Genomic DNA, 121896 nt, shown 5'->3' on the forward strand with positions numbered 1-121896 from the left:
GGCGCTAGAGGCTGTTAGCATCATACTAGCGCCTGGATTTGCTTCCGCCCCATGATCAGAGCCCCCAAGCGTGTGAAACAACGCGCTTGCGGACTCTGACCACAACTAGCATGCAAATGCATGCAAAACAGGGTTCTTAGTGCAAGTAGCATGCAAATGCATGCTAAACCTATTCATCCCCAATGATCAGCAACCAGCGCACTAAAGATTGGTATGTTGGCCAGGGCAAACCCTATGCCAGCTCGCTAGCATGCTAGCAAGCCCCCATTCCCCCCAATGCAGCACCCCTCCTGCAGGAACCCCAACTTGACCCCCCCCAGCGGCAGGGGGCAGGAGGTCCAGCGGACCTCCATTCCCCCTAACCCCCCCCCCCCGACAGGTTTGGGGGGTTGGAGATCCCGTGGTTCTTCAGGCACCCTAACCCCCCTCCCAGCATCCCCTCAGATGTCCCTAGTGGCCCAGAGGGCCGTGGGTTAATCCCCCCCCCCCACCTGATGGTCTAGCAGCCCTTCCCCACCCCCTACCTTCAGTTGGAGGAGGGAGGTGGCCTCCTTCCATCGGCACCGCCTCGAAAATGGCAGTGCCCAGCCCTGCCCAGTGCATCCTGCGATGTGCTGAGTGGCTTCACACCATATAAGGGAGTTTCTAGGCTTATAGCATTTGTATACAGGCACTTCAAATTGTGTTTTTTCCTTTGATCTACAATCTGCTTAGAAGTTGAAGGGGATAATGTGCATCCTTTATTCTGCTCTCATTAAGCACACCTGGCTTACTTTCAGCATTATTGAAACCTCTCTACTGGGAAAATTAGCGCCAGCAGCCTGGTTGCATCCCAGTTAAGGTGGAGCCCATCCTTTTGGAACAGTCTCCCCCTTTTCCTAGACTGTCGCCCAGTTCCTAGCAAATCTAAATCCCTCATCCCTGCACCATCATCTCAACAACGCATTGAGACTTTGGAGCTCTGCCTGCCTTTTAGGTCCTGCACTAGATACACTACATCAACCAGTTCACATTTATCCACATGTTATATAAGAATAGCAATACTTGGTCAGACCAAAGGTTCAGGTAGCCCAGTATCCTGATTCCAACAGTGGCCATTCCAGGTCACATGTACCTGGCAGAAATCCATGTTTATTCACGCCTTCAAAAAAATGAAGCAAATTGGTGAGGCAAAACTTCCTTTGGCTGACTCCAAGTTGACATTGTTTCAGATTTAGTGGAACAGTAATACAGATGGTTAATCAGAGCATAGTTAACTCCGGTATCATTAAAAACAAAGAGTAGAGTATAGTGCTCATTTTCGAAGCAGATTGACATCTCAAAATGGACGACAAACCGTGATTTTTGAAAGGCAGAATCTGGACATTTTTCACTGCAATTTGTCCAAATAGCAAGGAGACATGTTGGAGGCATGATTGGGACGGGACCAAAATTGGGATGTCTTTTCAATGATAAAGGAATGGGAAAAAATGTTCAAGCCAAAAAAGGCCGTTTTTATCTAGACCTGTTTCAGTCACATCCAGGGTACAAAAATGTGCCCTGATTGTGCAGCTGACCACTAGACGGATGAAGATATGACCCATCCTTCATCTTCCAATGGTTGCTGACCCCCTCCTACCCCAGTGGATACCAGGCTCTATGACAGCTTCAGGCATTATGGCCATTCCTAAAAGAGCAGCAAGGAGTAGCCTAGTGGTTAATGCAGTGGACTTTGAAACCCAGGTGTAGTTCCCACATACAAATATGTGAGCCCTCCTCAAACATAGTAATACCTGAATTTATAAGACACTTGCAAGTGTTATGTCTATTCAACCTTCAGGGCTCACAATAAACATATAACAGAATTAAGGTGGGGTTTGTACCTGGGTCTCATTGTTTAGTCCACTGCACTGACCACTAGGCTGCCCCTTTTCTTTGCAGGGATGTCCGTGTGGCCACTTGGGTACAAATGATGGCATATTTTGGACAAATGCACTCGATCGGCAGCCCCTCATTACCTCTCTACCCTCATCTCCCCGTACGTTCCTACCCGTAACCTCCGCTCACAGGACAAATCCCTCCTATCAGTACCCTTGTCCACCACCGCCAACTCCAGGCTCCGCCCTTTCTGCCTCGCCTCACCTTATGCTTGGAATAAACTTCCCGAGCCCATACGCCAAGCCCCCTCCCTCCCCATCTTCAAATCTCTACTCAAAGCCCACCTCTTCGCTGTAGCTTTCGGCACATAACCATTTACCTCTACTCAGGAAACCTAGACTGCCCCATTTGATTGATTGATTGACTGTATACATGTCCATTAGATTGTAAGCTCCTTTGAGCAGGGACTGTCCTTCTTTGTTAAAATTGTACAGCGCTGCGTGACCCTAGTAGCGCTTTAGCAATGTTAAGTAGTAGTAGTAGTTTTGTTTGGGAAAATGGCTGTTCATTTTGTATATTTTCAGCATAAGAACATCCTTCTCACTTTTTAAAAAACTTTGTCAGTGGATTGCGCTTCACAGCGATCCACTGAGATCCGTTTTTGGACGAAATTATTGTGTGATATAAATACCTTATAGGAGTTTGACTACAATCCAACCGCTCTAGGAAAGTATACTGCTTTACAACATTCCTAGACCCCTGATGCAGGCTGTCAGGATTGCTGGCAATCCTGACACAGGCCTGTAGGACCGAAACACGACTCGTGTTGGGTCGCTTTTTCGCTTACTGTTTTTGAATAAAGAGCTTGTTGAGGATACCATCTGAGAAAGGTTGTTTTTCTCCACTTATTTGATTGTCTATAGGAGGACCCAAGAGTGTTTGTTTCCTGTTTGTTTTTTTTTTAATTATTATTATTTTTTATTTATAGAAATACTTTCAAATGCTTACAAAAAACATAGTAACATAGTAGATGACGGCAGAAAAAGACCTGCACGGTCCATCTAGTCTGCCCAACAAGATAAACTCATATGTGCTACTTCTTGTGTATACCTTACCTTGATTTGTATCTGCCATTTTCAGGACACAGACTGTAGAAGTCTTGCCCAGAACTAGCCCCATTTTCAGGACACAGACCGTAGAAGTCTTGCCCAGAACTAGCCCCACCACCCAAACACCAGCCCCGCCTCCCAATCTCGGCTAAGCTTCTGAGGATCCATTCCTTCTGCACAGGATTCCTTTATGTTTATCCCACGCATGCTTGAATTCCGCTACTGTTTTCATCTCCACCACCTCCCGTGGGAGGGCAATCCAAGCATCCACCACTCTCTCCGTGAAAAAATACTTCCTGACATTTTTCTTGAGTCTGCCCCCCCTTCACTCTCATATCATGTCCTCTCGTTCTACCGCCCTCCCATCTCCGGAAAAGGTTCGTTTGTGGATTAATACGTTTCAAATATTTGAACGTCTGTATCATATCACCCCCGTTTCTCCTTTCCTCCAGAGTATACATGTTTAGTTCAGCAAGTCTCTCCTCATACGTCTTGTAACGCAAATCCCATACCATTCCCGTAGCTTTTCTTTGCACCGCTTCAATTCTTTTTACATCCTTAGCAAGATACGGCCTCCAAAACTGAACACAGTACTCCAGGTGGGGCCTCACCAACGACTTATACAGGGGCATCAACACCTCTTTTCTTCTGCTGATCACACCTCTCTCTATACAGCCTAGCAACCTTCTGGTACGGCCACCGCCTTGTCACACTGTTTCGTCGCCTTCAGATCCTCAGATACAAATGAACAAAGCAATCCTAAAAGAAAAGTCCATAAGCCATTATTAAGATTTGGGAAAATCCACTGCATATTTCTAGGATAAGCAGCATAAAATCTGTTTTACAGTTCTTGCCAGGTACTTGTGACCTGGATTGGGCCACTGTTGAAAACAGGACACTGGACGTGATCGACCTTCGATCCATCCCACTATGACAACACTTATGTTCCTATGTTCTAAATATCCAAAGCAATATCAATAATCAAAAGCAAATACATACATTTTTAGCTCACCACAACGATTTAAAGGCAGAGATAATCCAAATAAAATGAAAGGAAATGTGTTTGCTGTTTTCTGCCTCAAGGTGCTGATGATAAGCTGCAAGGAACTTTAATTTTAAAAAATTGTTATTGGTGATGAAAAAGGTTTGCCTGTGGAGTAGGAAACCTGATGGAGGGGATTTGTTTGGTGGAGCCCAGTGTAAGGTGCAGTAGGTGGGTTTGGGTGCTGTCACCTTACTGATTACTGTTATCTTGGGGTGGGGGCGGGGAGAGCAAGAAAGGAGGAGGGGAGGAGTTCACTGTTGTTATTTTGCAAATATAATCTGTCACCTTTCGTTTAGACTACTGCAATCTGCTTCTTGCTGGCCTCCCACTTAGTCACCTCTCCCCTCTCCAGTCGGTTCAAAACTCTGCTGCCCGTCTCGTCTTCCGCCAGGGTCGCCTTAGTCATACTACTACTACTTAACATTTCTAAAGCACTACTAGGGTTACGCAGCGCTGTACAATTTAACATAGAGGGACAGTCCCTGCTCAAAGAGCTTACAATCTAAAAGACAAGTGAACAGTCAGTCCGATAGGGGCAGTCAAATTGGGGTAAGAGTTAGGTGCCGAATGCAGCATTGAAGAGGTGGGCTTTAAGCAAAGACTTGAAGATGGGCAGGGAGGGGGCTTGGCATAAGGGCTCAGGAAGGTTGTTCCAAGCATAGGGTGAGGCGAGGCAGAATGAGCGGAGCCTGGAGTTGGCGGTGGTGGAGAAGGGTACTGAGAGGCTCCCTATCCATTTTCGCATCCTGTTCAAACTTCTTCTACTAACCTATAAATGTACTCACTCTGCTGCTCCCCAGTATCTCTCCACACGCGTCCTTCCCTACACCCCTTCCCATGCACTCTGCTCCATGGATAAATCCTTCTTATCTGTTCCCTTCTCCACTACTGCCAACTCCAGACTTCGTGCCTTCTGTCTCGCTGCACCCTACGCCTGGAATAAACTTCCTGAGCCCCTACGTCTTGCCCCATCCTTGGCCACCTTTAAATCTAGACTGAAAGCCCACCTCTTTAACATTGCTTTTGACTCGTAACCACTTGTAACCACTCGCCTCCATCTACCCTCCTCTCCTCCTTCCTGTACACATTAATTGATTTGATTTGCTTACTTTATTTATTTTTTGTCTATTAGATTGTAAGCTCTTTGAGCAGGGACTGTCTTTCTTCTATGTTTGTGCAGCGCTGCGTACGCCTTGTAGCGCTATAGAAATGCTAAATAGTAGTAGTAGTAGATTTGAAACAGATGAGGTTAAAACAAAAGAACAGTTGTTATCATGTTACAAAGTATTGGAATTTCCAAATGAAACATAAATGTAAAAAACAGAGAAAACGTTATTGTGATGGTGTATTCTCTAACACTCCTTTAATGTCAACAACATAGTGAAAGACTGGCATAAATCTCATGAGATACCTACTTCGAAGAAAAGTTCTACAACAGAACTGGGCAGCCACAAACCAGTAAGATGACGTCTATTCCAGGAAAGATACTGGAGGCAATTATTCGTGGAGTATCTTGAAGGTCAGAGGAAACACAGCCAACGTCAACATGAGCTCAGGGAAAACAGGTCCACTCCAAGCAACCTTATCAGATTCTTGAAAGAAGCATTTCATGTAACAGAAGATTTTATTTCTATCTCTCCTTAATCATAAGCGTAATGCTGCTTTGGCTTCAGTCTTGCTTGCTTGATCGAGTGCCCAGAATGTGAACATTTTAAACTGAAAACCAAATTCATAGTCTTTGAAGTCCTATCATTAGTTCAGACTCTTTATTTTTTCCTCTCTAACCTGTTCATTTGTTTATCTTTTATAATAGCTGTTGCCCTATTCTGTTTCCTTTCTTTTCTTTTTCTACCATTCTCCTGACTTACAAGTCCCAGCATGTCGGAGAATAACGTTTCTAAATATCATTGTGTGACTTGGAGCTATAACTCTTTCAAAAGCTGTCAGTATGAGGTGACTAGGTAATCTTCTCTTTAACCTCACAGCAGGCCAGGGCTGTCTGAGGAGATGACAGCAAACTGCTGTGCATTTCTGTAGGGAGAGAACAAAATGTCTTTTACCAGTTCTCGCTGCGTACCTTCACAGGGTGACCTCCTGGTATAACATCTGTACCAGATCTCAGCAAGGAGACTTCAGCTATTGAAGTATATGACAGAAGGGAACAAAAGAACACGTCATAGTGGCTGCAGGTCACCCCAGGTAAAAAGGCGCCTACTCTGGTAATGCAGAGCCCTCAGGTGAAGATAACACTCCTGGAGCAGTTCTAGGCCGTAGCAAACCTGGTCATGGTTTATGGTATATTGTACTTGCTATACCACCATACCTAATTGGTAGATCACAGCCATCTTAAAAATAAAACACAAAATAGGATGAATGGAACTACAATATCATTGGACAGAAAAGATACACAATCAGGAGAGGGAGAACAAGGATAGGACAACCAACATGGCATCAACAGGAGAGACAGGAACAATCCACAGGGAAAGCTGAAACAGTCCGACTGGTCAAATCTAAAGAGAAGGCCTTTTTGAAAAGCCATGTTTTCACTAAAAGCTTAAAAGTTCATGGACCTACTGCAGCAAGAGACAGACATCAGAAGATAATGACAAAAAATACAGGGCCTAATTATATTTATTTTTTTTTTATATTATAGTTATTTACATTTTAAACCACAGATCTGATTCACCCCCTGCAGTCCACAATATAAATAAAAACAATTTACAAAACATAGTTAACATCACAGATTAGCCTAATATACCCGTCCCACCTACATTTAACTATAAGCACGTTTGAACAAAACTAATTTCAATCTCTTCTAAAACCTAGCCAAATCAGTTTCACTAGAAGGTCCTTGGGTAGGGCCTTTCACAATTGAGCATCCTTTCTGAGAAAGCTCTCTCCTGGTATCTCACCAACCATATTTCTGAATCTACAAAATGTGCACGTTATGGCCTGGAACATAATCTTGGACTTCACCCTGCAAATAGGCTGGGACCTCCCTGTGAAGGAGTCTAAAGGACACTGCCCATCTTCCTTGATAGCACTCAGTGTCAGAGCCACCTTAAAATGTATAGTTCAGCCCAGGGTGGAAGTGAACTGGAGGGGTGGAGCAAGGTGGGCATGGTCCAGAAGCCAAGGCCATAGGTAGGTTAAGGAGACTCCAAGGGAAGCGGTGACACCACATGGCATGTTCCTCCACCACTTATATGTGAACTGTAACTACTACAGTCAGGTAGGCGAAGCTCTACTTGGAACCTTGCAGATTTTGTACTTTGACCTGAGTAATTGCTAGAGACATCCCTGGTAACTGAGGAACCAGGCCAGGGACAAGTAAAGTGTGCTGCTGTGGCAATAAGGTGCACAGTGGCCCTGCAAGGGAGGCCACATGAGAACATTGTTACATTCATGGACTAGTTTTATGTTGCCTTTTTCCTCCTACCTGTGAAGTTCCAAGACCCCTGACCTAACAGCTTTGATAAATGGGTTTTTTTTCCCCTTTAGTTGCAACTGCTGTGTGACTGTGTCTTACCTGGGCTCCGGGCCCACCCTCGTTCATGTTACCACACTCCCAAAACATAGTAACATAGTAGATGACGGCAGAAAAAGACCTGCACGGTCCATCCAGTCTGCCCAACAAGATAAACTCATATGTGCTACTTTTTGTGTATACCTTACCTTAGACCGTGTAAGTCTGCCCAGCACTGGCTCCCACCTAGCCTTAAATGTCAACATTAATACAGTACTTTAAATTAAATATGGAGGGCCAGCTCAGCTTATGGACCAGATGAGGCTCTGGTCCAGAGCACCAGTGCTAAAGGGTGCCAAATGCCCGATTTCATGATGTCACCCGTCCCACAGAAAGTAAGACAGCAAGCAGCTCCGCCTCTGACTCAGCTCTTTTTGCCTACTACCTTCTCCCACCATGGCGGTTCAGCTCTCACTGTCTTCCCCAGCGGTTCACTTCCTCCTCCTGTGGAAGGAGGAAGTGACCCGCTGTGCCGCGGTTTACTTTCTCCTTGGCAGGGGAGCTCAGCGGGAAAGGGAAGAGAGAGTAAGAGCTGAGCTGCCACTGTGGCTGAAAATGAAAAGGGGCCAGTGAAAAGGTGAGTGAGCAGTAGGGGATTGGGGTTGGAGGTAAGGGGTGAATCATGTGCCATGGGGGGGATTGGGGGCAGACTAAAGAAGGTAAATAATGTGCCATGGGGGGTTTGGGGGCAGACTAAAGGGGGTGAGTCATGCCATGGGGGGATTGGGGGCAGACTAAAGGGGTGAATAATGTGCCATGTAGGGATTGGTTGCAGAGTAAAGGAGTGAATGTGCCATGGGGAGGAGAGCAGCAAGCTGAAGGCTGGCCATGGGGAATAGGGTAGGGAGGAAAGATACAGTGATAGCTGGGGGTGGGGGGGGAGGTAAGGAGAAAGAGAGAGAGAGAGACAGACACACACACACACCATTCACCTTTCTTCAGCCCCCTGCCCCCAAAGACACACACACACATATACATACCATCCGCCTTTTACTCTCTTCAGTCTTCCATATCGTTTGATGCCCTCTGCCAGAGATGATTCAACTGAATGAAATGTTCCAATTTTTTTTCTGATTTTATTTATGTGTAGTTTATGCAGCTCGTATCCCCAAATTGGCACCAATGTAAGGGGTAGGGCAGGTGGGAGGTGGGGCAGGAGCGGGAGAGGGGGTGGGACAGGTGAGAGGTGGGGCGAGGGCACGCAGCACACATCTCTTCTGCTGAGCTGCGGTCGGCCTTCTTCTTCTCTGCCTGTGTCCCGCCCTCGATGACATTATGTCACACGAGGGCGGGACACAGGCAGAGAAGAAGGAAGGCCACGGCAGCTCAGCAGTAGAGCTGTGTGCTGCGTGCCCTCGCTGTTTCAATAGCGGAGCGAGGGCCCGACCGGGTGGAAGGTGGGTGGCGATGGCTCTGGGGGGGGGGGACGAACTCGGAGGGGGAGCGGCAGCGGCAAACTCGGTGGCAGGGTGGGGGGCCTTTCAATCCCCCCCCCCCTCTCCTATACTAGCCCGTTTTTACGGGCTGAACGGCTAGTTTCAATTATAATTAAAAAAAAAAAACAATTAACACAGCTCCCTTGCTGATTTTGTTCTTCAAGAACACTTATTAAATTGGAGTCTCTGGCCTGTTTGACAGGTGTCCCGCAGGGCTTGTGTCTTTCAGCCGTGTTATTTAATCTCTTTCTTTTACCTTTATGCACATTGTTGAGAGGTTTGGTGGTGCAATACAAGTTGTATGCTCATGACGTACAGTTTGTATTGCCTGTCGAGAACTCTTTTGAAGATAGTTTTGTTAAATTGAGATTTTACCTTTCAGAAATATTGCAAAGGATGGAGGGAAATCATTTGAAATTGAACAATTTGAAAACTCAAAATCTTTTCCTCTCTGGTACAAAAGGGGTAAATTGTCCTAAGATTTTTAACATTGATTCTGTTAATGTCCCCATTGTCCATCAGATTAGAAATTTGGGGGTGCTACTTGACACTACATTATCTATGAAAAACCAGGTTGGAAATATAACATCAAAGGTAACATAGAGGGGCATAATCGAACGGCGCTGGCGAAATAGATCGCCGGTGATCTATTGTGGTGGCGGCGCAACAGCTGGCCAGAACCGTATTATTGAAAAAGATGGCTGGCCATCTTTTGTTTCAATAATACGGTTGGAACCGGCCAAATGCCTTGGATTTAGCTGGGTTTGAGATGGCCACTTTTGTTTTTCAGTGATAATGGAAGCTAAAAGCGGCCATCTCAATCCCGGCTACATCCAAGGCATTTGGTCGTGGGAGGAGCCAGCATTTGTAGTGCACTGGTCCCCCTCACATGCCAGGACACCAACCGGGCACCCTAGGGGACACTTCTAAAAATTAAAAAAAAAAAATACACAAGTAGCTCCCAGGTGCATAGCTCCCTTACCCTCCAAATCCTCCCCAAACCCCACTCCCCACAACTCTACACCATTACCATAGCCCTTATGGGTGAAGGGGGGCACCTACATGTGGATACAGTGGGTTTTGGGGGGGGGGGTTTGGAGGGCTCAACACTTACCACCAGAAGTGTAACAGGTAGGGGGGGCATGGGCCTGGGTCCGCCTGCCTGAAGTCCACTGCAACCAACAAAAACTGTTCCAGGGACCTGCATACTGCTGTCAGGGAGCTGGGTATGACATTTGAGGCTGGCATACAGGCTGGCAAAAAAGGTTTTTATTTTTATTTTTTTAGTGTGGGAGGAGGTTGGTGACCACTGGGGGAGTATGGGGAGGTCATCCTCCATTCCCTCCAGTGGTCATCTGGTCAGTTGGGGCACCTTTTTGAGGCTTGGTCGTGAAAATAAAAGGACCAAGTAAACCCGGCGAAATACTGATTAATGCCGCTTTTTTTCCCATTATCCGCGAAAGCCAGCCATCTGGTAGCCATGCCCATGCCCACCCATGTCCCACCTTCACTACGCCGCTGACACGCCCCCTTGAACTTTCGCCGGCTCGGTGACGGGAAAGCGGCGATGGTGTAAAAAAAGGGGGTTTCAATTATACCGATTTCACCACTTTTGAGAGATCGCCGGCCATCTCCCGATTTATGTCGGAAGATGGCCGGCGATCACTTTCAAAAATAAGCCTGATAGTAACATAGTAAATGACGGCAGATAAAGACCTGTACGGTCCATTCAGTCTGCCCAACAATATAAATTTATTTTACATGGTATGTGATACTTTATATGTATACCCGCGTTTGATTTGTCCTTGCTTTTCTCAGGGCACAGACCGTAGAAGTCTGCCCAGTACTGTTCTTGTACTAAGTTCTGAAGCTAACATCGAAGCCCCTTAAAATTTACACTCCAGCCCATCCCTATCCAGTCACGATCAGGGCGTAGACCGTAGAAGTCTGCCCAGCTCCTGTTTTGTTTCCATCCAATCGCTGCTAAAATTCCACAGAACCATTCCTTCTAAATAGGATTCCTTTGTGTTTATCCCACGCATTTGAATTCCATTACCGTTTTCATCTCCACCCCCCTCTCTATGAAAAAATACTTCCTGATATTAGTCCTGAGTCTGCCCCCCTTCAACCTCAATTCATGTCCTCTAGTTCTACCGCCTTCCCATATCCGGAAAAAGTTCATTTGTGGATTAATACCTTTCAAATATTTGAACGCCTGTATCATATCACCCCTGTTTCTCCTTTCCTCCAAGGTATACATGTTCAAGTCAGCAAGTCTCTCCTCGTACGGTTTGCAACGCAAATCCCATACCATTTTCGTAGCTTTTCTTTGCACCACTTCCAGTCATTTTACATCTTTAGCAAGATATGGCCTCCAAAACTGAACACAATACTCCAAGTGGGGCCTCACCAACGACTTGTAGAGGGGCATCAACACCTCCTTTCTTCTGCTGGCTATGCCCCTCTCTATGCAGCCTAGCATCCTTCTGGCCACGGCCGTCGTCTTGTCACATTGTTTCTTCACCTTCAGATCCTCCGACACCAACACCCCAAGGTCTCGCTCCTGAGTCGAGCTTACTAATCTCTCCCCTCCTATCCGGTATCTCTCTTTTGGGTTTCCGCACCCCAAGTGCATCACTCTACACTTCTTGGCATTAAATTTTAACTGTCAGTGTCGCCACCCAGCCAGCCCGACATAGTCGGCTATAAGGCGTAGGCTCGGCGTGCCATCATGTAGCTTTAAAAAACTCCATTAATTATCTTATGTTTTAAACTAATCCCCATACAGCGGTCTACTTTCGTTGTACTTATCAGCTGTCCAATCTGTGTGTCTCCACTATTTCTAAATTATTCAGACAATCTTGATACAAAATTCAGTTCTGTTAAAAGAGATCAATCAGGGGACACCATTTAGAAATCACTTAGCTTATCCAAACGCTGTAGTGTTCTACTCATTCCGGTGTTCTCCACTCCTCAACCCGACAGTGAGCCCCCGGTTTCGTGATTGCTGCGTCAGGGGGTTAAATTGTATCTCTTGTTGTAGCAACGACTCTACTCCAATGATATATCAACAGTTCTCATCCAATCTGCTGTATCCAAGAATCGCTGCTGGCAGATAACCAACACATAGGAACTGACGCTATCTTTAAAGGGGGATCAACTCCTCCCTTTCCTTCATCTGTCATCAATTACGTCACTTCCTTCAGCTGGAACCACTCACTCTCTTTTCTTAGTTATTTTATGTTTTATTTATTATGTTGTGAAGGCGGTAGAACAAGAGGGCATGAAATGAGATTGAAGGGGGGCAGACTTAAGAAAAAATGTCAGGAAGTATTTTTTCCCGGAGAGGGTGGTGGATGCTTGGAATGCCCTCCCGCGGGAGGTGGTGGAGAGGAAAACGGTAACAGAATTCAAACATGCGTGGGATAAACATAAAGGAATCCTGTTCAGAAGGAAGGGATCCTCAGGAGCTTAGCCTTGAATGGGTGGCAGAGACGGTTGGGAGGCGGGGCTAGTGCTGGGCAGACTTATACGGTCTGTGCCAGGGCTGGTGGTGGGAGGCGGGGCTGGTGGTTGGGAGGCGGGGATAGTACTGGGTGGACTTATACGGTCTGTGCCCTGAAAAAGACAGGTACAAATCAAGGTAAGGTATACACAAAAACTAGCACATATGAGTTTATCTTGTTGGGCAGACTGGTTGGACCGTGCAGGTCTTTTTCTGCCGTCATCTACTATATTAACACCATCAGATTTTAATGTGCATCCGTCCAGAACTTAAATGCAATTAGAAGAACGCTGACCATTCAACTCGCACATTCAATCCTTCAGGCTCAACTGAATTAAAAAAGAAGATCCATTTTTGCTCTTTTTGACGTAATATTCTACTTAAATCACCTCTTCTTTGCTATGGAAATATTTTTTTTTACTCAACGAATAGTTAAGCTCTGAAATCTGTTACCAGAGGATGTGGTAACAGTGGTTAGTGTATCTGGTTTTAAAAAGGTTTGGAGAAGTTCCTGGAGGAAAAGTCCATAGTCTGCTATTGAGACAGACATGGGGAAGCCACTGTTTGCCCTGGGATTGGTAGCATGAAATACTGCCATTATTTGGGTTTCTGTCAGGTACTGGTGACTTGGACTGGCCACTGTTGGAAGCAGGATACTAGGCTAGATGGACCACTGGTCTCACCCATAAGTACATAAGTATTGCCATACTGGGACAGACCAAAGGTCCATCAAGCCCAGCATCCTGTTTCTAAGAGTGGCCTATCCAGGTCACAAGTACCTGGGAAGATCCCAAAACAGTACAATCCATTTTATGCTGCTTATCCTAGAAATAAGCAGTGGATTTTCTCCAAGTCATTTTAATAATGGCTTATGGGCTTTTCTTTTAGGAAGCTATCCAAACCTTTTATAAACCCCGCTAAGCTAACTGCTTTTACTACATTCTGTGGCAACGAATTCCAGAGTTTAATTACACATTGAGTGAAGAAATATTTTCTCCAATTAGTTTTAAATTTACTACTTTGTAGCTTCATAGTATTTTTGGAAAGATTAAACAAGCGATTCATGTCTACCAATTCCATTCCTCTCATGATTTTATAGACCTCTATCATATACTACTACTACTACTATTTAACATTTCTAAAGTGCTACCAGGGTTGCGCAGCACTGTACAATTAACAAAGAAGGACAGTCGCTGCTCAAAGGAGCTTACAATCTAAAGGACAAAAGGTGCAGTCAATCAAGATTGAGGTAGTCTAGATTTCCTGGATAGAGGTACAATGGTTAGGTGCCGAAAGCGACAATGAAGAGGTGGGCTTTGAGCAAGGATTTGAAGATGGGTAGGGAGGGGGCTTGGCGTATGGGCTCAGGGAGTTTATTCCAAGCATAGGGTGAGGTGAGGCAGAAAGGGCGGAGTCTGGAGTTTGCGGTGGTGGAGAAGGGTACTGAGAGGAGGGATTTGTCCTGTGAGCGGAGGTTACGGGTAGGAGCGTAAGGGGAGATGAGGGTAGAGAGGTAGTGAGGGGCTGCAGATTGAGTGCATTTGTAGGTTAGTAGTAGAAGCTTTAACTGTATGCGGTACCTGATTGGAAGCCAGTGAAGTGACTTGAGGAGAGGGGTGATATGAGCATATCGGTTTAGGCGGAAGATAAGACGCACAGCAGAGTTCTGAATGGATTGAAGGGGGGATAGATGGTTAAGTGGGAGGCCAGTGAGGAGTAGGTTGCAGTAGTCAAGGCGAGAGGTAATGAGAGAGTGGATGAGAGTTCGGGTGGTGTGCTCAGAGAGGAAAGGGCGAATTTTGCTGATGTTAAAGAGGAAGAAGCGACAAGTCTTGGCTGTCTGCTGGATATGGGCAGAGAAGGAGAGGGAGGAGTCGAAGATGACTCCGAGGTTGCGGGCAGATGAGACGGGGAGGATGAGGGTGTTATCGACTGAAATAGAGAGTGGAGGCCTTCCCTACGAAGAAAGCCTTTCCTCATAGGGAAGGCGTCCCATCCACTTTATCATTTTTGTCGCCCTTCTCTGTAGCTTTTCTAATTCCACTATATCTTTTCTGAGATGGCTATTCTTATATTCACTTGTCCTCTAGATTGTACACTTGTCTTTAGATTGTTCTCTTGTCTTTTAGATTGTAAGCTCTTTGAGCATGGACTGTCCTTCTATGTTTAAATTGTACAGCGCTGCGTAACCCTAGTAGCGCTTTAGAAATGTTAGTAGTAGTAGTACTATATTCTTATGGTAATAAGATGGGTACATGTTTAGCTAGTTTGTTAAGAATATGCATGGCTCATGCTTCATATTGCAGATAGCTGATGGATCTCTTGAAACAATCACTACTAACACAGATATAAATAAAACATTTTATAACCACTTTAAACAGTTTTATGAATGTTGCCCAGGAAGAAGTGGGGAAATTTCTTCAGGACCTGCCTCTACCATCTCTAAGGGAGGCAGATCTTCAAAAGTTGAATAGACCCTTGAGAGGGGAAGAAGTTAGTATAGCTATAGGACAGACCACCCCCCCCCCCCATAGGACTCCAGGAGTAGGTCTTCCCATTGAATACTATAAAATATTGGGGGCATCAGGCAACCCCCTACATTACATTACCCCAATTGCAAAGGAATCAAGTACAAAACCTACTATGGATCCAACTTCTCCTTCTTAGGCAGTCAACTCTGGAATGCCCTCCCCAGACCCATCTGATCTATCAGCGACTATATACCCTTCTGAAAATCGCTAAAAACCCATCTGTTCAAGCAGACCTACCTAATGACCTAAACTAATCCTATTAACCCATCTACCCAACGCATATCCAGGAGAAAACGACAATGACCCAGACTACATCTCCCACCTGCTTTGAGTGGGAAAGCGCGGGGTACAAATGTAATAATAATAATAATAATGTTTAGGTTACAAAGGGACAAAGATCATGTAACGTGGAGGGGCATAATCGAAGATGGGGTGCCATCTCTAAGGCCGGCCATCTCTAATGGCGGCCCCTTGAAGCGGCGTACACGACCGTATTATCGAAACAAGATGGCCAGCCATCTTTCGTTTCAATAATACGGTCGGGGCTGGCCAAATCTCAACATTTGGCCCGCCCTTACAGATGGCTGGCCTCGGTTTTCACCCATTATGGAAACCGACGCCGGCCATCTCAAATCGGCCAAATCCAAGGCATTTGGTCGTGGGAGGAGCCAGCATTTGTACTGCATTGGTCCCCCTCATATGCCTGGACACCAACCGGGCACCCTAGGAGGCACTGCAGTGGACTTCATTAATTGCTCCCAGGTACATAGCTCCCTTACCTTGTGTGCTGCACCCCCCAAATCCCCCCCAAAACCCACTCCCCACAACTGTACACCACCATAGCCCTTATGGGTGAAGGGGGGCACCTACATGTGGGTACAGTGGGTTTCGGGTGGGTTTTGGAGGGCTCCCATTTACCACCACAAGTGTAACAGGTAGTGGGGGGGGGGGATGGGCCGGGGTCTGCCTGTGTGAAGTGCACTGCACCCACTAAAACTGCTCCAGGGACCTGCATACTGCTGTCATGGAGCTGGGTATGACATTTCAGGCTGGAAAAGAGGCTGGCAAAAAAATGTTTTTAATTTTTTTTTTTAGGGTGGGAGGGGGTTAGTGACCACTGGGGGAGTATGGGGAGGTCATCCCCGATTCCCTCCGGTGGTCATCTGGTCATTTGGGGCGCCTTTTTGAGGCTTGGTCCTGAAATGGACCAAGTCAAGCTGGCTAAATGCTGGTCAGAGCCGGCCTTCTTTTTTCCATTATCGGCCGAGGCCAGCCATCTCTTAACCACACCCCGTCCCGCCTTCTGTACACTGCCAAAACGCCCCCTTGAACTTTCGTCGGCCCCGCAACAGAATGCAGTTGAAGCCAGCCAAAATCGGCTTTCGATTTTACCAATTTGGCTGGCCTTAGGAGAAAGCCAGCCATCTCCCGATTTGTGTCGGAAGATGGCCGCCCTTCTCCTTCGAAAATAAGCAGGATAGTAACATAGTAGATGACGGCAGAGAAAGACCTGCACGGTCCATCCAGTCTGCCCAACAAGATAACTCATATGTGCTACTTTTTGTGTATACCTGACCTTGATTAGTATCTGCCGTTTTCACGGCACAGACCGTAGAAGTCTGCCCAGCACTATAGAAAAGGTGATTACGACAAAATGAGAAAAATGGTAAAAAAAAGACTGAAAGGAGCAGCTCGCAGAGTAAAAAACTTGCATCAGGCGTGGATGCTGTTTAAAAACACCATCCTGGAGGTTCAGGACAAATATATTCCACGTATTAGAAAAAAGGGAAAAAAGACTAAACGTCAGCCGGCGTGGCTAAACAGTAAGATAAAGGAAATCATTAGAGCCAAAAAACAATCCTTCAGAAAGTGGAGAAGAGAACCAACTGAAAGTAACAGGATAGATCATAAGGAATGCCAAGCCAAATGCAAAGCGGAGATAAGGAGGGCAAAAAAGGACTTTGAGAAGAAATTAGCGTTGGAAGCAAAAATACATAGTAAAAATTTTTTTAGATACATTAAAAGCAGGAAACCGGCCAAAGAGTCGGTTGGGCCGCTGGACGAAAATGGTGTTAAAGGGGCGATCAAGGAGGACAAAGCCGTAGCGGAGAAATTAAATGAATTCTTTGCTTCGGTCTTCACCGAGGAGGATTTGGGGGGGACACCGGTGCCGGAAAGAATATTTGAAGCGGGGGAGTCGGAGAAACTAAACAAATTCTCTGTAACCTTGGAGGATGTAATGGGTCAGTTCAGCAAGCTGAAGAGTAGTAAATCACCGGGACCTGATGGTATTCATCCCAGAGTATTAATAGAACTAAAAAATGAACTTGCGGAGCTACTGTTAGAAATATGCAATCTGTCCCTAAAATCGAGTGTAGTACCGGAAGACTGGAGGGTAGCCAATGTTACTCCGATTTTTAAGAAGGGTTCCAGAGGAGATCCGGGAAATTATAGACCGGTGAGTCTGACGTCGGTGCCGGGCAAGATGGTGGAGGCTATTATTAAGAATAAAATTGCAGAGCATATACAAAAACATGGACTGATGAGACAAAGTCAGCACGGATTTAGTGAAGGGAAGTCTTGCCTCACCAATCTAATGCATTTTTTTGAGGGGGTAAGCAAACATGTGGACAATGGGGAGCCGGTTGATATTGTATATCTGGATTTTCAGAAGGCGTTTGACAAAGTGCCGCACGAAAGACTCCTGAAGAAATTGCTGAGTCATGGAATCGGAGGTAGGGTATTATTATGGATTAAGAACTGGTTGAAAGATAGGAAGCAGAGAGTAGGATTGCGTGGCCAGTATTCTCAGTGGAGGAGGGTAGTTAGTGGGGTCCCGCAGGGGTCTGTGCTGGGTCCGTTGCTTTTTAATGTATTTATAAATGACCTAGAGATGGGAATAACTAGTGAGGTAATTAAATTCGCCGATGACACAAAATTATTCAGGGTCGTCAAGTCGCAGGAGGAATGTGAACGATTACAGGAGGACCTTGCGAGACTGGGAGAATGGGCGTGCAAGTGGCAGATGAAGTTCAATGTTGACAAGTGCAAAGTGATGCATGTGGGTAAGAGGAACCCGAATTATAGCTACGTCTTGCAAGGTTCCGCGTTAGGAGTTACGGATCAAGAAAGGGATCTGGGTGTCGTCGTCGATGATACGCTGAAACCTTCTGCTCAGTGTGCTGCTGCGGCTAGGAAAGCGAATAGAATGTTGGGTGTTATTAGGAAGGGTATGGAGTCCAGGTGTGCGGATGTTATAATGCCGTTGTATCGCTCCATGGTGCGACCGCACCTGGAGTATTGTGTTCAGTACTGGTCTCCGTATCTCAAAAAAGATATAGTAGAATTGGAAAAGGTACAGCGAAGGGCGACGAAAATGATAGTGGGGATGGGACGACTTTCCTATGAAGAGAGGCTGAGAAGGCTAGGGCTTTTCAGCTTGGAGAAGAGACGGCTGAGGGGAGATATGATAGAAGTGTATAAATAATGAGTGGAATGGATCGGGTGGATGTGAAGCGACTGTTCACGCTATCCAAAAATACTAGGACTAGAGGGCATGAGTTGAAGCTACAGTGTGGTAAATTTAAAACGAATCGGAGAAAATTTTTCTTCACCCAACGTGTAATTAGACTCTGGAATTCGTTGCCGGAGAACGTGGTACGGGCGGTTAGCTTGACGGAGTTTAAAAAGGGGTTAGATAGATTCCTAAAGGACAAGTCCATAGACCGCTATTAAATGGACTTGGAAAAATTCCGCATTTTTAGGTATAACTTGTCTGGAATGTTTTTACGTTTGGGGAGCGTGCCAGGTGCCCTTGACCTGGATTGGCCACTGTTGGTGACAGGATGCTGGGCTAGATGGACCTTTGGTCTTTCCCAGTATGGCACTACTTATGTACTTATGTACTTATGTACTTATGTACTAGCCCCGCCTCCTAACCACCAGCCCCACCCCCACCACTGGCTCTGCCACCCAATCTCCTCTAAGCTTCTGAGGATCCATTCCTAATGTGTATTGGAAGATATTCACCTCCAATGGGCTACTGGATGGATATATAAAATATTTGGGGCTAATTTTTGAAACAGAAAAAGTCCAAAAAATGGAATAATGGGAAGATATACACATTTCTCACAGAAAAATGTCTAAAACATATAATCAAACAAGTCCAAGTCTACTTGCCACTGAAAAGAAGAGATTCCCAGAGAGGGTGTTTCATGGACATGACATGGGCAGTGTTACATGATGAACCTTTATTGCCAATAGTGGATAGCAAAGTCTCTAAGGTCCCCGTGCACAGTCTCAATTTTCTCCAAAATCTTATCCTGCATGCTTTTCAACTCTTGGCACATTTCCATGAAATAGCACTTAAAACCTTGAGACACACTGCGAGAGGAGGCGGCCTTCTGATGTTCAGCCACCAACTGCAAGAACTCCAACTCAGGGAATCAGGGCATGGCATGAGGAAGATTTGGGTCCCAGCATATGGGGAAGCTTTCTGCCCTCCTTTGTAGCAGATTTAGTTCAGGAGGCCATAATATCATCTCTCCAACACTTCAGAAGCACAGAAAAGGCTAATGCAAAAGCAGATGGCAAGGGATTAAACAAGTTAAGTTAATGGGGAAGCAGGAGCTCAGGGATCAAGCTGCCATCCAGAGCTGTGATCTAGTCCCCTTATTTTCTAACTCCTCTTACTCTATCTTATCTGTGTATGAGGGGCATTTTCGATATAACATCTAAATCTGACTTGGGATGTTTGGCAGAAAACATCCAAAACCCCACTGAAGTGAAAAACACAAAACAATCAAGCCAGTGGGATGTAGGATGGCAAGCATTCTTGGTAGACTGGCCACACAGACATCCCAGCAGAAGAGTGGGACACTGCGGTGGACTTCACTTAAACGGTCCCAGGTACATATCTAATAGGACTGGCCATAACATCTCAACCTGTCATAGAGGCTGGTATTTATTTATTTATTTATTTTATTTATACCCCACATTTTCCCACCTATTTGCAGGCTCAATGTGGCTTACATAGTACTGTAAGGCGTTTGTCAAGACCGGTAGACAAAAGTACAAGAGGATATTGTGGTCGACTAAAAGTACATTTGATTCAATCACAAAGGGGGTCGAAGAGAGGGAAGGTTATATAATGTCCAGTACAATTGTTGGGTTTGCTGTGTTGCAGAGTGTAAACATCTATGTAGGGTCAGTAACATAGTAGATGATGGCAGAAAAAGACCTGCACGGTCCATCTAGTCTGCCCAACAATTTAAACTCATATGTGCTACTTTATGTGTATACCTGACCTTGATTTGTTTCTGCCATTTTCAGGGCACAGACCGTAGAAGTCTGCCCAGAACAGGGCCCACCTCCCACCTCCCAACCACCAGCCCCGCCCCCCCCCCCCCCCCCCGGCTCTGCCACCCAATCTCGGCTAAGCTTCTGAGGATCCATTCCTTCCAAAAAGGATTCCTTTATGTTTATCCCACGTATTTTTGAATTCTGTTACTGTTTTCATCTCCACCACCTCCCACGGGAGGGCATTCCAAGTATCTACCACTCTCTCCGTGAAAAAATACTTCCTGACATTTTTCTTGAGTCTGCCCCCCTTCAATCTCATTTCATGTCCTCTCGTTTTACCGCCTTCCCATCTCCGGAAAAGATTTGTTTGCGGATTTATACCTTTCAAATATTTGAACGTCTGTATCATATCACCCGTTTCTCCTCTCTTCCATGGTATACATGTTCAGGTGCGCAAGTCTCTCCTCATACATCTTGTAACGCAAGTCCCAGACCATTTTCATAGCTTTTCTTTGCACCGCTTCAATTCTTTTTACATAGTTAGCAAGATACGGCCTCCAAAACTGAACACAATACTCCAGGTGTGGCCTCACCAACGACTTGTACAGGGGCATCAAAACCTCTTTTCTTCTGTTGGTCACACCTCTCTCTATACATTCTAGCAACTTTCTAGCTACGGCCACCGCCTTGTCACACTGTTTCGTCGCCTTCAGATCCTCAGATACTATCACCCCAAGATCCCTCTCCCTGTCCGTACATATCAGACTCTCCCCGCTTAACACATATGTCTTCCGTGGATTTCTACACCCTAAGTGCATCACTTTGCATTTCTTCCCATTGAATTTTAATTTGCAAACCTTAGACCATTCTTCTAGCTTCCGTAGGTCCTTTTCCATGTTTTCCACTCCCTCCTGGGTGTCCACTCTGTTACAAATTTTAGTATCATCCGCAAAAAGGCAAACTTTACCTTCTAACCCTTCGGCAATGTCTCTCACAAATATATTGAACAGGTAAGTTTTTAATGATTTCCTGAAGTCTCGGTGGTATGTATTGTTTCTTTCATATCTTTGGGGTTGGGTGGGAGGGGGTGAGTGATCGGTAGGGGAGTAAGGGGGGGTCATGCTTTAATCCCTCCAGTGGTCATCTGGTCATTTAGAGCACCTTTTTCTTAGTCATCATAAAAATAGGTCTAGACCAAAATGTCTAAATTGTAGCCCTGAATGTTTCCATTATGGCAAAAAATGTCCAAGTTTTGGGAACGCTCAAATCCCGCCCCAACACACCCTCTTGTGATTTGGATGCACTGCAGGTGAACTGCATAGAAAAACATCTTAAAGATGTGTTCAGAAAATAGCGATTTTGGATGTTTTGGCAACCCCCCCCCCCCCCCAAAAAAAAACTTCCATTTGCTGATTTGTGCTGCTTTTTGGATGTTTTTCCGTTTCGAAAACGAGTCTCAATATGTTCCACCTTTGCTTACACTCTATGCTCTCAATTAATATATTGCATATTGTGTTGATATTGTATGTAGCATAATATGCCATACCTTGTAGCGTTATTTGAATATTTTTACTGCTGTAATTATTACCTATGTTTGACTTATTCTTGTACACTGCCTTGGGTGAGTTTCTTCAAAAAGGTGGTAAATAAATCTTAAATAATAATAAACATTCACTTATTTCTGGTCCAACATTCTAACCCCCCCTGTTTACTAAGCCGCGCAGCAATGCCGACACAGCCCACTCAAAGTGAAAGGGCTGTGTTGGCATTTGCGCACGGCAGCCGCTAGCATGGCTTCGTAAACAGGGGGGTAAGATAAGTACTGTGGTTATAAGGACCATAAGACTACAAGGAGGAAGCACTATGGAACTTGAATGTTCATTGAAACACTTGGAGCTGTCTGTTATTTTTGACCACGTAGTAGCAGAATATTAATTATTTAAAAACAAACAAATGATTTAAACAACATGATGCCGGATGGGAGTGAATCACTCTTGCTACACTAGGTTAACTCTAGGGTGTGTCCCCTGACATTTGTCACTGAATGCTTAATACCTCTTTTGTTTCATCCCTGTTAAATGAAATGAATGATTAAGTTTGGTTGAACAGTGATGTGTTGGGTATTGTTCCATTTTTGACACAGTCTTCTGTGATTAAACGTAGCTATCAAAACCATCAGCGTTGTTTCCAGTTAAGTAATTTCCTGGGTAGGGATTATGCAACTAGTGTGGGTTTTAGCATGAATCTGCGCTAACATATACTGGCGTGATATAAAATCTAAGCTAGCTGCCTAATACAGGAGTCAGAGGGAACTGAGCGTGACATCGGCAGTCAGAGGAGTGGTCAGCTGTGACAGCCAGCATGCAGATCGGCACCATCTGCTAGCTATCACTACTACCGATGGCACCTCAAGTGTACAGCGCTGTGTATGTCTAGTAGCGCTATAGAAATGATTAGTAGTAGTGCCGATGCAGCTGTGAAACTAGCAGTCCAGTAATGGAGCCACGGCGCTTACACTGATGTGATCTCTCATGCTCCAATCCTTCCCTCACCCCACTATCTTATCCCTTCCCCAAGACAGTCAGACACTCTTCTGATCCCCCCAATCAATGACCTCTTCCAATCCTGCCAACCCCCTTGCACATAGTAAAGCCACTCCCACCTGTCCCAAACCAAACCCTCCCTCTATCCCTCCCCACCTCTGGGAATTACCCAGAGGGAAGGCTGGTGGCCCAGTGGCAAGGATCGGGAGCAGTACATCTCCACTCCTGCTCCATCAAGCACTGGGTTCACTTCAAAATGGTATCACTATCAGCAAGACAAGCGATCCACAAGATCCAAAACAGCAGTATGAAAGGAGCAGATCACACAGAAAAAGGTCCTTTGAGAAACAGTTTATTCATGTGAGGTCTATGAAAAAGCCCGACACTGGTCATGTTTCGCCCACGCAAGGGATCCATCAGGGGCTAAAATAAACAGTGTTTACAACAGGGGCGTAGCCAGACACCCAATTTTGGGTGGGCCTGGGCCCAAGATGGGTGGGCAGAAGAACTCCGCCTTGTCCCACAAGTGATTTGGTCTCTCCCTCTCTCGCCTGCATACCATATGGTCTCTCAAACATCCCCCCCCCCCCCCCCCCCCCGCATACCTGTTAAATAGATATACACACTGCTCATGTTGGCCCTACAGTATGTATCAGTTGCTTCTTGCTGCAGGTGAAGATCTATTTACAAGGTATGCAGGAGGGACAGTTGTTGGAAGTTTTCGGCTGGTGGGGCTTGGGAAGAATGCCTGCCAGCCACATCATAGGTGTACTGCTACTGGATGGGCCTGAGCTCAAAGTAGGTGGGCCTGGGCCCACCCTTGGCTACGCCACTGGTTTACAAGCCACTTCATCCACCTCCTTGGTAAAAAGCAGTCTGTGCCAAATGAAGTCAGCCTCACACAGCATTTCAGTAACGATTATGCTGCTTGTTGCTTTGTAGCGCTCTAGAAATGTTAAATAGTAGTAGTAGTAGTAGTTGTTGCATTACTTCAACACTGTGTGAGGCTGCCATCTTTTGGCACAGACTGCTTTTTACCAAAAAGGTGGGTGAAGTGGCTTGTAAACACCGCTTGGTTATTTTAGCCTCTGACAAAGCCCTTGTGTGGGTGAAACACGGCCAGTGTCAGCCTTTTGTAGACCTCACATGAATAAAGTATTTCTCAAAGGACCTTGATCTGCTCCATTCATACCACTATCATCAGTTCTGACAGCTAGCACACAGTACTAACCCACATGCTTGCAGTCACAGCCAGCCACTCCTCCGATCAGCCCAACGGCTGCCCACTCCTGCGTTAGGCAATTTGCCCTTATTTGGAAAGCTGATACTGCGACACTACCACTAGGGGTCAGTGACATCACTTTGAACCTGGAACATGATGGAGTGGGAGAGGAAGGGGACCACTCCTGCTTCGTGCCACTAGACCATCAGTCCTGTATCAATGTAAATCCTGTTGGTGGGGATGGGGGGCTGGGTGGAGGTTGAGTTTTGGACAGGTAGAAGTAGCATGTACTATATGGGAGAGGCTTGGTGGGGGATTGTAAGGGGTTGGAGCAATTGGAGAGGCATCGATCAGAGGGGTTTCTGATTGAGGGATGGAGGAGTAGATGGGGGGGGGGGGGGGGGATAAGAGTGTGTAATCATTACATAGGGGTGGATTATAGGATTAGATGGTAATGCCCCAGGGTTGTGTCAGTTACATAGTTAGTGCCTAGGCTGCATTATTTGCATTTGCTGATTGGACAGAGGACCTGTGCTACTGGCTCATGCGCTGTGTTGCCCTGTGCGGTAGATGCAGGGTAAATACAGGACATGGTGGATGCTTGGAATGCCCTCCTGCGGGAGGTGGTGGAGATGAAAACAGTAACGGAATTCAAACATGCGTGGGATATACATAAAGGAATCCTGTGCAGAAGGAATGGATCCTCAGGAGCTTAGCCGAAATTGTGTGGTGGAGCCGGTGGGGGGGAAGAGGGGTTGGTGGTTGGGAGGCGAGGATAGTGGAGGGCAGACTTATACGGTCTGTGCCAGAGCCGGTGATGGGAGGCGGGACTGGTGGTTGGGAGGCGGGGAATCCTGCTGGGCAGACTTATACGGTCTGTGCCCTGAAAAAGACAGGTACAAATCAAGGTAAGGTATACACATATGATGAGTTTATCTTGTTGGGCAGACCGGATGGACCGTGCAGGTCTTTTTCTGCCATCATCTACTATGTTACTATGTATGTACTGCACAAGCTTTGCACTTACTGCATATTAAATTTTGCTGTTAACATGCAATAATTACAAAACCCTATCGCACTTTAGTAAAAGGGCCCTTAATGTCTTTTTTGTTTTTAAACATGTTTATTATCAAGAGAAATAACAAATACAAACCAGCAAATAATCGAGAACATCTGGGCCTCCCTCGCAGGATTCATGGCATAAAAATGTTTTATAATACTGAAAAAATATATTAGCAATGGTTGAGGAGTCATGATGTAAAACACCATTGTCAACTAGAAACATACCTGGAGCCCATTTAACACTTAGTAAGATGTGCCAGCAGCTTCCCTGATCTATTACTATATCTGTAATATTTAAATTTCCAATTACCAGGTTGAGCGAAACCTGCACATTGTCCTCCAGGTCTGAAATACATGCTTCCAGTTCTGCAGTGCGCTTATTCATCTCAGTAAGTAAGGTTTCCAAGTGCTTCATTTGACCAGAAAGCCCCTCCGTGGAGCTAATGCTTGCTCAACCACACATTGTAGATCCACGAGCTGCTGCACTAAACTGGGTAACGGCCCCTGGGACAGGCGCCGCCATGTTGCCACTCCACTCTTGCTGATGTGCTGGACATCGCTCCTGCCAATCGGTCAACGAATTTGACCATGCAATCCCACAATTGCTGAGTGCTCCAAGAATTAACTAGGGGCCCGATATCTGCAAAATTCACTCAAATATAATGCATGGACCTCAGAGCAGGTCAGAGTCGTCACACTTCCCTCACAGCATCATGTGACTCCAATGTTTTTTTGTTTGGTTTATTGACAGAATTTGAATAGCACCTTTCAAGGTGTTTGTGCTTTTCGTGCCGCCTCCAGAGTCTCTAATCACGGCTGGGCACTACTCACACAAATGCAATCCCCTCGACCGATACCTTAAAAGAACCAGACAACTGGTAGCACTATTTAGACTGCAACAAAGACAAAAAAGAGACCAAGGAAGCGCTTCCTGGGGTTAACACAGGTTTATTTAATTATCCAGAGATTAGGATAAAAAAATAAGAAAATATTCAAGTATAGTCTAGTATAGAGAAGAGGAGAAAAAACATGAAAGGACAATGGAAATGGTCAGGTCAGGCTCTCCATCCTCTGGCATGGGGCAGAGTGCACTAGACACTGACCAACTTCTTATCTGGCAAAGACATAATATATAGAACTTTCTTTCCCTTACAGTACAAAAGAGCAAGAGAGAGGGGAGGGCTTCCCTCACCTCCTCAATTAGTATCCCACAGTCAGTCAGGATCTCCCGTCAATAAAGAAATACATAGCATATGTTTTGAGGAAAACATTTGGTCTGTTTGTCCATCTTTACAGCTTTTCTCACACAAGGATATATTTCTCAGAACCTATGATCTTTTATCTTAGTATTTCCCCTTATTCTAAAAGAGGAGACAAAAGTTGACTATTGCTTCCTTATAGAGGTAGGTTAGATTTCTTTCTTGCCAGTTTATGTCACGTTGCTGCCTGTCATAAAACCACTACCACTTGGTTCCACAGTGTTTGTTTCTCAGAGAGAGACACAGTGTTTGATCTCTTCTGCAAGGTGTTTACCTGCTATGTCTCCACATAGTTGAAAAGAAGGTAATTCTCTCCTGGATTGAAGAAGCCTTACTTCCAAGGGGCATGGGAAAAGAATTCTGTCACCTGAATTTCCCTGAGACCGGTCACACTTAATGGGTGAGATTGGGGGCAATTCAGATTTACAATTCACCTGGCTTGGCAAGAGGGGGGAGGTAAAGTGTAATTGCCATTCCAGCAAGCTCTGTTTCTCATGATTTGGAAGGAGAGAAGCCTTCATTCCTCTCTGTCCAATATGAGAAAATTAATTCTGTATATTAAATATTTGGAGGCCTTCCACCTCCTACAACAAAGGACATAGCAAAAATGGAACAAATTAAAGCAAATAATAGAGATCATAGGGGAATAAGATGGTGGGAGTAACAAAAAGAACAGACAACAATAAGAAGAAACAAGTGAGGAAAGCACGCATTGCATGGCTCATGGAAGTCTTTCCAATGTATTATATGTAACTAGCCATTGAGCCCGTTAAAACGGGCTAGTATGGGGTTTTTCCAAGGCCCCCTCCCCTCGCTGCTGCAGGCCCCCCCCCCCCCCGAGGTCGTCGCTACCCGGGCCCTCTCTTCGCTATCGAACTTACGTCCCCTAAATGCAGCACACAGATCAGCAGAGCTCCCGTCGGCCTTCCTTCTCTGCCTGTGTCCCACCCTCGTGTGACATAACGTCGGTGAGGGCGGGACACAGGCAGGGAAGGAAGGCCGAGGGGAGCTCAGCTGATCTGCCTGCTGCGTGTTGGCGATGTAAGTTCAATACCGAAGAGAGTGCTCGGGCCGGGTGGAGGGGGGCGGCAGCAGCGACCTCGGGGGGGGGGGGGGGGAAGTGGTAGCGACGTCAGCGGTTCCCTCCCTCCCCTTCGCGCAGTTTCCCTCTCTGTCCCGCCCCCGCCATCACGTATTGACGCGGGGGCGGGACAGAGAGGGAAGTCTCTACTGCGCATTTGTGGATGAGTATGGTCACTCGCCATTTATATGTTTGATTGTGTGTATATAGCTGTGTTCTCACTGTGTATGTCTTAGATTTGGAGAAAAGAGGGAAGCGGGGGAGTCGGAGAAACTAAACAAATTCTCTGTAACCTTGGAGGATGTAATGGGTCAGTTCAGCAAGCTGAAGAGTAGTAAATCACCGGGACCTGATGGTATTCATCCCAGAGTATTAATAGAACTAAAAAATGAACTTGCGGAGCTACTGTTAGAAATATGCAATCTGTCCCTAAAATCGAGTGTAGTACCGGAAGACTGGAGGGTAGCCAATGTTACTCCGATTTTTAAGAAGGGTTCCAGAGGAGATCCGGGAAATTATAGACCGGTGAGTCTGACGTCGGTGCCGGGCAAGATGGTGGAGGCTATTATTAAGAATAAAATTGCAGAGCATATACAAAAACATGGACTGATGAGACAAAGTCAGCACGGATTTAGTGAAGGGAAGTCTTGCCTCACCAATCTAATGCATTTTTTTGAGGGGGTAAGCAAACATGTGGACAATGGGGAGCCGGTTGATATTGTATATCTGGATTTTCAGAAGGCGTTTGACAAAGTGCCGCACGAAAGACTCCTGAAGAAATTGCTGAGTCATGGAATCGGAGGTAGGGTATTATTATGGATTAAGAACTGGTTGAAAGATAGGAAGCAGAGAGTAGGATTGCGTGGCCAGTATTCTCAGTGGAGGAGGGTAGTTAGTGGGGTCCCGCAGGGGTCTGTGCTGGGTCCGTTGCTTTTTAATGTATTCATAAATGACCTAGAGATGGGAATACTAGTGAGGTAATTAAATTCGCCGATGACACAAAATTATTCAGGGTCGTCAAGTCGCAGGAGGAATGTGAACGATTACAGGAGGACCTTGCGAGACTGGGAGAATGGGCGTGCAAGTGGCAGATGAAGTTCAATGTTGACAAGTGCAAAGTGATGCATGTGGGTAAGAGGAACCCGAATTATAGCTACGTCTTGCAAGGTTCTGCGTTAGGAGTTACGGATCAAGAAAGGGATCTGGGTGTCGTCATCGATGATACGCTGAAACCTTCTGCTCAGTGTGCTGCTGCGGCTAGGAAAGCGAATAGAATGTTGGGTGTTATTAGGAAGGGTATGGAGTCCAGGTGTGCGGATGTTATAATGCCGTTGTATCGCTCCATGGTGCGACCGCACCTGGAGTATTGTGTTCAGTACTGGTCTCCGTATCTCAAAAAAGATATAGTAGAATTGGAAAAGGTACAGCGAAGGGCGACGAAAATGATAGTGGGGATGGGACGACTTTCCTATGAAGAGAGGCTGAGAAGGCTAGGGCTTTTCAGCTTGGAGAAGAGACGGCTGAGGGGAGATATGATAGAAGTGTATAAAATAATGAGTGGAATGGATCGGGTGGATGTGAAGCGACTGTTCACGCTATCCAAAAATACTAGGACTAGAGGGCATGAGTTGAAGCTACAGTGTGGTAAATTTAAAACGAATCGGAGAAAATTTTTCTTCACCCAACGTGTAATTAGACTCTGGAATTCGTTGCCGGAGAACGTGGTACGGGCGGTTAGCTTGACGGAGTTTAAAAACGGGTTAGATAGATTCCTAAAGGACAAGTCCATAGACCGCTATTAAATGGACTTGGAAAAATTCCGCATTTTTAGGTATAACTTGTCTGGAATGTTTTTACGTTTGGGGAGCGTGCCAGGTGCCCTTGACCTGGATTGGCCACTGTCGGTGACAGGATGCTGGGCTAGATGGACCTTTGGTCTTTCCCAGTATGGCACTACTTATGTACTTATGTACTTATGGCATGGCTTGAATGGTGCAGTAAATAATCATTCAGTTGGCTTGGGAAAAACTAGACAATTAAACCAAATATGATAATATATGACAGCATTAGATGCCATTGACAACACGTTTCAAAGGAGAGATTTTTACAATTTAACCCCAGGATGCAACATCCCCACAGCCAGGTCCATATTAAAACTATATAGGCCCCTAAGCAAACATATATTTGTGAACTACTCCCACTGGCGCTTATTTATTTCTCAACCCCCCCTCCCCCCCCCCCCCCACCAATACACACACAATTGAGTCTCATTTACACTTTAACCTGCCCTTCCTCCCCTATACCTTCCCCAGAATCTTTGTTCATGGTTTTCCTCTCACACTGCACCTCTTCAGAACTGGCATAGAGAAAACTGTAGAGCCTGGTTCTGGGTGCAGGGGCAGCAGCAGATTAGAAGCAAGTGGTAGGTTTTTTGAACTGAGTGGCCTAGTGATTAAAGCAGTGGACTGAGACTATCTGAAAGAGTAAGGTTTATAGGCTGTAATATAAATATCAAAAATGCTTCATCCATGGAAGTCCAACATCATTGCTAGGCAATTTGATGAAAGCTATTCCAAAAAACAAAATGTGCATTTGCCATCCACCTTGAGCCCTTCTGGATTGCGGTGGAGGTACGAATCAAATAAAGTATTGGTGTAGTTTGCCTGGGAGGAGGGGGGACAAAGGGTAAGGAGTCATATTGCCAGTGGTAGGAGGGGGATCAATTCAAACATTAGCACCAGTGATGTTTGGGGGGAACTGCCCCCCATCCCCGCCCCAAACTACACCCATGCCATATGGATAAATATGCCTTAATAGAAAGAACAGGTCTTGATTTAGCAATCTACTAAGAAAGAAAGAAAGACAGACATACATGTCATACTGGGTCAGACCAAAGGTCCATTATGCCCAGTATCCTGTGGCCAATCTAGGTTACAAGTTCCTGGCAAGACCCTAAGGACTTCATGTTGATCATTCTCAGAGAAGCAGTGGTTTTCCCATATATACGTGGAGGGGCATTTTTGATATGATGTCCAAGTCCGACTTTGGATGTTTTGCAAAAAATGTTCAAAATCTAAATAGGAAAGAAGGCCATTTTCAAAAAAGAAAAATGTCCATCTTTTTTTTTTTTTTCAAACATACTGTTTTGAACAAGGTTTTGTGATTTGGATATTTTGTTTTTTTGGTCCATTTTTGGAAAAAAAAAATGAATCAGAGGAAATATTTCTTCACTCAACGTGTAATTAAACTCTGGAATTCGCTGCCGGAAAAGATAGTTAAGGCGGTTAACTTAGCGGACTTCAAAAAAGGGTTGGACGGCTTCCTGGAGGAAAAAAGCCATAGAATGTTATTGAATGGACGAGGGAATAATACAGTATTTCTAGAATGGGTGGGACAAATTGCTTGTTCTTTTGGCTGCTGTTGGTGACAGGGTGCTGGGCTTGATGGACCCTTGGTCTTTTCCCAGTGTGGCATTACTTATGTACATTTAGGTACACTGGATATTTCTCTGTCCTAGGAGGGCTCACAATCTAAGTATGTACCTGAGGCAATGGAGGGATAAGTGACTTGCCCAAGATCACAAGAAGCAGCAGTGGGATTTGAAGCAGCCACCTCTGGATTACAAGACTGGTGCTCTAACCACTAGGCCACTCCTCCACTCCGTGTGTATTTAAAAGGTAAACTTCTACAAAACAGATGAAGAGGCTGTGAGGGTGTCCATGTGCCCCAATGAAAGGCGAATTTAATTCTACTTCCATTTAATTTCAATATATTCCATCATCTTTATTAACACCAGGCTTCCCAAGGCAGATTAGAACCAGGGGCGTATCTGAACTGCGGCGGTAGGGGGGGCCAGGGCCAGAGTGAGGGGGCACATTATAGCCCCCCCCCCCCGCCATTGCCGATCCCCCTCCCCCCAGCCGCTGCTTTGCCAATCTCCCCCCGCCGTTGCTGTCGCCTACCTTCGCTGGCGGGGGACCCCAACCCCCGCCAGCCGAGGTCCGCGTCCTCCTGCCACTGCCGGCTGCCTGTAAAAGAATTCCTTCAGCTGGCGGGGGACCCCCAACCCCCGCCAGCCAAGCCGAGGTCCTTTCATTTCTTCCACTAAAGCTGGCGCCGAAAGTTTCTTCTGAGTCTGACGTCGCTGCACGTTGTATGTGCAGGACGTCAGACTCAGAAGAAACTTTCGGCGCCAGCTTTAGTGGAAGAAATGAAAGGACCTCGGCTTGGCTGGTGGGGGTTCCCCGCCAGCTGACGAAATTCTTTTAAAGGCAGCGGCAGGAGGACGCGGACCTCGGCTGGCGGGGGTTGGGGTTCCCCGCCAGCGAAGGTAGGCGACAGCAACGGAGGGGGAGGGTTGGCAGCGGTAGGGGGGTCCAGGGCGAAATCTGCGGGAGCCCAGGCCCCACGCAGATACGCCCCTGATTAGAACAACAGTTAAGATGAACCCATCAGGAAACAGGATATCTTCACTGAAATTTGGCCATCTGTATTGCATACAGTGTATTTATTTATTTAGTTTTTAGTGTAGAAAAATGAGCACAAAATACAGTTTAAAATTGCTGTTTCTACCAGCTATAATAATTGTTTAAGTTGTTTTAGTGATATTCAATTGTTATTTCATGATACTTATATCTACATATGGCAAGCTTTCAAAAAAATTAAAAAGATGTCCAATAAGTAAAAAATAAAATATTTTGTCCTCCACCTTTTAAAGGCACTGCCTATCCAAAGGAAACAGCTTTAGACTTGTTACAGATGGTCCAACAATAAAGAACGACAACGTGGATGCAGCAGCTCATAGATTTGCTTGCTTTGTTTTGAGTGTACTACAGATGACTCTCTTTGTTAAATTGTACAGCGCTGCGTAACCCTAGTAGCGCTCTAGAAATGTGTAGTAGTAGTATGACGGCTGCGCGGGGGAGTGGAAACAGAGATTAACCAAATTGGCTTCCTTGCTTACAGTGGACTACATCGCCTCACTTCCACTTCTGTCTATTAAACCTCCTTGATTGATAATATGCACAAAGCCGTGTCACGTGCCAGGAGAGAGCGCGGTCACGTGGTGAGCGCACGGTTAGCCTGTGGCAGAAGTTCTGTCTGGTGGGGGATGTATCAGCTCTGTGCCCGGCTTTGGAGGCAGATTGGAAGCGGCAGCTGGGCACGTTCACACCGTTACAGCCCGGCATATTTATCCAATCCTTTGAGACGGAAGTGCAGCGGGGACCGGTGAGTCTGGGAACCCGGCCCGTGGCTATGACGCATGAGACTGGCGCGCGATCTCTGACGTCTGAGCGGTTAGTTTCGTCCAGTGGCGCGGGGGTGTGGATGCAGTTGCCGAAGGGGCGCTTAGTGGGTCGAACGTGTAGTGGCTGTCTTTCGTGGGCAACGCTCATAGAAAAATACCTCCATATTTCGCCTGGATGGAATATTTGACCGTTTTTCCACCAGTCCTGATTTGGAAATATGAGGCGCGGCGCTTCCCTCCGACACTGTCCGTGGACTCGTCCAATAGACATCTGGGTTAGGGAATGTGGGAGCGGTTGGTGATGGCGTAGTCGTGCGTCAATGTTTCCGCACGCGCAGTCGCGCACACGGCTCTCTGTGTTCAGGGAAGGAGTGCGCATGTGCGTGTGTAAGGCGCAGTCATTTTGTCTGCTATGCTGTAAAACGTCCCTGCACTGATTGTTCCTGCCTGTGCTTAAAGCTTGTCTGCATTGCAGTCTGGATGTCTCAAGGCCACCTGAAATTAAACATGACCAAAACCGAGCTTCTCATTCCCCCCCCCCCCCCAAACCCACCTCCCCCCCTTTTCTATTTCTCCCTGTCTCCTCTGCTGGAAACCTTGTGGTCATCTTTGACTCTTCTCTCTCTCCTTGGCTCCCTATCCGCTTCCGCATACAGTTCAGACTTCTCCTTTTGACCTACAAATGCATCCACTCCGCAGCTCCTCAGTACCTTTCCGCTCTCATCTTTCCCTACACTCCTCCCCGTGAACTCCATTCGCTGGTTAAATGTCTCCTGTTGTCCCCCTTCTCCCCCACTGCTAACTCCAGGCTCCGTTCCTTCTATCTTGCTGCTCCCTATGCCTGGAATAGACTCCCTGAGCCGGTACATCAGGTTCAGTCTCTGGCTGTCTTCAAGTCTAGGCTTAAAGCACACCTCTTTGCTACTGCTTTCAACTCCTAACCATGACTCTCTTACTCATCACCCTCACTTATCACCCCTAACAGTGCAATTTCCCCACCCCTAGCTGTCTGTTCGTCTGTCCAGTTTAGATTGTAAGCTCTGTTTAGCAGGGACTGTCTTTTCATGTTTATTTGTACAGCGCTGCGTAAGTCTAGAAATGTTTAATAGTAGTAGTACTTCTCTGCTCATATCCAGCAGATCGCCAAGACCTGTTGTTTCTTTCATTACAACATCCGTAAAATCCGCCCCTTTCTTTCAGAGCACTCTACCAAAACCCTCATCCACACCCTTGTCACCTCTCGTTTAGACTACTGCAATCTACTTCTTGCTGGCCTCCTACTTAGTCACCTGTCCCTCCAATCGGTTCAAAACTCTGCTGCCCGTCTCGTCTTCCGCCAGGGTTGCTTTACTCATACTACCCCTCTCCTCAAGTCGCTTCACTGGCTCCCTATCCGTTTTCGTATCCTGTTCAAACTTCTTTTACTAACCTATAAATGTACTCACTCTGCTGCTCCCCAGTATCTCGCCACACTCGTCGTTCCCTACACCCCTTCCCGTGCACTCCATTCCCTGGATAAATCCTTCTTATCTGTTCCCTTCTCCGCTACTGCCAACTCCAGACTTCCCGCCTTCTGTCTCGCTGCACCCTACGCCTGGAATAAACTTCCTGAGCCCCTACGTCTTGCCCCATCCTTGACCACCTTTAAATCTAGATTGAAAGCCCACCTCTTTGACATTGCTTTTGACTCATAACCATTTGTAACCTCTCGCTTCCACCTACTCTCCTCTCCTCTATCCTCTACACATAGTAACATAGTAGATGACGGCAGAAAAAGACTTGCATGGTCCATCTAGTCTGCCCAAGATAAACTCATATCTTGAATTTGTACCTGTCTTTTTCAGGGCACAGACCGTATAAGTCTGCCCAGCAGTATTTCCCGCCTCCCAACCACCAGTCCCGTCTCCCATCACCGGCTCTGGTACAGACCGTATAAGTCTGCCCTCCCCTATCCTAGCCTCCTAACCACCAACCCCTCTTCCCCCCACCTGCTCCGCCACCCAATTTCAGCTAAGCTTCTGAGGATCCATTCCTGCTGCACAGGATTCCTTTATGCATATCCCACGCATGTTTGAATTCCGTTACCATTTTCATCTCCACCACCTCCCGCGGGAGGGCATTCCAAGCATCCACCACCCTCTCTGTGAAAAAATACTTCCTGACATCTTTTTTGAGTCTGCCCCCCTTCAATCTCATTTCATGTCCTCTCGTTCTACCGCCTTCCCATCTCCGGAAAAGATTTTTTTGCGGATTAATACCTTTCAAGTATTGGAACGTCTGTATCATATCACCCCTGTTCCTCCTTTCCTCCAGGGTATACATGTTCAGGTCAGCAAGTCTTTGGTCATACGTCTTGGAACGCAAATCCCATACCATTCTCGTAGCTTTTCTTTGCACCGCTTCCATTTTTTTAACATCCTTCGCAAGGTACGGCCTCCAAAACTGAACACAATACTCCAGGTGGGGCCTCACCAACGACTTGTACAGGGGCATCAACACTTCCTTTCTTCTGCTGATCACACCTCTCTCTATACAGCCTAGCAACCTTCTTGCTACGGCCACCGCCTTGTCACACTGTTTCGTCGCCTTCAGATCCTCGGATACTATCACTCCAAGATCCCTCTCCCCCTCAGTACCTATCAGACTCTCCCCGCCTAACACATACGTCTCTCGTGGGTTTCTACTCCCTAAATGCATCACTTTGCATTTCTTCGCATTGAATTTTAATTGCCAAACCTCAGACCATTCTTCTAGCTTCCTCAGATCCCTTTTCATGCTTTCCACTCCCTCCCGGGCGTCCACTCTGTTGCAACTCTTAGTATCATCCGCAAATAGGCAAACTTTACCTTCTAACCCTTCGGCAATGTCACTCACAAATATATTGAACAGAATCGGCCCCAGCACCGATCCCTGAGGCACTCCGCTACTCACCTTTCCCTCCTCCGAGCGAACTCCATTTACCACCACCCTCTGTCTTCTGTCCGTCAACCAGTTCCTAATCCAGTTCACCACTTCGGGACCTATCTTCAGCCCATCTAGTTTATTTAAGAGCCTCCTGTGAGCAAAGTTAGAAATGGTTTGATCCCTATTCAGAGCTCAACCCTTACCTCCTGCTGTGTAATGATTAAGTCCCAAGTGCCAGCTAACTACTGTTAAGGCAATTCTCTGGGTGGGACCAGAATTTTCAAATGATTTAACTTCCAAAATTGCCCTAGAATATAAAAAATACACTTTCCTTGTTGTAATATAAATCCAGATATTCCCAATAATTATATCAGTTTCAACAATGTAAAATGCACTTTAGAGCCCCAATACAATACAGCCTCCCTCTCAGAGCTTGGTAGGAAGAGAAAAAGAAAGAAAATAAGAGGTTTCACAGGGCAAAATTAATTAAGCACTAAGCATTAAATTAAAGAGAATATCAGGAATCTCACCTATAGACAGAAAGTTGAGAAGTTTGGAATTTAAAAGGTCCAAATTTGTTATACTTTGGAGGAGTTTGCTTCAGGTACAGACAGAGAGGTCAGACATTCATTGATTTGCTTGCTTTATTTTTTGTCTATTAGATTGTAAGCTCTTTGAGCAGGGACTGTCTTTCTTCTATGTTTGTTCAGCGCTGTGTATGCTTTATAGCGCTATATAAATGCTAAATAGTAGTAGTAGTTAAATTAGGAGTTCTCTCGACCTAGCCCTGGAGACACACTAGCCAGTCAAGTTTTTTTTTCAGCATATAAAGAATATGCCCGAGACGTTTGCCTACGTTGGAAGTACTGCATGCGGTTTTCTATCTCATTCGTATTCATTGTGGTTATCCTGAAAACCTGACTGGCTGGGTGATTCTTGAGGACTGGGTCGAGTACTCTTAATTTAAAAGCTTTAAGCACGAGCAGGAAGAAATAATTAGTGTTAAAAAGTGTGGAGAGGTTTTTCTAGCAGCATAGCTCTTTAGCACACATATGTACCCCATCCCTGGACAGACATATATAGATATAGCTTTGTGACCTGCTGTTTTAAAACAGTTCCAAATGAGGGGTTGGGACCAGAGGTGAGCACAGTGAAGGAAACAACAGGAAATCCACAGGAGGGTGAGGGGTTGATAGTAATGTGATGGGGATAGGGACCAGATTACGACGCAGCTGCCTCTTGAATTTCAGTCTTTATCGTGCCTGCTGCTCGACCAACATGTCTCCTTGCTGAATCAACAACTGTCCTCCTTTCTTGACCAACATGCCCCCCTCCTTTCTTCCAAACCACCTCGTCCCCATGCAGCCCCCTGGTTTTCCTTGTCCCTTCGCCTCCTTCGTTCCTACCTCTGCTCTGTTGAGCGTAGATGGCACAAATCATGCTTACCTGAACATACTACTACCACTACTACTACTATTTAGCATTTTTATAGCACTACAGAGCGTACGCAGTGCTGCACAAACATAGAGGAAAGACAGTCCCTTCACTCCCTCTTCCTATCCTGTTACTACTACAAAGAGTACAGTCAAGCGCTCTGCCTTACCAAATGTGACTTCTATAGCAGACAGATTTTCCATTCCCTCAAGTCATAAGTACATAAGTAATGCCACACTGAGAAAAGACCAAGTATCCATCGACCCCAGCATCCTGTCCACGACAGCGGCCAATCCAGGCCAAGGGCACCTGGTGAGCTTCCCAAACGTACAAACATTCTATACATGTTATTCCTGGAATTGTGGATTTTTCCCAAGTCCATTTAGTAGTGGTTTATGGACTTGTCCTTTAGGAAACCGTCTAACCCCATTTTAAACTCTGCTAAGCTAATCGCCTTGACCATGCTCTCTGGCAACGAATTCCAGAGTTTAATTATGCATTGGGTGAAGAACAATTTTCTCCGATTTGTTTTAAATTTACTACACTGTAGTTTCATCGCATGCTCCCTAGTCCTAGTATTTTTGGAAAGCGTGAACAGACGCTTCACATCCACCTGTTCCACTCCACTCATTATTTTATAAACCTCTATCATGTCTCCCCACAGCCATCTCTTCTCCAAGCTGAAAAGCCCTAGCCTCCTTAGTCTTTCTTCATAGGGAAGTTGTCCCATCCCCGCTATCATTTTAGTCGCCCTTTGCTGCACCTTTTCCAATTCTACTATATCTTTCTTGAGATGCGGCGACCAGAATTGAACACAATACTCAAGGTGCGGTTGCACCATGGAGCGATACAACGGCATTATAACATCTTCACACCTGTTTTCCATACTTTTCCTAATAATACCCAACATTCTATTCGCTTTCCTAGCCGCAGCAGCACACTGAGCAGAAGGTTTCAGTGCATTATCGACGACGACACCCAGATCCCTTTCTTGGTCCCTAACTCCTAATGTGGAACCTTGCATGATGTAGCTATAATTCGGATTCTTTTTTCCCACATGCATCACCTTGCATTTGCTCACATTAAATGTCATCTGCCATTTAGCCGGCCAGTCTCCCAGTCTCGTAAGGTCCTCTTGTAATTTTTCACAATCCTGTCGCGAGTTAACGACTTTGAATAACTTTGTGTCATCAGCAAATTTAATTACCACGCTAGTTACTCCCACCTCTAAATCATTTATAAATATATTAAAAAGCAGCGGTCCTAGCACAGACCCCTGAGGAATCCCACTAACTACCCTTCTCCATTGTGAATACTGCCCATTTATCCCCACTCTCTGTTTCCTATCCTTCAACCAGTTTTTAATCCACAATAGGACATTTCCTCCTATCCCATGACTCTCCAATTTCCTCATGTACCTTGTCAAACGCCTTTTGAAAGTCCAGATACACAATATCAACCGGCTCCCCTTTGTCCACATGTTTGTTTACTCCTTCAAAGAATTGAAGTAAATTGGTCAGGCAAGATTTCCTCACACACAAGCCGTACTGACTTGGTCTCAGTAATCCATGTCCTTGGATGTGCTCTGTAATTTTGTTTTTGATAATAGCTTCTACCATTTTCCCCGGCACCGACGTCAGACTCACCGATCTATAATTTCCCAGATCTCCCCTGGAACCTTTTTAAAAAATGGGCGTTACATTGGCCACCCTCCAATCTTCCGGTACCACGCTCGATTTTAAGGATAAATTGCATATCACTAACAGTAGCTCCGCAAGCTCATTTTTCAGTTCTATCAGTACTCTAGGATGAATACCATCCGGTCCAGGAGATTTGCTACTCTTCAGTTTACTGAACTGCCCCGTTACGTCCTCCAGGTTTACCGTGAAGTCAGTAAGTTTCTCCGACTCGTCCGCTTGAAATACCAAGTCGGAGCCAAGCCTTCTTCCATGTCCTTAACAATATTGCCCCTTCCTCTACCATTTCCCTTGATTATGACCATTCTATCCTCCCTCTTGACACCCTCACAGGCTCTTGGCAGTCCAGAACACTTCCCTTCATTCAGCGCTTCAATCTGCACCTGGTTCCCATTTTCTCCACCTTCCACCCTTCTCATCAGTTCCCCTCTCCCAGTTTTCCTCCCTCACCCTCCTCTTGTGGCCCTTTGCTCTCCCCATTCCCTCTGTCCCTCTTCATCTTGGTCCTTCTTTAACTTTCCTACTTTGTTATCCCTATCGAAAACCTTGGCCTCCCTTAATCCCTCCTCTTCTTCTGCTGATCCATGGTCTGCATCTTTGATTAAACGCCTCTCCCACCACCTCCTTCCCCATCTGCTCCCACTGCTGTCAGTGTCACTTTCCAATGGCATTCTGCCAACCGCCTGGAAACATGCACTTGTTTGGCCTTTTCTTAAAGAAACCACACCTTTGTCCTCCAGTTTCTGACCTTCACTTTTTCTCCAGCTCAGCATATTTTATTTATATTTTATAATGACATTTGTATCTCAAACAGAGTTTGATCCCAGGATGCTGGGTGCTGCACTAACCATTAGGCCACTCCATTCTTATCAATCATGCTTTCGGACTAATCACAGCACCGAAACACTGTTGTTATTGGCTCTATACGACGTCTGTGCCTCTTGATCAGCAGTGTTCTGTGATTTTGGTTTCTCTTGACCTGTCTTCTGCTTTGGATTTGGTAGATCACACGCTTCTCTGCCATCTTTACTGTATCGATATCACTATTAAGCAAAATTCACTCTTACTGTAACCAACATGGATCATTCTAGGAATTTCCCTCGACCTTTCAGCAGCCTTTGATCTCGTAAATCACCCTACTAATTTGTTATCTAACTGCAATAGGGCTCTCTGGTGTAGTTCTCTCTTAGTTTACTTCTTTACTTTCACATCGTTCTTTTCAGGTTGTTACTCCCACTTCTACTTCATAGATTAGGGAGCTTCATTATGGTGTTCCTCAGGGATCTGTTCTGTCCCCTCTCCTATTCAACCTGTTCTTAAGTCCTCTTGCAGCGCTTATCAGATCTTTGGGGATCTCAGCCTATTTCTATGCAGTTGATATCCTTCTTATTTATCCTACTGATTCATCTTCTTTCCTGATTGCCCCACTCTATGCCTGTCTAGAGACTGTTGCAACTGGTTATCCAAACACCAACTTGAGCTTAACCCCAACAAAAGAGTTGCCTGTTGGTTCTCTGGTTATATATTTCCGCCCTCCACCCCTGTTATTTTCGTTGGCAAGCAACGACGCAAACAAATTTTTCTGGAGACGGGAAGGCGGTAGAACTAGAGGACATGAATTGAGGTTGAAGGTGGGGGGGGGGCAGACTCAGGAAAAATGTCAGGAAGTATTTTTTTCACAGAGAGGGTGGTGAATACTTGGAATGGCCTTCCGCGGGAGGTGCTGGAGATGAAAACGGTAACGGAATTTTAAAATGCGTGGGATAAACACAAAAGAATCCTGTTCAGACGGAATGGATGCACAGAAGCTTAGCAGAGATTGGGTGGCAACACTGGTAATTGAGAAGCAAAGCTAGTGTTGGGCAGACTTCTACAGTCTGTGCCCTGAAAATGGCAAGGACAAATCAAGGTCAGGTATTCATATAAGGAGCACATACAATGAGTTTATCTTGTTGGGCAGAGTGGATGGACCGTACTACGTAAAGCAAAGATAGTCCAGAGTGTGAGCAGACTCAGGGTATTCCACAAAACAGGTTTATTAGCCATTGACACAACTTGGCCAAGTTTCGGCACTTATGCCTTTGTCAGGGGTCAAATGCTTCTCCTTCATATAAAAGTAAGTAGCTAAGTTAAAATGCATTGTGCGCTAGATGCTAGTTACCGTTATGCAAATTTGTATAACTTACTTTCATACGGATGAGAAGCATTTGACCCCTGATGAAGTCGGGTCAATGGCAAATAAAACAGTTTTGTGGAATACTGAGTATACTCACTCTGGACTACCTCTGCTTTGTGTCGTTGCTTGTGTTGAGTTTGCAGGGTTTTTACTCTCTTGGGAAAGCCAATCCAGTGTCACAATTTTGTTATCTGGGGTAATCCTTGACTCTTTGTCATTTTTGCTGCATGTCGCCTAGTTATCAAAACTTTGTTTCATCACCTTCATCCATCACTTTTTCAATTGCATTGGCCTTCCTATTAAGGCCAGGGTTGTTTTTAAGCTCTGAGCTCTCAGATTTCAGACTTTATATGGCACTGCTCCTGATTATATGTTGCCCCTTGTTACTTTGCCTTCTCGCAATGCCACTTGTGGTGCGAGAGACTGTCTGCGTCTTCATTTTCCTGCATGTAAGAAAATAGTTTATAAGGCAATTTATTCTACTTTTTCTTACTAAGCATGATTACTTAGTTTTTTGCAAGTTTTTGACATCTTTATTTAAAAAAAAAAGTTACTGTTCATTGATGCTGATGCCTAGTTTTTTCTCCCCCCCCCCCCCCCCCCACTGTTTCCTTTTTTATATATGTGGAAGTATGATTTTTATTTCATATTTTGTACTGTCCTTTTATTTATTTATGGTTCATTTGTATCCCACATTTTCCCACTCATGCAGGCACAATGTGGCTTACAGAAAGTTAAGTAAATTTACAATGTAAGAAAATATTGAAAAGTATACAAGAATAGACAGGGGGAACAGTAGCTAACAAGGGGAAACTAAGCAGGGTGAGGGTCAGGAAGGGTGCATCAATCAGCAGAGTAAATAGGGTAGTAAGTTTTGGCAAAGAAGTAGGTCTTCAGCCACATTGAACTTGAATTTGTGTGGGAAAATGTAATAAATAACACTTTCCATTCACTGATTCTGTCCTTTTTCACTTCCCATCTGGATTATTGTAATGTTATTGAGTTCCACCACTTGGAGCCCAGGTAACTAAATCCTGCAATGTAGACGGTTTTGTAAGTTATGTTTCTGGAGTTGGGTAGGTGAAGGTGTTGCAGGAATTACCACTAGTGTTAGCAGAATCTGTGGTACTTCAGGAATCAAACAGCACACACCAGAATGAGGGAGAAATCTTCTTTATTTGCCAGCAAACAAAGTAGGACATCAGCACTAAGTCTCTTCTTCAGCTCTCTCTGGATCCTGCATCTCTTGTCTGTCCTCTCTCTCCTTCTTCTGTCTGTTCCCACGTAAGCTGCCTCTGCTCCCAGTTATATACAGTTCTAACCCCCTCCTAGCCCCCCTTACTTTCCAGATGGTAAAGAATAGATTAATTACCCTGTCTCAACCAATCATCTCTATACATTTATTCCAAAATATCAGTTACATAGGTTTGATATTTCCTAACTGACCTATGACCTGGGGCCTCTCACGCTAGACAATATGGCACCAGAACTCTTGCATTTTATTATTATTCACATAATCCCAGTCATAGCTTAAACTGGGTTCATTTAGGGGCTAAGAGGCCAGTCTTGCTTAATGGCATACAGATATAGTTTGTTATTACTTTCAGGACCATTCCTACATTTACCTATAATTAATCAAGACTTTTCTTGACCTCTTTCACCTATTAGCTTCATACATTGAACTAGCTAGGACTGTGGATAATTCAAACCAGATGATGACCTTTTCAACTGCAGTCTTACTTGTAAAGTAACACTGAGTTGAACAGACATTCCACACAGAATTATTAATTACACAGAATAAAACATATTCTAAAATAAGCAGAAATCAAAATTCCTTATAAGGCACAATCTAAATATTTATAATGGTATCTAACCTGTTTCCTTCTAACTAGCATTTTAAACTAATCCTGTAAACTACAATATGCCTGGCTTTGCTGATCCCCTCAAGATTTAATGGCCTCCAGCTGTGGTAAAATAATATCTATGAACTAGCCTTAACCATCCATCACTCACAAGGGTCAAAGAAAGTTTCTCTCTCTGACCTTTCTAACCTTTAGCCCGGCAAACGTTAAACTTCTAAATAATCTAAACCATATGACATTCCTCCATCACTTTACTTTACAGAACTGAAGAGTTAAAACAGAATTAACAATTTCTTTGCCCATGGCTGTCTCAAAGGAGTAGGTATTCCTTGGGTTTCTGGGCATGAATTTCTTGGGGATAGCTCAATCATATCTAGCATATATCCAGGAGACATACCAAATAGTATCTTGTAGATGAGGGTGCTGGCTTTGAAGATTAGTCTTGCCTTGATTAGCAGCCAGTGTAGTATTTCGAGCAGTGGAGTAGCGCTTTCATATTTTGACTTCTTGAATATTAGTCTTGTTGCCGTGTTTTGGATGGTTTTTCTGCAATTTTAATGTGTTTCCTTGCACCCTATGTATACTGTATTACAGTGGTCTAGTTGTGATAGTATCGTCGATTGTACTGTTATCCTGAAAGGTCGTCTCGGAAAATAGTCTCTGAATCTTCTCAGTTTCCATATTGTTCTAAAGCATTTTGATGTTACTGCTTGAGTAGAGAGGTGTGGTAGCCGTGTTAGTCCACTTTTGTACGTCTAGTAGCGCTATAGAAATGATAAGTAGTAGTAGTAATCAATAGAAATAAAACAATAGAAATAAAATGTTACTGCTGATATTTGTCCAGTGATAGATGTGTAGATAGAATAATTCCCAATATTTTTAGTTGTGTTTCAATTTGGTATGTTTGATGGTTGATTGTGAAATTTTGGTGAGATATGGGGTTATGCGGGCTGGAGGATGTTATAATGCCGTTATATCACTCCATGGTGTGACCGCACCTGGAGTATTGTGTTCAGTTCTGGTCGCCTCATCTCAAAAAAGATATAAAGGAATTGGAGAAGGTGCAGAGAAGGGCAACAAAAATGATAAAAGGGATGGGACGACTACCCTATGAAGAGAGGTTAAGACGGCTAGGATTCTTTAGCCTGGAAAGAAGGCGGCTGAGAGGTGATTTGATAGAGGTTTACAAAATAATGAGCGGGATAGAGCGGACAGATGTGAAGTGTTTGTTCACGCTTTCTAACAATAATAGAACCAAGGGACACAAGATGAAATTAGAATGTGGTAGGTTTAATACAAATCGGAGAAAGTTTTTCTTTACTCAGCGCGTAGTTAGACTCTGGAACTCATTGCCGGAGAAGGTAGTGACGGCAGCTGGCCTTGCTGAGTTTAAAGGGGGTCTGGACAGATTTCTGAAGGAAAAGTCCATTGATCGTTATTAAATTTTGGTTTTTTTGCCAGGTTCTTGGGGCCTGGATTGGTCGCTGTCGGAGACAGAGTGCTGGGCTTGATGGACCTTTGGTCTTTTCCCAGTGTGGCAGTGCTTCTGTGCTTATGAGAGAACCAGAAATTTGTTTTTCTCTCAATTTGGTTTGAGTTTGAATATTTATGCCCAGTTTTCCATAAGGTCCAGGATCTGTTTTAACTTTGTCTATTATCTCTTTGATACTGGTATGTAGATGGTGACTTCATCTGCATATATGAATGAGTTGAAGTCCATTAGTTCCATTTCTCTGCCTAGTGGAACCATCAATACATACATTGTTGGTGATATTGTAGAACCCTGTGGTACCCTACACTCAGATATCCAGGAGGCTGATATCTGGTTGGACATCTTTATTACATAGGATCTGGTTTTTGGGAAACCATTGAACCATACAGCCACTGCACCGCGGATTCCCATGGCCATTTGTGTTGTGTGGTCTACTAGGTCGAACACACTTGATATATCGAATTGTGATAATAGTATATTCTGACCTTGGCTTATTAAGCTTCTGAACTTCGTTATCAGAGAAGTTGTGACCATCTCAGTGCTGTGTTGTGGTCTGAACCCTGATTGGCATTTATGGAGGATTGAGAATTTGTCAATTATTCTATTAGTTTTTGTGCTACCAAACCCTCCATCATTTTGGTCAATAGTGGTATTGAGGCCACTGGTCTGTAGTTTGTGAGATTGCTGATCTTACTTGTTGTAATAAAAGTGAATTTTAAAGATTGTTTTTCAACTCTGCCTTGACCGACCAGTGCACTCGGGGTCTGTATCTTTAATTAGAAGTAATTCTGTTTAACTTTCATTGGGTGAAAATAAGTTGGAATGTAGAAGATAAGACACAGCTCTAATTAATTTGGTATGTGAAGAGGGGGATGGTGCTTGTTTTCGAGTTCAGACTGGCTACCTGGACTTGGAAACATGTGACCACATTCCCACAGTATGGCTTGTTTACCTATTCTCAAGCATTCTGTAATTTTCCTTAGCTCTGAACATGAGTTCTAAGCCTTACAAAAAGGGGAGTTTCAGTGAAATTGGGAGTAACGTACGAACTGCACAGAGAACCTTGTTTCCTGGTCAAAGAAGCTCCTGGCTTTCGCTGTGAACAGGGCCCCCCCCCCCCCCAGCTGATGATGAGCCTGGATGATGTAAGGACCAGTGATGATTGTATATAGTGTACTGTTGCTTCTTTTCCTGGTCTAGGAACTCTTAGCATTGCTTAGATGTAGAGACCTGATGTAATGATTGTTTATAGATAGGTATTGTTTCTTTTTAGTTATATAGCTAATCATTGTGTGTGTGTATATATATATATATATATATATATATATAGTTTAATCATTGTATATATCTTAATCATTGTAGATTTTAGCACCTCTAATAAAAGTCTCATTTACCTAATATGAATCCAAAAGAATTCACAGTAATTACTTCGTTTATTAATGTGGATATATAGTATTGTTATAAAATTTGACTAGTGCCAGTACTTCAGACAAGCGAGGAATCTGGACTTTTTCCTCTGGCTACTGTTGGAAACAGGATACTAGATGGACCATTGGTTCTCATTCTGCTCTGTCACATTGTCCACTGCTCACACATTTCCCTCATCCCTTCAGAACTGCATTTCCTTGTCTGTTAAGTAATTTTTTTGCTCCCTTTGTTTTTTCTCAGTTCATTGATCTTGTCGTATGACCTGTTTGATGGGACTGTGCCCGATACGCCACTGGTTTTCCTTCATGGACTTTTTGGTAGCAAGTCTAACTTCCAGTCTATAGCCAAGGTCTTGGTTCAGAAGACAGGCAGGAAGGTAAGAACTGACTGCATGTAGAGTAATGGCCAAGCAATGAAGTTTGGAAGGGGATAAAGAGATACAATAGGGCTTGCCCTATCACTAGGTGAGCTAGGCAGTTGTCTAGGGTATCAGTGTGTGCAGTGGCTCAGTCTCCATTGCTGCCTTCATTTGTCTCCTCAGTTTCCTGCCATCTCATTCTAAAAACAGTTGAAGTCTGTTCTCTGTTCCTTCATCTGTCGAACATGCAGCCTGCTACGCAGCAAACGCCTTCATCTTCATGGGGGAAGGGGGTGACTGCTTCTTGCTGATCTTCAATTTAGTTTCTTGCGACTTCAGCAACAAATGTTTCCTTGTCATCAAGCAGATGAAGCCATTGCGTATGGGTTGTGTCCATCAACCAGCAGGGGGAGATAGAGAGCACTCAACTTTTCACAGTGCCTCATGGCCAGCTAGCTCCACTACCTCTTCAGTATTTTCTATCTCCCCAAGCAGGGTGGTTGCAGCTTCTTTGAGCTCCATCAAAAATCTGCCTGGGGGTGGCTCCTGGCTTGCCAGTTGTTAGCCGGGGTGTTAGAGGCTATAGCAGCTTCACTTTGAAGGCACATAGGTCAGCCCTTTCCCTGCCTTACCCATGCCCCCGTGGACATATTAGCTTGCTTTTCCCTGTCCTTTCCCACTCAGTGGATGCAGGCACATTGGTTCGCCTTTCTCTGTCTTTTCCACTTATCTGAGCCTCCGGAGTGTTTTTATTTACCTCTTTTGCCACTGCTTTCCTCACAGCGTTAAAAAAAAAATATATATATATATATATATATATATATATATATATATAATTAAAGTCGCGTTGCGCTTTAGCGCAGTGATCTTGGAAAAGAGTTTTTTTTTTTCTTGAGATTCTTCTGCAGGACCGGAGCTGTGATACTCTGTCTAGTGAGGTAAGAGTGTTTTCTGACTCCTCTGGGGTGGGCCCGCGATCGGGACGTTTTTGGCGCGAACCGCCATTTTTGAATTTTACCGCCGTTTTCGGCGATGGCTGCGGAGACTGTAAAGCGCTGTTCTAAATGTGGCAAGCGCAAATCAGCAGCGGGGCTCTGTAATTCGTGCTGTAGAGCCGGCCAGAGCATGGCGAGCGGCGATCTTTTGCGCTCTGAGCTGGCAGCGGATGCCATTTTGGATTTTCCACATGGCGCTGCCTCCGTTGCGACGGAGAGCCCTGAATCCGGGGGGAGGGGGGGGTCCTCTGAGTGAGGCTAATAATAGAACTGATAGCCCTGGGCAGGATCCTGGTGGTCAGGGAGCGGTTTTTTCCCCCTGATTTTGTTTTAATGCTGCATAGGACGTACATGCTTAAAAGAGCTCTTCCACAGGGATCTTCGGACCCTCTGCCTGCCCCCCCTTTGGATCCTGGCCTTTTGGCGTTGGCTTTGCCTGTTTCTTATCCTCCTGATAAACGCAGAAGGGCTAATTCCCCTTCTGAGTGTGGCGCACCCCCCCTTTTCCCCCCCCCCGTGGTCGGGCTATGAGGATTCTGAGAGGTCTGGCAGAACTTCTTGGGCTGAGGAGCCAGAGTCGGATGCAGAATTGCCACAGGAGCTTGATGATCCGTCTGTGGTGAGGATTTTCCACCGCGAGGAGCTGCCAGCGCTTATTTCGGATGCCTTACAAGCCCTCTCGATTGAAGATCCTGGGAGTGGCACAGCCTCCTCTGTTAATCCAAGGATGGCTAGTACCAGAAAGCCTGCTCGAGCCTTTCCTTTGCATGACTCCATCCAAGAGCTTATTTCGGCTCAATGTGCTGACCCCAAGGGACCTTTGGAGGTTGCCAGGGCTATGGAGCAATTACTACTACTACTACTACTACTTAACATTTCTAGAGCGCTACTAGGGTTACGCAGCGCTGTACAATTTAACAAAGAAGGACGGTCCCTGCTAAGGTGAGCTTACAATCTAAAGGACAAAATGTCAAGTTGGTGTAGTCTAGATTTCTAAGTATAGGTGTGGTGGTTAGGTGCCAAAGGCGACATTGAAGAGGTGGGCTTTGAGCAGTGATTTGAAGATGGGCAGGGAGGGGGCTTGGCGTATGTGCTCAGGGAGTTTGTTCCACGCTTGAGGTGAGGCGAGGCAGAAAGGGCGGAGCCTGGAGTTGGCGGTGGTGGAGAAGGGTACTGAAAGGAGGGATTTGTCTAGAGAACGGAGGTTACGGGTAGGAACGTAAGGGGAGATGAGGGTAGAGAGGTAAGGAGGGGCTGCGGATCGAGTGCATTTGTAGGTTAGTAGGAGACGCTTGAACTGTATGCGGTACCTGATCGGAAGCCAGTGAAGTGACGAGGAGAGGGGTGATATGAGTATATCGGTCCAGGCGGAAGATAAGACGTGCAGCCGAGTTCTGAATGGACTGAAGGGGGGATAGATGGCTAAGTGGGAGGCCAGTGAGGAGTAGGTTGCAGTAGTCAAGGCGAGAGGTAATGAGAGAGTGGATGAGAGGAAAGGGCGAATTTTGCTAATGTTATAGAGGAAGAAGCGACAGGTCTTGGCTATCTGCTGGATATGTGCAGAGAGGGAGGAGTCGAAGATGACACCGAGGTTGCGGGCAGATGAGACGGGGACGATGAGGGTGTTATCAACTGAAATAGAGAGTGGAGGGAGAGGAGAGGTGGGTTTGGGTGGGAAGACAAGAAGTTCGATCTTGGCCATGTTCAGTTTCAGGTGGCGATTGGACATCCATGCAGCAATGTCGGATAAGCAGGCCGATACTTTGGCCTGGGTTTCTGCAGTGATGTCTGGTGTGGAGAGATAAAGCTGGGTGTCGTCAGCATAGAGATGGTAGTGGAAGCTATGAGATGAAATCAGGGAGCCCAGGGAAGAGGTGTAGATTGAGAAAAGGAGGGGTCCAAGGACAGATCCCTGGGGGACTCCGACAGAGAGTGGGATAAGGGAGGAGGACGAACCCTGAGAGTGTACTCTGAAGGTACGATGGGAGAGATAAGAGGAGAACCAGGAGAGGACAGAGCCCTGGAATCCAAAGGAGGACAGAGTGTCAAGAAGTAAGTTATGATTGACAGTGTCAAAGGCGGCGGATAGGTCGAGGAGGATGAGGATGGAGTAGTGACCTTTGGATTTGGCGAGGAGTAGGTCATTGCAGACTTTAGATAGTGCCTTTTCTGTCGAGTGCAGGGGGCGAAAGCCGGATTGAAGCGGATCGAGAATGGCATGAGAGGAGAGAAAATCGAGGCAACGGCTGTGGACAGCGCGTTCAAGTATCTTGGAGAGGAAAGGTAGGAGGGAAATGGGGCGGTAGTTGGAGGGACAGGTAGGGTCAAGTGATGGCTTTTTGAGGAGGGGTGTGACTACGGCATGCTTGAAGGTGTCCGGGACAGTTGCAGTGGAAAGAGAGAGGTTAAGGATATGACAGATAGGGGGGGTGATAGTAGGAGAGATGGTGTTAAGTAAGTTGGTGGGGATGGGGTCTGAGGAACAGGTGGTGCATTTCGAGGAGGAGAGGAGATGGGCGGTTTCCTCTTCGGTGATATCAGGAAAAGAGGAGAAGGAGGCCTGGGTTGGTTGGTTGAGGGAGTGGGTAATGGGATGAAGAGGAGGGGAGGGTTTGGTGGTGAATTCAAGGTTGATCTTCTGGACCTTGTCGCGGAAGTAGTCAGCCAGTGATTGAGGAGAGAGTGAGGGGGGGTGGGAGCGGAGGGCACTTTGAGGAGGGAATTGAGGGTGGCGAAGAGACGACGAGGGTTAGAGCTGAGGGAATTGGTCAATTGGGTGTAATAGTCCTGTTTGGCGAGGAATAGGGAGGACTGGAAGGAGGATAACATGAATTTGTAGTGAATGAAATCAGTATGGGTGCGAGATTTCCTCCATAGGCGTTCAGCCGATCGGGTGCAGGAGCGAAGGTATCGGGTGCCAGGGGTCAGCCAGGGCTGGGGATTAGTACGCCTTGTGGGGCGGGAGACAGATGGTGCAAGGGTGTCAAGAGCAGAGGAGAGAGTGGCATTGTAAGTGGAGACAGCCTTGTCGACAGACTCTGGGGACATGATGGAAGGGAGGCGATCAGAGATAATAGAGGATAAGGTGGGGGAGTCGACAGCCAGGAGATTCCTGGAAGTGGTGGTTAGAGTTGGGCGGGACTGAGGGGGAGGGTGATGAAGTGTGAATGTGATCAGGTGATGGTCAGAGATAGGAAGAACTAATGTACAGAAATTGGAGGGTGAGCAGGTAGAAGAGAGGACGAGATCAAGACAGTGACCGGATTTGTGAGTAGGGGTGGTGGAGCTCACCTGGAGGTTGAAGGAGGAGGTTAGAGTGAGGAATTGAGAAGCGTATGAGTTGGATGGGTTATCAGTTGAAGTCACCAAGAATGAGGGATGGGGATGAGGGCTCAAGAAAAACGGAGAGCCAGGAATCGAAGTTGGTAAGGAAGGAAGGGAGGGACTTATCAGGGGGGCGGTAAATGACTGCAACTCTTAGTGGCAGCGGGTGGAATAGACGGATGGAGTGAACTTCAAAGGATGAGAAGCAGTGAGACTGAGGTAGGTGGAGAGGTTGAAAACTGCAGGAGGGCGAAAGTAGTAGCCCGACACCGCCACCGCGGCCAGCTGGGCGGGGTGAATGGGAGAAGAGAGAGCCTCCATGGCATAGGGCAGCAATTGAGGCAGAGTCGTCAGGGGTGAGCCAGATTTCAGTTAGGGCGAGCAGATGAAGGGAATGGGAGATGAAGAGATCGTGGGTGAAGGGAAGTTTGTTGCAGACTGAGTGGGCGTTCCACAGGGCACACGAGAAGGGGAGGGAGAGGAGGGGAATGGAGATGAGATTGGAGATATTGCGGGAACGTTTGCATAGATGAGGCGAGGACAGGTGTGGGGGTCCTGGGTTGGGATTGATGTCTCCCGCGGATAGCAGGAGAAGGAGTAAGAGAGAGCGGAGAAGGATGGGGGAGGTAGGGCGACAAAGGCGACGAAGACGGGGTGCGCATAAGAGGAATGGGGAAGGGTTCATGGCGGGAAGGAAGTGTTGAAGGTTGAGAGCTAGGAAGGAGGAGGAAGACAGTAGGGATGGTGAGGTGGGGGAGGACAGGGGTAGGTAGGGTATTGCAATGGTGAGTGGGACGGGAGAGGACAGGGCTGGGCAGTGAGTTCGTGTGGGGAAAAGATTAGGGAGGCATAGGGCAATGAATAGAATGTGAGTGGGGGCCATAAGTGATAACTGAGGTGTTTCGGGCAGGTAGCTGGACTGGGAGACAGGCAGGTTGAGGTGAGCAGTCGGGGAGGAGAGTGATGAACTGGCGGGAAGATGGACTGGGAGACAGGCAGGCAGGTGAGCAGTTGGGCAGGAGAGTGATGAGCTGGTAGGAAGATGGACAGGAGAGTGATGAGCTGGTAGGGAGATGGACTGGGGCAGGCAGGAACAGGTGATTGGGTAGCGGGCAGGCAGGTCGATTGGCTAGCAGTTCGGTACCGTAGCAGGACTGGAACAGTCTGGAGTGGTTTGGAGCAGAAGAGAGCAGAGCTGGATCAGGCAGGCAGTTCGATTGGCTAGCAGTTCGGTACCATAGCAGGACTGGAACAATCTGGAGTGGTTTGGAGCAGAAGAGAGCAGAGCTGGATCAGGCAGGCAGGTCGATTGGCTAGCAGTTCGGTACCATAGCAGGACTGGAACAATCTGGAGTGATTTGGAGCAGAAGAGAGCAGAGCTGGATCAGGCAACTGGAACAAGCTGGATCAGGAGGGCTGGAAGAAGCTGGATCAGGCGGGCTGGAAGAAGCTGGATCAGGCGGGCTGGAGCAAGCTGGAGCAGGCGGGCTGGAGCAAGCAGGGAGAAGCTGGATCAGACAGACTACAACAAGCTAGACTAGAAGGACTGGAGCAAGCAGGGAGAAGCTGGAACACGCTTGTTCAGGCGGACTAGAATAGCTGGGACAGATGGACTGGAACAAGCAGGGAGACGCTGGATCAGATGGACTAGAACGAGCAGAGAGAAGCTGGATCAGGTGGACTGGAACAAGCTGGAGCAGATGGACTGGAGCAAGCAGGGAGAAGCTGGATCAGGCGGACTGGAACAAGCTGGAGCAGATGGACTGGAACGAGCAGGGAGACGCTGGATCAGGCGGACTGGAGCAAGCTGGAGCAGATGGATTTGAACGAGTGGGAGAGCTGGATCAGGCGGACTGGAACAAGCAGGAAGAAGCTGGCTCAGGCGGACTGGAACAGGCAGAGAGAAGCTGGATCAGGCGGACTGGAACAAGTTGAAGCAGGTGGCTGGAAGAAGCAGGGAGAGGCTGGAACAGGCGGGCTTGGAACAGATGGACTGGAACAGGCAGGTGGACTGGGGCAGGCCGATGGGTTGGAGCAGGCCTCTGGCGCAGGTGGAATAGAGCAGGCAGGGAAACGCTGGGCTGGCAAACTGGAAGAGGCTGGTGCCGCTGGACTCCGGCACATCACGGTTCCTGACCCTGTCCCCGTCGGCCTGGTCGTACAGGTCGCTTGATCGGCGGGCTGGAACAGACCGGGGCCGATGGACTCTGCCTGCTATCAGTTCTGGTCCCACCCCCGTCAGTCCAGTCGCACCCTGAGTCCACCGCAGTCGTCCCGGTCCACGTGGTCTGCAACCGCAATCAGTGCCCAGGCCGTTTCGGCCAGGGAGTGCGGCAGCAGCGCACAGGCCCTCGGGCGCGACCAGTGCGGTAGACTACAGCCCGCCCGACCTCTCCTGAGTGAGGAACATTTGGCTTGCTTTGCAATGCCTAAAGTGGATGCCCTGGTCACGGCTGTGACAAAGAGAACTACCCTCCCTGTTGAAGGAGGTGTTGCCCTGAAGGATATTCAAGACCGCAGGCTTGATTCAGCTCTGAAGCGGTCCTTTGATTTGGCAGGTCTCACTGTTCGGGCGTCTGCATGCAGTTGTTATGCTGCTAGAGCCTGCCTGGCTTGGTTACAGCAGGCAGTGGAACAGCCCGGTGATGGAGCGGAGACCTTGTCTGAAGTGGCTCCGCGGATGGAGTCGGCCTTGTCCTTTTTGGCTGACGCCCTTTATGATATGGTCAGAGCTTTGGCTAAACAAATGGCTGTAGCAGTGGCGGCTCACCGCACTCTTTGGCTACGACATTGGGCGGCGGACATGGCCTCTAAGCAAAGGTTGGTGAAGTTGCCCTTTCAAGGCCTTCTCCTGTTTGGTGAGGAGCTGGAAAACATTGTTAAAGGCCTGGGGGATTCCAAACCTCAGCGCTTGCCCGAAGATAGGCCGAAGCCTTCCTCTAAGGGTCAGGCGGTCCGCTCCTCTTACAGACCTCGCTTCCGTGAAGCTAGAAGGTACCGCCCGGAGCGTGCTGCTGAGTTCACTTCGCGTGCCCGCTTTCAGCAGAGAAACTCCTTTTGCTCGGACAAACGTTCCGCAGCTGCCGGTTCAAGGCCTGGAGTTCAGGGGCGACCCTCTCAATGATGGTGCGCCCGCCCCCTCCTCATTTCCTGTCATTGGAGGAAGACTTTCCCTTTTTTTCGAGGAGTGGGGAAAAATCTCCGCAGATCAGTGGGTTTTGGACCTGATCAGAGACGGATACCGAATAGAATTCGATGCCCCGGTGAGAGACGTGTTTGTGGAGTCCCAATGCGGTTCTGCCGCCAAACGGGCGGCGGTAGAGGAGACTTTGCACAGTCTGTGCCAGATAGGGGCTGTGACCCCGGTGCCTTCCGCCGAACAAGGTCTAGGCCGCTACTCCATTTACTTTGTGGTGCCACGAAAAGACGGGTCTTTTCGCCCGATCCTGGACTTAAAAGAGCTAAACAAGTCCTTATGAGTGCGGCATTTTCACATGGAAACCCTGCGCTCTGTCTTTGCGGCGGTACAGCCAGGAGAGTTTCTCACGTCTCTGGACCTGAAAGAAGCTTACTTGCACATACCAATTTGGCCCCCGCACCAGAAGTTTCTGCAGTTTGCGGTGTTGGGAAAACATTTCCAGTTTCGGGCCTTGCCTTTTGGCCTCGCCACAGCTCCCCGAACCTTCTCCAAGGTAATGGTGGTAGTAGCTGCCTTTCTCAGGCGAGAGGGTATCCGGGTTCACCCGTACCTAGATGACTGGCTCATCAGAGCAGACTCAGAAAAAGAGAGTCATCTAGCTACAGCCAGAGTGGTTTCAGTCCTTCAATCTCTTGGCTGGGTCGTCAATATGGCCAAAAGTTACCTGACCCCCTCGCAATCTCTAGAATATTTTGGGGCCAGGTTCGACACAGCCTCAGGCTATGTGTTTCTTCCCGAGCAAAGGCGATGCAAGCTTCAGAATCAGGTCCGTCTGCTCCTGAGGATGCCCCGCCCGCGAGCTTGGGACATTGTCCAGCTGTTGGGATTGATGACGGCCACCTTGGAAGTGGTGCCATGGGCGAGAGCGCACCTGAGACCTCTACAGTATTCTGTACTTCAACGATGGTCTCCAGTATCTCAGGATTATCAGTGCAGACTTTCTTGGCTCCCTGCGGCCCGCCTCAGTATGGAGTGGTGGCTCTCGGACAGCATGTTGTGGCGGGGAATGCCGCTGGCGCTCCCCGATTGGTGCCTAGTGGTGACAGATGCCAGCCTGAAGGTCTGGGGCGCACATTGCAAGGGGAAACATGCCCAGGGTCTGTGGACGCCCGACGAGTCAGAGTGGTCTATCAACCGCCTGGAGTTGAAAGTGGTGTTTCTGGCTCTTCTGGCCTTTCAAGTGACCCTGGAAGGACTGGCTGTCCAAGTGATGTCGGACAACACGACAGCAGTGGCCTACATAAATCGACAAGGCGGCACTCAGTGCAGAGCTCTAGCCGTGCAGGCCGAACAAATTTGCCACTGGGCCGAGCTGCATCTACAGTCCCTGTCAGCAGCTCACATTGCAGGTCAGAGCAACGTGCAAGCCGACTATCTAAGCAGGCATCAGGTCGATCCAGCGGAGTGGGAACTAACAGACGATGTGTTCCTGCAGATATGTGCCAAATGGGGCAAGCCAGTGATGGATCTTATGGCGACCAGTTCCAATGCCAAAGTCCCGTGCTTCTTCAGCAGACGGAGGGATCCTCGCTGTGCCGGGTTGGATGCCTTGGCTCAACCCTGGCCCCTGGGCTTGCTGTATGTCTTCCCTCCGTGGCCCTTGATAGGGCGAGTGCTCCTGTGGATTCGGCTGCATCCAGGAGAAGTGGTGCTCATCGCCCTGGATTGGCCCAGGAGGCCTTGGTATGCGGACCTCCGACAGATGCTGTTGGAGGCTCCCTTTCCGTTACCTCTGGTTCCGCACCTGTTGTCACAGGGTCCGGTGGCCATGGAGGATGCCTGCCGCTTTGGTCTTATGGCATGGCGATTGAGAGGGCGCAATTGAGAGATAAAGGCTACTCAAATAAGGTCATTTCCACTCTCCTGCAGGCCTGTAAGCGCTCCACTTGCGTGGCTTATGCCAGGATTTGGCGCCAGTTTGAAGTCTGGTGTGTTTCAAAAGCGCTTTCTCCGTTGCGGGCTCCAAAAATCCCAAGACAGTCTGGAAGGCTGGAAGATCTGGACCGGACCAGCATGACTTCTGGAACATGGGAAACCGCAAACAGACAGCCCATCGCAGCCACCAGGTCTGACCACCAGGTGGCGAGATGAGTGAGAGCATGAAACAGGGGCACAACTTTGACAGTCAGATGGGAAAATATATCGTCTCTCTGTACGTTTAGTGGCAGAGTTCCTCAAGGCTCCATCTTAGCTCCGATATTCTTTAACATATTCATAGCTGTACTGGCCCACTTAAAGTGTACACATGCTCCAATATACATCTGCACATTTGAGAAGTCTCTGTTCTTTTCTGAAATTCACTTTATTGAATAAATGTAGATAATTTACTCTGTTTGTTTGTAGATTCTCAGAAGCTTGTTGACCTAAGGCAGTTGACTTTGTAATTCTGAATGCTGCAACAGTGGGTGGAGGTGGAGTTTTAAAGGAAAAAAAAAAAGGAAGGCTTTATGGTAGAAATGGGAGAATTGGCAGGTAGATTGTAGTTCCAGAGGTGAGGTGCTGAGATGTGCAGTATTGGTAAAAAGTCAAGACGGAAGTGTCTGAGCATGCAGGGACAGAGGGACCAAGTAGAACACCCACAAGGCCAGAGGGCGAGGTAAAGGGACCAATAGGGACAGAGTCTGAGACCAGGTTACACAGGAGATCAATAGAGAGCAGCCCTTGATTGGAGAAAGAGGTTATACCCTTGCTGACCCATCAGAACAAAGATAGTAGAGATAATCAGGAAATAACAGCAAATCAAATCAGTGCGGTTTACATTCTAGGTGAGACAAAAGCTGATAATTTTAGTGTGAGGTTTGAGAACAATTGGAGAATAATGGATGATACTAGGAGGTAGAAGTCAATGGATTTTTATGAAGCAGTCTTTGGGAAGAGAGAGGTTTTTAGTCTCATCTTGAAGCTAAGGTAGCTGTTTTCTGTTCTTCTAGATGAGTCAAACAAGCAGCAGGTAGCTAAAGGACTCAAGCTCAGTTGAGAGAAAGAGGTAGACTTTGTAGGAGAAAAGACCAGTAGTAGTAAAGTTTATACAGATAAGCAGGGGTGGTCGCAGTACGTGTGAGACATTACACACAATGCTCACATATTACGGCAGGAATTGACCGCAGCACTAAAAATCTTAAGAAGTGAGGATAACATTAAACACATTTTAGAGCTACACTATAAAGAACAGTATAAGGCTGCCAGGGGCAAAACAATGGCCCTATTGTTAACTGTAACACAATCACTAGACTTAACAATCTTTGCGTACGTGGGCAATATCCAGATTCTTTCCCTCACAAATCTTGACAGTCCGCAGGCAATTGCTTAACTTAATAACAAATTGACCATCATTTCCGCTTGACTTTCTGGAAGATGAAATTAAATCCTGAGAAGTCAAATACATCTACTCTTTCATCAGTCCAAATTGCGGGAACACCTGTACCTTTTGTTACTGCAACAAAAATTCTTGGAGTCATTCTAGACTCTGATCAAATCCATATATCATCCATTGTAGCACGCTGTCTCTTTATGTCTAATTAGATCAGTTCATCTCCTTCTTCAAGCAGTACTCTTCACATTTATAAATTCTTTAGTTTTAAACTGTCTTGATTATTGCAATGTACTACTACATGGTATTTGGACCTCTGACCTTAATGGTTTCAACTTACTCAACTCAAAATACAGCAATTGGGTCCAACTCCAGGCGCCGCCCTTTCTGCCTCGCCTCACCCTATGCTTGGAATAAACTCCCTGAGCCCATACGCCAAGCCCCCCTCCCTGCCCATCTTCAAATCCTTGCTCAAAGCCCACCTCTTCAATGTCGCCTTCGGCACCTAACCATTGTACCTCCATTCAGGAAATCTAGACTGCCCTAATTTGATTGACTGCACTTTTTGTCCTTTAGATTGTAAGCTGCTTTGAGCAGGGACTGTCCTTCTTTGTTAAATTGTATAGCGCTGCGTAACCTGGGCAGCGCTTTAGAAATGTTAAGTAGTAGTAGTAGTAGTAGTTATCAACAAATCTAATAAATTTGAACAAGAAGCCCCTCTTTTCAGAAATGTCCACTGGTTGACTATTTCACACAGAATTAATATCAAGATATTATTTATGGTTCACAAAATTCATTACACTGAGCTGCTGATATTCCTCTCACGTTTACTTATCCCATACTCTCAGATCATCACTTCCAAATAAATTAGTCATCCCAAAACTCTGCCACATTTGTTCGCAGCTAAGAAATACCATTTTTAATGTGGTCGGGCTGAAACTTTGGAATGCCCTCCTGTGTTTAGAATATTCCCTGAATAGGCTCAAGAAGAGGCCTCAAAATGTACCTTTTCAGTGATGCTTTTGATTAATCTTTAACTCCCTCAGCAACAATTTATGATGGAAGGAATGCTATCCTGGTCTGTAAGATTATCTTCTGTTTTTCCTTCAAAAAAATTATTGTAACTTTTTTCCCCCTTGTAAAATGCCCCGTGTATTTCCTATTAGAACGTAAGCCACTTAGAAACTTTGTAATGTGGGGTATCAAAAATCTAATAAACCTGGAAGAGTGGGCTCAGGGTCCTCAAAAGCAATGGGAAATACTGATATCAAATTATAGGAAGTATTTGGTTGCAACTATTGCTGCTAAGGGTGCTGCAACCAATTATTAAGTTTAGGGGTGCAGTTACTTTTTCACATGGGTGATATAGGTGTGGGATAACTTTGTTCTTTTAAATAAATTACATAATATATAAACTATGTTATCTGTTTACTCAGGATTCCTTTGTTTAATATGGCATTTATTTTAAGATCAGAAGCCATTCAGCATGACATCTCTCTATATAAAACGCACCTCCAACGTTCTAATGATGCCGGACTTCTGTAGTTGTGTAGATCGTTGTTCCCCCATGAGTGTCTGCCCCGCCCTCGCGTCACAACGTGATGACGTCGAGGGCAGAGCAGTGACACTTATTGAATCGCATTGCTCACCCGACTGAGAGGAGGCAGAGGAACGGAACGCCATGCCAGGAGCAGCCCCCTCCGAGCCACACACCGCCCCCCCTTCAAATTGCCCACTCAATCCATGACGTAAAACACATTGTGAACGCGGACAACCTGCAACAAAGGGAGGACTACCATCGCCCCGCCCTCGCGTCACAACGGAGCACTGACACTTGGGAGGAGGCGAGGGAGCGAGCCAGCCTGAACGTGGGAGGGAGGCAGGCAGGCAGGCAGCCTGAACGTCGAAGGGAGGGAGGGAGCCAGCCAGCCAGCCTGCCTGAACGAGGGAGGGAGGGAGCCAGCTTGAACGTGACAGTGGGAGGGAGGGCCACGACCCTGAAAGGCAGAGGGAGGGGGGCCCATGACCCTGAAGCTGGGAGGGGGGAGGGGAGGAAAAAGGGGAGGGGGAGGGGGCGGAAAGACAGGGGGAAGGGGGAAGAAGGGTGGGAGACGGAGGGGGGCCCCTGCCACACACTCTCATTCTTTCTCACACACACACACTCATTCTCACACACACACACTCTCACACAGACAGCCTCACTCCATGTCCACACACACTTGCACCTTCACTCTGTCTCTCACACAGTCACTCTCACACACACTCTCTCAAACATACACACTACGATGAAAACCTTGCTAGCGCCCATTTCATTAGTCTCAGAAACGGACCTTTTTTACTAGTATGCAATAATAAGGGGTATCACAGGAGGAAGAAAAAGCTTTTTCATGTCACTGTATCTAATAACACCAATTTATTTCATGCCTGACAGGGTACATACTTATGGCCATCGTGGTAGACCACTAGTTTCCAGTTTTGTTTAGAAGCGGAGTTTCTGTTCACATTAGCATGACAGAATTTCTTTTGGCCAGATGTTTCCACAAAGAATTTGAGCTTTTGTCTTTCTGTGTTTCCCAGTCCTGAGGTTTATTTTTTTCACTATCACATTGTTCTCTCCATTGGTGTACTGCCTTGCTCATTAATGCCCCAGTGATCAAAGGTAAATGCAGGCGTTAAGAGGCCACTAGTGCCGCACTAGCGCCCGCATTTACCATCGCACAAATGATTGGAGGGGTCTACAGTGCCAGGGAATACCAGAGAGCTTTGCGGTATTGCGCCCATATGATCAGAGAAAAGCACTTATCCGTTAGGGATAAGCTCTGTCTTTCTTCTCTCCTCTCACCTCCCCGTTCAAGCCAGGCAGCCCGGGCTGTCATCGTCAGTTCTGGGGGGTCCATTGGGACCCCTGGATTCCCCAATGGCTGAGGCTCTGGTGACCTAATGCACACCCAAGCCCCCCCACCCTGGACCTCAAAACGGGGGGTGGGGAGGGGGGGCTGGAGGTCCAGACCTCTATGCTCCCAATCCCCCTCCAAACACACAAAAAATAACGCCCTGGTGGCCCAGTGGGCAACATACCCCCACCCCTACTGGCAATCCCCACCCAGCGCATCCCAGGATGCACTGGGCAGTGCAGGGCACCGCCATTTTGAAAGCGGCGCTGGAAGGAGGAGGGAGTGATACTCCCTCCTCTATCACTATAAGGTATGGGGGGGTGAGGGGGCCACTAGACCACTGGGTGGGGATATGTTGGCCACTGGGCCACCAGGGAGTTATTTTTTGTGTCAGGGGGTTAGAGGAGCTACAGGTCCACTGAACCTCAGCCTCCTCTGTGCTCTTATGTCTTGGGAGGGATCAGGGGACTAGAGGTCTGCTGAACCTCCATCCCCTCTGTATCTGGGGGGGGGGGGGGGGGGGGGAGGGGTAGAGGGAGAAGACCACTAGGCCTGTCTGGGGGTGGACCTCTAGTTCCTTGTATGCTGGGGGGAGACCTCCTGTTTGACAGTTCCAGGCTTTTTTTTTTTTAACAGCCTGGACCTGTCGAACAACCGGGAGGATTGTGCCTTGGGTGCATGCCCAGGCACAGTCCTCCACCAAAGAATTACCCCCATAATCAAAACTAATAGTGTGCATGGATTTGCATGCTATTAGTTTTGATCATGAGGGCTTTAACCCCCCGCGCTATTCCGGTGTTAATTTTCTAGTGCTGTTCGGAACAGCGGAGGGGATTTGATCATCGGGGCCTAAGTGCTACTTTTTTAGCAGTTACTTGGAAGTTGCTTTGGGCAACTTGATAACTTACCTCATTTACTTTCTAGAACCAGTTAAAAAAAAAATTACCTTCTGGTCAGCTGGATTTTTAGCTGAGCCTTCTGACAGCCAGATGCACTAAAACCCCCACAAAAAGCTCTTACCTTACAAATCCTCGTTGCTGTGAACCGATTCTGAGAAAGCTGGGCATGCATGAAGGAAATCGCATGCAAATGAGCTGCTTGCTGTTAGCTCATTTGGATGCGATTTTCTTCTTTGGGGGGGAAGTCAGTCGGTCAGCTGAGTATTCGCAGATCAGCCAATCGCTAAGCCAGGGGCGTAGCTACGGGTGGGCCTGGATGGGCCCAGGCCCGCCCAGTTTTGAGTCAGGCCCATCCAAGTCCCTCAGTTCCGTCACCGTGTCTCGAGTCTCCTCACCCTCTCCCGCCGTAGCGCTTGTATTCAACGCTATCGGCGCTGCCTCTTCCACGTCACAGTCTCTGTCTCCCACTCCCGTAGCAGCGCTTGCAATTTGCTACCGGCACTCACTGCCTGACAGCTGACAGACGCTGCGCAAAGTCCTGCGCCGGGGCCTTCCCTCTGCCGCACTGATTCAACTTCCTGTTTATGCAGGGCAGAACGCATGCGGCAGAGGGAAGGTCCTGGAGCAGGTCATCGGCTCCGCGTCTGTGAGTTGATGTCAGGCAGCGCCGGTAGCAAATTGCAAGCGCTGCCACGGGGGTGGGAGACGGAGACTGTGAGGTGAAGGCGGCAGCGCCGATAGCGTTGAATACAAGCGCTGCAGCGGGGGTGGGAGAGAGTGAGGAAGACAGTGGTCTGCTCACCCAGCAAGGGGAGGGGGCTGAAGGGAAAGGCGAGGTTCTGGACGTGTGTGTGGGGGGGGGGGGGGGAAGAAGACAAAGGGGAGCAGGCTCTGCAAGGGGAGGGGGCTGAAGGGGAGAGGTTCTAGACATGTGTGTGTGGTGGGGGGGGGGGGAGTGAGGAAGACAAAGGGGAGTGGGCTGAAGGGAAGGGAGAGGTGCTGGATTTGAGGACCTGAAGGGAAGAGAAAGGTGCTAGACTTGTGAGGGGCAGGGGGTTGGAGAGAACGGAAGTGAGAGAGGTACAGGACTTGCAGGGGGGAGGTTTGAGGGAAGGGGAGAGGTGCTAGAGTTGCAGGGGGGGTTGGAGGGAATGGGAGAGGAGCTGGATATGGGGGGTTGGAAGGAAAGGGGAGATGTGCTGGAGATGCAGAGGGTTGAAATGAAGGGGAGAGGAGAGATGCTGGACACGTAGGGGTGCTGGACATGTGGGGGGGGGGGGGCGCTGGAGGAGAGGTGCTGGATATCCAGGGGATGGCTGAAGGGAAAGGAGAGATGTGGACCTGCAAAGAGGGCTGGAGCAAAGAGAGAAAGGTGTTGGACCTATGGGAGGGGAAAGAGCCAGATGCATAAGTGGAAGGAAAGAGAGAGGAAGAGAAGCTGGTTGGGGTGGGATCAGAGAGGAGAGAGACACATTGGTGTGGAGGACGGAGAAACAGGACATAGGGAGATGATAGGCATTAGGTGGGAGCATGGGGACAGGCACACAAATGTGAGATGCTGTATGGGGATGGCAATGGCATATGGGCACAGAGGGGCAATGCCTGACAAGGAAGGGGGATATGGAATAGAGCTATAACGCTGGACACTGGAGAAGGGGGTATGTGGACACAGAGAGGGGGGAGAGATACCAGACAAGGGGGAGAATAGGAACACAGAAGGGATATGCTGGGCATGGGGTGCATAGGTGCACAGAGGAATGATGATGGATGAGGGGATATGAACACAGGGGAGATACTGGACAAGAAAATATAGGAAAACAGAGATGGGCAATGGATGATGGACATGGATAAAGAAGAAATGTCAAATGGACAGGAGACCCTGGCAAGTGAGTTCAGAGAACACAGAGGGAAGCAGAAACCAGAGACTGAGACCAATATGATTTGAAAAATAAAATGACCAGAAAACAAAAAGGTACAAAAAATTATTTTATTTTCAATGTTGTGAATATAATATGTTGAATTTGGAATGTACATCTTGCCAGAGTTGATTTTAAACGGCTGGGGTCCAGGACAGAAATCTACGAAAGGACCCCAAAGTCCATTACCAGGCTGCGTCTTCACTTCCAGCAGGCGGGCTTTCTCTGGCCAGGGAACCAGGCACAATTGCCCTAGTTGCAACCCTTAACACCATCCCTGGCATGTGCTGTCTTTATATTTTGCCCAGGAGGAAATGCGTTTCTTTCATGTTTCTCTGGTGTTGTACAACATGCAAGGTCTGGTTTCTTGGGGTTTCTGTTGAATTTATATTTCTAGAGTTTGTGGTCACTTATTCTGTATTTGACATTTGTGTTCTCTGTGTGTGAGTGAAGTATTCTGTTAGCATGATGTTTCTATGTAACATTCTGTAGTAATTTGGCTTGTTCAGCTTTCCTGATAAATGTATTTGTATTTTAGGGCCCCACTATAATATTTAATGCACTTCCTTTTCATAGGTAGGATCCTTGTTTTTGGAAGTTAGTGTTGGCATTGTAGATTTGCTGTGGGTTCTCAGTGACTTTTGTTTTATAGATTTTTTAAATATTAACTTATAATATGTCTGTTATTGAGATTACACTAGAAACCAAAATTTCTTTGTATGATGAGTTTTACGGGGAAATGTCCTTGCTGTGCTCTGTATCCATTGTTGGTGGAGGGCCAGGAGGTCCTCTGGATGCAGAATGTGTTTGGCTTCAATACCATATGTGTGTTGGAGGACCATGGCTCAATGGGGCTGACGTGCAGTCTATTGTACTGCCCTTAGCTCTCAATTGGCCTGCAGCCACTGAAGCCTGCACTGCTACCCTCATTGAAGTTATGGGGAGCATGGTAGGGACAGAGCATGGGTGCATCAGGTTTCGGTTCTCTTTCAAAAAAGTTGTAGTGCCCAACCATCCAACCTGTTGGCCCACCCAAAAATTGCCTTCTGGCTACGCCACTGCGCTAAGCACAGCTGATCTGCGCATGCTCAGAGCGGCTTTCAAATACGCATAGAAGCTGCATGTATGAAAGCCTTATAAAACTTTTCTTTTCTTGAAAATTGTTCTTGAAAACTGCCGAGCAGCATACAGCATTGGGGAACTGTTGTGCTGCAAACAGACGAGGCAGCAAATCACTCCTCCAGTTGCTATGAGAAGTTCCTGCTGCCAGCCAATCACAGCAAGTTTAGCTGACACCAGAGAAGCTACACACGCTGTGATTGGCTGCTGGAACACAAGGAGGTGGAACAAGCAGGAGAGCTCTGGAGTGGGGGATTTTTGTAGCTGAGCCTTCAAAACTTTTTTTTTTTTTAACTGCTGTTTTTGAGGGGCAGCAAATTGTTCCATGAGGGGGAGAGAACAGTGGTGATTAAACTGCTTGCTACACAGATGGAACTTCCTGGTGTCCCCCTCCAGTAGTGAGTGGGCGGGACATCCCAGGCTGATGCTGTCCAATGGGTTTAGCCCCTCTCTGTGGAGGGGGACACCAGGAAGTTCGGATAGAGTAGTTACTTACCTGTAACAGGTGTTCTCCGAGGACAAGCAGGCTGCTTGTTCTCACGACTGGGTTGACGTCCGCGGCAGCCCCCACCAACCGGAAGAAGCTTCGCGGGACGGTCGGCACGCAGGGCACGCCCACCGCGCATGCGCGGCCGTCTTCCCGCCCGTGCGCGACCGCTCCCGCCAGTTACTTTTTTTCCGCGACTGGAGAGAGTTGTGCAATTGCCTCTCTCTCCGTTCAGCCGCCGGATTTTTCGACCGCGTTTACGCGGATCGTTGCTTTGGATCCCCGTTCGGTTCCTCTTTCTTTTCTTTCATTTGTATTGTTAAAAAAAAAAAAAAAAAAAAAAAAAAAAAAGATTTTCGCGCGTGTGGAGCACGCGCTCCCCTTTTCCCTCGCTTCCAGCGGGGACGCCTCGTTGCGGCCTAGTGGCCGCTCGGTCGGCTAATTTTTTCGTGGTGTGATTTTAGCCACCATTGCCGACTTTGACTTCGCCGACGCGATTTTTCCGTCGATGTCCTCGAAGGTCCCGAGTGGATTTAAAAAGTGTGGTCGCTGCGGCCGGCCGATCTCGCAGACCGACACCCACGCTTGGTGCCTCCAGTGCCTCGGGCCGGAGCACAATCTCAAGTCGTGCGCGCTGTGTCTCGGTCTCCGGAAATGGACTCAGGTTGCGAGGCAAGTTCTGCGGGACCGTCTTTTTGGAACTTGCGCCGGCCCCTCGACGTCGACCTCGACGGCATCGGTATCGAAGGCCGGGTCTTCGGTACCGGTATCGATGCCCGAGACATCGGCACCGATGGCAGCGACCCCAGGAGAACAGGTCCCGTCGGCCCGCCGGTCCGCCGGTGAGAGTGGGGTTGAGAGGCCGCGTGGGCAGTCGGCCCCGGCCACTCCCTCAGCTCGTGAGCCACGGGACCGAACCCTGTCGGACCCGGTACCTCGAGACCGAGGGGGATCGACCTCCTCCTCCTCCATGCCCTCCGGCGCCGGTGACGTGCACCGGAAAAAAGATAAGAAGCGCCGTCACCGGGAGCCCTCGGTGCACCCTGAAGAGGAGTCGACGCCGAAGCGTCATCGCAGAGAGGAGAGATCTCCGTCGGTGGTGGAGGTACCGACGCGTCGGGGTTCCGGCACCTCGGTGCCGTCTCCTGGCCCCCAGCAGCTTCTGGCACCGACACCCTTACCGGCCCCACCGCCTTTCCCGGCAGCGGGCCTGGACGAGTGCCTCAGAGCCATCCTTCCGGGGATCCTGGAAGGGCTGATGCGCCAGGCTGTGCCGGCGTCGGGGGTGCTTGCGCCCCCGGCGCCGATGACTGTGGCGCCGGCGAGCTCTAGCCCGGCGCCGGGGCTGTCGACACCGCCGCCGCTTGCGGTGCCGGTCTCGACCGCCACGCAGGTGGAGTCCCCGTCGACGTCGATGGAGGGAGCTCCGTCCCCGCCGGCGCGGGAGTCCACCGCTCGACGACACCGAGACCTCGGTGCCTCGACGTCGAGCCGGGCCCGGTACCGGACTCAGCTACATGAGCTAATGTCCGATACCGAGGATGAGGACTCGTGGGGGGAAGAGGAGGACCCGAGATATTTCTCCTCAGAGGAGTCTACGGGCCTTCCCTCGGACCCCACGCCGTCACCGGAGAGGAAGCTCTCACCTCCTGAGAGTCTCTCCTTTGCCTCCTTTGTGCGGGATATGTCTATAAGCATTCCCTTTCCCGTGGTCTCTGTGGAAGAGCCGAGGGCCGAGATGCTCGAGGTCCTCGACTATCCATCACCACCTAGAGAGTCCTCCACGGTACCGCTGCACAATGTCCTGAAGGAGACGCTGCTTCGGAACTGGGTGCGACCACTAACTAACCCCACCATTCCCAAGAAAGCAGAGTCCCAGTACAGGATCCACTCTGACCCAGAGCTCATGCGGCCCCAGTTGCCCCATGACTCAGCGGTCGTGGATTCTGCTCTCAAGAGGGCACGGAGTTCGAGGGATACCGCCTCGGCGCCCCCGGGGCGGGAGTCTCGCACTCTGGACTCATTTGGGAGGAAGGCCTACCAATCCTCCATGCTCGTGACCCGCATCCAATCTTACCTGCTCTATATGAGCATCCACATGCGGACCAATGTGCAACAGCTGGCGGACCTGGTCGATAAGCTCCCGCCGGAGCAGTCCAGGCCATATCAGGAGGTGGTCAGGCAGCTGAAGGCGTGCAGAAAGTTCCTGTCCAGGGGGATTTTTGACACCTGTGATGTGGCATCTCGTGCTGCGGCCCAAGGTATAGTGATGCGCAGGCTCTCATGGCTGCGTGCCTCTGACCTGGACAACCGCACCCAGCAGAGACTGGCTGACGTCCCTTGCCGGGGGGATAATATTTTTGGCGAGAAGGTCGAGCAGATGGTTGACCAACTGCATCAGCGGGAAACCGCTCTCGACAAGCTCTCCCACCGGGCGCCTTCAGCACCCGCCCCCGCGGGCGGGCGTTTTTCCCGGGCTCGGCAGGCTGCACCCTATTCTTTTGCGAAGCGTAGGTACAACCAGCCGGCCCGAAGGCCTCGTCAGGCACAGGGACAGCCCCAGCGCGCTCGTTCCCGTCAACAGCGTGCGCCTAAGCAGCCCCCTGCGCCTCCACAGCAAAAGCCGGGGACGGGCTTTTGACTGGATCCACGGGAACATAGCCGCCCTACAAGTGTCCGTACCGGACGACCTGCCGGTCGGAGGGAGGTTAAAATTCTTTCACCAAAGGTGGCCTCTCATAACCTCCGACCAGTGGGTTCTCCAAATAGTGCGGTGCGGATACGCCCTGAATTTGACCTCCCTGCCTCCAAATTGTCCTCCGGGAGCTCAGTCTTTCAGCTCCCATCACAAGCAGGTACTTGCAGAGGAACTCTCCGCCCTTCTCAGCGCCAATGCGGTCGAGCCCGTACCACCCGGGCAGGAAGGGCAGGGATTCTATTCCAGGTACTTCCTTGTGGAAAAGAAAACAGGGGGGATGCGTCCCATCCTAGACCTGAGAGGCCTGAACAAATTCCTGGTCAAAGAAAAGTTCAGGATGCTTTCCTTGGGCACCCTTCTGCCAATGATTCAGAAAAACGATTGGCTATGTTCCCTGGATTTAAAGGACGCATACACTCACATCCCGATACTGCCAGCTCACAGACAGTATCTCAGATTCCGCCTGGGCGCACGGCACTTTCAGTATTGTGTGCTGCCCTTTGGGCTCGCCTCTGCCCCACGAGTGTTTACAAAGTGCCTCGTGGTGGTAGCGGCCTACCTACGCAAGCTGGGAGTGCACGTGTTCCCATATCTCGACGATTGGCTGGTCAAGAACACCTCGGAGGCAGGAGCCCTCCGGTCCATGCAGTGCACTATTCAACTTCTGGAGCTGCTGGGGTTTGTGATAAATTACCCAAAGTCCCATCTCCAGCCAACTCAGTCTCTGGAATTCATAGGAGCGCTGCTGAATTCCCAGACGGTTCAGGCCTACCTTCCCGAAGCGAGGGCCACCAATCTCTTGGCCCTGGCTTCGCAGACCAGAGCGTCTCAGCAGATCACAGCTCGGCAGATGTTGAGACTTCTGGGTCATATGGCCTCCACAGTTCATGTGACTCCCATGGCTCGTCTTCACATGAGATCTGCTCAATGGACCCTAGCTTCCCAGTGGTTCCAGGCCACCGGGAATCTAGAGGATGTCATCCGCCTCTCCACCAGTTGCCGCACTTCACTGCTCTGGTGGACCATACGGACCAATTTGACTCTGGGACGTCCATTCCAAATTCCGCAGCCCACGAAAGTGCTGACGACGGATGCATCCCGCCTGGGGTGGGGAGCCCATGTCGATGGGCTTCACACCCAGGGTCTGTGGTCCCTCCAGGAACAGGATCTGCAGATCAACCTCCTGGAGCTCCGAGCGATCTGGAACGCACTGAAGGCTTTCAGAGATCGGCTGTCCTGCCAAATTATCCAAATTCGGACAGACAATCAGGTTGCAATGTATTACGTCAACAAGCAGGGGGGCACCGGATCTCGCCCCCTGTGTCAGGAAGCCGTCGGTATGTGGCGTTGGGCGTGTCGGTTCGGCATGCTTCTCCAAGCCACGTACCTGGCAGGCGTAAACAAGAGTCTGGCCGACAGACTGAGCAGAGTCATGCAACCGCACGAGTGGTCGCTCCATTCCAGAGTGGTACGCAAGATCTTCCGAGAGTGGGGCACCCCCTCGGTGGATCTTTTCGCCTCTCAGACCAACCACAAGCTGCCTCTGTTCTGTTCCAGGCTTCAGACACACGGCAGGCTAGCGTCAGATGCCTTTCTCCTTCATTGGGGGACCGGCCTCCTGTATGCTTATCCTCCCATACCTTTGGTGGGGAAGACCTTACTGAAGCTCAAGCAAGACCGCGGCACCATGATTCTGATAGCGCCCTTTTGGCCCCGTCAGATCTGGTTCCCTCTTCTTCTGGAGTTGTCCTCCGAAGAACCGTGGAGATTGGAGTGTTTTCCGACTCTCATTTCGCAGAACGACGGAGCGTTGCTGCACCCCAACCTTCAATCCCTGGCTCTCACGGCCTGGATGTTGAGGGCGTAGACTTCGCTGCGTTGGGTCTGTCTGAGGGTGTCTCCTGGGTCTTGCTTGCCTCTAGGAAGGATTCCACTAAAAAGAGTTACTTTTTCAAGTGGAGGAGGTTTGTCGTTTGGTGTGAGAGCAAGGCCCTAGAACCTCGTTCTTGCCCGGCACAGAACCTGCTTGAATACCTTCTGCACTTATCAGAGTCTGGCCTCAAGACCAACTCAGTAAGGAATCACCTTAGTGCGATTAGTGCTTACCATTATCGTGTGGAAGGTAAAGCCATCTCTGGAGAGCCTTTAGTCGTTCGATTCATGAGAGGTTTGCTTTTGTCAAAGCCCCCTATCAAGCCTCCTACTGTGTCATGGGATCTCAACGTCGTCCTCACCCAGCTGATGAAACCTCCTTTTGAGCCACTGAATACCTGCCATCTGAAGTACTTGACCTGGAAGGTCATTTTCTTGGTGGCAGTTACTTCAGCTCGTAGGGTCAGTGAGCTTCAAGCCCTGGTAGCTCATGCTCCATATACCAAATTTCATCACAACAGAGTAGTGCTCCGCACCCACCCAAAGTTCCTGCCGAAGGTGGTGTCGGAGTTCCATCTTAACCAGTCAATTGTCTTGCCAACATTCTTCCCCAGGCCGCATACCCGCCCTGCTGAACGTCAGTTGCACACATTGGACTGCAAGAGAGCATTGGCCTTCTACTTGGAGCGGACACAGCCCAACAGACAGTCCGCCCAATTGTTTATTTCTTTCGACCCTAACAGGCTAGGGGTCGCTGTCGGGAAACGCACCATCTCCAATTGGCTAGCAGACTGCATTTCCTTCACTTACGCCCAGGCTGGGCTGACTCTTGAGGGTCATGTCACGGCTCATAGTGTCAGAGCCATGGCAGCGTCGGTGGCCCACTTGAAGTCAGCCACTATTGAAGAGATCTGCAAGGCTGCGACGTGGTCATCTGTCCACACATTCACATCTCATTACTGCCTCCAGCAGGATACCCGACGCGACAGTCGGTTCGGGCAGTCGGTGCTGCAGAATCTGTTTGGGGTGTAAATCCAACTCCACCCTCCAGGACCCGAATTTATTCTGGTCAGGCTGCACTCTCAGTTAGTTGTTCTTCGTAGGTCAATTTCTGTTGTTCCCTCGCCGTTGCGAGGTTCAATTGACCTGGGTTCTTGTTTTGAGTGAGCCTGAGAGCTAGGGATACCCCAGTCGTGAGAACAAGCAGCCTGCTTGTCCTCGGAGAAAGGGTATGATACATACCTGTAGCAGTTGTTCTCCGAGGACAGCAGGCTGATTGTTCTCACCTACCCTCCCTCCTCCCCTTTGGAGTTGTGTGTTTCATCTTTTGCTAGTCATTCAACTGGCGGGAGCGTCGCGCACGGGCGGGAAGACGGCCGCGCATGCGCGGTGGGCGTGCCCTGCGTGCCGACCGTCCCGCGAAGCTTCTTCCGGTTGGTGGGGGCTGCCGCGGACGTCAACCCAGTCATGAGAACAATCAGCCTGCTGTCCTCGGAGAACAACTGCTACAGGTATGTATCATACCCTTTCTCCGAAGACAGCAGGCAATATATTCTCACATATGGGTGACGTCACGTCGGCCCGGAGGACTTTCTAGCAAAGTCTACATCAAAATCAAAAAATGTCCCCCGTCGTGCGGGTGGATGCAGTGGCACATTCCTCAGTTAATTTACAAGAATTAGAGGAATACAACTCCAAAGGGGAGGTGGGAGGGTTGTGAGAATATATTGCCTGCTGTCTTCGGAGAACACCTGTTACAGGTAAGTAACTACTCTTTCTCCAAAGACAAGCAGGCCAATATTCTCACATATGGGTATCCCTAGCCCTCAGGCTCACTCAACATAACAAAGAATGGTCAATTGGGTCCCGCAACGGCGAGGACAAAACAAAATTGACCTAAAACCAAACACAACTAACTGAGAGTGCAGCCTGGAACAGAATAAAAATGGGCCTAGGGGGGTGGAGTTGGATTCTAAACCCCAAACAGACTCTGCAGCACCGACTGCCCAAACCGACTGTCGCGTCGGCTATGCTGCTGAAGGCAGTAATGTGATGTGAATGTGTGGATTGAAGACCACGTCGCAGTTTTGCAAATCTCTTCTATGGTGGCTGACTTTAGATAAGCCAGTGACGCCGCCATGGCTCTGACATTATGAGCCGTGACATGGCCCTCCAAAGTCAGCCCAGCTTGGGCGTAAGAGAAGGAAATGCAATCTGCTAGCCAATTAGAAATGGTGCGTTTTCCGACAGCAACTCCCCTCTTATTGGGATTAAAAGAAATAAACAGATGGGCGGACTGTCTGAAGGGGTGTGTCCGCTCCACGTAACAGGCCAGTGCTCTTTTACAGTCCAAAGTGTGCAACTTGCTTTCGCCTGGGCTCATGTGAGGAGGGGGAAAAAATGTTGGCAAGACAATTGACTGGTTCAGATGGAACTCCGACACCACCTTCGGTAGAAACTTTGGGTGCGTGCGGAGAACTACTCTGTCATGATGAAAGACAAGGAATGGTGCATGAACTACCAGGGCTTGAAGCTCACTGACCCTACGAGCTGAAGTAACAGCCACCAAGAAAATGACCTTCAAGGTCAAGTACTTCAGATGACAGGAATCCAGTGGCTCAAAAGGCGTTGTCATCAGCTGGGTGAGAAAGACATTGAGATCCCATGGCACTGGAGGAGGTTTGACAGGGGGCTTTGACAAAAACAAACCTCTCATGAAACGCATGACTAAAGGCTGTCCAGAGATAGGCAAGCCATCAACATGTGAATGATAAGCACTGATCGCGCTAAGATGAACCTTGACCGAGTTGGTCTTAAGGCCAGACTCGGATAAATGCAGAAGGTACTCAAGCAAGGTCTGTGCAGGACAAGAGAAAGGATCTAGACCGTTGCTGTCACACCAGACGGCAAACCTCCTCCATTTAAAAGAGTAACACTTATGTGTGGAATCTTCCTGGAAGCAAACAGAACTCTGGAGACACCCTCAGAGAGACCCAAGGAGGCAACCTCTATGCTCGCAACATCCAGGCCGTGAGAGCTAGAGACCGGAGGTTGGGATGTAGAAGCGCCCCCTCGTTCTGAGTAATGAGGGTCGGAAAACAGTCCAATCTCCATGGCTCTTCTGAAGAAAGTTCCAGAAGAAGGGGAAACCATATCTGACGGGGCCAAAAGGGCGCTATCAGAATCATGGTTCCCTGGTCTTGCTTGAGTTTCAGGAGAGTCTTCCCCACTAAGGGGATGGGAGGAGACGCATATAGGAGTCCTGTCCCCCAAAAAAGAAGGAAGGCATCCGACGCTAGTCTGCCGTGGGCCTGAAGTCTGGAACAGAATTGAGGAACCTTGTGAGTGTCCTGGGAAGCAAAAAGATCTATCGATGGAGTGCCCCAAACTCGAAAGATCTTTTTGGCAATAGTCATGTTCAAGGACCACTCGTGAGGCCGCATAACTCTGCTCAGCCTGTCGGCCAGACTGTTGTTTACACCGGCTAGATAAGTGGCTTGGAGAAACATTCCGTTTTGATATGCCCATAGCCACATCTGCACGGCCTCCTGACACAGAGGACGAGATCCGGTACCCCCTTGCTTGTTGGTGTAATACATTGCCACCTGATTGTCTGTCTGAATGAGAACAATTTTGTTGGCTAGCCGATCTCTGACGGCCTTCAGGGCGTTCCAGATCGCTCGCAATTCCAGGAGATTGATCTGGAGATGCCTCTCCTGAAGAGACCAAGCTCCTTGAGTGTGAAGCCCATCTACATGCGCTCCCCACCCGAGGAGGGATGCATCCGTCGTCAGCACTTTTTGGGGCTGAGGAATTTGGAATGGGCGTCCCAAGACCAGATTGGATCGAATGGTCCACCAATTGAGGGAGTTGCGAAAATTGATGGACAGCCGGACAACATCCTCTAGATTCCCCGTGGCCTGAAACCACTGAGAAGCTAGGGTCCATTGAGCAGATCTCATGTGTAAACGTGCCATGGGTGTTACATGAACTGTGGAGGCCATGTGGCCAAGCAATCTCAACATCTGCCGAGCTGTGATCTGTTGAGATGCTTGCACTTTGGAAACCAGAGACAGAAGTCTGTCCGCTCTGGGTCCTGGGAGAAAAGCACAAGCTGTCTTTGTGCACAATAGAGCTCCTATGAATTCCAATTTCTGAGCTGGGACGAGATGGGACTTGGGATAATTGATGACAAACCCCAGCATCTCTAGCACCTGAATAGTCATCCGCATGGACTGCAAAGTTTCTTGCGGGGAGGTGTTCTTCACCAGCCAATCGTCCAGGTAAGGGAACACATGCACTCCCAGTCTGCGTAGCGACGCTGCCACAACTGCCAGGCACTTTGTAAATACCCTGTGTGCAGACGCCAAGCCAAAAGGCAAAACACAGTACTGAAAGTGCTGTGATCCCAGCCGAAATAGCAGATACTTCCTGTGAGTTGGAAGTATCGATATGTGAGTGTAAGCGTCCTTCAAGTCCAGAGAGCATAGCCAATCGTTTTCCTGAATCATGGGAAGAAGGGTGCCCAGGGAAAGCATCCTGAACTTTTCTCGGACCAGGAATTTGTTCAGGGCCCTTAGGTCTAGGATGGGACGCATCCCCCCTGTTTTCTTCTCCACAAGGAAGTACCTGGAATAGAATCCCAGCCCTTCTTGCCCTGGTGGAACGGGCTCGACCGCATTGGCGCTGAGAAGGGCGGAGAGTTCCTCTGCAAGTACCTGCTTGTGGTAGGAGCTGAAAGACTGAGCTCTTGGTGGGCAATTTGGAGGTTCGGAAATCAAATTGAGAGCGTACCCGTACCGGACTATTTGGAGAACCCACCGATCGGAGGTTAAGAGAGGCCACCTTTGGTGAAAAAATTTTAACCTCCCTCCGACCGGCAGATCGTTCGGCACAGGTACTTTGATTTCGGCTATGCTCTGCTGGAGCCAGTCAAAAACCCGTCCCTGGTTTTTGCTGGGGAGCTGCAGGGGCCTGCTTCGGTGCCCGCTGCTGACGAGAGTGAGCGGGCTGGGGTCGAGCCTGAACCGGCTGACGGGAATAAGAAGTGTACTTGCGGTTCCTAGAAACGAAAGGAGCACTTCTTCTTCCCTTAAAAAACTTCCTAGCAGTGGAAGTGGTTGCAGAAGGCGCCCGGCGGGAGAGAGAATCCATAGCGTTGTCACGCTGGTAGAGATGATCAATCATCTCTTCTACCTTCTCTCCAAAAAGGTGATCCCCCCGGCATGGGATATCTGCTATCTTCCGCTGAGTTCGTTCCTCCAGGTTAGAGGCACGCAGCCATGAGAGCCTTCGCATCGCTATACCTTGAGCAGAGAAGCGAGATACCACATCGCAAGTGTCAAAAATGCCCCTGGACAGGAACTTGCGACACGCCTTCTGCTGCCTGATCTCTTGACGAAAGGGTTCGGCTTTCTCCTCAGGGAGTGTATCTACCAAACTCTCAAGTTGCCTCACAGAGTTCCGCAAATGAATACTCGTGTAGAGTTGGTACGACTGGATTTTGGCAGCGAGCAGACCAGCCTGATACGCCTTTCTCCCAAAAGAGTCCAACGTTCCAAACTCCCGCCCCGGGGGCGCCGAGGAGAAGTTCCTGGAACTCTTGGCTCTTCTGAGAGCGGAATCCACCACCGCTGAATCATGAGACAATTGAGCCCGCATGAGACTGGGTTCCCCGTGGATCCGGTATTGGGACTCTACTTTTTTGGGGACGGTTGGGCAAGAAAAAGGCTTCTCCCAGTTCCTCAGCATAAGTTCCTTGAGAGTCTCATGAAAAGGAACTGTGGCAGAAGATGAAGGTGGAGATGGATAGTCCACAACCTCAAGCATTTTGGCTCTGGGCTCATCCACAATTTCCACGGGGAAGGGGATGGCCTCAGACATCTCCCGAACAAAAGATGAAAAAGACACACTCTCGGGAGGAGACAGCTGTCTCTGTGGCGAGGGAGTGGAGTCAGATGGAATACCTTGAGAATCCTCGCCAGAGAACTCCCCATGCACTCCATCATCATCCTCAGATGAGGTATTGTCAGATGGGGCTAAAAGCTCAGACAGAGCCGCCCGGATCTGAGCCCGTCTCGACGAAGAGGCTTGACGGCCTCTATGACGATGCCGAGAAGTTGACGGTCCCTGAGACTCCGGAGAAGCTTCCTGCCCCGACGTCTCGGGAGAGCCAACTCGGGAAGTCAAAGACACCGGCGCCGGAGGCGGCACCGGTGAGACAGACCTCACCACAGGCTGAAGGCCTGATGCAGAAACATCCGGCACCGGCAATGTCGATACCTCCGACGCCGTCGGCACCGGTGCCTCTGAAGCCATCGACACCAGCACCGCCGACGCCGTCGGCACTGACAACCTCGATGCCGACTGCCACTGCTGCATCATGTCCATAAAAAATGGAAACATGGTCTGCATACGCTCATCCAGAGTTGCTGCCGGAAGATGCTGAGGGGTCGGTTGAGGCATTGGAGGCAAAGTCTGCTGAGGTTGGGGAGTGGGGACTCGGCTGCCAGTGACCCCATGCGTCGGAACCTCAGTAATAGAGGGGGAGCGGTCCTCTCGGCACCGACGCTTCTCGGGTATCGAATGTATCGATGACCCGGAGCTCCCGGTGCCGTGACGCGAAGGAGACCGACGACGATGCCTCTTGGCCTTCGCCCGACGCATGTCGTCGAGACTCCTCGGCACCGGAGAAGAGGACGTGGAATCCACACGTCTCTTCGGGGCCGGGTCCGACGCAGGACGGTCCCGGGAGGTCTGCAAAGCAGGAGGCGCCGAGGCGGGTGGAGACCCACTCGATGCATCACTGCTCCCAGCGTGCATCGGTCGAATGGCAGCCTGTCCCCGGTCTCCCGGTGCCGACGCTTCCTTCGACGTTGACCTCGACGACACCGGCTTCGAAGACATCGTCCTCGACGGCACCGACTTCACCAGCGCCGATTTGGACAGCGCCGACTTAGACGACGGCGCCGACGCCGAAGCACCGGGCCCAAAAATCTTCTCTCTCTGGGCGTCTCGAGAGAGCAGTGTCCGCTTTTTCATGGCGAGACACAGTTTGCAGCTCTCCGAGCGATGGTCCGGCCCAAGGCACTGAATACACCACGAGTGTGTGTCAGTGCCGGAGATGGCCCGATGACAGCGGGCACAAGGCTTGAAGCCGCTGGGCGTCTTCGTTGACATCTCGGGAAAAACTGTCCCTGCCAAATCAAAAGACGCGATTGTGTCGATAAAAAGAGGACACAAGACAAAAAGGGAAAATAAACCCGAACGAGCGATTTAAATAAAATCGCAGGCTAAAAGAAAGGAAACTTAATAAACGAAAAAATACTAATACAATAGTAAGGATACTTTTGTTCTTTTTCTCACGAATCTTCACCTCCGGGCACAGCAACACGAAGACGAAAGTCGAGCTCCGTGTCACCTCAGACGCGGAGAAGAAAAAACTGAGGAATGTGCCCGCGCGACGGGCGGGAAAACGGACGCGCGCATGCGCACTGCATCCGCCCGCGCAACGGGGGACATTTTTTGATTTTGATGTAGACTTTGCTAGAAAGTCCTCCGGGCCGACGTGACGTCACCCATATGTGAGAATATTGGCCTGCTTGTCTTTGGAGAACTAATCAGTTCAGAGCTCTAAAGTGATATCATCAGGGAAGCCCTACAGGGAGGAGGAGTTGGGATAGCAGCCAGCCAATGAGAGTCCATCTTCATGGAGATGGACGTTCTAGGATGTCAGCCGGCCAGTAGAAGGAAGCAGCAGGAACAGCTGGGGGTGGAACCAAGCCTGTTTCCCATAGATGCTGTTTCTTTGATGGACCCTTGCATTTTTGGTACTTTTATGCTTTACATTTCGGTACGCCCCCCCCCCCCCCCCCCCCCCAATTTCTTGCCAGTAAAATGTAATTTGAAAAGGAAACATATGGCACGGCTTTCATACACACAAAGAAGCTGTGTGTAAGCTGGTATACTTTTTGTGTGTGTGTGTGTGTGCTCCATCTTCCCTGCCTTGTTTCTCTCCTACTTGCGATAATGAAGAACCGGCAGGTCTACACCTCCCGTTAACATTTCCACGGTAAAGGTAGGGACTGCTTTTGTGCATGGGGTCGCAAACAGTAGTGCATCGCATTCACATTATAATAGTAATTAGCTCATTATAATAGCTTTGCATTCCGTTTTCGTTAGCTGCTACTGTGATAGGAACATGGCTCAGGGGTATTTCTCTGTGATCTAGCCTAAGCTGGTCTTGGCCTATACAAGCCTATGACATCTTGGTACAATAAGATGGCTGCTGGAACCCTCTGACCTGAACATCTCTGTGTCAGCAAGATCCAGCTTCAGCTTGTGGAAAATCACTGACAGGCTTGCTGAAGCCAAGGACATTCTGTGTTCCAACCATCCCCCTGCTATCTCTGAGAGGCTGGGAAGGGAGTCATACTCATGGCACCAGAAGTTACCATCTCCAAGGTCACAAAACAAAGAACTCTTCTTGCTCATGCACTGGACTGTATGAGAGGCCAATTGGTCCAGGCTATCACCCAACCAAGAGGTCTAGAAGAATGCGGGAAGAGTGGGAGAAGTTAGTCGGAGACCTTCGGAGGAGGAGTACCTGTGAAGGACCTGAGAAATCCAGCAAGGCTCCGGGTGAGCTAGAGACTGTATGATACCAACCTTGTGACCTGCATAACTGGTGCAAATACCTGTGGCAGAGATATTGGCTCTGAATACCAACGGAGAGACGGAAACCTGCTTGTTTGCTGAGTAAGACCTGCACTATATCCAGGACACAGGCAGCTGAGATAGCGTCTGGGGAGATTCTGCTCCGGTCTCATCTGAAGCCGTCATCAGGACAACGTGGTGAGATCACAGTGATATATTTCCTAGTTTGGGGTTAGGCAGTGGTTTTATCTAAGTACGACTGGTTTCTCCGAGGACAAGCAGGCTGCTTGTTCTCACTGATGGGTGACGTCCACGGCAGCCCCTCCAATCCGGAATCTTCACTAGCAAAGTCTTTGCTAGCCCTCGCTCGCCGATGCGCACCGCGCATGCGCGGCCGTCTTCCCGCCCGAAACCGGCTCGTGCCGGCCAGTCTTCTTTTGTCCGCGCTCGGTACGGTCGTGTTTCGCCGTTCGCGCCCCTAAGTTGACCTCGCGCGTCTCCTTTTTGGTTTCGCTACTCAAAAAAAAAAAAAAGGATTTGGGAGAGGACCTTTTTGGTCTTTTTCCTTTTTTCCGCTACTTCCAGTTTTTGCCCCGGTAAGTTTTCTTTCGTTTTCGGGGTAGGCCCTTTTTAGGCCTCGGGTCGAATTTTTCTTCCCCTCGTTTTTGGTGCCTACCGAAATTACGAGTTTCGATTTCGCCGGCGAGATTTTTCCGCCCATGTCATCGAAGTCTCCCAGCGGCTTCAAGAAGTGCACCCAGTGCGCCCGGGTAATCTCGCTCACTGACAGACACGCGTCGTGTCTTCAGTGTCTGGGGGCTGGGCACCGCCCGCAGGCCTGTAGTGTGTGCTCCCTTTTACAAAAGCGGACTCAGGTAGCGAGATTGGCCCAGTGGAACGTTTTGTTCTCGGGCTCTTCGTCGGCATCGGCACCGGGGGTATCGAGTGCATCGACGTTGCCAGCGTCCAGACCTTCATCCTCGGCCGTGATTGCATCGAGGCATCGACCCTCTGCATCGGGGCTGAGACATCGGAAGGCTGCGTCGGCGTCGGTGGTACCGGGACCTCGTCTGCTGATGTCGTCGGACGGTGGTGCTTCGTCTGGAGTGCAGGTGAGGGCTGTCCATTCCCCTGCTGGTGGCGGTGAGCCTTCGGGTGGGTCTCCCCCTACCCTGAGGGCTCCTTCGGTACAGCCCCCCCCGAGACCGACCTTCTTCGGCCTCGGCCCCGAGGAAGCGACGGCTGGATTCTACGTCCTCCTCGTCGGTGCCGGGAAGCTCCGGTGACATGCTTCGTCCCAAGAAGTCGAAGAAGCATCGACACCGGTCCCCTTCCCGTGTCGGCACCGAGAGCTCTGGGTCGCCAAGGGAGTCGGCACCCAGCAGGCATCGGCACCAAGAGGACCGCTCACCCTCTGTTCAGGAGGTGTCGATGCGCTCCACTCTGGACAGCCCGGAACAGCCTCCACGCCCGGAACAGACTCTGACATCGACACCTGCATCGCCTTCCACGTCTTTCTCCACAGCCGCTCTGCACGAGAGTCTCCGGGCCGTTCTCCCAGAGATTCTGGGAGAGCTGTTGCGCCCTTCCCCTCCGGTACCGGGGGTGCTTGCGCCACCGGTACCGTCGAGTGAGGCGCCGGCTGGCCCCTTGCCCAGGGTGAGGTATCTGACATCGGTGCTGCTTGCGGTACCGACTGCGGTCGCCTCCCAGGAAGGCTCCCCGTCGGCGGAGGGAGCTTCGCCGGTGCGGGCGAGGGAGTCTACCTCTCGACGCTCCCACCATGGCCGTGGTTCCACGGAGTCGAGCCGGGCACGGCTTCAGACACAGGTTCGTGAACTTGTGTCTGATACCGAGGGTGAGGCCTCGTGGGAGGAAGAGGAGGACATCAGATATTTCTCTGACGAGGAGTCTGATGGTCTTCCCTCTGATCCCACTCCCTCTCCTGAAAGGCAGCTTTCTCCTCCCGAGAGTCTGTCTTTCGCTTCAATTGTCCGGGAGATGTCTACGGCCATCCCCTTCCCGGTGGTTGTGGAGGACGAGCCCAGGGCTGAAATGTTTGAGCTCCTGGACTATCCTTCTCCACCTAAGGAAGCGTCCACAGTACCCATGCATCATGTCCTCAAAAAGACATTGCTGGCGAACTGGACCAAGCCATTAACTAATCCCCACATTCCCAAGAAGATCGAGTCCCAGTACCGGATCCATGGGGACCCAGAGCTGATGCACACTCAGTTGCCTCACGACTCTGGAGTTGTGGATTTGGCCCTAAAGAAGGCTAAGAGTTCTAGGGAGCATGCTTCGGCGCCCCCGGGCAAGGACTCTAGAACCTTAGACTCCTTTGGGAGGAAGGCCTACCATTCTTCTATGCTCGTGGCCAAAATTCAGTCCTACCAGCTCTACACGAGCATACACATGCGGAACAATGTGCGGCAGTTGGCGGGCTTGGTGGATAAGCTCCCCCCTGAGCAAGCCAAGCCTTTTCAGGAGGTGGTCAGGCAGCTGAAGGCGTGCAGAAAATTCCTGGCCAGAGGGGTGTATGACACCTTTGATGTTGCGTCCAGGGCCGCTGCTCAAGGTGTGGTAATGCGCAGACTCTCATGGCTGCGTGCCTCCGACCTAGAGAATAGACTCCAGCAGCGGATTGCGGACTCGCCTTGCCGTGCGGATAACATTTTTGGAGAGAAAGTCGAGCAGGTGGTAGAGCAGCTCCACCAGCGGGATACCGCTTTCGACAAGTTCTCCCGCCGGCAGCCTTTAGCTTCTACCTCTACAGGTAGACGATTTTTGGGGGGAAGGAGTACTGTTCCCTACTCTTCTGGTAAGCGTAGGTACAATCCTCCTTCTCGACAGCCTGCGGCCCAGGCTAAGCCCCAGCGCGCTCGCTCTCGTCAGCAGCGTGCGCCTCAGCAAGGCCCCTCGGCTCCCCAGCAAAAGCAAGGGACGAGCTTTTGACTGGCTCCAGCAGAGCATAGCCGACATCCAAGTGTCAGTGCCGGGCGACCTGCCAGTCGGAGGGAGGTTGAAAGCTTTTCACCAAAGGTGGCCTCATAACCTCCGATCAGTGGATTCTCCAAATAGTCTGGCAAGGATGCACCCTCAATTTGGCCTCAAAACCTCCAAATTGTCCACCGGGAGCTCAGTCTTACAGCTTCCAGCACAAGCAGGTACTTGCAGAGGAACTCTCCGCCCTTCTCAGCGCCAATGCGGTCGAGCCCGTGCCATCCGGGCAAGAAGGGCTGGGATTCTATTCCAGGTACTTCCTTGTGGAAAAGAAAACAGGGGGGATGCGTCCCATCCTAGACCTAAGGGCCCTGAACAAATATCTGGTCAAAGAAAAGTTCAGGATGCTTTCCCTGGGCACCTTTCTCCCCATGATTCAGGAAAACGATTGGCTATGCTCTCTGGACTTGAAGGACGCCTACACACACATTCCGATACTGCCAGCTCACAGACAGTATCTGTGATTTCGGCTGGGCACACGTCACTTCCAGTACTGTGTGCTACCCTTTGGGCTCGCCTCTGCGCCCAGAGTGTTCACGAAGTGCTTGGCTGTAGTAGCAGCGGCACTTCGCAGACTGGGGGTACACGTGTTCCCATATCTCGACGATTGGCTGGTGAAGAACACATCCGAGGCAGGAGCTCTACAGTCCATGCAGATGACTATTCGCCTCCTGGAGCTACTGGGGTTTGTGATAAATTATCCAAAGTCCCATCTTCTCCCAGTGCAGAACCTCAAATTCATAGGAGCTCTGCTGGATTCTCGGACGGCTCGCGCCTATCTCGCAGAGACGAGAGCCAACAACTTGCTATCCCTCGTCTCGCGGGTGCGAGCGTCCCAGCAGATCACAGCTCGGCAGATGTTGAGATTGCTGGGCCACATGGCCTCCACAGTTCATGTGACTCCCATGGCCCGCCTTCACATGAGATCTGCCCAATGGACCCTAGCTTCCCAGTGGTTTCAGGCTGCTGGGGATCTAGAAGACGTGATCCACCTGTCCACGAGTTTTCTCAAATCCCTGTATTGGTGGACGATTTGGTCCAATTTGACTCTGGGACGTCCTTTCCAGATTCCTCAGCCACAAAAAGTGCTGACCACGGATGCGTCTCTCCTGGGGTGGGGAGCTCATGTCGATGGGCTTCACACCCAAGGAAGCTGGTCCCTCCTGGAACGCGATCTGCAGATCAATCTTCTGGAGTTACGAGCGGTCTGGAACGCTCTGAAGGCTTTCAGAGATCGGCTGTCCCACCAAATTATCCAAATTCAGACAGACAACCAGGTTGCCATGTATTACATCAACAAGCAGGGGGGCACCGGATCTCGCCCCCTGTGTCAGGAAGCCGTCAGCATGTGGCTGTGGGCTCGCCGTCATGGCATGGTGCTCCAAGCCACATATCTGGCAGGCGTAAACAACAGTCTGGCCGACAGGTTGAGCAGGATTATGCAACCTCACGAGTGGTCGCTCAATTCCCGTGTAGTGCGACAGATCTTCCAGGTGTGGGGCACCCCCTTGGTAGATCTCTTTGCATCTCGAGCCAACCACAAAGTCCCTCAGTTCTGTTCCAGGCTTCAGGCCCACGGCAGACTGGCATCGGATGCCTTCCTCCTGGACTGGGGGGAGGGTCTGCTGTATGCTTATCCTCCCATACCTCTGGTGGGGAAGACTTTGTTGAAACTCAAGCAAGACCGAGGCACCATGATTCTGATTGCTTCTTTTTGGCCGCAGTCAGATCTGGTTCCCTCTTCTTCTGGAGTTGTCCTCCGAAGAACCGTGGAGATTGGAGTGTTTTCCGACCCTCATCACACAGGACGAAGGGGCGCTTCTGCATCCCAACCTCCGGTCCCTGGCTCTCACGGCCTGGATGTTGAGAGCGTAGACTTTGCCTCTTTGGGTCTGTCAGAGGGTGTCTCCCGCATCTTGCTTGCTTCCAGGAAAGATTCCACTAAGAGGAGTTACTTCTTTCTATGGAGGAGGTTTGCCGTCTGGTGTGACAGCAAGGCCTTAGATCCTCGCTCTTGTCCCACACAGACCCTGCTTGAATACCTTCTGCACTTGTCTGAGTCTGGTCTCAAGACCAACTCTGTAAGGGTTCACCTTAGTGCGATCAGTGCATACCATTACCGTGTGGAAGGTAAGCCGATCTCGGGACAGCCTTTAGTTGTTCGCTTCATGAGAGGTTTGCTTTTGTCAAAGCCCCCTGTCAAGTCTCCTACAGTGTCATGGGATCTCAATGTCGTTCTCACCCAGCTGATGAAACCTCCTTTTGAGCCACTGAATTCCTGCCATCTGAAGTACTTGACCTGGAAGGTCATTTTCTTGGTGGCAGTTACTTCAGCTCGTAGAGTCAGTGAGCTTCAGGCCCTGGTAGCCCAGGCCCCTTACACCAAATTTCATCATAACAGAGTAGTCCTCCGCACTCACCCTAAGTTCTTGCCAAAGGTTGTGTCGGAGTTCCATCTGAACCAGTCAATTGTCTTGCCAACATTCTTTCCCCGTCCTCATTCCTGCCCTGCTGAACGTCAGCTGCACACATTGGACTGCAAGAGAGCATTGGCCTTCTATCTGGAGCGGACACAGCCCAACAGACAGTCCGCCCAATTGTTTGTTTCTTTTGATCCCAACAGGAGGGGAGTGGCTGTGGGGAAACGCACCATATCCAATTGGCTAGCAGATTGCATTTCCTTCACTTACGCCCAGGCTGGGCTGGCTCTTGAGGGTCATGTCACGGCTCATAATGTTAGAGCCATGGCAGCGTCGGTAGCCCACTTGAAGTCAGCCACTATTGAAGAGATTTGCAAAGCTGCGACGTGGTCATCTGTCCACACATTCACATCTCATTACTGCCTGCAGCAGGATACCCGACGCGACAGTCGGTTCGGGCAGTCAGTGCTTCAGAATCTGTTCGGGGTTTAGAATCCAACTCCACCCCCCTAGGCCCATGTTTTATTCTGTTCCAGGCTACACTCTCAGTTAGTTGGATAAGTTTTTAGGTCAATCTCAGTTATGTCCTCGCCGTTGCGAGGCCCAATTGACCATGGTTGTTGTTTTGAGTGAGCCTGGGGGCTAGGGATACCCCATCAGTGAGAACAAGCAGCCTGCTTGTCCTTGGAGAAAGCGAATGCTACATACCTGTAGAAGGTATTCTCCGAGGACAGCAGGCTCATTGTTCTCACAAACCCGCCCGCCTCCCCTTTAGAGTTGTGTCTTCCCTTCTCTTTGTCTTGCTACATATGAGACTGGCCGGCACGAGCCGGTTTCGGGCGGGAAGACGGCCGCGCATGCGCATTGACGCGCGAGGGCTAGCAAAGACTTTGCTAGTGAAGATTCCGGATTGGAGGGGCTGCCGTGGACGTCACCCATCAGTGAGAACAATCAGCCTGCTGTCCTCGGAGAATACCTTCTACAGGTATGTAGCATTCGCTTTATGTCAGCTCTTGGTCAGGGAAAGCTGCTAATGTGTATTTTGCATAAGATGTGATAAGTTTTCATAAGGATCATTAGGATATCATTTGTACTGTTCTAATCATTACTGTACATAGTCTCAGGATAATCAGAGTGTAGTTAGACAATATATTTTGTTAGTGTGCATATCAGTAAGAGATATTATATTGCATATAAGCTATTGCAGAGTGTTTCTATTTTTTTTTAACCTATAATAAATAATAATAATATAATCTGTGACGTGGCTTCTGTTCTTTGGCGGGGAACAAAACACTGGCAGGGTGCCAGCAACAAGGTTCCTGTATAATATCCCCTAGACTGAGCTAGGAACCTTGTAATAAGTATTATCAGGGAATAATTATTGTCCTAATTATTTATTTTCACCCAACAGCTCGGAGAACCCTTTTGTGCATGTCCCGGTTTACTACTTGCTCGTTAAACTGGCTAGAACCAGTTTAAAAACCACGTTGCTGGCTCCTTAAGTTTAGTGCATCTGGCCCTGAGTCTCCCTGATGTGCTCTTTATTAGAGAGTTGGACTATTTCTTTTCCCTGTGATGTCACCTAAAACTTTGGTAGGAAGGGGTTCTTTTGAGCTCAGCATAGGAAGTCTCGTGTTTTTCGAACTGAGCAATTCAGCTGTGTAGCCGTTCTAAACGCCTTCTCTATGAGTGTTTTAGATAGGAACTTAAACGATTTTAATTCTGGAAGATCAGTAATGGGGAATGTCAACTGAGTTCAAGTTTTGACAAACTTGGCTATGTTTCCTTAATGGCTGTATTTCTATTTGGAGTGATCCACCTAAGTGGATGAACACTAGCTCCCACGTAAATATAACAGCACAAAAAAGGAGTGGGAAATGGACCAATGACTCCAGGAGAATGGGAGATAAATTTAAAGAACCACTTTATTAAATGACTCTATTTGGGCAAGATAACTGATCTTGCTCTTTTTCTGATATATTCCTAACTCAGCTTTTAGGATTTTTTTTGCTGTGGGCTATAGCTGCAGCATTCCATGGTAGGTCACCCTGGCAAGAGCCGTATGTATAGCTTAGTTACTGCACACTGCTCTTTAAATCTCCTTCTGCACACAGATGTATGCTTCAGAGGTTTCTCCCAACTGTAGCGCAGTGCTGCATGTCTTCAGGTACAAGAGTCTATTTCATAGCTTGTCTGTCTTCCTCTGAGGCAGCTGCACGTTCTATGTCACATATACAGCACATCCTGCATATCCGGCTGCAACAGCAGCTTCCGTATCTAATTGGCTAATCAACTTGCATATCTAAACAGCAGCTGCTGTATCACAGTTTGAAGAAATGATAAAAGGGGAAACCTAATGCTGCATTTCATCCAACATATAGTTATGTATCCACATGCTGACTCTTGCTATGGCCTTGTCTCACTATGACAGAACACCCCTGTCACCTCATCCCTATGCATCCCCCTACAGGACTCTAAGAGCCTTCTGGAAAAGATGGCCACGCACACCCACTTATAGTCATGTGTACCGACTCCCCCTGGGGGTGGTTCGGCAAGAGGGGAATGAAGAAATATGTTAGCCTTGCTAGCCCTTGCTCTCAGTAAAATACAGGCCAATGGCTCATAATAAGAGCTAGGCTTCTTAAAATCAAAATCATCTCTGATACAAAAGAGAGCTAGCTTGTAAAAATCAGAGATCACCTTTGACCCAGTTACATTTCACTGTAGCAAGTGCTGAGCTGGCAAGGGAGGGGGGCATTTGCTCTGGGACTGGCACCTGCAAGACGTCATGAGCAAGAGTTGCTATGGTTATGTACACATAGTACTGGGTCAGCTGCACCCCGGGTGAGAACATCCAAAGGGGGGGTGGCTAGGGAAAGGTTTGGGGAATATGCAAAGTCATCTCACAAGATGCGCTCTGGGCATAACTTGTTTATACTTAGAGCTTGATAACATGTGAAGTCATTTTGATAAAACTGATAAGGGCCAAGGACCCTGGTGACAAAGCTAGTGTCCATTGGAACCAATGGAGTCAGAATTGTATATAAGGACCAGTCTGAAGGGTATTAGATCAGACAAGAGAAGGAAGGCTACCAGAGAAGGTGGGTGATAGACGTGTCCTGAACTGCTGCTCAACCATATGAGTGACTGAACTGCTTGTACTACATTTGGTGAGATTGTAATAAACTATCTTCTTATATCCCAGTGAGTCCTTCTGATTATGGAGTTCGTTAATTCCTGGACTGTGTAAGAGCAGTCTGGGGGAGTATGAGATCAGAATAGGTGGTGGGAACACGCAAATTAAATTCAAGTTCCAACTGCAAATGAGACATGCAGGATATCGTTTCAATAGTAGCCACCATATTGTTGCTGCAATAGCACCCTGTTTAGTTCAGCTGACACAGCAGTTTACATATCACAGCTGCAGCAGCAGCCTGCATATCAGACTTGCAACAGTAGCCTGCATAAACAAAATCCAAATAATGAAAAATATCACACGTGCAACTTTGGCTTGCATATCATGCTTGTATCTATAATATATAGGGTGAGATAGCAACAGCAGCTACTGGCAGCATGCATTCATCTCTTCATCTGCAGCCTATTTCTCACAGGCTACAGTGGCCTGCTTGTTGCAGCTGCAACAGCAGCCTGTTTGTAGCTGTGGCAGCAGTCTGCGTGTCACACCAGCAATAGCAGAGAGCATGTCATAGGTCAATTGCCAATGCAACTATCATAGACAACTGGCATGTCACAGATGCACCAGCAGCTGGCTATTCATTGCTGTCATAATAGCTGAGGTAGTCTTCATGGCATGACTACAGTGGTCATTTGGAGTCGGCTCTTAATTTGCCACCAGTGAGCTCACCTACAGCAACCAGTTGTATGGCACACCCATTGCAGCTGCCTGTATATCACTGTTGCAGCTGTAGCCTATCTCATGTGGTTGTGAGACTTGCCTATATGGCACAGATGTGCTAGTCTCCTTTTTACATGTGTGTGGATGTGTAAAGTGACGCTTAGATGGCGACTCTGGCTGTGATTAACTAGGGCCGATACTAGGCAGGCTTGTATGGTCTGTGTCTAATATATGGCAGTCTGGTTTAGGATGGGCTGGAAAGGGCTTAGACAGCAACTTCAGTGGCTGGAACATAAGGACAGTGCTGGACAGATTTTTACGGTCTGTGTCCCACAAATGAGAACACGAATAGACTGGAGTGGGCTTCAACGACAACTCCAGCAGTTGGAACACAGGGATAGGGCCAGATAGACTTCTATGGTCTATGTTCCAGAAACACGAAAGAAAGACCATAATCAAGTATTTAATATCACACTCGTTGATTTAATCACGAATTGATAATGAGTGTGACTATTGGGCAGACTGGATGGGACCGTTCAGGTCTTTATTTGCTGTCACTTACTATTTTACAATTAATCCTCTTTGCTCCCGGGCTGATGCGCAGACCTCCGCTCTGATACAAGCATAAGCATCAGATGTCACCTGACCTACTGGCGCGTGCATGTGGTGACCTCTCAGCTCACAGTGCCATTGAATCAGAGACAAATCTTACATTTGTGTTCCAAGTTTCAACTTCCATTCCTTCCTTGCCTACAGTGCTGTGGCTCAAATCCAGAGGGAGCTGACCGGAATTTTCTTTTATGTACCATTACATTTTTACGGGGATGGGTTAAATTCTTGTGGGGATGGGTTAAATTTTTGCGGGGATGGGTAAGATTCCAGTGGGTACAGGTGGGGACTGTTAAGATTCCAACAGGGACAGGTGGGGATGGGTAAGATTTCTGTTCCCGTGCAACTCTCTAGTTCTTACCTAATAATTTTCTTACTTTTAATAATACCAGACCAGTCCAGTCGGCCCTCCCTTTCTGTTTTCTTTTGGGTTCCTTCCTTGCTGCTTCCAAGGCTTGCATCTACCACTTTAGGCTCCTGGAGGTGGGATACCCTTCATAAGGGCAAGATTTCCCCTTGCTCTCCATGCCACATTGCTATGCCAGCTCTATACTGCTCTCAATTGTGCTTCACAGACAGGCCATTTCTCCTGCTTCAGGGGTATGTCTGCACAACAGATAGGAAGACTGAGTGGTGCCTCACCTTGCTCTTCGATGGGTGGTATGGCTGGCCCTTGGTCACATAAGAGCCCGGGAAGGTCTACCATCTGGGTGTTCTTGGCTTCTATGTAGGTTCTTTTTCCTGTTTTTTAGTTTGTAGCAGTTGAGAGCACCATTGCTTGGCTATTTGAAATACTGAGCATTCCAGGCTGCATGATACCCTTAAGGGGCAAAGTACTTGGAACTATTTTCTCTGTCTCCTTCTGCTGGTGGATGGACTGGTCTGGTATGATTAAAGGAAAATTATCAGGTAAGATAATTATCAGATCGCCTCAGCACTAGCCGGGGCAGAGCTGGCAGTTAGTTAGCGATGATATTCAGTCCACTAATTGGGTAGCTGCCTGGATAAAGCTAGGACTGGAAGAAGGCTGTTCTGACATTATTCGGGTACCAGTCTGAATATTGCAGGTACCTGGATAAATAGCACCGGCTAACCCATACCTGGATATTCAATGCCGGCTGCTATTTGGATACTGGTGCTGAATATCCAGGTATATTTAAAAAAACAAACATTGCTGAGGGCTAAATGACCCCCCCCCCCCCATCATGTTTAGCTTTGTACCATGTTGATTATGTCAGCTTTAATTTATTCGGGATTCATTGAAACATACAGTTTGACCAAGGGTACTTAAACAATTGCACACAACTGTGTAGCCATGAACTCTACAAGTGGCTCCTCTAAAGGGTCTATGTACTGTATCTTCTATTTTATGAATGGGGGAAAATGCTTGTGAATAGGGACCAAAGTCTAAGGGGAAATAGATTTGGAGGTTCATTTTCAAAGCACATAGACGTACAAAGTTACATATGTTACTATGGAACTTTGTAAATCTAAGTGCTTTGAAAATGAGTACCTTTATCTCCTTCAGAGGATTGGATTTATTGATTTTTATATAACGCTTTATACTGAAGTGTCAAAATTAGTTTACAGTTGCAATACTCATTAAATTTACAATCACAATACAATCTTACAGACAGTGCAGTTTAAACAAATCTACAGCACATCAAATAAAATGTTGGCAAAATGAGTTCTTAAAAGCTTACAACATGCATAATATGAATGGGCATTTTGAAGTTCCTCAGGGAATTTCAGAGGAGAGGGCCAGCATATGAAAATACACACTTTCTAGTGGGTGAAAGTTTAATAATACCAAAACCTAGGAGTTGCAAAAAGGTTTTGTTTTGTTTTTTGAAAAGAACAAAGTTCCCATAAAGAAGTATATTTTGGTAACTTTACTACAAAAGTAAGCTGGATGTCCAAGATGGAAAGATTTATGAACCAAACACAGTAGCTTAAAAATGATGCACACTGTGACAGGCAGGCAATGTAATCGATGAAGCACTGGCATGATGTGGGCCGATCTCTTAGACCCAGTTATTAAACATGTAGCCATAACCTGGAAAAATTATGGAACTTTTTGCCAGTGGAGACTACAATACTAAATACCATTAAAAAATATATATGTATAAGTGGACAGATGTTTGGAAGTGGAAGGGATGAATAGGGTCTTATGGTGTACTTTAACTTGGAGAAGTGTTAATTTATGGATTTAAGCTACTCACCATATCTGGGGGTCAAAAACCAGTTCCCATTGCTGCAGAACTTGTTACAGATCAGAAGGTTTTGGGTTTTTTTTTGCCTCTTCTGTACACTACTGCTTACAAAGCTATGTTACACAGTCAGAACACTGGACTGGATGGCCCTCTGGTCTCTTTTCAGCCTGACCAATCCTACAGCTATTTAGCTATGATTTTCCTGCTGTTGGTTTGGCTGGGAATTAAAGGGAATTCTCTCCAAATTTGCAAGTATGAACATCCAAGTTTTCTCTTGCCTACCTAGGTGCTGACCATGGATGCCCGTAATCATGGTAACAGCCCACACAGCCCTGTCATGACATATGAGGCAATGAGTGTTGATGTCCAGAGGATCCTGCACCAACTCCACTTCAGCACATGTATTCTGATCGGGCACAGCATGGGAGGCAAAACTGCAATGGCTGTGGCACTTCAGAAGGTAGGTCTAAGGAGGACACAGTGGAAGACAGGACTAGGACTGAGACATTGACATGATTATGCTTTGTGACTGTGGTGGTGGAGTGGCCAGTAAGAATACGATTGAGTGTGTTTGGTTTTATACAGGAAACACATTTATCTTCAGGGGAACATGCTAAATTTAAAAGAGGGTGGGTTGGGTCTTTGGTAGAAGCCCCTGCAGTTGGTTGGAAAGCGGGAGTGATGATTCTCTTCCGGAAAGGGTTACAGATCCTGTCTAAGTCTATGGTGGTAGGCCCTGAGGGTAGGTATATTTTAACCTCGGTGGAAGTAGCGGGTCGCCACCTAGTGCTCTGCAATGTATATGCCCCAAATGTTTTTGACAAAGCCTTCTTTCAGGGGTTGATTGCTAAGTTGACCCCTTATGTTGGTGGGAATATAATCCTTGGGGGAGATTTCAATTTGGTGTTCGACCCTTCGATAGATAGGTCGGCCCTGGTGCGGGGAGCTCCAGGGGAGGTCGTGGTGCCCTGTCGCTGCTCTGCAGTGCTTTAGATCTGGTAGATGTGTGGCGTGTTTTGCACTCTTCGGAAAGAGACTTTACTCATCTCTCTAGAGCTCATGCTTCTCAATCCCGTATAGATTATCTTTTTGTCTCAGGTCCCCTTTTTCTCAGATCTCTCAGGCGGAAATTGGCCCTTATGCGGTGTTGGACCATGCCCTGATTTGGTTACTGCTTGTCCCCCAGATAGAGAGGGAGATCATCTCTGGAGGAACCCCCAAGACCTGGTAGGAGATCAGGGGTTTCAGGTTTACATGTCTGAACGGTGGGATGTCTATGAATTTCATAATGGTATTCAAAAGCAACAGCCTGCTCTTTTTTGGGAAACAGCGAAAGCTGTGTTGAGGGGCGATATCATCTCTTATCGAGCAAGAACCCGGAAGCTTAGGGATAAAGAAATCCTTCGTCTGGAGAAACTGGTTAGGAGACATAGGATTAAGTATGGGAATTCTCCCTTTGATGCGCAACGAGAGGCTTTGTTGGTGGCTCAAAAGGAGTTGAATGAATTGTTACATCAGAGGGCGGTTAAATCCCAATTATATAAGTATCAATTGTTTCGTTATGGTAATAAGGCTGGGCAGTTGATGGCCCGTATGGTTCGGAAAAAGGGGGATTCTCTCGAATTCTTCAGGTGAAGGCCTTAGATAGTAAGATGTTACATCTGGATAGAGAGATAGCAGATCGATTTGGCCAGTTCTATGAGACTTTATATGCAACTCCAGACGAGGATGGGTTAGATAGTGACTTGTATTTGGATAATTTGGTGTTGCCTAGGCTTTCTCTCCGACAGTTGAGCTTTTTGAATAAGCCATTTACGGAAGGAGACCTTATGTTAGCTCTGCAGCAGAGCACCTCTCATAAAACGCCGGATCCGGACGGATATCGCATAGAATTTTATAAACAGTTTTCTGAACGCGTTAAAGTGCTGTTATTGGGAACGGGGTTTGCGGGAATCCTGCGGAACCCGCGGGATTCCTGCAGGGACGGAAGCAGGTCCTGCGGGGTTCCCGTGGGGATGGAAGCAGGTCCTGCGGGGTTCCCGCGGGGATAGCTGCACTGCATCAGCCTCTCATCTACCGAGTACCTTGAGTGCTGTATCCTCCTCCTCCTCCTTGCTTTAACAGCACAAATGTGGAAAGTCTTCCGTTAAGGAGGTGGTAGAGACACAAATGATGAAGGAATTAAAAAAGGCTTGGTTGAACTCAGAGGATCTCTAATTAGAAAATGGAAGTTATAAAAATCCTAACCTTAAATGGCTGCATGTGTGCGGATGTGTCAAGTGACGCTTAGATGGTGACTCTGGCTGTGATTAACTAGGGCCGATACTGGGCAGACTTGTATGGTCTGTGTCTAATATATGGCAGTCTGGTTTAGGATGGGCTAGAAAGGGCTTAGACAGCAACTTCAGTGGCTGGAACATAAGGACAGTGCTGGATAGATTTTTACGGTCTGTATCCCACAAATGAGAAAATGAATAGACTGGAGTGGGCTTCAGTGAGAACTCCAGCAGCTGGAACATAAGTATAGGGCCAGATAGACTTCTATGGTCTATGTTCCAGAAACTGGAAAGAAAGTATATAATATCACACTCATTGATTTAATCATGAATTGATAATGAGTGTGACTATTGGGCAGACTGGATGGACCATTCAGGTCTTTATTTGCTGTCACTTACTATGTTACAATTAATCCTCTTTGTTCCCGGGCTGATGCGCAGACCTCAGCTCTGACACAGACAAGAGCATCGGATGTCACCTGACCTACTGGCGCGTGCATGTACCTCTCAGCACACAGTGCCAGAAATCAGAGACAAATTTTACATGTGCACACCAGAGTGTTCTAAGTTTCAGCTTCCATTCCTTCCTTGCCTACAGTAATGTGGCTCAAATCCAGAGAGAGACTGAGGGAGCTGACCAGAATTTTCTTTTATGTACCATTAAATTCTTGCGGGGATGGGTGGGGATGGGTTAAATTCTTTCAGGGACGGGTTGGGATGGATTACATTTTTGTGGGGATGGGTAGGGATGGGTAAGATTCCAGTGGGGACGGGTGGGGATGGGTGAGATTCTAGCAGGGATGGGCGGGGATGGGTAAGATTTCTGTCCCCATGCAACTCTCTACTCGGGATCCTATAGGCTTATATCTCTCCTTAATGTTGATGTCAAATTGTATGCAAAGATTTTAGCAAATAGGCTGGCTATGTTACTTCCTGATCTGGTTGATATGGCCCAGGTGAGGTTTGTGAAAGGACGGACAGCAATTAAGAATGTTCATTCTGTTTTGGCATCTTTGGAAGTGGTGGCTCAGAAACGTTTGTCTTCCCTTTTGGTTAGTTTTGATGTAGAAAAAGTGTTTGATTGGGTGAGATGGCCATATCTATTTGCTGCTTTGCGGCATTATGGTTTCGAGGATTTTTTGGGGGATGCAGTTCGCGTTCTGTATTTAGAACCCCAGGTGTGTGTGTGGGTAAGTGGGGTACGTTCGCACCAGTTTCGGATTTTTAGGGGTACGAGGCAGGGGTGCCCACTGTCTCCTCTTTTGTTTGTGTTGTTGGATCCCCTGGTTAGAGAGAGAGCTCTTCATCCTGACATTACTGGAGTGCCGGTAGGCTTTTCGAGGTTTCTTCTGTCGGGTTTTGCAGATGACCTCCTGGTACATCTTACAGACCCCTTTAGATCATTGCCCGCATTGTTGGAGCTCTTCCAAGAGCTTGGGGATTTTGCTGGCTTTAAGCTTAACTATGCTAAATCCCTGGTGTTGGCCTCTAGGGATGCCCTGTGACAGGAGTGGGGGTCGAGTTTTCCTCTTTGATGGGCAAAGGGTTCTTTTCTTTATTTGGGCCTGTGCTTGTCCAGGAAATTGACGGACTTATATCATCTAGTTACACGATTACTAAGGGCCACAGAGGTGCGACTGCGAGCATGGGTGTCCTTGCTTACGCTATATGGGCGAATTCAGTTGTTTCGTATGGTGGAGTTCCCTAGATGGCTGTACCTGTTACAGCTAATGCCTTTTTATATTCGTCAGCGAGATCTTAAATTACTTCATAGTCTGCTTAGGCGTTATTGTTGGGGAGGGAAGAAGACTAAGCTCCCGTTGTCTTCGCTAATGGGTTCTTGGGGTGAAGGGGGGTTGGGGTCTGCCAGATCTAAGGCGGTATAATCAGGCATGTCTTTTACATTATCTAGGTGACTGGTTTTTTGACAAGGAAGACTATACGCCTCGGCAGCTGGAGCGTCAATACTTTGCCCCTTGTCATTTTTATTTTTTGCTGCAAGCGCCAGGTCCTGTTATCCCGGTCCACTTGCGAGATAGCCTACGTGTACTGTGGAGAGACATGGTGTGAGGGCTTGGGGATTGGACTTAGGTACGTACGTCCGATTTGTTGCCAATTTGTGGAAATTTGCTGTTTAAAACCTGGGATTGATAATATCATGTTCCGACGTTGGGCACAGATGGGCATTTATTTATTTATTTTATTTTTGTTACATTTGTACCCCGCGCTTCCCCACTCATGGCAGGCTCAATGCGGTTTACATATTGTATACAGGTACTTATTTGTACCTGGGGCAATGGAGGGTTAAGCTGCCTGTGCCTGAAGTGGGAATCGAACTCAGTTCCTTTAACTTGGTTGGAGCATGTTTTGAATTTGCAGGGTTCGTTGTTGAACCTGGGGGCCTTGGGCATTGGGTATGAAATTAATAACATCTTCGCTTATAATCAATTGGCACATTATGTTAATTGTTTAGGTGCTGCCGCCTTGCGTTCTCGACATAGTCACCGAGACAGTTTTTTCAATCGGTGCGGGGGGATCGACTCTCGGTCTCGGGTCTCTATAAGGCCCTAGGAACGTTGCCACTTTGTAAGGACTGGGAGTTGGTTAGGCAGCGTTGGGCCCGGGATTTGTCGAGACCCAACCTCTCCTTAGATTTTAATGTCTTGACTTCTAGGATTCCTTGGTTGACTGGCAATGCTGGCTTGCTGGAATGTCAATACCGTATTCTTCATAGAGCATATCTTACGAAAGCTCAGATTTTCAAGATGGGGGGGGGGGGAGTGGATACTCCTTTGTTTGGGAAGTGTGGGAGGGCGCCGGGTTCCTTTTTTCACTGTTTATGGGATTGTTTTAGGGTGCAGAATTTTTGGGCCGCTATTCTTTGCTATCTGATGTTTCTGCTAGGTTCCAGAGTTTTGAGCTCTCCTGCTGGTATTCTATTAGACAAATATGAAATTTTTGCATTGCAGAGCAGGTCGGCTAAGCAACTGATTCGTAAGGCTTGCTTGATTGGTAAGAGGCTCATTTTGAGTCAATGGGTTAGCGACTCTCCCCAGGACTTCTGGGGCATTGGAGGAATAAATTACATGAGTTCATGCTTTTTGAGCATGGGGGGGGGGGGGGGGGGGGGGGGGGTACTGGGATCTCCTAAGCGACGGAAGCAATTTCTTGACATTTGGGGGCCATATATACAATTTTTGGATACTCGGGGTAGAAGTCTGGTAGTTAATTCTCTTTGATCCCTGGGAATTGGAGCTTGTGTGTCATCTAGGTATGGGAAGGATATAGAAGGTACCTTTATATAGGTTTTATAGGGTTAGGGAGAGGGGGGAGGGATTTATTGAGGAGTCTAGTTTTATAGTAGGTGCTTACTGCTTGTACTGGGTTGTGCGTCCCTTTTTTTTTTTAGTTGGTATGTAAGGGACGTGTTTACATTAGCTGCCAATGAGACGCATCGTAGTTTCGTCTTGGGATTTGGGATGGGGCGGGGAAGGGGAGAGAGGGAGTTGATAATAGCTGGCTGGAAATTGGATGTCTTTTATGTGGGGTGTGCTCCTTAGGGCTTGGTTTTGAACATGTTCCTGGTTGAGGATTGTGTGTAGATAAGTAGCACTATTTTCTCTTCCGGGAACTGGTATATGTTAAATAGTGTGTGTGTGGGGGGGGGGGGGGGGGGGGGGTTAAATGGTTAAAAATTTGATGACAGATGTTATTTTGTATGGTTTTCATCTTTGTGCAAATGTTTATTTTGACTTGTCGTCAATAAAAAGTGTTGAAACTAAATATATCATCTCCCCTCTCCTGCCTTTCTTTCAAAGTGCACAAGTCTGTCCCATATGCTTTATGATGAACACCACTTAGTAGCCACCCTGTGGACCGACTCCATCCTGTTTAAATCTTTTTGAAGCTCTTCTGCATGTGAAATGTCACATTCTGGTGTGTCAGTGCTTGTATTCTATAATCTTAGCATGTAAGTGGTGCTTACTTTTAGGTGCTAAGATAATAGACTGAAGGGGTAAATGTATACTTTGGAAGAAAGGTGGGAGAGAGGGGATTTTATAGAGATGTTTAAGTACCTCCGTGGTATAAATGCACAGAAGAGTCTCTTTCAGTTGAATGGAAGCTCTGGAATGGGGAGGGGGGCATAGGATGAAGGGATTTGAGTTAGAAGTAATCTAAGGAAATACTTCTTTACAGAAAGGATGGTGGATCCATGGAATGGCCTCCTGATGTAGGTGGTGGAGATGAAGACTGTGAATTCAAGAGAGTGTGGGATAAGCATGTAGGATCTCTAAGGGAGAGGAAAGGACAATAGATGGCATGGATGGGCAGACTGGATAGGCCATATGGTCTTTATCTGCTGTCATTTTATGCTTAACATTTTTGTAAGTGATATTGTGAAAGGGTTGTCAGGTAAGATTTGCCTCTTTGGAGATGATATCAAAATCTGCAACAGGGTAGACACATGGGAAGGTGTGGATAATATGAGCAGGGATCTAGTGAAACTTGAAGTAATTTGGCAGCTATAATGTTAAAAAATGCATTTGGATTGCAAAAGCTCAAGGGAGCTATACAGTATGGAGTACTTCTATGCACAAGAGACCTGGGGGTGATTGGATCTGATAATCTTAAGGTAGCCAAACAGGTAGAAAAGGCAGTGGTAAAAGCTAGAATGATTCGTGGGTGTATAGGGAGAGGAATGGCCAGCAGGATAAAGGAGGTGATAATCAGGGGAATTTTCGAAAGAGAAGGGCGCCCATCTTCCGACACAAATCGGGAGATGGGCGTCCTTCTCTCAGGGTCGCCCAAATCGGCATAATCGAAAGCCGATTTTGGGCATCCTCAACTGCAGTCTGTTGCGGGGACGACCAAAGTTCACGGGGGCGTGTCAGAGGCGTAGCGAAGGCGGGACTGGAGCGTGCTTAAGAGATGGGCGTCCTCGGGCGATAGTGGAAAAAAGAACGGTGTCCCTGACGAGCATTTGGTCGACTTGGTCCATTTTTTTTCACAACCAAGCCTTAAAAAGGTGCCCAAACTGACCAGATGACCACCGGAGGGAATTGGGGATGACCTCCTCTTACTCCCCCAGTGGTAAATAACCCCCTCCCACCCTAAAAAAAAAAAATTAATTATTTTTTTTGCCAGCCTCAAATGTCATACCCAGCTCCATGACAGCAGTATGCAGGTCCCTGGAGCAGTTTTAGTGGGTTTAGTGCACTTCAGGCAGGGGGACCCAGGCCCACCCCCCCCCCCCTACCTGTTACACTTGTGCTGGTAAATGTGAGCCCTTCAAACCCACCCGAAACCCACTGTACCCAAATGTAGGTGCCCCCCTTCACCCCATAGGGCTATGGTAGTGGTGTACAGTTGTGGGGAATGGGCTTTGGGGGGGGGGGGTTGGGGGGCTCAGCGCCGAAGGTAAGGGAGCTATGCACCTGCGAGCAATTTGTGAAGTCCACTGCAGTGCCCCCTAGGGTTCCCGGTTGGTGTCCTGGCATGTGAGCGGGACCAGTACACTACGAATGCTGGCTCCTCCCACGACCGGATGCCTTGGATTTGGTCATTTTTGAGATGGGCGTCCTCGGTTTCCATTATCGCCGAAAACCGGGGACGACCATCTCTAAGGATGACCTAAGGACGACCATCTCTAAGGTCGACCTAAATGTTGAGATTTGGGCGTCCCCGACCGTATTATCGAAACGAAAGATGGACGCCCATCTTGTTTCGATAATATCTGTTTCCCCACCCCTTCGCCGGGACATCCTTAGAGATGGGCGCCCTTAGAGATGGTCGTCCCCATTCGATTATGCCCCTCCACGTCTCTGTATACATCTCTGGTGAGACCACCTTGAGTACTGTGTACAGTTCTCAAGACTGCATCTTCAAAAAGGATGGAGTCAGTCCAGAGGGCATGTACTAAGGTGGTCCTCATCATATGGGAACAGACTTGTTTACTTTGGATGAAAGGCAGGAAAGGGACGATGATATATTTAAATACTCCTGTAACATAAACATACAGGAGGCAGGCATCTTTCGATTGAAAGGAGGCATAGGATGAAAGTGAAAGGAGACACTCAGGAGTAACCTGAGGAAATCCTTCTTTCTCTGAGGACAAGCAAGCTCTGTTATTCTCATGTGGGTAGATGCCATCCTGCGTTGCATGGCCCAGCAATATTGCCATAGAAAAAAATAGAGCTTTTAGGAGTGCAAGCCGTGTCCAGCACGCATATGCGAGTGCCTTCCCGCCTGTCATGCAAAAGTTCTGCCTCAGTTTTGCTTTTTCTGCTTGAGGAGCAACTGCTTTTTGTTGTTGCTCCTCACACGCCCAGTCAGAGCGTTTCTTTGTTTTTTTTGTTTTTTTGAGTGCCTTCGGCGGTTTTCTACCCGCTCCCGTTTGCCTTTTTTGGAAAAAATACCAAAAACGAGTCCTGTGGGATTCCTTCTGAGCCCTCCCCTCTCTTTCACCTCTTTTGTAAGGGAAATGGCTGATGCTTTTCCATTAACCGTAGAAGTGGAGGATGAGCCCAGGGCCAAGATGCTTGAGGTCCTGGACTACACCTCCCCTCCTAAGTAGGCAGTGACAGCTCCTTTCCACAAGGTACTCAAGGCAGTCCTCGTACGGAACTGGGCGTCCCTCTGACTGTCCCTGTGGTCCCCAAGAAAATTGACACCCAGTATAGGATCCATAGTGAACCTGGGTTTGTGAGGTTCCAGTTATCTCTTAATTCCATGGTGGTGGACTCCGCCTCGGCTCCCCCAGGCAGAGAAGCTAGAAACCTGGACTCTTTTGGAAGAAAGATGTGTCAGATCTCTATGCTCATCGCCCGTATCCAGTCATACCAGCTCTTCATGAGCGTGTACTTGCAGAACTCGGTGAGGCAGCTGTCAGACTTGGTCGATGCGCTCCCTCCGGAGCAGGAAGTGAGCTGTTTCGCCAGTTGGTCAAGCAGCAGAAGGCGTGTTGCAAGTTCTTGGCCAGGGGCACTTACAACACTTTTTTGACGTGACATCCAGGATCTCTGCCCAAGATATAGCAATGTGCAGACTCTCATGGATGCGTGTCTCTGAGCTGGAACATTCTGTTCTGCAGAAGTTGGCGCATGCTCCTTGCTGGGGGGACAACCTTTTTGGAGAGAAGGTTAACAAGGTTGCTGACCAAATAAAAAAAGCATACGTGTACTATCTTTTCTCTCTCCTGCTGGGCATCTTCTGCATCTGCCTCCTAATCCAGGAGGTATTTTGGCAAGTTGCGGAGTGCTCCCTATTACTATTCTAGGTGTAGGTACACTCCTGCGGCTCGCCAGTCTGCTCAGGCCCAGCACGCTCATTCTCGTGAACAGTGTGCGCCTAAGGCCCCAGCTGCTCCCCAGCAAAAGCAAGGGACGAGCTTTTTGTCTGGCTCCAGCAGAGCATAGCCACTGTCAAAGTGTCCATCCCAGAATACTTGCCGGTTGAGGGGAGGTTAAAGTTTTTTCACCAAAGGTGTCTTCTCATAAACTCCAGCCAGTGGCTTCTTCAAATAGTCTGGCTTGGATACACACTCAATTTGCTTTCCAAACCTCCAAATTGTCCACCGAGAGCCCATTCTTTCAGCTCTCAGTGCAAGCAGGTACTTGCAGAGGAACTCTCCACCCTTCTCAAGGCCCATGTGGTGAAACCCGTTCCACCAGGGGATGAAGGGCAGGGATTCTATTCCAGGTACTTCCTTGTGCAGAAAAAGATGGGGGGGGGGGGGGGGGGATGTGTCCCATCCTAGACCTAAGGGCCCTGAACAAATTCCTAGTCCACGAAAAGTTCAGGATGGTTTTTCTAGGCACCCTTCTTCCCATGAATCAGGAAAAAGATTGACTATGCTCTCTGTACTTGAAGGATGCATATACACACATCCCGATACTTCCAGCACACCGGACGTATCTTCAATTTCAGCTGGGAACACATCACTTTCAGTAACGCATGTTGCCTTTGGCCTCGTTTCAGCTCCCAGAGTCTTTACCAAGTGTCTAGCAGTAGTCGCAGCATAGCTACACAGACTGGGAGTTCATGTATTCCCTTATCTTGACAATTGGCTGGTAAAGAGCACCTCAGAGGACGGTGCTTGGGAGTCTATGCGGATGACTATTTGGGTGCTAGACCTACGAAATCAAGCTAAGCTTAAACATCATGAACTCATGGGCAAATGCATTCCAACTAAAACTCAATACAGAAAAAACACACTGTCTCATCTCATCCCAATACAATACATACAAACCCACAAACATTAACACCCCAGGACACACCCTCCCTCTCTCAGATAGCCTGAAAATTCTCGGAGTAACAATCGTCCGTAACCTATCACTAGAGACCCAAGCAAAATCCACCATAAAGAAAATGTTTTTCTCAATGTGGAAATTCAAACGCGTGAAACCATTCTTCCTGAGGGAAATATTTCATAACATGGTACAGTCAATGGTACTAAGCCACGCAGATTACTGTAATGGAATCTATGCAGGATGCAAGGATCAAATCATAAAGAAAGTTCAGACCACCCAAAACACAGCAGCCAGGCTTGTATTTGGAAAAACACGTTTTGACAGTGCCAAACCACTCCGAGAAAAATTGCATTGGCTACCAATTAAAGAACGTATCACTTTCAAAATCTGCATGACTGTTCATAAAATTATTTATGACGAGGCACCGGGATACATGACAGACCTCATCGATCTGCTAACTAGAAACACCACAAAATCTGCACGATCATACCTAAACCTCCACTACCCAAGCAGCAAAGGACTCAAATACAAATCCACTTATGCATCCAGCTTTTCCTACCTAAGCGCACAACTATGGAATGCATTGCCAAAAGCAGTAAAAACTATGCTTGACCACCTACATTTTTGAAAAGCACTAAAGACAGACCTGTTCAGAAGAGCATACCCCACCGACCCAACATAGAAATACTTGGAGACTTGCGACACAATGTAACCAAAGACCGTAACGGACATTACCTGACTCTTCTTACCCCTTTCCCTCTCTAAGTTCCCCCCAATTGTACCTACCATACATGTACCTCATTCTACCACAATATCTCTTTGTATTCATTCATACCATGTATTTGTTCAGACCGGAATCGACTAAGCCACATTGAGCCTCCAAAAAGGTGGAAAAATGTGGGATAAAAATGTAACTAATAATAATAATAATACTAGGGTGCATTATTAACTACCCCAAGCCCCATCTCCAATCTGTTCAACAATTGACATTCATAGGAGCCCTGCTTGACACAAGGGCTGTTCGAGCCTATTTCCCTGAGACGTGTGCGGACAGTTGGATCAATCTCCTGGAGCTTCAAACGATCTGGAATGCTCTAAAGGCTTTCAGAGATCAGCTGTCCCATCAAATTATTCTAATTCAAACACACAATCAGGTTGCAGTGTATTACACCAACAAGCAGAGGGGCACCGGATCTTGCCCTCTGTGTCAGGAAGATATCCAGATGTGGCATTGGGCTCGCCAACACGGCATGTGTCTCCAAGCAACTTATCTGTCTTGGGGGTTGGCGTGGATGGATGGAGAGTGCGGCTCAGCTACTATAACCTGTCACAGTGAGTCAAGACCTTTTCACCCTTTGGAGCTCAGCTCAGGCTCTAACTTACTATCTCAAGTTCTTTAACAGCATTTGAGTGGACCATTTTGGACTCCTTATTTCTATTTTTTTTTCTTTTTCTTCACTCTGATGACTTATCTATTTAAATATTGTATTTGTTTTACCACTGGATTGGCGTTCGCCTTTTCAGTCTATTGTAAGCCACTTTGAGCCTGCATCCTGTGGGAAAAGGTGGGGTATAAATGCGATAAATAAATAAAATCTGGCGGGCGTAAACAACGACCTGGCTGACAGGCTGAGCAGGATAATGCAACCACACGAGTGCTCTTCGAATATGGGCATAGCCTACAAGATTTTCCGAGAGTGGCGCACCCCCTCAGTGCATCTTTTTGCCACTCAGATCAACCACAAGGTCCCTCAGTTCTGTTCCAGGCCCACCACAGACTAGCATCAGATGCCTTCCTTCTATATTGGGGAACAGGCCTTCTGTATGCATATCCTCAGATACCTCTAGTGGGAAAGACTTTGTTGAAACTCAAGCAAGACTGCGTAACTATGATTGTGATTGTGCTGTACTGGCTGTGACAAATATGGTTCCCTCTTCTTCTGGAATTGTCCTTCAAAGAACCGTGGCAATTGAAGTGTTTTCCAACCCTCATCACATAGAACGAGGGGGCTCTTTTACATCCCAACCTCCAGTCTCTGGCTCTCACGGCCTGGATGATGAGAGTCTAGAATTTGCTTCCTTGGGTCTTTCGGAGGGTGTCTCCCGAGTCTTGCTGGCTTCCAGGAAAGATTCCACTAAGAGGTGTTAGTCCTTCAAATGGAGGTTTGCTGTCTGGTGTGACAGCAAAGTCGTAGATACTCTTACTTGTCCTACACAGAACCTGCTTGAATACCTTCCACACTTATCAGAGTTTGGTCTCAAGACCAACTCCGTAAGGGTTCACCTTAGTGCAATTAGTGCTTATTATCAGAGTGTAGAAGATAAGCCTATCTCTGGAAAGCATTTAATTCGCTTCATGAGAGGTTTGCTTTTGTGAAAGCACCCTGTCAAACCTCCACCAGTGTCATGGGATCTCAACATCGTTCTCACCCAGTTGATGAACGCTCCTTTTGAGCCACTGAATTCCTGCCTTCTGAAGTACTTGACCTAGAAGGTCGTTTTCTTGGTGGCTGTTACTTCAGCTCCTAGGGTCAATGAGCTTCAAGCCTTAGTAGTGGACGCACCTTATACTAAGTTTCATCACAATAGAGTAGTCTTCCGCACACACCCTAAGTTCCTTCCGAAGGTGGTGTCGGAGTTCCATCTGAACCAGTCGATTGTCTTGCCAACATTTTTTCACCGACCTCATGCCTATCCTGGTGAAAGCAGGTTGCACACCTTGGACTGCAAGAGAGCGTTGGCCTTTTACATGGAGTGGACAAAGCCCTTCAGACAGTCCGCCCAACATTTTGATCCCAACAGGATGAGTCACCATCGGTAAACGCACCATATCCAGTTGGCTGGCAGATTGCATTTCCTTCGCTTATGCCCAGGCTAACTTGATTTTGGAGGGTCATGTCACGGCTCATAATGTCAGAGCCATGGCTGTGTCAGTAGCTCACTTGAAGTCAGCCTCCATTGAAGAGATTTGCAAGGCTGCGACGTGGTCTTCAGTCCACATATTCACATCTCACTACTGCCTTGAGCAGGATACCCGACGCGATAGTCGGTTTGGGCAGTCGGTGTTGCATAATCTGTTTGGGGTCTAGAATCCATCTCTACCCTCCTAGGCTCGTTTTGTTCTGTTCTAGGCTGTACTCTCATCTAGTTTGTAGATAGTTTCAGGTTAATCTGCGTTGTCCTTGCTATTGCAAGGCCTAGTTGACTACTGTTTATTGTTTTGGGTGAGCCTGGATGCTAGGGATTCCCCACTTGTGAGAATAACAGAACCTGCTTGTCCTTGGAGAAAGTGAAGATACTTACTGTAGCAGGTATTCTCCGATGACAGCAGGCTTCTTATTCTCACAATCCTGCCCACCTCCCCACGGAGTTGTCTTTTTCAATGTTTTTATTAGATTTTTTTGCTTTTGTATTAAACTAAGGTGGCGGCGGAGGTCACGTGACGCCATGTTGCAGGGCTGACGCTGGATAGCTAGGCTCCGCGCTCATTCGCCCAAAAATCAGCAAATTTAACGGCCCCGAGGAGGGAAACGACGCTGGCTGGTGAGCTAAAGAAGTGGGAATCGTTAGCGCTCGCCGAAACTGTGCAGAGATACGATATGGCTGCGAAAACAGTTCGCCGAGAGAAAGACAAGACTAAGGCGGCTGATGCCAAGATGGCCGACCAGCGTGAGCACGGGGAGCTCGCTGTGGGCTCCGCGTGGTTAGCAGAAATTACCGCCGAGGTAACTGCAGCGGTGGAGACAGCGCTAGATAAGAAGCTCCAACAACTATATGACCGCACGGAGGAAGCTCATGAACGCATCGATAGTATGAGTTTAGAGCTGGATGAAGGCCTGCAGCGCGTCTCGGAGGTGGAGGGGAGTGTGGAGGCGCAGAGAGAGCTAAATATGAAACTGGAAAAGAGAGTGCAGGATCTGGAGACCAAATTGGATGATTTGGAGAATCGGAGTAGACGCAATAATCTGCGTTTGATAGGACTGCCAGAGTCACTATCGGATAGAGAATTGACCAACTTCTTGGAGGAATGGCTGCCAAAGACCTTGCAAATAGAGGATAAATTACAACAATTCTGCGTGGAGCGAGCCCATCGGGTGGGACCCATGCGGCAGCCAGGGAACAGAACAAGAGTGGTGATCTTTAAGACTCTTAATTTCAGACATAAACAATATATATTGGATGCCATCCGAGCGGGACAATCACTTACCTATCAAGGGAACAGAATCCTTTGTTTTCAAGATTACTCACATCAGGTACAATTGAAGAGGAAATCCTTCGCGTCATTATGCACGGAGTTATATAACAAGAAGATAAAATTTGCACTCCTCTACCCTGCTAAACTTAGACTTACTGTAAATGGTACAACTCAGTTCTTTGAAAGGGTGGAGGCAGCTAAAGAATATTTGCAACAACACGGAGGGACATCAGAGTCTGGATGAAGTGGAGAAAGTGTGAAGGATGATACAGAGGCTCAAAAGAGGACATTGAACATTATAATATAGCTCTAAAGTGGAGTGCAGATCTGGGGAGTGATAACGTGAACCTCTGGACTGAGCACATGGAGGGTGACACATGACAGATTGTGATGATATATTTTGGGAATGTGACCAAGACAGTATTCAGGGCCCACCTGGATTGTTCTGGTGACTTGTGGCTTCAGTTGCTGATGACGTGGCAAAGCCCAAATGATTAGTATGTGATTATAAGATATGGAGTGGAAGTCAGAAGTCTGCAGGAGCTGAAGTATAAGAACAATGCAAGTCTGATCACCGGAGGATTTCCACAGGAATGGAAGTGTGAGACAATTAAGAACTGACATTAGAGATAAGACATGTTAAGTTATGTATGTTGGGGAAGTGGGGAAAGAAGCCTGGGGAAAGGGGGGATGCGTGATATGTTGTAGGGGGAGTGCTGGTGTTATAGCGTGACCAGTTCTGGGAACAGAAGGGACGGGGAGGGAGGATAAGGGAATAGGGAAGAGGCGGGACATACAGGGGGAGGAGGGGGGAGTAATCAGGGGATGGGAAGCAGAGGAACGACTACCAAAAGAGGGCAGAAGAAGTTACGTGAGTAAGGGGAATGTTGAATGGCTGCGAGATAGAATGGTGGGGGTGGTGCTGCTGGGACACCACACCTACTTACCATTAGATAAGAATTGTGTGCTGGCGTATGCAAGAGATGATGGAGCCTGAAGGGCCTTAAAGTATACTCCTGGAATGTGGGGGGAATTTCCTCCCCCATAAAAAGAAAGAAAATACTGCAAAATCTTAAAAAGAAAAGGGCAGATGTAGCGCTCATTCAGGAGACACATTTATCAAAGCAGGAACATGAGAAGTTGAGAACTTGGTGGGTGGGGACTGTGGTGGAGGCCCCGGCAGTGGGGAAAAAAGCGGGCGTTGCTATTTTATTTCATAAGTCCTTGCAGGTGGAGGTGGGTCAGGTGTGTGCGGATTCGGAAGGGAGGTATATACTGGCACAGGTAAAGGTGAATGGCAATACATGCCTCATCAGTAATATTTATGCCCCCAATGTGTATTGTAAGCAATTTTTTCATACAATAATAAGTAAGATACAGCAATTTAACATCCAACAGAAGATAATAGGAGGGGATTTTAATGTGGTGGCTGACTCAATGCTGGATAAATCCCACGGGACAGCAAACTCTGTGGTTGGGGCAGGGAAGGGCATAAGACTGTTATGTGGAGCACTGGGAGTGGTTGATGTATGGAGGGTGTTACATCCAAATACTAAAGATTTTACACACTACTCAAGAGCCCATCACACCCAATCAAGGATTGATTACTTATTGATAGATGAAGAGAGCTTCACACATATAGCCGAGGCGGATATTGATCCAACGATTATATCGGATCATGCGGCGATATATATCAAATTTCGAGATCAAACCTCACATAATAGACAGTATAGGTGGACATTCCCTATGGATCTGTATAAGGACACAGAGTTTTGGACATACATTAGAGAAAAATGGAAAGAATATTCAGAACACAATGCATCTCACAGGCATAACCCGATATTGTTTTGGGAGGCTGGAAAGGCTGTATTAAGGGGAGAGATCATAGCATATAGCATTAGGAAGAAGAGACGCAGAGATAAGGAGATTATAAGATTAGGGGATAACCTGATAAGGTTGAGAAGAGCTTATGGGCAACAGTCCGCGGACCACATTCGCGAGCAACTATTAGCTACGCAGACAGCTCTGAACGAGTTATTACATCAGCGTGCTAATAAATCGGCAGAATACTATAAATATCAATTGTATAAGTATGGTAATAAGCCAGGGAGGATGATGGCGGGTTTAGTGAGAAGGGCGAAGGGACAGCGGAGAGTGCTTGCGATTCGGACACAGACTGGGAGACTGGTACATACTGATACAGAGATACAAGAAGTTTTTCATGACTATTATGCTAAGTTGTATACTAAAAATGAGATGGATGACTTAGATCCAGATATCTATCTAGAGAATGCAAAGTTGCCGAAGATAACAGCGCAGCAGCAGGAAGAGTTAAACAAGCCGATAGAATTAGATGAGGTCCTGAAGGAAATTAGAGGTAGTGCATTACATAAAGCAGCGGGGCCAGATGGATTTAGGGCAGAATTGTATAAAATTTTAATGCAGGATATAGGAGAGCCTTTAACAGAAGCCTTTAACAAGTCAGTCGAATTAGGGGAGTTACAGCAATCGCTGTGCATGGCAGATATTATGGTTTTCTTGAAACCAGGGAGGAACTCGACTTTGCCAGATTCATACAGGCCTATATCACTCATTAGTTATGAGGCTAAATTATTGGCTCAAATATTGGCCTCTAGGCTGGCAAAAGTGCTGACACATATAGTGGCGCCTCAGCAGGTGGGTTTTATACAGGGAAGACAGAGTGGGAAGAATATCAGGTTAATCTTGGCCACGATGGAGAGGGTGCGAAGGGAGGGTGAGAGCTCCCTCTTGATAAGCTTCGACGCCGAGAAGGCGTTTGATCGGGTTGAGTGGGAGTTTCTTTTTGCATCACTAAAAGCTTATGGCCTGGAAGGATACTTTACACAAGCGATATCTATTTTGTATAAGAATCCGGCAGCGAGAGTATTAGTAAATGGCACGTACTCTCGAGGTTTCCCAATAAACCGGGGAACCAGACAGGGATGCCCTCTGTCCCCCTTATTATTTGCCATCACCTTGGATCCCCTGATTAGGGAAATCCTGGGAAATGTGGAGATAGAGGGGATAAAATTGGGCCATCGAGAATTCAAAGTATCGGCATTTGCGGATGACATTTTAGTCCATCTGGCGAGACCGGAGGAAACGCTGCCGGTGTTAATGGAAGTATTTGCAGAATATGGGGCCTTCTCGGGCTTTAAGTTAAATTTTGAAAAATTAGAAGGATTACCCACTAGCAGCAGGGTTAGAGAGAAGTGGAAGGGACCATTTCCTTTGAAATGGGCGGATCAGGAATTCAAGTACCTGGGTATAAAATTGACGGGGGACTTGAGAAGATTATATAGAAGAAATGTGGATGAGTTATTAAACCATACAAGGAATCAATTGGATCTATGGGAAGGTCTGCCGTTAACATTGAGTGGCCGAATTGGTATGTATGCTATGATACTGTTTCCGAGGTGGCTGTATGTTATAAGACAACTGCCGATTGTGTTACAGATTAAGGATTTAAAGAAATTTAGGAGAATGGTGACCAGATTTTGCTGGGGTGGAAAGAAGGCCAAAGTTAAAATGGAATATATGTTTGGGAGTAGGAAAGAGGGAGGCCTAGGGATGCCTGATATCAAACAATATAATTGGGCATGTTTGGCCAGACATTTAGCTGATTGGATACTAGACACAGAGGAACATACGGCGTGGAGTACGGAATGTGTAATGTTTGAGCCTTATCACCCATACTATATGCTGCATGTACAGGGGAAGTGGCTACCTAAGGGATGGAGTCAGCATATCTTATTACATCCAATGAGGCGGGTTTGGCAATATATATTAAAGGGATTAAATAAGAATCCATACTGTACGGATCTGCTTCCTCTGGTGGGGAACAGCGCCTTTGATCCTGGGAATTCACAACCGAGGATCAGAAACTGGGCAAGGGAAGGGGTAGTATTGGTGGCCGATGTTTTACAGGATTCGGGAAAGATTATATCGAGAGAGGCCTTAGAGGTTATAGTGGGAGCTGAGAATGTGACATGGTTTGATTATTATCAATTACATAGTTATATTAAGCAGTTAAATTATGATGGATGCGAGAGAGGGATATATGACTTACTGGTGAATATATTTCTACCTCAGGGTAGAGAACAGACCTCGATTTCGACACTTTATAAACAACTGCGAATGATTTCCCCGCCCCGTGAATATGAGGATATTGCTCGAAGGTGGTCCGCGGATATGAGAGTGGGGATTAGAAGTGGAGATATAGCCCAGGCCCTGAAGGAGATAGTACATAAAGTGACTAGTGCACGACATAGAGAGATCCAATTTAGAATCATTATGAGAGCATACTTCTCCCCTGTGCAGGCATATTATGCTGGTAGACTACAAGCACCACATTGCAGCAAGTGTAATTTTCAGAGAGCATCACTATATCATATGCTGTGGGAGTGTCCGGACATTAAGAGATTCTGGGATAATGTTAGGAAATTCTGTGAGACACTACTGCATAAGACAATTAGTTGGAAACCTAAAAATTTAATATTGGGGCCAGGGGGGAGCGGGTCCAATCTGAAGCATACAGAAGGTATATTCATATATAAAGCAATAATTATAGGGAAGCAGTGCATTATGCAATTTTGGACTCAGGATATTGGACCCTCTTTCTGGCAATGGAGGAATTCGCTTCATGCCCTGGTGCTTTGTGAGGCGCGTGAGGTGCACCGCAGCCCTAGAAGTAAACAACGATTCTGGGAGATATGGGAGCCATATGTACAGGCCCTGTCAGGTAGAGCCTGCAGCTTACTAGTGAACTCACTCACAATATAGCTTGTGTTAAAAGAAGAGTTGGTAGGAAGGATCTAATGGGAGGGAGGAGGGTGGGTAAGGAGATGGGAGGGAGGGGGGAGGAGGGAGGGATAGAGGTGGATATGAGTAGTGTTTTTCATGTAGCAGATAACAACAGAGTTAAGCTAAAGAACTGTGGTTTGTATAGGAGATAAATAAAACAAAGTACGCAGAAAGACATCAAAGATTTACATTTATTTTTGAAATATTGTTACATAAGGTTTAGGTCATTGTTCGATACAATTCAAAATTACAGGAAGAGTTCTTGACCACAGCTAGAGGGAGCTCTAACGCATGAATATGCCATGGTTAATCCATATAGTAATATTGAGAGGGAAAGGGGGGGGAAAGGGGGGGGGGGGGGAAACTGGAAAAATTGATGATAGTAGTTTTGCTGTATTAGTATAAAATGGCAATGTTGAATGTCTGAGTTATTATGTTTATCATGGAATGGGGTTGCCTTTATATTCATCAATAAAAAATTATTAAACCTAAACTAAGGTGGCGCATTTGCACGAAGGGTGGGAAGGTACTCGCGCATGCTCGCTGGAGTGTGGCTAGCGCTTCTAAAAGCTCTAGTTTTTTCTGTCGCAATATTGCTGTGCCGGGCAATGCATGATGGCATCTACCCACCTGTGAGAATAATTAGCCTGCTGTCCTCCGATAATACCTGCTACTGGTAAGTATCTTCGCTTTATGGAAAGGGTGGTGGATGTATGGAATGTCCTCCCAGCAGAGGTGGTGGAAACAAGTACTGTTTCTGAATTCAAGAAAGCATGTGACGATCAGAGAAGATTTCTAAGGGTGAGGAAGAGATTATAGAGCTTAGCAGTGATATAGATGGGCAGACTTGATGTGTCTGCCATCATTTGCTATATTTCTGTGTTAGAGGGAGACTCACAAAATCCATAGTAATGGCATGTACTGGTAGAATTCTGAATGACGAAATTCCTTTTTCTGCTTTCCTATGCAGCCAGATATGGTGGAGCGTCTGGTATGTGTGGACATTAGCCCTGTCCCAATCACTGGACATAGCAGATTTCCAACCTATATCTCAGCCATGAACAACATTCACCTGGAGGATCAGCTTCCGAGATCAACGGCTCGGAGACTGGCTGAGGAACAGCTGCGGCCTGTAGTACAGGTCAGTCTGATGTAGCAGTCTATGCCAGCCTGGGGCCTGATTTTTCTGATAGAAACTGCAACACCTGGAGGTAACAGTTGTGCAGACAGTTTATAAAGAGTTTCAAGTGACTGTACTTTTTCATAATCTGTTTCTGTTTAAAAAATACAGTTATTGGGTAGATGTGATGGCTCAGTGACAGTGCTGTGCACTAGAGTGACATGGTAATGAAAATACTGTATATACTCGAATATAAACCCATCTGAATACAAACCGAGAACATTTCTCTCCCTTTTTTTAGGGGAAAAATGCAAGCATTCCTCCCATTCTCTCTCTCCACCTCTGAAAACCTGGCTTTTCAGACAAGCCTTTGGAGATTAGGGCTGGCTCAAAGCTGCTGCCAGTTGAATCAGGTTTTGGTTTTCTCTGTGATAGAGTGAGTAATGTGTGTTCTTGTATCTTCTTTTGCATGATTGTACCCCTTTCCTTTCAGATATTTTGAGTTCCTTTTCTTTCTCTGAGGACAAGCAGGCTGCTTGTTCTCATGATTGGGTCGACGCCCGCAGCGGCCCAGGAAACTGGCAAAATTTTGCAAGCAAAATAAAAATCCTTCAAGAACGCTCCGGCGCGCGGGCAGAGCACACCGCGCATGCGCGAACGGCTTCCTGCCCGCAAACGAACATGTCATCCTCAGTTTCCATTTTTCCGTGTCTGAGGTGACACGGTTTTTCACTGTGTTCCTCTCTAGGCCCAGGAAGACAGTCTTTCGTCCGTTATTGCTTCTTTTTTCTATATTTTGTTCGTTTCTACAAAACTATTAAAAAAAAGAAGACTAGAGTAGTTCCCTTATTTTCTTTAGTTTTTGTCATTAAGTTCCTTTTCTTTTCATCGCAGCCGTCTTTTAGGCCGCGTGGTTGGATGTTTTTTTCCCTTTTTGTGCCTTTTTGATTGGCACAATCGCGTCCTTTAATTTTGCAGCCACTGTTTTTTCGTCCATGTCATCGAGGACACCCAGCGGCTTCAAGCGTTGTACTTGGTGCAACCGGACTATCTCGGGTACCGATCCTCACACGTGGTGTCTCCAGTGCCTTGGGCCCGATCATCTACCAGCTGCTTGTAAGCTGTGTTCTTTGATGAAAAAAATGGACCCAAGTGTCTCGGGAGGCTCAACGAGAAAAACGTTTTGCGGATCGGTCAGGTCCTTCGACGTCGGCATCGCTACCAAGGTCGTCGGCGTCGATGTCAAGGGAAGCATTGACTTCGAGAGCACAGGTAATGGCTACCGAAGGATCATATCGCGCTGGGAGCAGCGAGGCATCGAGTGGGTCTCCACCTGTCTCGAGGCCTACTGCTTTGCAGGCCCCCGGGACCGACCTTCGTCGGACCCGGCCCCGAGGAGGCGTGAAGATTCCACGTCATCTTTGGTACCGAGGAGTCTCGATGATGGGCGTTGAGCGAAGGCTATGAAGCACTGTCATTGATCTTCCATGCGTGGTACCGAGAGCTCCGGGGAGCGGAGGGATTCGGCACCCGAGAAGCATCGGCGCAGAGAGGACCGGTCACCCTCTATACAGGAGGTGCCGATGCGTCGGTCTTCAGGCAGCCTGGTACTGGCTCTCGAGCCCCCACAGATTCTGCCACTGGCCCCTGCACCGGCCCTGTGCATCAGGGCCCTTCTTCCAGAGCTTCTGGAGGGATTGCTGCGCCAGTCTACTTCGGTGCCAGGGGTGCTTGCGCCTTCTGCACTGTCTGTTGAAGCAGCATCTGGTCCTTCACCTATCGGCTGCCACCTGGGTCGACTCTCCTTCGACGTCAGCGGAGGAAGCTTCGCCGCAGTCCAGGCAGGGGTCGACTTCTCGACGTCCCCCTCGAGGTCGTAGCTCCTCGACGTCGAGACAGGCTCGGGTTTGGGCTGCTCTTAGAGAGCTTTTGTCTGATACCAAGGATGAGCGTTCTTGGGAGGAAGAGGAAGATCCCAGATACTTTTCTGAAGAAGAGTCCTATGGGGTCCCCTCTGATCCTACTCCGCCCATTGAGAGAAGAATGTCTCCGCCTGAGAGTCTTTCTTTTTCCTCCTCTGTTCGGGAAATATCTAAGGATATTCCCTTCCCTATGGAGGTTGTGGATGAGCCCAGGACTGAGATGCTCGAGGTCTTGGATTATCCTTCTCCACCTACAAAGGTTGCAACGGCTCCTTTAAATAACACACTCAGGGAAGTTCTCATGCAAAACTGGTCATTCCCTCTCTCTAATCCAGTGGTCCCCAAAAAAGCTGAGTTCCAGTATAGAGTCCATGGAGAGCCGGTAATGGTGAAGTCTCAACTACCTCACAATTCCATGGTGGTGGATTCTGCTCTCAGGAGAGCCAAGAGTACTAGGGACTATGCCTCAGCACCCCCAGGCAGAGAGTCTAGGACCTTGGATTCTTTTGGGAGAAAGACGTATCAGGCCGCTATGCTCGCAGCCAAGATTCAGACATACCAGCTCTACACAAGCATCCACTTGTGGAACTCGGTGAGGCAACTATCTGGTTTGGTCAAAGTGCTTCCTCTGGAGCTCGCCGAACCTTTTCTACAGGTGGTCAGGCAGCAGAAGGCGTGTCGAAAATTCCTGGCCAGGGTACTTTTGACACTTTTGATGTGGCATCCCGAATAGCTGCTCAAGGTATAATGATGCGCAGACTCTCATGACTGCGCGTCTCTGACCTGGATCATAAGATCCAGCAGCGAATGGTGGATATTCCTTGCTGGGGGGATAACCTTTTTGGCAAAAAAGTAGAGGATGTGGTCGATCAGATCAAGAAGCACCATGATGCTATGGATTCTCTCTCTCGCCGAGCGTCTTGTGTTACCACCTCCTCATCTAGGAGGTTTTTTGGTGGGAAGAGGAGTGCTAGCTATTCCTATAATAGGCCAGTCCCAGCGCGCTCGTTCCCGTCAACGGCATGTGCCTAAGGCCCCTGTGGCTCCCCAGCAAAAGCAAGGGACGGGCTTTTGACTGGCTGCAGTGCAGCATAGCCTCAGAAAAAGTGTCCATGCCAGACGACTTGCCGGTCAGGGGGAGGTTGATATTTTTTCAGGAAAGGTGGCCTCTCATAACCTCCGATCAGTGGGTTCTTCAAATAGTCCGCTTAGGATACACACTCAATCTGGAATCCAAACCTCCAAATTGCCCACTGGGAGCTCATTCTTATAGCTCCCAGCACAAGCAGGTACTTGCAGAGGAACTCTCCACCCTTCTAAAGGCCAGTGCGGTCGAACCCGTTCCACCAGGGTAGAAGGGCTGGGATCAGTGGCGTTCCTAGGCTGGCTGACACCCGGGGCGGATCGCCGATGCGCCCCCCTCCGGCGAAATTACACCACCCCCTGGGTGCAGTGCGACCGCCCCTCGGCGAAATTACCCCCCCCCCCCCCCGGGTGCAGCGCGACCCCCCCACCCGGGTGCATTTTTACCTGCTGGGGGGGGGGGGGGTGCCGCGCGCCTGTCGGCTCCGAGTCAGCTCGTTCCCTGCTGCTCCCTCTGCCCCAGAACAGGAAGTAACCTGTTCCGCACAGAGGGAGCAGCAGGGAGGGAACGAGCAGACTCGGCCAACAGGCGCGCGGCACCCCTCCAGCGGCGTGCACCCGGGGCGGACCGCCCCCACCCTTGGTACGCCACTGGCTGGGATTCTATTCCAGGTACTTCCTTGTGCAAAAGAAAACAGGGGGGATGCGTCCCATCCTAGACCTAAGGGCCCTGAACAAATTCCTAGTCCGAGAAAAGTTCAGGATGGTTTCCCTTGGCACCCTTCTTCTCATGATTCAGGAAAATGATTGGCTATGCTCTCTGGACTTAAAGGATGCCTATACCCACATCTCGATACTCCCAGCTCACAGGAAGTATCTTTGATTTCAGTTGGGAACTCGGCACTTTCAGTACTGTGTTACTGCCCTTTGGTCTCGCGTCTGCGCCCAGGGTTTTCAGAAAGTGCCTGGCAGTTGTCGCAGCATCGCTACGCAGACTGGGAGTGCATGTGTTCCCTTAGCTCGACGATTGGATGGTGAAGAGCACCTCGGAGGCAGGTGCTCTACAGTCCATGCGGATGACTATTCTAGAGCTACTGGGGTTCGTGATCAATTATCCCAAGTCCCATCTAGTCCTGGTTGAAAAATTGGAGTTCAATGGAGCTCTGTTGGACACACGGACGTCTCGAGCTTGTCTTCCCCAGGCAAGGGCAGACAGTCTCCTGGCCCTCGTGTCCATGGCTCGAGCGTCTCAACAGATCACAGTTCAGCAGATGTTGAGACTCTTTCAACAGTTCATATAACTCCCATGGCACGTCTACGTATGAGATCAGCTCAATGGACCCTAGCTTCTCAGTGGTGTCAGGGCACAGGGGATCTAGAGGATGTAATCCATCTATCCACCGACTTTTGCAGTTCCCTTCAGTGGTTGACCATTCGATCCAATTTGACCTTGGGACGTCCTTTCCAAATTCCTCAACCACAAAAAGTGTTGACGACGGATGCATCCCTCTTAGGGTGGGGAGCTCATGTAGATGGGCTTCACACTCAAGGAGCTTGGTTTTTTCCAGAAAAGGGTCTTTAGATGAACCTCCTGGAATTACGAGCGATCTGGAACGCTCTGAAGGCTTTCAGAGATCGGCTGTCGAACCAAATCATTCTGATTCAGACAGACAATAAGGTTGCTATGTATTACACCAACAAGCAAGGGGGCACCGGATCTCGCCCTCTGTGTCAGGAACAGTGGCGTAGCCAAGGGTGGGCTTGGGCTCAGGCCCACCCAGTAGCAACATATCTATGATGTGGCTGGCAGGGATTCCCCAAGCCCCACCAGCCGAAAACTCCCAACAACTGTCCCTCCTGCATACCTTGTAAATACCAGATGCCTGCAGTGAGCAGCGACTGATACATACTGCTCGCACCAGCCCCACAGCCTTCCCGCTGATGTATTCCTGCCTATGCGGAAACAGGAAGTTACATCAGAGGGAAGGCTATGAGGCCAACATGAGCAGTGTGTATTAGTTGCTGCTCGCTGTCAGTGAAAACCTGCTATTTAAAAGGTATGCAGGGGAGGGGCTGATGTTTGAAGGACCATATGGCATGCAGTTGAGAGAGGGAGAGACCAAATCACTTGCGGAGTACTTCTGCCCACTCGAAATTGGGTGTCTGGCAACTCCCCTGGTCAGGAAGCCGTCCGGATGTGGCTTTGGGCATGCCGTCACGGCATGTTTCTCCAAGCCACATATCTGACAGGTGTAAACAACAGTCTGGCTGACAGATTGAGCAGGATCATGCAACCGCACGAGTGATCGCTAAACATGGGTGTTGTGCTCAAGATCTTTCGAGCGTGGGGCCCCCCCCCCGTCGGTGGATCTTTTTGCCACTCAGATCAATCACAAAGTCCCTCAATTCTGTTCCAGACTTCAGGCCCACGACAGGCTAGCGTCAGATGCCTTTCTCCTACATTGGGGGACAGGCCTTCTGTATGCGTATCCTCCCATATCTCTAGTAGGGAAGACTTTGCTGAAACTCAAGCAAGACCGGGGAACAGTGATCCTGTTTGCTCCTTTTTGGCCTCGTCAGATCTGGTTCCCTCTTCTTCTGTTGTCCTCCGAAGAACCGTGGAGATTGGAGTGTTTTCCGACCCTCATCACTCAGAACGAGGGGTCGCTTCTACATTCCAACTTCCAGTCTCTAGCTCTCATGGCCTGGATGTTGAGAGCTTAGAAATTGCCTCTTTAGGTCTTTCAGAGGGTGTCTCCTGAGTCTTGCTTGCTTCCAGGAAAGATTCCACGAAAAAGTGTTATTCTTTCAAATGGAGGAGGTTTGCCGTCTGGTGTGACAGCAAGGCCCTAGACCCTTTTTCTTGTCCTACACGGACCCTGCTTGAATACCTTCTACACTTATCAGAGACTGATCTCAAGACCAACTCCGTAAGGGTTCACCTTAGTGCAATTAGTGCTTATCATCAACGAATAGAGGGTAAGCCTATCTCTGGACAGCCTTTAGTTGTTCGTTTCATGAGAGGTTTGCTTTTGTCAAAGCCCCCTGTCAAACCTCCACCAGTGTCATGGGATCTCAACGTCGTTCTCACCCAGCTGATGAAAGCTCCTTTTGAGCCACTGAATTCCTGCCATCTGAAGTACTTGACCTGGAAGGTCATTTTCTTGGTGGCTTATCATTGTCAAAAATGACAGTGATAAGAACGGAGTCAGTGAATTACTTGTATTGAGTGCAATTATTGTTCTGCTGCCATGCGTTGACTACCAAGGTCTTTTCCTCCACTTTCATTATCTCAATATCACGTACCAGCTGTGGTTTAAGGAGATTAAGTTCGTTGAGTTCATTTCAGCTCAGTATCAGTATTATACCTTATTTCGCTGAAAGTTTTGTCTAGTCTCATCTGTACACATAGCAGATAAAATCAGATTTGGTCTTTGGGTATGGAGGTAACAGTAGATACATTGGAACCAGTAACTGTTGTTTCAAACGTAAATATATATAAAACTGTGTCTGTTTAGATCAGTCCACCAAATGTCTCATTAGATAGGCCTTGTTTTATCCCCTGAGTATAAGTCCATAGTCTGCTATTGAGATAGACATGGGAAAGCTACTGCTTGCCCTGGGATTGGAAGCATGAATGTTGCTACTATTTGGAATTCTGTCAGGTACTTGTGACCTGTATTGGCTACTATTGGAACAGGATACTAGGCTAGATGGTCCACTGGTCTGACCCAGTATGGCTGTTCTTATGTTTTGGGGAAAGAGAGTTTGTCATTGCACAATGGCAGCACATAAGTGGCTGGATTTAGAGCCCATGACTGAAGGGCTATGGAAGGAGTTTGATGCACAGGCCCTGGTTCAAGACTTGCCACTTCAAAGAGCATGAATAAATTTTCCTGCAGCTTGGTGGGGAGAGGTTGGTGTTTTCATTCTGGGATTATCTTGCTTCTCTAAAATGAAGCCACAGCATATTGTTAGGGTGCTGACTGTATCTCTGGATCTTTTCAGGAAGCAGCAGTGAGGCAGTTCCTCCTCACAAACCTGGTGAAAAAGAATGGGCGGTATGGCTGGAGGCTGAATTTGGAGGCCATATCCCATCACCTGCCAGACATTATGAGCTTCCCAGAATTCCATTCAGCTTATCCTGGGCCAACACTCTTTCTGGGAGGTGCAGACTCCCCCTATATCAGGTATAACTCTGGGGAAATCCTCAGGTTAAAACTTTAGAGATGCCTCTGTATCCATGATGCAGGGAGAGTTGGAGGATAAATACTGTAAAAGAACCATAAGATTGCTTCTAGCGGCTGCAGTGGCCATTTTGAGGCCAGAGATAAAAGGAGCAGAAGTGAGTGGGCATTGCTCCTACTCATTGGACCCCTAGACCACCAGGGATCTTAAAAGTAGGCCCACGAGGGACCACAGGGAATTGGGGGGGGGGGGGGTTCTTGTTAGGGCATCTAGTTCCCGTTGGAGAGGGGAGGGGATCAGAGGGTTGGAAAGGAGTGGGCTATGGGTCCTTTCACGGTGGAGGGAGGGGGTTTCTTCATCTTTTGGGAGGGTTGGGAGAGAGGAGGGTATTGGAATCAGTGGGGAGGGGCTGTGGAAGTGGGAGGACCTGCTTCCCGTATGCAGGTCCTGGCCAATATTCTGTTAAGGCCCACATAAGACATTTGTGTGTCTCTTATGGGGCCTCAGCTGAATATTGACTAGTACTTGCATAAGATCCAGCCGCCAGCACCTGCAGGCATGATCCAGATAGTCAATGCCGATGTCTGGACCTGGTCCAGCATTGAATACCAGGGTCTAATTCTGCCACAGCAGTCAGCGTGTAAAAAAACTCACTGATCACTGCCGGTTGAATATTGACAAGTTAGTCTCAAACTGTTTGCTTAATATAGGTAAGTAAAGAGAAGAGACTTACTACATGATGAAGACTGTTGACACCAGAGTGGGGTTAGTTGTCTCATTTCAGCAGCCACTGACAGGATGGGCTGCTAAATTGGTTAAATCATCTGATTGTTGCAATTGATGAATGTCAAACCAGTGAAAAAGTAATGAAGGGGGGAAGAGGAGACTTGTGAGACTTTGCCTTGCCTTGCCAAGCCAAGCTGCAGCCAAGATGGAAATGTTCTCCCTAGAGGGAGGGATGCAGAGGATCATCCACTGGGCTAGGGCATTGGTTCCCAAACCTGGTCCTGGAGGCACCCCAGCCAGTCAGGTTTTCAGGATATCCACAATGAATATTCATGAGAGAGATTTGTATGCACTGTCTCCACAGCATGCAGATCTGTCTCATGAATATTCATTATGGCTGTCCTCAAAACCTGACTGGCTGGGGTGCCTCCAGGATCAGGTTTGGGAACCACTGGGCTAGGGGTCTGGAATTGACCAGTACGGCCCAAGCAGGCTGCCAGTACAATACAAACTGAATGTAAACATGCACCACATTGAATATCCAGGTATTAGAAAAGCACATAGCAGCCGGCATTTAAATCAAACACTGACTGCTGTACCTGACTATTTGGGGGATATGTGTTTTTTTTTTGTAGCAGCTGAATATTGCTGCATACATGTAAAAGCTACACATTTAAGAGGCACCTCCCTAGAACACCCCAAGTCCTGTCCCTTTTTGGGGAAGTATAGTTTTAGCCATATATTCATTTATATGGCCAAAATTATGCTTTCTGATGGCTTGGATATTTTTTTAAGTTCTTATGCGCTTGGTCCTACTGCCAACTCTATAAGTGCTTTTGCATATCAAAGGCCACATAATACTCCTGTTCTTTTACAAGACAATTTTCAAAACCATTTACATGTTCTTCCTAAATGCAGCCAGAAGTTGGTGCATGCTGTCACGGCATGTTTCTCCAAGCCACATATCTGGCAGGTGTAAACAACAGTCTGGCTGACAGATTGAGCAGGATCATGCAACCGCACGAGTGATCGCTAAACATGGGTGTTGTGCTCAAGATCTTTCGAGCGTGGGGCACCCCCTCGGTGGATCTTCTTGCCACTCAGATCAATCACAAAGTCCCTCAATTCTGTTCCAGACTTCAGGCCCACGACAGGCTAGCGTCAGATGCCTTTCTCCTACATTGGGGGACAGGCCTTCTGTATGCGTATCCTCCCATACCTCTAGTAGGGAAGACTTTGCTGAAACTCAAGCAAGAGTGGAGGAGTGGCCTAGTGGTTAGGGTGGTGGACTTTGGTCCTGGGGACCTGAGGAACTGAGTTCGATTCCCACCTCAGGCAGCTCCTTGTGACTCTGGGCAAGTCGCTTAACCCTCCATTGCCCCATGTAAGCCACATTGAGCATGCCATGAGTGGGAAAGCGTGGGGTACAAATGTAACAAAAAAAAAAAAAAGACCGGGGAACAGTGATCCTGTTTGCTCCTTTTTGGCCTCGTCAGATCTGGTTCCCTCTTCTTCTGGAGTTGTCCTACGAAGAACCGTGGAGATTGGAGTGTTTTCCGACCCTCATCACTCAGAACGAGGGGTCGCTTCTATATTCCAACTTCCAGTCTCTAGCTCTCACTGCCTGGATGTTGAGAGCTTAGAAATTACCTCTTTAGGTCTTTCAGAGGGTGTCTCCCGAGTCTTGCTTGCTTCCAGGAAAGATTCCACGAAAAAGTGTTATTCTTTCAAATGGAGGAGGTTTGCCGTCTGGTGTGACAGCAAGGCCCTAGACCCTTTTTCTTGTCCTACACGGACCCTGCTTGAATACCTTCTACATGTTCTTCCTAAATGCAGCCAGAAGTTGGTGCACTGAAGAAAGGGTGCCTATTTTTGCCATATATAGACAGAGTGTATTCAAGCAGGATTGAAAAAGAGCATGCAGACAGAAACTTGAAAATGCAAATATGCAATAGTTTTTACATAGACCTGCACAACAGGTGCATTTGAAAGTGAAAATACCTAGGCATGTTCTCTTTGAAACTTGGGGCAAAGTCCATAGTTAGTGCAGGTGGATTTTGTCCCAGGACAGACAGTCTAAAAATTATCCCTTCAAAGAGAGGAACTTGTCCTTCCTGGATAGAAAATGCTTTCACTTTGCATGGTTCCCTCTTCCTTACACTTCTGGCTGTGTTGTTTTTAACAATGATCTGTCAACTCCTCTTGCTGTGTGTGCAGGTAGCCAGTCCATGTGTGTGTGTTCAGTGCATCTTTGTGGCAAAGATCTTAGTGTCTTATGTTCTGTTCCTCTGTTGTCTTCTATAGCTCTGAAGACTATACTGAAATTGAACGTCTATTCCCGGAAGCAGAGATTCAGTACATTCTGGGTGCAGGGCACTGGGTCCATGCTGACCAAACACAGGAGTTTATTGCTGCCATCTGCAGGTTCCTGCTCACCTCATAGACCCTGCTGTCCAGAAGTCATCCATTATGGTGTGCTCCAGCATATGGAACATGTAAATTGCTGCAACTTTAAAGTGAGAGCTGATCTGGGACTGTGAAAGCATAGCCACTGCTCTTGACAGTTTTTTTTTTTTTTTTTTTCAAACATCCCAAACATTCCTCGTGGCGTGTCACATGCTGCATCTTGCAGAAGACAAGTCTGCTACCAAAGATTGTTGGCCATATGGTATGGGTTTGAAGTGTCATTCTAACTAACACTAGCAGACTAATTTTTCTTCAGAAGATGAGAGGAGCCTAGTAAGTGTGTTAAAAACCGCCAGGCTTCCTAGGTTTATAGAGATCCCAGTGGCAGTTCAAGTTAGACTTCATAGATGGCAGTATTAATACTTGGCATGTGCCTCTGTTGCTTCGTGGAATTAAAACATTTGATAATGTTTAAATTATTTTTAGGGGATATCTTTTGCTTTTCATCAAAATGGAATTTGTGTGTGTGGTGTAGCCCCCTGCTGGTCAGGGAGCAGATGTGTCAACTCATGTAACTGGTCATGTTTTAGATTTAGTTTTATTGCAGGAAATTTTAAAGACAGCTTATTGTCTTCAACTGTTATTGCTGCATTACCATGGACTGATAAGTTTTTTGTTATTTTTTTTATGTCTACTGTAAAAGGTTTGGCATTGCTATGAAGTAGGACTGTGCCGTCACAGAGTAGCCTAATGGTTAGTACAGTGGCCTAAGAACCACGGGAACTGTGTTCAATTTCCACTGTAGCTCCTTGTGACTCTGGAAAATCATTTAACCCTCAATTGCCTCAGGTACAAAATAAGTACCTGTATATAATATGTAAACAACTTTGATTTTAAAATTTGATATACTGCCTTTCTGTAGTTAAAATCAATCTCCAAGCTGAATAATATATTTTGCAAATTGGATGTTTGTTCTGTCATCATTTTCAAGCTTCACGAGTATACATTCACGAGTGTTTGGTAGGCCATAGTCTCATGGTGTAGCATCTTCTGCTAATGAGTTTGCTCAATTCGTTTTGCAGAAATTTCAGGGGATTACTTAAACTTCTGACAGTGCTCCTTTTGTAGTGGTATCCAATTGTCACGTTTACAAAGCTGGAACCTAGGTTAGTGAGCCCTTGGGCCACTGCTGAGGGGCAGCAGTGGCAGGCAAAATCACCCCACACCAGAAGCAAGGCAGAACAAACGTACCGGCAAATCCAGGCAAGGTCTCTTAGGCGGGCAGCAAGAATAGTCCAGTAACAATCCGGGTCTAGGCAGGCAGCAGGCAGAAGAAAAGTCCAATAACAATCCGGGTCTAGG

General features: G+C 47.9%; 1 protein-coding gene across 2 annotated transcripts; it reads left to right on the forward strand.

The window, feature by feature from the left end:
* The first annotated feature begins 32480 nt into the window (after positions 1 to 32480).
* ABHD11 (abhydrolase domain containing 11) lies at positions 32481 to 121286 on the forward strand. 2 transcript variants are annotated; one of them, XM_030186093.1, is made up of 6 exons: positions 32481 to 32706; positions 45959 to 46094; positions 89832 to 90005; positions 110060 to 110230; positions 117223 to 117404; positions 120433 to 121286. In XM_030186093.1, exons 1-6 carry the CDS (start codon positions 32498 to 32500, stop codon positions 120569 to 120571), a joined length of 1011 nt encoding a protein of 336 aa, XP_030041953.1. In that variant the 5' UTR covers positions 32481 to 32497; the 3' UTR covers positions 120572 to 121286. The 2 variants fall into 2 exon arrangements, with proteins under 2 accessions (XP_030041953.1, XP_030041954.1); XM_030186094.1 differs by lacking the exon at positions 45959 to 46094 and having other exon boundaries at positions 32649 to 32706.
* The last annotated feature ends 610 nt before the right edge of the window (positions 121287 to 121896 follow it).

This window comes from Microcaecilia unicolor, chromosome 13 (assembly GCF_901765095.1).
Source record: "Microcaecilia unicolor chromosome 13, aMicUni1.1, whole genome shotgun sequence".
NCBI classification, from domain to species: Eukaryota; Metazoa; Chordata; class Amphibia; order Gymnophiona; family Siphonopidae; genus Microcaecilia; species Microcaecilia unicolor.

Coding starts and splice junctions, on each gene's coding strand:
- ABHD11 (XM_030186093.1), top strand. CDS start 32,498: ATGCACAAAGCCGTGTCACGTGCCAGGAGAGAGCGCGGTCACGTGGTG. Junction 90,006..110,059: donor TGGCTGTGGCACTTCAGAAG/GTAGGTCTAAGG, acceptor TTTCCTATGCAG/CCAGATATGGTGGAGCGTCT. Junction 110,231..117,222: donor AGCTGCGGCCTGTAGTACAG/GTCAGTCTGATG, acceptor GGATCTTTTCAG/GAAGCAGCAGTGAGGCAGTT.